The 144,179-nt window shown below is 40.8% G+C and overlaps 1 protein-coding gene across 1 annotated transcript; it reads left to right on the top strand.

Annotated features, from left to right (window-relative positions):
• Positions 1 to 57,503: 57,503 nt before the first annotated feature.
• On the top strand, positions 57,504 to 114,626 carry BTC (betacellulin). Its single transcript, XM_055588799.1, has 6 exons — positions 57,504 to 57,881; positions 81,332 to 81,430; positions 91,448 to 91,565; positions 100,930 to 101,076; positions 103,122 to 103,232; positions 105,042 to 114,626. The coding sequence occupies exons 1-5, from the start codon at positions 57,818 to 57,820 to the stop codon at positions 103,228 to 103,230; spliced, it is 537 nt and encodes a 178-aa protein (XP_055444774.1). The 5' UTR covers positions 57,504 to 57,817; the 3' UTR covers positions 103,231 to 103,232; positions 105,042 to 114,626.
• Positions 114,627 to 144,179: the final 29,553 nt, after the last annotated feature.

Here is a 144,179-nt window from a genome sequence, read left to right as displayed (position 1 = left end):
GAAGCCTGGTGTGCTGCAGTTCACGGGGTCGCAAAGAGTCGAACACAACTGAGCGACTGAACAGCAATAATGGCATCTAAAGAGCTCTCTTGCTCCAACTTCTCCTTATCACTCTAGTTCACAATGCTTTTAAATAGAGCTTTCTGTGATGATGTTGGAATTCTATATCTGAGCTGTCCAGTATGGTAGCCACTAACTTCATATGACTTTGGAGGACTTGAAATGTGGTTGCTGTGATCAAGAAATAGAATTTTTCATTTTATTTCATTTTAACCCATTTCAATTTGAATAACCACATGTGATTACTATATCTGATAGCACAGCTCTAGTCCATAAGTAGTTTTATCATCCTCATAGTACATCTTTTTTAAAAAAGTTTTTTTATTTTTAGTTGGAGGATAATTGCTTTACAATGTTGTGTTGGTTTCTGCCATACATCAGCATGAATCAGCCATAGGTATATATGTATGTCCCCTGCTTCTTGAACCTCCCTCCCAACTCCCCTGCCCATCCCACCCCTCTAGGTTATCACAGAGCAGTGGAAATTTGCTGTATGATGCAGGGAGCAATTATCTTTTTATATTTTATTTATTTCCTTGCTAGTCATCTCATGCGAAGAGTTGACTCATTGGAAAAGAGTCTGATGCTGGGAGGGATTGGGGGAAGGAGGAGAAGGGGATGACAGAGGATGAGATGGCTGGATGGCATCACTGACAAAGAGTTGGACACGACTGAGTGACTGAACTGAACTGAACTGAGTCATCTATCTTCTCTTCACTAGGTTGTAAGCTCCCTAAGAGACGTGGTCTGTCTCTTTCTCAGCTGTATCTTTATTGCCAAGAATAGACTGTGGTATGTAGTAAGTACTCAAATTATTTACTAAAAATGTTCAAGGATGTTATTTCCTGTGCACAGTCTACAGATGGTCAGGAGCAAAGGGGGAATACACCTTGTGAAAGGCAGCAGGGATTTGAGCTCTCGACTCTCTGACTCAACTTCAGAATCCATCCCTTTCACTAACTGATGAATCATGATAGACAAGCCCCAAGCAAGGAAACTGTTTTGGTTGAATTAACACAAAAAGCTGGGTGAGTGGTCCATCATCTGCTTTGGTTGTTGGTATTCTGGCTAAGAATCTATCAGGCATTCAGGTCAAGGCGCTGTGCCAGAAGTAGAATTTTAGCACTCCTTGAGTTGTTATGAATTACTCTATTGTGTGTGTGTATGGGGGCAGAGGTTCTGGAAATGCTTTTTTCATAAAATGTATTTGCAATATATATGTAAGAGATGATAAATAACATTCATTTTTCACAGCTGCACTTACTGTTTTGAGATAATCTGCTTAAGAATAAAGTGAGTCAAAAGTCCTTAAGAAGCCACATGTAGGAACCCAAGAGGCTGGTCTGCACACTGACACACGCTAAGGACTTATTACAAGTATCTTCAGAGTAACCCATAAGGCTGTCAAGGTACTGCTTACTCTCTGTGTTGTCTGATATGGGAAACGCACAGCAACACATTTTTGATATGATTTTGTTTACTTTTTGTTAAACACTCATACTACACGAAATTTTTATGATTTCTTATATATCTGTGTCTGGAAGAGAGAAGCTTTAAATAAAGAGCATTCAAACTGATTTAAATAAACAAATCAACTCTTGCAAAGAAAATGAACCATCGTAGCCTCCTCATGCTTAACAATCAAGAAGCATATTTTTTAAGATGAAATAGACTTTTTCAATGGCCAAATGTGAGCCCACTTGAATACTGAGAAAGTCTCAGTTTTATGTTCTTATCTTTTCTACCATATGTCCATGCAAAACAAGACTTTCATAGGATCTTATAATGGAAACAAAGTAAAGGAATAAACTTAAGACTACCTCTGATACACACTCTGACAAGGCAACAACATACCTAATATTAAGCAATAATGGACACTAAATATTATTTTCACTTAGAAATATGACAAAATATAAAGTTCATGATATTTTAACTTCACATATACTGTGTTTTTTTGTTAAGAGAATCAGTACCACTTACTATATGTATTGGGCTTCCCTTGTGGCTCAGCTGGTAAAAAATCTGCTTGCAACTCAGGAGACCCGGGTTCGATCCCTGGGTTGGGAAGATCACCTGGAGAAGGGAAAGGCTACTCACTCCAGTATTCTGGCCTGGAGAATTCCATGGACTATACAGTCCATGGAATCACAAAGAGTCAGACATGACTGAGCGACCTTCACATACTGTCTTTTTTGTTACCACTTATTATATATATTTCATTGGTGTCGTTTGTTCTGTTACAAAATGTAAAGAAATGCACATGAACTAATTTTACTCATTTCCCAAGGGAAATAATGAGATCTTTTGACCATTTTTTGCCAATCTTTTAAAATTTAGTTTACAGTATGTCTTACAAACCCCTTTGGGTGTTTATATATTAAAAGTTTTAAAGCCTTATAGTTAAATACATTTAAGAAACTACTTTAGCCCTTTTGCTGTTGTTCAGTCACTTAGTCGTGTCCCACTCTTTGCAATCCCATGGACTGCAGCACACCAGGCTTCCCTGTCCATCACCAACTCCCGGAGCTTGCTCAAACTCACATCCATTAAGTCGGTGATGCCATCCAACCATCTCATCCTCTGTCATTTCCTTTTCCTGCCTTCATTCTTTCCCAGCATCAGGGGCTTTTCTAATGTCAGCTCTTTGCATCAGGTGGCCAAAGTATTGGAGTTTCAGCTTCAGCATCAGTTGTTCCAATGAATATTCAAGACTGATTTCCTTTAGGATGGACTGGTTGGATCTCTTTGCAGTCCAAGGGACTCTCAAGAGTCTTCTCCAACACCACAGTTCAAAAGCATCAATTCTTTGGTGCTTAGCTTTCTTTATGGTCCAACTCTCACATCCATACATGACTACTGGAAAAACCATAGCTTTGACTAGACGGACCTTGTGGGCAAAGTAATATTTTTGCTTTTTCATATGCTGTCTAGGTTGGTCATAGTTTTTCTTCCAAGCAGTAAGGGTCTTTTAATTTCCTGGCTGCAGTCACCATCTGCAGTGATTTTGGAGTCCAGGAAAATAAAGTCTGTCACTGTTTCCATTGTTTTCCCATCTGTTTGCCATGAAATAATGGGACCAAATGCCATGATCTTAGTTTTGTGAATGTTGAGTTTTAAGTCAGCTTTTTCAGTCTCTTCTTCCACTTTCATCAAGAAGCTCTTTAGTTCCTCTTCACTTTCTGCCATAAGGGTGATGTTATCTGCATTTCTGAAATTATTGATATTTCTCTCTGCAATCTTGATTCCAGCTTGTGCTTCATCCAGCCCAGAATTTCACACGATGTACTCTGCATATAAGTTAAATAAGCGGGTGACAATATACAGCCTTGACATACTCCTTCCCCAATTTTGAATCAGTCTATTGTTCCATGTCTGGTTCTAACTTTAGTCCTTTAACTCCTGGAAATTCAGCAACCCAGATTCGTATTTTGGCTAGCTTTAACTTTTCAGACAGCATGACTCTACACACCAGGATGAATCTATTTGTAGTAAGTCAGAGGAAATTGACTTGTAAGTTCTGATAAGAGGGAATTGGCCTTGGGAACGTTTCCCAGTGGGGTCCTGGGATCCTAGGGGGCAGCATGAGGGTGCTTGGAGAAGAGTTAGAGAGAGAAGTTTGGCCTGGCCTATGTCTTAAACCCCTTTATGAAGCTGCAGGGACCAGATCCAGGCTTGGGGTCCTTGGGTTCTAAAGTGGAGTATATTGTCCATAGTCATCAGGAATGTCTTTAAAGCTGGAGACTGGCTGCCAGTCAAAGTTCGTAGAGTGTGTAATGGGTCAAATAAGAAAAACCAAAAAAATTTGATAAGAACAAAGGCGAGAGCAGACTGCCAAATTAGAGAAGACCAAAAGTGTGAGGTAATTCAATGTAATGAGAATAAGGAATAATGCAGCTTGGGACTTACTTGGTGGTCCAGTGCTTAAGATCTGATTTGCAATGCAGGGGGTGGGTTTTATCTCTGATCAAGAAATAAGATCCCACATGATGCAGGGCATCTAAGCTTGCTCACTGTAACTAGAGAGCCCACAAGCCCCAACAAAGATCCAGTGTTACCACAATCAAGGCCCAGCACAACAAAATAAATAAATAAATGTTTAAAGAGATAAAGCCTCTTGAAGCTCAGTGGCTAAGTGGGTGGGCTTGGAGTGTCTTATTTTACCTTGAACTCAAGAGGTAGAAGGTGGCAGCACTGGAATTTGAACCAACCTCAGAATCTGAATTCTTCCTTCTTGTCACAGAACAGGGCTCAAATCCTTTCTCTTTTTTCTCACTAAAGGAACTTCATTTGGCCTCACTCTCCTTTTGTATATAATGCTGCTCATCTATATCTCATGGTATAGCCGCATATAATGCTGCTAGTCTGTATCTCGTGTGATGACTGCAAAGATTAAATGATTATAATGTCCTAAATCATTTAGATGCACGTCTGTTACAGGTCAGTGCTTTGTAAATATGCGCTGTTATTATTGGGTCAAAGAAGGTCCTAGGTTGTGATCATGAATGGAGCTAGATGAGGATTGGATGCTATAGGATGTAGTTATATTTGTGCTTGGGAATCAGACAGGTCTTTGGCAAGTTATTCAAGCCCTCTCTTCATTAGTGGAACAGAGATAATAATTATCAGTACCTCACCGGTTGGTGTGAGGTAAAGTTAAATAGTGCATATAAGTGCTTAGCACTTTGCTCCCTGTCAAGAGGTGGGTTGCATGCTTGTGTGCTAAGTCACTTCAGTTGTGTCCGACTCTTAGCAACCCTATGGACTGTAGCCTACCAGTCTCCTCCATCCACAGATATTCTCCAGGCAAGAATACTGGAGTGGGTTGCCATGCCCTCCTCCAGGGGATCTGCCCGACCCAGGGATTGAACCTGTGTCTCCTATGACACCTGCATTGCAGGTGGATTCTTTATGGCTGAGCCACTGGGGAAGCTTCTGTTACAAGGTTAATGATATGTAAATGAAGGACCTGGAGCCCGATTTCATTGGCTATTGGCCATAGAATGGACTGGAGTAAATGCCAAGGATTAGATCAACATTTACAACTTTGGTTAAAGGCCAACACTGTGTTGACCCATGGCTTGCAAACTCTGATTTTCAAAGTTCTTTATACCAATGTGTCAGTGCCATACAAATGTATCAGATACTTATGACCGCTGAGGATGTGATTACCTCTCATCATTAGGCTTGTATTTCTTACTGCCCCACCTTGAGTCTGTCTTCAGACTTACTTGGGCTGCATAAAAACAATAGTGACAGCAACATGTACTATCAAGGGCAGAACTTAGGGAGGCTTTACACAAGTGTCATTATTTTAAGTTCTACAAAAGGCTGATTTTTTATTTAAAAAAACAGTTGGTAGAGACATAGGGTCTCTTTCTTTTGGATATAGGATCTTTTCATTTATTTCAGGCAGTTCATGACTTAAAAAGGCAGAATTAGTGGGAAAGGAATCATGTAAAAATGTGATGAGCACTTTCCTGGAGATAAAAGTCTTGGTGGTGAATAAGGTAAAAGACATATCAGACATGAAACTTTAGAAATTCTGCATCGGTGGAAGATCACAGAACCCCACCTCTGAGTATGCAAGATGTGGAAAGTTATAAAGGGTATGTCAACCCGTTAGCTGATCCTTCAGAGGTTTTCAAATATCCAGCCTTCATATCATTGCTGTTTATTTTTTTTTCTGCCTATTTACCTAAATCATTGCCTTGAATGTTACCAATATCATGACAGCCTTAAACTTAAGTCTATACTTAAAGGTATAGACTTCCAGTTACAGTATAAATAATTACTAGGTATGCCATGTACAACATGATACGTATGACATGATTAACACAGCTATATGCTGTATATGGAAGCTGTGAAGAGTGTAAATCCTGAGTTCTCATCACAAGGAAAAAAAATTTCCTTTATTTTGCATCTCTATGAAATTGTGGATATTCACTGAACTTGAGGTAATCACTTCATGATGAGTTGAAGTCAAATCATTAGGTTGAACACCTTAAACCTGTACAGTGCTGTCTATAAACTAGCTTATTATATCAGGAAGCAAAGAATGACTGATTTCTTGTTCATGTGGTATAGTTTACTGATTTAGAGTTATTTCTTCTAAAAATAAAAAAAATAATCTTTAATTAAGTAACTTAACTATCCCTCTCTCCCCTCCCCCTGGCAAAATATTTTTTAAAACCAATCTAAATTAAAGAACTTTGGTGACTTTCTAACCTGTCCACTTGACTAGGCTGAATTGCATTTCCCACAATCTGCTTTTCTTCATGCTGTTGCTGAGGGCGGCCCCAGGAGAGACGCTGTGTGAGGTATGGAAGGAAGAAGAAAGTCTGGCATTTTTGCAGCTCATACAAGGTGCTGGGTGTTGCTGATCTGAGGATGTCCATCCTTGGTAGAGACAGTGCCTGGGCCTCTAACTGCTCCCCCATTCCCCATATCTGCCAATGGCTCTTTAGACTTTTGATCTAGGTACATAAACACATATATGTGTATGAGTTAAGTGTGGGACACAGGGCTCTGAATTCTATAGGATGCCCTTGCACAAATGTCAGGGGTAAAGAGTTTCAGTCTGTCCAGCAAAATTGTGCCTGTAGATTCCAGCTTGTTCTTACTCTTCAAAACCTTACTTCCATCTTCAATTCTGACTGCCAAGTTAAATATTGGTGACCAATCTGTGTGTGTGTATAATTACATATATGGAGAATATATGCACATAATTATAAATATGGAGAATATACATATGTAATTATATGTATGAAGAATCAGTCAGTTCATTTCAGTTGCTTAGTCATGTCTGACTCGCTGAGACCCCATGGACTGTTGCATGCCAGGTTTCCCTATCCGTCACCAACTCCTGGAGCTTGATCAAAGTCATGTCCATCGAGTTGGTGATGCCAGCCAACTATCTCATCCTCTGTCGTCTCTTCCTCCTGCCTTCAATCTTTTCCAGCATCAAGGTCTTTTTCAATGAGTCAGCTCTTAGCATTAGTATTGGCCAAAGTATTGGAGTTCAGCTTCAGCTTCAGCATCAGTCCTTCCAATGAATATTCAAGACTGATTTCCTTTAGGATGGACTGGTTGGATCTCCTTGCAGTCCAAGGGACTCTCAAGAGTCTTCTCCAACACCACAGTTCAAAAGCATCAATTCTTTGGTGCTCAGCTTTCTTTATGGTCCAACTCTCACATCCATACATGACTACTGGAAAAACCATAGCTTTGACTAGACAGACCTTGTGGGCAAAGTAATATTTTTGCTTTTTCATATGCTGTCTAGGTTGGTCATAGTTTTTTTTCCAAGGAGTAAGGGTCTTTTAATTTCCTGGCTGCAGTCACCATCTGCAGTGATTTTGGAGTCCAGGAAAATAAAGTCTGACACTGTTTCCTTTGTTTCTCCATCTATTTGCTATGAGTGATGGGACCGCATTCCATGATCTTAGTTTTTTGAATGTTGAGTTTTAAGCCAGATCTTTTACTCTCCTCTTTCACTTTCACCAAGAGGCTCTTCAGTTCCTCTTCACTTATGCCATAAGGGTGGTGTCTTCTGCATATCTGAGGTTATTGTTATTTCTCTCTGCAATCTTGATTCCAGCTTACGCTTCATCCAGCCCGGCATTTTACATGATGTACTCTGCATATAAGTTAAATAAGCAGGGTGACAATATACAGCCTCGACATACTCCTTTCCCAATTTTGAATCAGTCCATTTTTCCATGTCTGATTCTAACTGTTGCTTCTTGACCTGCATACAGATTTCTCAGGAGGCAGGTAAGGTGGTCTGGTATTTCCACATCTTGAGGAATTTTCTACAGTTTGTTGTGATCCACACAGTCAAAGCTGACAATTGGCCTAGTCAATAAAGCAGAAGTAGATGTTTTCCTGGAACTCTCTTGCTTTTTTGATGATCTAAACGATGTTGGCAATTTGATCTATGATTCCTCTGCCTTTTCTAAATCCAACTTGAACATCTGGAAGTTCTCAGTTCATGTACTGTTGAAACCTAGCTTGGAGAATTTTGAGTATTACTTTGCTAGCATGCGAGATGAATACAATTGTGCAGTAGTTTGAACACTCCTTGTCATTGCCTTTCTTTGGGATTGGAATGAAAACTGGCCTTTTCCAGTCCTGTGGCCACTACTGAGTTTTCCAAATTTGCTGGCATATTGAGTACAGCACTTTAATAGCATCATCTTTTAGGACTTGAAATACTTCAGTTGGAATTCCATCACCTCCACTAGCTTTGTTTGTAGTGATGCTTCCTAAGGTCCATTTGACTCTGGACTGCAGGATGTCTGGCTCTAGGTGAGTGATCACACCATCATGGTTATCTGGGTCATGAAAATCTTTTTTGTATAGTTCTTTTGTGTATTCTTGTCACGTTTTCTTAATATCTTCTGCTTCTGTTAGGTCCATATTGTTTCTGTCCTTTATTGAGCCCCTCTTTGCATGAAATGTTCCCTTGGTATCTCTAATTTTCTTGAAGAGCTCTCTAGTCTTTCCCATTCTATTGTTTTCCTCTATTTCTTTGCATTGATCACTGAGGAAGGCTTTCTTATCTTTGCTTGCTATTCTTTGGAGCTCTGGATCCAGATAGGTATATCTTTCCTTTTCTCCTTTGCCTTTAGTTTCTCATCTTTTCTCAGCTATTTTAATGCCTACTCAGACAACCATTTTGCCTTTTTGCATTTGTTTTTCTTGGGGATGATCTTGATCACTTCTTTCTGTACAATGTCACTAACCTCTGTCCATAGTTCTTCAGACACTCTGTCTATGATATAATCCCTTGTATCTATTTGTCACTTCCACTGTGTAATTTTAAGGGATTTAATTTAGGTCAAACTTGAATGTTCTAGTGATTTTCCCTACTTTCTTCAATTAAAGTCTGAATTTTGCAATTTTTGAGTTCATGATATGAGCCACAATCAGATCCCAGTCCTGTTTTTGATGAGCTTCTCCATCTTTTGCTGCAAAGGATGTAATCAATCTGATTTTTATATTGGCCATATGGTGACGTCAATGTGTTGAGTCATCTCTTGTGTTGTTGGAAGAGGGTGTTTGCTATGACCAGTGCATACTCTTGGCAAAACTCTGTTAGCCTTTGCTTCCTTTTATACTCCAAGGCCAAATTTACCTGTTACTCCAGATATCTCTTCACTTCCTACTTTTGCATTCTAGTCCCCTATAATGAAGAGGACATCTTTTTTGGGTGTTAGCTCTAGAAAGTCTTGTAGGTCATCAGAGAACAATTCAACTTCAGCTTCTTAGTTAGTTGTTGGGTCATAGACTTGGATTATTGTGATATTGAATGGTTTGCCTTGGAAATGAACAGAGATCATTCTGTCCCTTTTGAGATTGCACCCATGCACTGCATTTTGGATTCTTTTATTGATTATGAGGGATACTCCATTTCTTCTAAGGAATTCTTGCCCAGAGTAGTAGATATAATGGTCATCTGAATTAAATTCACCCATTCCAGTTCATTTTAGTTCACTAATTCCTAAAATGTCCATATTCACTCTTGCCATCTCCTTTCTGACCACTTCCAATTTACCTCGATTCATGGACCTAACATTACAGGTTCCCATGCAATGTTGTTCTTTACAGCATTTATCTTTACTTCCATCACCAGTCATATCCACAACTGCGCATTGTTTTTGCCTTGGCTCCATCTCTTCATTCTTTCTGGAGTTATTTCTTGACTGATCTCCAGTAGCATATTGGGGACCTACTGACATGGGGAGTTCATCTTTCAGTGTCATATCTTTTTGCTTTTTCATACTGTTCATAGGGTTCTCAAGGCAAGAACACTGAAGTGGTTTGTCATATAATTAGATGTGTTTGGAGAATACACATATGTACTTATATATATGTACATATACATACATAATTATGTATCCACATATTCATACATATATAAATATACACACATATATCTATTTGTTGTTGTTTAGTCACTAAGTCATGTCTGATTCTTTTGCAGCCCCACGGACTACAGCCCGCTAGTCTCCTCCTCCTCCATGGGATTTCCCAGGCAAGAATACTAGAGTGGGTTGCACTTTCTCCTCCTGGTGATCTTCCTCACCCAGGGATCAAATCTTTGTCTTCTGCATTTATAGGTAGATTCTTTACCACCGAGTCACTAAGGAAGCCATTATCTATATACCTTTATCTACATCTGTGTCTCTATCTTTATCTCTGTGATCAGTCTTGTCTGACTCTGTGACCCCATGGACTGTAGTCCACAAGGGTCCTCTGTCCTTCCGATTTTCCAGACAAGAATACTGGAGTGGGTTGCCAATCCCTTCTGCAGGATATCTTCCCTACCCAGGGATAAAACCTGGATCTCCTGCATTGCAGACAGATTATTTACTGTCTGAGCCACCAGAGAAATCAATCTCTATCTCTAGCCATATCCATATCTATCTGCTTTTTCCTTTTTTTCCTAGTGCTCTGATTCTCCTAATGAGCCCTGACTGATTTCTTCATACCCAGCCTAGGCTTTCCTGCAGAGACACCCACTGTTGCTAATGCTATGCCATAACCTAGAGTTTTTCTATATATGTACCTAGACATCATAGATCACACCCTGCATGTTTCTCACTGTGCCAGGGGTTTCCATGTGATTTAGAAAGAAGAATGGAGGCTCAGACTACTTAAGCCATGGCTCTTGAAGTGTCATTTTATTGCTATCAAGCTAGACTTCTATCTCCCAATTTCACTTGCTGAGCTTACAGTGATCATTCTCTTTCTTGTTAGCAATTAATCTAATTAAGGTTTTCTGTTCATAACTTAAAGTTTCCCCTCCATTGCTTGAGTGATGGAGTTATTTCTGGAACCACTGAATAACATAGGTCATGTAGACTCAGAATAAGGGTGAAAAAACTCATCCATCTACCTGTTATTCTCTTTTTGTTTAGTGATTTATAGAACTTTCTAAGGTCAAGGGTGAGCATTCACAATTTTAGACCAGCAAAAAAAATTCAAATATTTCTCAGTTTGATTTATATTGTTTTCAGTTCTGTCAGCCGCCATGGAGTTCCATGGTTTGGATGCAAAATAAATTAAAATAAAATGATTGAAAATCTGAATTATGTATGACACAGTAATTGGTATTGTGGGGGAAAATGTAAGAAACTGTAAGAAATAACCTCTATTTTCTAGTTTATCATCTGTTTAGGAACATAGGCATAAATATGTAAAAACCTAATTCATAACAAAAGACTTAAATTACAGCTCAAAAAATTGATGAGATGTCACAGAATACTATATAGTGAATGGCCACATGAAAGCAGAAGATTCAGAGAACCATCTTTACCCAGTGTCGGGATGGGGGCTGCAGACAGAGGGTGAGAATAAGCTGAGAAGTGTCTTCCAAACTCTTTAACCACCCACCCTCTTCCCCAGCCTAACCAAGAAGCTCTGCTTGAAAGAAGAGCACATCAAATACCCACCCCACTCCCCAGTTTTTTTAAACTGAAATCAAATTACTCTTCCTGAATGAAGTCTTATCACTCCTTTCCATCCCTCCACAACCTCCCCCTGCACCCTGGTTCTTTTCCCAACTGTCCAAACCCCGAGACCATGTTTCAAAATCATGTTTACTTACATTCAGCAACAGAATACCAAGCGACTTTCTTCTAACATATTTTCTTCTTTGTGATGATTTTTAAACTTACTTTTCTCACTTAAAATTAGTATTTGCTCCAATTTTGATTTAATTATTTCTGAAGTATGGCCATGACCTTAATCACAAGTTCCTGGGTGACATTTATGTGTAGGCGGGATTGAGAGCCATGGTGCTAAGTGTGCTTTGAGAAAAGCTAGCCTGACTCTTACCCTGTTTCCCAGTTAGATGGCAAGCTTGCAAGCTTGTCAAAAGAGGGATTCAAGTCTGGCTCATCTTTGTGATTCGTGCATGTCCTTTGGGAAACGGAGCTCCTTGATGAACACAGGTCTACAACGTATTACCCATGATTTCAAAATCTCAAAGCTCCACAAATGGAAAAATGTTTCTTAACTCATTTGGGAACAAAATATGACCTCAACTAACATAAATATATTTATAGTCTATTTATGGATGTTTATTTGTTTCACTGCAGAATGTTAATGTATTTAATTATGGGGTGCTGCCCTAGACTACTGAGGGCATTTCATATTTTATTACATTGCTGTGCGTGTGTGCACATACAAACACACACATACACACACACACACCCACCCACTGGGTATCCAAAAATACCTCTGAATTGGGAAACACTTCTGACCCCAGGGTTTCAGGGAAGATATCATAGAGCAGTATTTATTGCTGTTTCACTTGAGATTTAAGAAAACTGAGATTTGGGGGGATTAGATAGCATTTAGAATTTAGGCCAGTGGTCCTCAAGACTGATAGAATCACCTGTAGAGTTTTTAAAACCTAGCAGTGCCCTGGTGCTTCCTCCAGAGATTCTGATTCAGTTGATCTGGGTTCTGGCCTGGGTATCAGATTTTAAGACTTTCTAGGTTTTACTACTGTGTAGCCACAGGGAACCAATGACATAGGGTAACGATTCTCAGTTGGGAGGTGGCATACCCCTTCCTTTAATCTGAGCAACGTTTTCAAATGGCCAGTGGTTCTTTGGAGACATGTCTCCATTGCTTCACATAGTTAATGAGAGCGGTCATCATCCAGCAGGAGTGGGTGGAGGCCCTAGTTGTATCTGTATAGGAAAAACTGAGAACCACTGATTGCAAGGACAGATAGGGAAAGGGAGTGCTAGGTGCTCAGCTTGGAGAAAGAAACAAAGTCTGGGGCTCAAAGGGGCCTAAGGAAATAGAAAATAGCTTGGATTGACTGAAGAGTAAGCTTGGAGAGGAAGGTTTAGGACTTTGGATGCCTTTTTTTTTTTTTTTTTTTTTTTGTCACTAGAATACTTTTGTTTATTTACATACTTTAAACTGGTCTTTTCTACATTTCTGTTCTTCTGCCTTCTGGCAGTAAACAGATTCCAATTTTCAAAATTGGAACTTTGCAGCTCTTTCTGTTTCCATGGTGGTCTCACTGTCAGCCTCTCTGGTTCCAGGTGTGGGTTCTTGATGAAATGCTGTGAAAATTCATGACAACAGTGAATAACCCACTGGTAGGGGAGGTGTCTGTCTTGGGAAATAAGTGCATGGCATGCCAAGGAACACACGAAGTTATCATACATAAGGTTGTAACATGTCACCCACCCTGGCTGCTTTCCACCTTGAAGAATATGTGCTTCATGGGTGGAACGTCATTCCTGTGAGCTGTATTGGACACCCACCCTGTTTTAATTTATAGTGGCATGACAGAGCCATAAATTATAAGCTTAAAACACCAGTCTCAATAATGACAAATGAATCGGGTCATGAAATGTGCCTTATTACCATGTTCAGGCTGTGTCTGTCTCCTGATGGTGTGCAAAGAAACCTACAAAGGTGATTTTATCTTCCTCTTATAGAATCTTAAAACAATGAGTGAATGCTTATAAAATGTAACAAAAGTGCTTGGTTTAGAATAAGTATTCAAAAATGTTAATAATGTTCATCGTTCATGGTATTGTTGTTGCCATTTATGCAGGTGCTGAGAGGTTGGTGGCCTGGACTATAGCTGCACTTGATGCCTTGGGGATTCAGCAAAGCTCACCTCAAATGGGACAACAATTACCCCAACCTGTCATACTTCTTTGTTCAAGTTTGCCATGCCATTCCCATCAATCTCTGAATTGCCACCAAATGTGAGATCAGGCCTAGCTTAGGCAGTAAGGCTTGAGAATTTAAACTTGAGTCTTTTGCTGTTGGTTATTGAAGAAGAATGAATCTGTAAGAGCACCTTGGTTTAGAGGGAAGGTCCTAGATTAGGAATTTCAAGAACCGAATTCTTGCTTTGGTGCTGCTACAGACTAGAGCTGAAGGTGTGAGTAGGTTGTTTCATAGTTCTGGGCCATTTCCTTGTGCACAAATGGAAAAATCACACTAGCTAATTGCTACCATCCTAAGTATCTCTAAGGGTATTTGATTATGAATTTACAGAAAACCAATATTAAATTGAACTGGTAGAATTTGAAGTTTTGCTGCCTGAAAGCTTTTATCTGGGATTAGCATGGCTGAAGAACAAATTCAGATTGCCACCTGTTTTTGTGTGATATGTGAGCTGAGAAGGTTTTTTTTTTTTTTTTTAAGAACTTCAGATTATATTTTAAATAGTTATATAAGTACCTACATAATCTCCTCAATTTCACCTCTTGGTTGCAAAGCCTAGAATATCTGCTATCTGGCCCATTACAGTTAAAGTTTGTCAACTCCTGTATTATTCACATCCTACATAGAAAGTTAAAATGGAAATCCTTGTGGTGATCTTTAATTACCAAAGAAAGGTTTACTCCACCCTTCTTTTCAAGGTGGATTATGGTCTTATATTTTCCCATGAGTAAAGTTAATCGTTCCTTTGGCTTTTTAATTGGCACTTCAAAAAGCTCTCAACTGTTACTTTATCAGAAGAACAGTAATCATTTTTGTGCATGGTTCTAAAAATTCAAAGTCATACAATTTCTGTTTGATTACTTAGATTGGTGATGATCTCAGCCTTTTCTATTCCTTTTTGGCCACCTGAGAACATATTTTTTTCTTTTATTCATGAATCAGACAGCATAGCTCTCTTTTTCTGGGAAAAGCCAGCATAACTGGTTGTGTCCTGGGATTTTCAGTTCTGGAGCTGGGTAACTTGCTTTTCTTTTCTGACCATGAAGACAGAAAGATATGAGTGCTGGTGCCATCACTGGTCCATAGGTCTCCAGGTTTACAAGAAGTGTAGAGAATGAAGCTGGCATAGAGGTAGCAGAATAAACGTGTAACAAAGAGGGAGAAACAAGTTGGCAGTGTCGAAACTCTGCTTCTGGCCCTTTCTGCTTGCATGAGCCCCGATTTCCACCTTTTCCCAGATTAGCTGAAATGGGTTGCAGCCAGAGGTTTTTGGCTAGGAAGATGATTCATTTTTCTCTGAGTATGAACCATAGAACTTTGGGATGTGACCTTATTTGGCAATAGGACCTTTACAAATGTAATTCATTAAGAATCTGAAGGGGCTTCCCTGGTGGCTCAGTGGTAAAGAATCTTCCTGCCAATGCAGGAGACGCAGGTTTGATCCCTGGTCCAGGAAGATCCCACACGCCACGGAGCAGCTAAGTGCATTCACCACAACTATTGAGTCTGTGCCCTAGAGCCTGGGAACTGCAACTACTGAGCCCACATACCCTAGAGCCAGTGCTCTGCAACAAGAGAAGCCACTCAATGAGAAGTCCGTACACCGCAGCTGGAGTAGCCCCATCCCTTGCTGCAACTAGAGAGAAGCCTGTGTAGCAACCCAGACCCAGAACAGGCAATAAATAAATAAAATTACATTTAAAAAAAGAATCTGGAGAAGAAATCATGCAGGATTTTGAGTGGACTCTAAACCCAATGACTGCTGTATTTATAAGATGTCTTCTCCTTGGAGGATACAGACAAACACACATAGAGGGCCGTGTGAAGATGGAGGCAGAGACTGCAGTTCTGCTGCCACAAGCCAGGGAATTCAGAAGCTGGAAGAAGCAAGGAAGGATGTGTGGGGCCTTTGGTGTCCCTGCTTACACCTTGATTTCAGACTTCTGGCCTCCTGAACTAGAGGGGAAGAATTCCTGCTTTTTTAAGCCACCCAATTTGTGGTAATTTATGATCAGAGTCTTCAGAAGTTAATGACTCTTCTAGTATCTGATCAAAGACAACAAAATCATCTCTTGCTTTTTGAGTACCTAAGGGAGGCCATAGTGGTTCAGACAGTAAAGAAGCTGCTTGCAATGCAGGAGACCTGAGTTTAATCCCTGGGCCGGGAAGATCCCCTGGAGAAGGAAATGGCTGCCTACTCCAGTATTCTTACCTAGGAAATCCCATGGATGGTGGAGCGTGGTGGAATACAGTCCATGGGGTTGCAAAGATTTGGTCACGATTAAGAAATTAACACAAGGGAGGCTGTAGCACTTCACCTGGATTATTGCCATCATCACACTGCTCTGTAGTGATAAGCTCACATCTCCCTCTTTTGTTTTTTTTTAACAGCAAAAATCTTTCTTTATATCTCCCCCCACCCCCAGCCTTCTTCACTCCTAAGCCCTGGGGCTGCTGGGAGGGTGGCAGTGGCAGAGGGGCTGCCTCAGGCAGGGCAGTGTGTGGTGTCTGTATTGTTCCTGCCTGTGGAGCCTGCCAGTGTGGCCTTAAAGGCCAAGTTCACTCTCTGAGGTGGATGACACAGCTGGTCACTTAGTAGATGCCATAGGTGGGTTTGTGATTGTCTCTATACTGGTCCACGTAGGAAGCACAGGGGCAGCCATGGGGAAAGTCCTTCTGCTTAGATGACAAGGGGACAGCCGCATAACATGCAGGATCTTTATAACATGTGGGATCTTCGCAGCAAGCAGGATCTTAGTTTCCTGACCGGGGATGAACCCACGCCTTCTGCAGTGGAAGCATGGCATCTTAACCACTGGACCACCAGGGAAATCCACATCTCCCTCATTTCTACACAAGGGTGTCTCCTCAAGGGTAGAAATCCTGGTGGTCCTCATAATCTGGCCCCTATCCCAGCACAGTGCCTGGTCCATCACTGATGTCCAATAAAAATTTGCAGTATCAAGGAATGAATGAAGGAATGATGTCCAACACTGTGCTAGTCAGTGATAGGCAAGAATAAAACCATGGGGCTTCTCCAGGAGCTTAAAAGGCTGGATGGGGAGGGAAGACAAACCCAGAACAGATATCTTGCAGCAATGCTAATGAGAACCAGTCTAAGTGTGATTCAAGGAGATGCTGAGGATATATTTAATTCATTAAGCTCCCTATACCCGTCCCCTCATTCTGGCATCCAGAGCACAGAATCTGCTGTGGAACCAGATTGGCTGACTCCATTAGCCTGGTTCTGCTCCCCACAAATCTGAGTGACTCTCTCTGCCAGTTTCCTCACTGGAATCTGGTTTTTAAGGGTTGGGTCAAATAAGATAACACATATAAAGTGCTTAGACAGTGCCCAGCAACCAGTAAGTGCTCAGTGTTAATGGGTGATTATTATTATTCCAGTCTTTTCTCTCCAGGCGCTGCTACTCATTTCCACTCTGCTATCACCTTGAACATGACACTTCTAAAACCCAACATGTCCTCCCTCCACAAACTGGCCTCTCCCTCTCTTTTCCTCAGAGTGCAGCTTTTCCCAGCAACCTTACTTAAAACTTTAAAGCCATGCTTAACTTTCTGCTCATCTGAATATATCAGCAAATTCCCTGTAAGTCTTTCCCACTGGTCCTTTCCTTTTAGTTTCTGCTACTACACAACCTAATTCAAATTAGAATGTCACTGGCAATTCACACAGGACTCAGAGTGTCTGTACTCCTTAAGGTCATTATAAATCATGGTTAAAATCATGCACGTGTGTGTGAATGTGGATGTGTGAATATAGGCATACAATCTGTGTGTGTACTGTATATATAAACAGTGCTATTTCTGATGCAACTTGTTCCTGGAAATCTTCAATATGTATTATAAGATTTTAATTTTCTTTTTGGAAATCTTCAATATGTATTATAACAGTTCAATTTTCTTTTGTCTTAAAGCAAAGGCTATTTAAATTTAAAAATTATACAATATTTTATAAGGTTTCAATAGATGGGAAGTATGTCTTATGTTTCTTGTCTCCCATGGAGCACATCGCAGTGCTGGGAATATTTTGGGGTGTTACTCATGCCCAGACTCTAGGGAATCAATTACCCTCCAGGTCTCTGGACCAGCAACCCCACCTCCAAAACACAACAAGTTCTGCCAGCTCACCCTTCAGAGATGTGTCAATGTCTCTACTCTGCACTGTTGTTCTGCTGTTCAGTTGCTAAGTTGTGTCCAACTCTTTGAGACCCCAAGAACTGCAGCACAACAGCTTCTCTGTCCTTCACTGTATCCCAGAGTTTGCTTAGACTCATGTCCATTGAGTTGGTGGTGCCATTCAATCATCTCATCCTCTGTTTCCCCCTCCTCCTCCTGCCTTCAATCTTTCCCAGCATCCCCAGGGCTTTTCCAATGAGTCAGCTCTTTGCACCAGATGGCCAAAGTCTTAGAGCTTCAGCTTCAGCATCAGTCCTTTCAATGAATATTCAGGGTGGATTCCCTTTAGAATTGACTGGTTTGAACTCCCTGCTGTCCAAGGGACTTTGAAGAGTCTTCTCCAACACCACAATTCGAAAGCCTCATTCTTGGGCACTCAGCCTTCTTTATGGTCCAACTCTTACATGCATACATGGCTACTGGAAAAACAATAGCTTTGACTAGACAGACTTTTGTCAGCAAAGTGATGTCTCTGCTTTTGAATATGTCTAGAATTGATGCTTTTGAACTGTGGTGTTGGAGAAGACTCTTGAGAGTCCCTTGGACTGCAAGGAGATCCAACCAGTCCATTCTAAAGGAGATCGGTCCTGGGATTTCTTTGGAAGGAATGATGCTGAAGCTGAAACTCCAGTACTTTGGCCACCTCTTGCAAAGAGTTGACTCATTGGAAGAGACTCTGATGCTGGGAGGGATTGGGGGCAGGAGGAGAAGGGGACGACAGAGGATGAGATGGCTGGATGGCATCACCGACTCGATGGACGTGAGTTTGAGTGAACTCCGGGAGTTGGTGATGGACAGGGAGGCCTGGTGTGCTGCAATTCATGGGGTTGCAAAGAGTCGGACATGACTGAATGACTGAACTGAACTGAACTGAGGTTTGTCTTAGCTTTTCTTCCTAGGACCAAGCATCTTGGTATCCTGGCTGCAGTGATAGTGCACAGTGATTTTGAAGCCCAAGAAAATAAAATCTCACTGTTTCCCCATCTATTTGCCATGAAGTGATGAGACCAGATGCCATCATCTTAGTTTTTTAATGCTGTACTCAGGGCTTCCCTGGTGGCTCAGCTGGTAAATAATCTGCCTGCAATGCGGGAGACCTGGGTTCAATCCCTGGGTTGGGAAGATTCCCTGGAGAAGGGAAAGGCTACCCATTCCAATATTCTGGCCTGGAGAATTCCATGGACTGTCCATGGGGTGTCAAAGAGTCGGACATGACTGAGCGACTTTCACTTTCACTCAGGGTCTAACCACCGCTGTCTCTTGCCTAGATGACTTGAAACATCTCTTCTCAGCAGCACTTCCCTTTTTTGTCACCTTTCAGTCTATTCTTCACAGCTTTCCAGAAAGATCTGTTAAAAACATAAGCCTTAAAGTCCTAACTGATGGACAGGGAGGCCTGGTGTGCTGCGATTCATGGGGTCGCAAAGGGTCGGACACGACTGAGCGACTCATCTGATCTGATCTGATCATACTTAGAGGACATTTCAAACTTGAACCCTTTTGAGTGACCTGTTTTCTAAGTTAAAAATTTTTCTTTTTTGAAAACAGGGAATGTTAGTATAAATAAGCAGTCCTGGGGGTTAGGAAGGGCCCCACGGCCTTCTATAATTTGACACCTTTTAAAACACTTTCCTTTCTCACCTTGTGTTCAAGAATCCTCCCTGCCCTGTATTCTACTCCAGCTATTCTTGCTTTTCCTTATTCCACCAATATTCAAGGTCCTTTCTGTTGCATCAGTCATATTTCTGCTGCAATTCTGCTGTTTAGTATCCACCCCCAATCTTAGTGGCTTAAAATGAAAACTTTTCTCTTGCTCATGGCTGTGTGGGCACTATGGGGACACCTCTGCTTCAGCTTGGGGTTAGGCGGAGGTGTGCCCCACCGGTCTCTCATCCTGTGGGCCGTGGCCATTGAAGCATGTGCTTAAGAAGACAGATGCCAGGAAGTCTGGTGACTGAGCCAAACCACATGGAAACACTCAAAACTTTAGGGCAGGTATAACTTTATGACATACCCCCCCATACCACTGGACCCAAAGCACCACGCACACCCAAGCCTGAGGTTGGTAAGGGGAAGAACGGCACAGGGACCATGGTGGGTCTGGGTGGGAAGGAGATGGGTAACAAGCAATACTCTCTACCTGCTGGCCTCAGGGACTTTGTGCTGATGCTGTTACTTCTATCCAGGTGGTTTTTCCATCAGATTTCATTTCTTCACTTTGTCCAGGTCCTTGTTCAATGGTTACCCTATCAGAGGGAGTTTTCTTGTTTTCCCCTGAGATAGAGACCCAAGAGTCCAGGCATGCTCTAACACTTGCTTCATTTTCATTCTTAGCACTCATCTCTCCTTGAAATGATAAACTGTATTATGCATCTCCTGTGTACTTGCTCTTCTCCATGAAGGCAGGAGCCTTGTCCAGCTCCATCTCTGTTTGCCCAGTGGGTGGACCAATGCAGAACCTGTCAGTGCTTGTTAGTGGTTAGATTAAGCAAATTACATAATAATAGTAGTGACTGCTTTTCTTTTCTTGGAAGGAAGACTAATCAAATGGATAAAATTACAATCAGAACTTGTCACACCAGGAAGATTATATAATTTTTTTGTTATGTTTAAGGCTGTGTGTGTGTGTGCATGTGTGTGTGAGCATGTTTGTTCTCTACTTTTATTGGAAGGTTACTTTAGTGCATTTTATATAGACTTAAATATTTTAGCTCTGTGTGCATGCGTGTGTGCTCAGTCACGTCTGACTCTTTGCAACCCCATGGACTTATAGCTTGCCAGGCTCCGCTATCCATGGGATTCTCCAGGCAAGAATACTGGAGTGGGTTGCCATTTCCTCTTCCAGGGGATCTTCTGATACCCTGGGATTGATATCCAGGGTATCCAATCCCTGATATCCAGGGATTGAACCCATGTCTCCTGAGGCTCCTGCATTGGCAGGTGGATTCTTTACCACTGAGCCACCTGGGAAATCCCTCCTCAGCTCTAGATATGCCTGATTAATAGAACATTTACAATTATGCAAGTCCTAAAGATATTTTACAATCTTTGTCCTCAAAATCAGCCTATGCTGTTGATTTCCCTATTTTCCTTGAGTGAGACCTATTCTATTACACTTAGACCTCAAGAATTACATTTGACATTTGATTTCTTCTTTTCCTCTCATTTAATTAATACCTCACTGCCCCAGTATCTCCCACACAGTTTCCTTCTTTTCTATTTGTATTTCCGCCTCTAAGTTTCAGACCTCACTCCCTCCCTGAACAACAAGATCTTGACTGATTTTACTGATCTCCATCTGTTGTATATATTACATGCTAGAACTCTCATCCTAAAGTGAAGTTCTGATTATCTGACGCCTTTAAAAACATTCAGTTTCTTCTAGTCACAGGCTATATTAAGAAAAAATTCTAAGATGAAAATGTAAGTTTCTTGCTGCTTTAAATTATGTCATTCCTTTTTCCCCTAAATGACTTTAAAAAATTATTTGCTTTGGATTAAAACAAAAATAAGTGGTAACATTTCAAAAAAGCTACAGATTACTTATTATTTGTCTGCAATTCAAATTTAACTGGGTTTGTTCTGTAATTTTTTGTTTGTAATATCTGGCAACTCTACCTTGAAGGCCAGAGTGGGAAACCCTTTAAGAATTTGCAAAAAATAAATAAATAAATAAATAAAAAGCAAATACACTAGAATAACAAAAGAATCCATTCAAATCTATCATAAAAATCCTACCCCCGAGGGCCCAAGATTATTTGATTTCTGAATTATCTATCATGGCCTTCACATTCAGCCAATGGAATTACATACATAGCAAATTTTGGTTGCTATACATCTGAGTAACATACCGTGGAAATATTGGTGGTTGCATCGTCAGCACTGTCAACTTTGTAGAATGGTATCAGATTTAGTAATGTGTGCTCAGTCACTCAGTCGTGTCTGGCTCTTTGTGACTCCATGGACTATAGCCCAGCAGGCTCCTCTGTCCATGAAATTTTCCAGGCAAGAATACTGGGGTTGATTGCCATTTATTTCTCCAGGGGATCTTCCTGACCCAGGGATCGAACCCGCATCTCTTGCATCTCCTGCATTGGCAGAGGGTTCTTTACCACTGTGCCACCTGGGAAACCCTTAATTCCAAGAATAAGTAAAATAAGTGTCCTAACGCCATCACATGGAACTTGCACATAAATCGTTCCTATTCTGCATGTGGCAGAGGGCCCAGGGTGTCAGAGGGGAGCGTGGATGTTTGGCCTGAGCTAGGCCCTCAGGAGCTTCCAAGCACGTTGCTTCAGGGACTGTGTAAAGGGTACCTTTCAAAGCATAAAGTGAGCGTGTGCTCAGAAGGGCATGGGTGACGACGACAATGACGACAAAGCCGTCCGCTTCTGCGCTGCTGACGACCATGATCTCATTCGATCCTCATAACATGTTTGTGAGGTAGGCAGGACTTCCCTTTTACAGGGGAGGGAACTGAAATCAAAATGGGAGAGATGCAGTTAAAAAGTCATTGGAATAAAAGCCTACATGATTTTGCAAGGCAAGGCAATTAAGTGACGAATATTAATTTCCTTGAAGTTGAGGTAACCTTTCCCCTGTAGAACGCTAGTGACACAGCTTCAGCGCCTAGAGGGAAGATGTCCAACTTTTAAATTTGCCAATGAGGAGTAACTGAGAAAATTGTACTGACCTAATTTTTAGCAGTATGGACATTCAAATGGAGGTAAATTTTTTGGGTGCTCTCCTACTTGTCCAGTAATGGCATTGGTACCCATTTTTTGAGCACTTTCTTGTGCTAGATGCTGCTGGGTGCTTTATAAGGAATAATCAGATTAAGTCTAAAGGACAGGTAATACTTATCACTGTCCCATTAAATGCTAGGTACTTTAGCCGGTATGGTCATTTCACCAGCTCCATAGAAATAATAAGTAAATCATCTCTTATTTCCCAAATTAATCACTGTAGCACCCAGGCTTTGAGAAGCTCACTTTTCTTCTTTTTATACTCTGTCCCCATGGCCCTGTTCTCTATTCCCACTCCTCCTTACAATTGTTCCAGAATCCCGAGGGCTTATTTAAGTGAAAAAGGCCAGTCCAGTCATCATAATGAAACCAAGCAGGACTCTATGGGGCCTTTCTGGAAGAGACCATCCCCCTCCAACATGTCCTCTCCTGTCTCTTGTCTGTAGAGAAAACTGTAACCTCCTAAGACTTTCCTGAGTTCCAAAGAGTAAATTTAATCAAAGAAGTGAGAAAACGCATAAAGGAAAACAGTCAAGCAAGAGAAAATAGTAATAGTTTAACCATTAACAAAGCCAAGGACCTTTAGTTCCTCCTCGAGGGCTATAGATGATATTCTGAGCCACATACTTTGAGCTATTTTGCAGATACTGAAACCCCCACCAGGTGAAAAAAGTTAACTGTATGAGGCCCACAAGCATGAAGACATCAGATCCTTGGGGCCAGAAGATTGATGATGTTGACTCCCGATTACCTCATCATCAACCAGTCAGAAGACTGTCCACAAGCTGATCATACACCTCACAACTCCCCTCCCTCACCCTGTCTTTAAAAACCTTTCCCTGAAAGCCATTGGGAGTTCAGGGTCTTTTAAGCACTAGCTTCCCTGGATTCCTTGCTTGGTGCCCTGCAATAAATGCTGCACTTTCCTTCACCACAACCTCGTATCAGTAGATTGGCTTTACTGCGTGTGGGCAAGTGGACCCAAGTTTGGTTCGGTAACAATAGGTCAAGCAGAAAGAGGAAATTGCCAAGCCTTGTTTTCATTCAAACCCTGTGGTGCCTACCTTGTTGACCATAGGCTTTGAGTGGGCGCACGTGTAGGCATCCATCCTGTGGCCAAGCCCTTGTTGACTCAGAGTATGGTCAGCCTGTGGTCTTGCCCACGCTTGGTCTAGAGGTCTCTGCCCACACTCACATAGTTGGCCCGTGTTCTTTAGGTTAACAGTACCATGCCAGGAAGGCTAGATTTGGAGAGGCATCCTGAACCAGCCACGTGCCATGCTAGAGGCAGCCCCTGCCACAAAGCCTTAGGGTCTTTTGTTGATGCTGGATCACCAGGTCAGTCTCGCCCCTCCATCCTGACAAGTTCTCCGCACATCTCACTGGATCTCCAGCTACCAGGAGGCCTTGGTCAGGGTCACCCTTTGCTAATGACAGATTTTTCCTAACTTGAATTCTCGGGGAGTGGGGTTGTTCTTTCATCCAGGCAACAGGTATTTATCGTGCCCCTACTTTGTGCTTAGTGCTGTTCTTATCAGTGAACAAAATAAAGTCTCTATCTTCATTGACTTATGTTTTGAAACAAAGGTGGAAATTAAATGGAATAATGAATGCATAGAATGTCAGATTGTCATAATTCTATGGAGAATAATAAGGCGGTGATGGAGCAAGAGATGGGGGTTTTGAGGTAATTGTTATTTTAAATAGAGTTGTCAGTGAGGACTTGTTGAGGCCACAGTTTGTGAAAAGCCGGAGGGGTGAAGGAAGTTAGTATTGCAACTTCTGGGGAAAGGGCATTCCAGGCAGAGGGGAACAGAGAAAATATTTGCCTTGTGATGTGCATGTGCTTTGTGTGATCTGGGAAGAGCGAGGAGGCTGGGTGGCTGGAACAGAGTGAGAAGAGGGGTGGCAAGTGGGAGAGGAGAGTTAAGAGGTTGTGGGGAGGTCCTAGGGAGCCAGGCTGTAGGACTATGTAAGCACAGAAGGATTTTAGATTTTGCTTACAGTGGATGGGGAAGTCACTGGAGGGATCTGAGCACAGAAAAAATATAATTTGTCTTAAATTTCAACAGGACCACAATAGACTGTAATAGGATAATATATATACATACATATATATATATATATATATATATTCTCTTTACCACTAATGCCACCTGCACCCCAGGTGGCACTAATGGTGAAGAACCCACCTACGTATGCAGGGGATGTAAGAGACATGGGTTCAATCCCTGGGTCGGGAAGATTCCCTGGAGGAGGGCATGGCATCCCACTCCACTATTCTTGCCTGGGGAGTCCCACGGACAGAGGAGCCTGGAGAGTTACAGCCTAAAAAGTCACAAAGGGTTGGACACGACTGAAGCGACTTAGCATGCATGCACACATGTATGTGTGTGTGTGTGTGTGTGTGTGTATACATATATATGTAGATATATATCGGATTCATTTTGATGTTTGGCAAAACTAATAAATTATTTAAAGTTTAAAAATAAAATTAAATTAAAAAAAATAAAATAAAAATTAAAAAAAAATAAACCCAGTGGGTTAAATATGTGCATTTATCTCATATTTCTCCTAAAATTCAACTAAAATTGCAGTATATAAGTAAAACAATTTTGAATTCATAAAGAAAGAGAGAGAAAAGAAGACAGACCATTTCAGCAGTTTAGATATGTGTGTGTGTGTGTGTGTGTGCGTGTGTGTGTGTAGCAGACCTACAGTGCTGCCAGGCTTTGTTCTTTAAAGTGAACACAACAGAGTTCGTGCTTTCATCAACTTATACTTTGATGAAAGCTGGAAAATAAATTTTTAAAGTGTTCTTTTTTAAAAAAAGATATTGCAACTTAATACAGATCTTGAAATGTATGATCTTTTGAGGAGGATAAATACTAGGAAGCCTGCTCACTCTATATAGAACCCCAGAGGGGCTCACAAGTTGGAGGGACCAGGTACTTCAGAAGGTTATGGAAAGGAAGGTTGAAAAGAGTGGACGCTGCCTGAAAGACTATATGGGGCAGATGGATGCCTGCATCCTTTCATCACTCCCAGAAGAAAGCATGGGTTTACTCCTTAGAGAAACTATACATGAAAGGGACTAAGGACACTGGACACAACAGAAAGCAGAAGTGGAAACTAGAAATTAAATGAATATCTACACGGTAAAGGGTGAATCCCATAATATTCTTTATCCAACCTTGCTCCTGAAAAGCTGCAGTCAGAGGTATATCCCCAACATGAAGTGTGAAGGATTAGTGTCAGGAAGAACCTCAACTGTCCAAGGAAAGGACCTATAAATAGTGTTGCTGGTGGGTCCTGACAAAAAGCTGGCCCACTGTCTAAATGTCCGAGAGTGAAGTGAGTGGTCATGAAGCCCTGCCTGCACGGTGAGTTTCTACCTGGTGTGTACTTAGTGGCTTTGCTGCATCGGCAGGAACAAAGAGGACCAGGGCCATGAGGAATGACTTCATGCAAATGTTTATCCTTGGACTGGATTACCAAGGAGAGCCAATATCTCCATAACCAATAACAGACGGTGCTTCAGGGAGAGGGGACCATATATTTGGAAAGGTGTGCATTTGGGACAGTGAGGAGACTAGTCTTGCTGTGAAGACTGTATCCCCTAGGCAGGTGTGGGGAGAGGAGAACTTGGCATAGATTCGATGACCAAATAATGGAAAGCCCTATAGCTCATCTGAAGAATTTATACTGGATGTAATTTAGAGTTCAGCAGACATATCTGGAGCAGGCAATATATAGATATTGGGGAGAAAAAAATGGGTCAGCCATGTTCCCTCTTATAAGAAGCTCAAACTCTAGGGAGACAGGCTCACAAACAGCTGAGGAAGGTTCCACACAGTTAAGTGTGGTGAGAGGACAAGACACCCGGCTACTCTGAGCAGGGCTTGCTGGGAGGTCTGAGAAGGATCCTGAGGTGGGAGGTGGAGCCTGTGCTCCATTCTGAAGGACAGTGTCCTAGGTGGTGGGCAGAGGGAACAGTGTGAACAAAGAGCAGAAAACATGATAGAACTTGAAGACTCTTGACATGTTTGGTACTTGTGCTTCCCTTCTGTCATGGAGACGGGTCATGAGATGTGGCTCCAGAAGCTGTGGGGGTCAAATCAAGGAGACCCAGTCAATTTAGTCAGTTCAGTTGCTCAGTCGTGTCCCACTCTCTGTGACCCCATGGACGCCATTTCCAGAGTGAAAAGAAGCCCCTGGAAGGGTTTTGGAAGAAGAACGACATGGTCAGATTTTAAAAGGATGGCTTTAATCTAGGTGAATCCTAGGGAGTGCATTTCAGTTGGGCAAAATGAGGAGCAGAGATGGGTTGGGAGAAATTTTGATCTCGGAGCAAAAGCAGAGATCAAACCGTGAGGAGAACTTGATGACTCCCTGCATGTGAAGAGCAGTATTGCAACAGTGTGTGGTGGATTTGGTTTCAAATCCTGGCTCTGCCGCTTACTACCTGGGTCTATGCAACCTTAGGCAATTAACTTACCTTTATACTTCTCTGCTGCTGCTGCTGCTAAGTCACTTCAGTCGTGTCCGACTCTGTGTGACCCCATAGATGACAGCCCACCAGGCTCCCCCGTCCCTGGGATTCTCCAGGCAAGAACACTGGAGTGTGTTGCCATTTTCTTCTCCAATGCCTGAAAGTGAAAAGTGAAAGTGAAGTCACTCAGTCGTGTCCGGGGCTTAGCGACCCCATGGACTGCAACCTGCTAGGCTCCTCCATCCATGGGATTCTCCAGGCAAGAGTACTGGAGTAGGGTGCCATTGCCTTCTCCGTTATTCTTCTCTATGGAGTGTCATTTCCTTGTTTAATTTCCTGGTCTTTACCAGCCTTGATCTGCATTCCTGATGCTGTTGGTACAAGCTCTTGCTGTTGTTCCATATTCTCCCCCATCCTGAGCACCCATCACACCTCTCCTTTATTTAAATCAAGACTCACTGACATGCTGTCCATCATGTGGGTTTATTACTAAGCTTTCCCTTTCTTTCTTCATAAGGATTCTTTGTAATTATTTATTGTAATAAATCCTCAGAACTGCATTGTTAAGTTTCCTTTCTGATGATGCACTCTAGAATATCTGGTGTCTGTTCCTTCATTTTTTTGACCTTGTTGATATGTGCCCTCTAGAATCCCAGAAGCCTGCAGTCCTGGCTGCATGCACATGTTCCCACTCTCTGGAATGCTCATGTGTCCGTGGACACTGGTAAGCGCTAGCAGCTTGCTTGCTTCTTCTTCACCACAGGCGAGATGGCTAGGGCAGGTTGGGATGGTGTACGGCAGGGGACAAAGTCTCTGAGAGCAGTGGGCAAGAGGGACAAGAAATGTGACTACAGGGAATATCCAAATGTGACTTTAGGGAATACCCTCGTGGTAGGGCACAGCTGTGCACATATATGTGTGATGATGAGTGTGTACATGCAAATGTAATTGAGGAGAACAAACATAATTCCATATTTGATCTGTTTTTGTATTCTGTTGCTTTTGCTACAGGTTAAACACTAAAGGCATGTTGTCTATAGCTTAAAGTATACACATTGGCTCATTTCTGGGAGCCCTGCCTTCCATGTCTGAGTGTTAAGCTAAAATACCTCTGTTTAGCTCACAGGAAACATCTGACCAGGCTGACTTGTGAACAGCTGCAGAAAAGAAGAAATTAACACATCCCCTCTGGGGTCTGGTTAGCACCAGGAAACATTTGCAACAACTTACATTCTTTTCTACTTTACCTCCCTCCACCTTGTTCTATAAAAGAAACTAGCATACAAATCTGGACAAGATGGTTCTTTGGGACGCTAGTCACCATCTTCTTGGTCTGCTGGCTTTCTGAATGAAGTCAATTTTCCTTGTCCCAACAACACATCTCTCAGTGTTGTGCAGTGAGTAGTGCAATCATGGACTGGGTAACCCACGCTTTCCCAAGTGTATGCACGACCATGGGTTCCAGTGTAGGTTTATGTGGATAGGGGTCTTGATAGGCTGGATCTCTACATTGACGCATGTGCTCTCAAATATGTGTATATAATGTGAACCGTGGCCCCTTCGATGAGTCATAATTGTGTAGCACACAGACTAAACACAAGGACCAGAAGGAGTGGCTGGTTTTTCAACACATTCAGCCAGGGGTCTTAACAAGTAAGCCTTTGCATACACTAGGCCTGATGCTTAGAGGGCCGTACCTGAGAAATAATAACTTACATACTATCTATCTCTTTAGTGATAGCAGATCATTGGTGGATTAGATCTGGCAGCCTGTGAAAAGCATATCTGAGGTTCTTTCCCCCCACTTGGATATCTTTATACTGCAGATCTCCTAGTTGTGTTTAGGCATTTTCAGAACTTGACAATCCCAGAGATATTTACCCAGGCACCTGAGGAATAGTCCATTCTTAACTGAAGTCACAGCAATCAGAAAAGACCTATAACCCTTAAGAGACATTGTGGTTAGGGATCAGGCACCACAGAGCTTTGTCCAGCCTTGTTGACTCAGATAACTCAGTCTGGGACACCATTGCTGAGTGCATTTTTCTTTGAGCCACTCAGAGGGGCCACACCTCTCAGGTGCAGTCAGCTGTCTTCTGAAAGGACTGTTACCCTAGAACTGTAAAATAGCTTATGACATACTGTTACCCCACATGCTACTCAAGTCAGTGTGACTTTAATTATTTCTCCTGGGATGAGCTCAAGGGCTCAGAGAGGCTCAGAAATCTTGGAATGAGACTGTGACTTAATATGCAGCCAGACAGGGTGTGATGGATCCCCAGTAGGCCTTAGCAGCTGTGGCCCATCCACATGGAAGCAGTGATGTACACAGATGTTGCTATGGTAACCTCCATAACTCAGAGGGTGTGGGAATTTCGGGATTCTCAGGGGAACTCTGCAGTTCCTTTCACCAGGCCCTTGTAACCTGGCATTCACAGGCTTTTGAATACAAGTTGTACTAATTAAGATCTCTAAAAGTCTTGTCCCCTGGTATATACATGTAACAACCATGTAAACTTTAATGGGAGAGCTTTTGCAGGTGTGTGCACAAAGGTATATATCTATGTGTTATAAAAATGTGATAGAACTTTTATAATATTTGCATTAATGTCTCACAAGGCAGAACATAACCCATGCATTCTATCTCATCTACATTTCCTAGAGTCATAACAGTTTCCTTGGTATCTAGTTAATTATCAGAAGTCCAAAGTGTTTTATTTTTTTTGCTCTGTTGTTACGTCCTTGCAACAATCTTACCTTTAGTGTCCAGATTTTAATTATAATTTAATTGGCTTGCTTAATAAGAGTTATCAAATACTCTGTGTACAGAGTTTTGCTTTTTGGTTGAATCTTATATATGAAAAAATGAAATGGAAGAAGAAGAAAAATTAATTTTAACCAAAGCTATGATATCTAGTGTTTCCTTATATGGTTTCATCATTTAAAATCCCTGCCTTGAAAAATCAGAGTCTGATTTAGTAATATGGATATGTAGAAACAATATAAGTCAATTTATAAAGTCTTCAAATGAAGAAAATTCTTTCTCTGGTTGACAATAAATTGGTTCTTAGTTACAGATAGTCAGCTAATCAGAAACCTCATTCACTCATTCAATCTATATTTATTGAATATATGCTTTGGGCAGGGTGCAGGTCCTGGGTTTGCTGTGATGGAATGAAACAATTTGTTGTTGCTGTTCAGTCATCCAGTCATGTCCGACTCTTTGTCACCCCATGGACTACAGCACACCAGCCTTTGCCATTCTTCACCATCTCCCAGAGTTTGCTCAAACTCACATCCATTGAGTCGGTGATGCCATCCAACCATCTTATCCTTTGTCATCCCCTTTCCTCCTGCCTTCAATCTTTCCCAGAAACAGGGTCTTTTCCAATGAGTAGGCTCTTAGCATCAGGTGGCCAAAGTATTGGAGCTTCAGCTTTAGCATCAGTCCTTCCAATAAGTAGTCAAGGTTGATTTCCTTTAGAATTGACTGGTTTGATCTCCTTGCTGTCCAAGGGACTCTGAAGAACCTTCTCCAGCACCATAGTTTGAAGGCATCAATTCTTCGGCCCTCAGACTTTTTTTATAGTCCAGCTCTCACATCCGTACGTGACTACTGGAGAAACCATAGCTTTGATTATATGGACCTTTATAGGCAAAATGTCCCTACTTTTTAATATACTGTCTAGGTTTGTCATAACTTTCTTCCAAGAAGCTGGTGTCTTTTAATTTCATGGCTTCAGTCACCATCTGCAGTGATTTTGGAGCCCAAGAAAATAAAATCTGTCACTGTTTCCACTTTTTACCCTTCAATTTGCCATGAAGTGATGGGACCGGATGCCATGATCTTAGTTTCTTGAGTTTTAAGCCAGCTTTTTCACTCTCCTCTTTCACCTTCATCAAGAGGCTCTTGAGTTTCTCTTCACTTTCTGCTATGTTTTGTCAGAACTCTCCACTATGACCTGTCCATCTTGGGTGGCCCTGCATGGCATGGCTCATAGCTTCATTGAATTATGCAAGCCCCTTCTCAATGACAAGACTGTGATCCATGAAGGGGGAAAGGATCATAAGAGACTACTACAAATAACTATATGTCAATAAAATGGACAGTCTAGAAGAAAAGGACAAATTGTTAGAAAGGTATAACCTTTCAAAACTGAGCCAGGAAGAAATAGAAAATACCATTTTATTTAAGTGAAGATTATCTCTCCTTTGTCTCATGGTTAAGCCTGATAAACACAGTGAACTGTTTAAAAATTGCTAAGGGGACACTTCATCAAAAATAATCAGGAGTTTCCAATAAATTTAACAACTATTTGATAATATTAAATATGGATTACTATTCATATAAAAGCAAGTTTGAGAACTTAGAAGTTTCTATAAAATATTAAACATGAGGACTTATTTAAAAGTTAAATATTTTCCTATCTCTTCTCTATACTATATACGCTATATCCTTGTGGATTTTTGCTGTAAAATGCACATGATCTTTGGCATGATCTCAAAATAGAGTCAGGTACTAAGACATATAAGACACTAATATTTCACTTAGGAGTACAGAATTTTCTACTAAGTTTCAAAAATAAAAAGCCCGTGAAAGTTAGGAAACTTCATCAAGAAGACCCTGAAAGAATTTTATCTTGGTACATGTGATTGTTTCAGCTGCCAGCAGCACTAATGGACTGAAAATCCAAAGATATTAAAAATGCCTGCTACAACACAATATGTGATGTGTGAGAATAATATTTAACAGACTGTTTCTGAAGAAATCCCATGGGTTGTTAAGCGTTGATACAATTAACAGTATCCAAACCAGGTACTTAGCTTTTAATGTTTAGACACAGAATTTCTACCTGGTATGCAAAAGTGATGGGTCTAATGTGTAATGATGCTTCTTAACAAAAGTGAGTGTGTGGAGAGGACCTGAGTTCTACTTCATTCCATCCTTCTATGATTATAGGCAGATGAGTTAACCTTGCTGTGGGCTGGTTTCCTCATCTGTAAAATCAAGAAGTGGGCCAGTAGCCATGCTGTTTTGATGGTCTGTGCATTCATTTTAATGGATAACTTCTCTTCCTAGTAGTTATCATACTTTGAGTTGGCTTTCTCAATTACTTCTTTCCTGGAATTGGAATACCTACTAATCCAAGTGGCTGAATGCTGCTTGATGAGCATGAACCCAAGACTAAAGAAAAGAACATACTTGGAGATATTTCACCTTGGCTTCAGCAGATCTTGAGGAAGACCCCCTACTTCTTAATAGAATGTACATCCTGTGATAGCCATGGAGATGGACCACTCTGACCTCTCTTCAGGAAAGAATTTGCCTTCTAGCTGCAGGGAGGGTAATTAATTAGCTGACAACCTCTAGCTGAAACCCCCTCAGCACCTACCAAATCTTGCAAGCTAAAGCCAGGCTCTTTCTGGGCAACTCCCAGTCAGCAAGTGGGCAGGCTGGGATCCCTAGGGCCTTGTCATTTGTACCCAATGGGTTTGGAATGACTCACTGAGTTGGCAGAGGCCTGTTAGAGCCGCATTGCAGCTGGAGGCTTTCCCTGTCCAATCTGCTTCCTTCTCCTTTTCCTTGTACAGGTGACAAGTCAACCTTGTGGTTGAAAAGCTCTTCCTGCCCAACCAGAGTCTTCTTTCCTCTTTGTCTTTTGTAGTGGGTAATCAGAGAGGTAGGGGAGGGGGAGACTGCCATTGACTTCTCCTCAGCCTCCGCAACTGTGAGAAAGACATTTCTGTTTTTAATAAGCCAGCCCGTTTATAGTGTTTTTGCTATTACAGCCCCAGTGGACTAAGACATCTTTCCAATAAACCTCTTGCATATCTAAATCTATCTCAGAGTCGGCTGACATTCCTTTCTAGTTACTAACTGGCACATCTACTGGATTTCATGTCTCTCTCCACGGTTCCATGCTGCCTTAGCACCATCACCTAAAACAAGCAAACAAACAAAAAACAGCTGAAACAACCAAAACCAAACTCAAATGCTTTTCCCATTTGGTTCCATCTTGTTCCGTACTTTATTTTTGCAATTGTCTTGACAACATTATCTTCATTTTAATATAGTTTTATAATAAGTGACAATTCTCAAAATTATGTTTTTTACTTATAATTTCACATTGCTTTTTTCCCATTCATCTTGCTCTCTTGTTAATATTATCAATGACTTGCGAATAGTCACTCCAGGAAGAAGGAGAGGGAAGTAGTGTTGTGGGTCCTGGCAGGGGTGCAGTCGTGAGTTCTGATCCCAGCTTTATCACCTAGTATTGGAGAGTTACTTACATCTTTGAGCCTCCGTTTCCATCATCTGTAAAATGAGGGTAATATAATTTATAATGTTGAGAGATTTAAAAAGTAATATATACATCTATTACTAATCTGCCTGTAATGCAGGAGCCACAAGAATTATCAAGTGTAGTTTTTTGGTGAAAATTAAACCAACACTCACCAGATTAAATATAGATTTGGTTTATAATCAATGAAAAGTAGAGAAATGTCCTATACAGAAATAGATCCTCATCCTAAGAGATATATTTTCAAGAATTAATCCTGTTACCAAGAAGCTTCTTCAGAGTGAGAAAAAAGAAACACTGCCCCAGTATCGAGGAAAGGTCTGGAACTCACAACTAGGCTTTGGTGTTCTCCTGCTGGATAATTTCATAGCACACCAGTATCAGACAAGGTCACTCTGTGATGTGATGGACCAAGACGACCAGTTGTTTTTCAGTTGCTAAGTTGTGCCTGACTCTTTGCAACTCCATGAACTGCAGCACAACCAGCCTCCCTGCCCCTCACTATCTCCCGGAGTTTGCTCAAGTTCGTGTGCCTTGAGTCGGTGACCATTTCATTGATCGAACCATTTCCAACCATTTCATTGATCGAAAGCAAAAGGAGAAGAGGGAGGCAGAGGGTGAGAAGACAACCAGACCACTCCATTATCATGTCTGAACACTCTCAAAATCATGAACATTGTCCAAACCACAGCAACATGTAACTTCATGCTGTCCTGCCTAAAATGAGTGGCTGCTGACTCTACCAAGTACAGCATTAAGCTCACTCTTGTTTGTCCTCTCTCTAGATAAGATTTATGAAAAGACCCAATCATAGATTTAAATCCACTTCCTGACCGCACTCAATCAAGATCAAGCCTTGTTTCCCTTAAACCCTCCCCCTAAAGTCTTTTAACATGAAGCCTGAATCCAGTAAGTCTTTTTTTAACAGTCTCACTGAGATGCCCCATACTTACCATGGTGTAATTTCTTCCTGGTTGTAAAGATAATAAATTTAATTTGTTCAACTACAAGTGTGTCTTTAGCTAGAGGACATTGATCCTGGTAATTCAGCAAATAACTTACCAGTAACTTGCAATTACTGTGTATCCTGTGTTTGTTCATTGGCTGTGATTTATTTGTTCTACAAACATTTTTTGAACACCTACTTTGTGCTGGGGCCTCTGTTGGGCACCACAGGGTTTGAGATGGACTGTGTGCTTCTGGCTGTGAAAATGCTCCTGGTGAAATGAGAACTAGCATTGGCACATGCTGACTCTGTGTCAGGCTCTGTACTAACTGCTTTACATAGATTGCCTCTTGACCTTAATCAGTCTCCCGAGGTAAGGATTATTATTGCAGTTCTGTAGATGAGAAAACTCAGGCTCAGAGATGTTAAATAAACATAGCTGGAGAGCATCAGAAGATTGACTCCATAGCTACAAAGCCCACATACTCTTTCTTTTTGATGAGCTGTAAAAAGAGAGAGTATACTTGGTACAGGGGGCTTCCCTGGTGGCTCAGTGGTAAAGAATCTGCCTGCAATGCAGGAGACTTGTGTTTGATCCCTGGCTTGGGAAGATCCCCTGGAGGAGGGTATGGCAACCCACTCCAGTATTCTTGCCTGGAGAGTTCCATGGACAAAGGGCCTGGTGGGCTACAAGCCACAGGGTCAAACAGAGTTGGACATGACTGAAGCAACTAAGCAGCAGCAGCACAGCATACTTGGTACAACAAAAATAAAAGCATTAGTTAAATCCATTAGTTTAAGATAGGAATTCCCAGGAAAAAATGTTTATTTGGAGAAGGAAATGGCAATCCACTCCAGTGTTCTTGCCTGGAGAATCCCAGGGATGGTGGAGCCTGGTGGGCTGCCATCTATGGGGTCTCACAGAGTCAGACACGACTGAAGTGACTTAGTAGTAGTATTTTATTGTATTTTAAATTTATAAAATTGTTATAAAGGCCTTGTAGAAAGATTACCTATACATCCTAACTCAAAACCTACTGTTGCTTTTGTAAATTAACTATTGGTCTTTTTTTTTTTTTAATATGCATATCTATTATGTAGAGCTCTGATCACAGAAACAAGTGTGAAAAAGAAGGCGTTTGACCTGGGCCAGCCTGGAGATCAGGGCCGGGAATGAACATGTGGTAATTCTGCATCATTCCGATAGAGAAACACTTTCCCTGAGTGAGCTGTCTGCTGTAGTGGACAGGGGGAGGGTTCATGGCATCAGGTCTCATGGTTTGGACCAAATACCATGGACTCTTCAGCCCCCTTGCTCTGATCCCAGCTTAGTAAGTAACTTCCTAATTTCTTCCCTGATTCCAAGGACACTGAGGGATGGTGATGTATTTCTACAATTTTGGATCTGTCACATTGTCTATACAACATAAGGGCAAGCCCCTTATCCATTCTCCATGACACTTGTTTCTCCAACAAAAGTAATAGTATTTCACATTTCTGCTGTGAGAATCAGATGTGAAAATGGAAACATCGGGTCGTGCCTCTGAATACGTTACAATTTTTTAAAAAATTATTATTCCTTGAAAATGGCCCAGTTAAAAATGCCTATTTTCCTGATGTTCCTTAAGAGTGAGCCTAAAGGGGAGAGAATTTCAGGCACTATGTCAAAGCTGGAGGAGAGGCTGAGATTTCAGAAATCATGCCATGTCTGTTACTGCCTCATTTTACTCCAAATGAGGTTGGCTTGCCAACAAAGGTCCGTCTAGTCAAGGCTATGGTTTTCCCAGTGGTCATGTATGGATGTGAGAGTTGGACTGTGAAGAAGGCTGAGCGCCAAAGAATTGATGCTTTTGAACTGTGGTGTTGGAGAAGACTCTTGAGAGTCCCTTGGACTGCAAGGAGATCCAACCAGTCCATTCTGAAGGAGATCAGCCCTGGGATTTCTTCGGAAGGAATGATGCTAAAGCTGAAACTCCAGTACTTTGGCCACCTCATGTGAAGAGTTGACTCATTGGAAAAGACTCTGATGCTGGGAGGGATTGGGGGCAGGAGAAGAAGGGGATGACAGAGGATGAGATGGCTGGATGGCATCACCGACTTGATGGACATGAGTTTGGGTGGACTCCGGGGGTTGGTGATGGACAGGGAGGCCTGGTGTGCTGCAATTCGTAGGGTCGCAAAGAGTTGGACACAACTGAGCGACTGAACTGACTGACTGACAGGTGAAATATAACAAAAATGCTATCACAACTTTATTGCTGAAAGCTATCTTTTTTATTGAGGGAGGATTTACATATATGTCCAGGACTATGAATCTTGTGATATAACTTACTGCTACACATTCCCTTTCTGTTTAGTAAATAATGATTTTATAATGTACCAGTCAGCTTGAACTGCCTTAACAAAATATCACAGACTGCAAGGCTTACACAGCAGAAATTCATTTTCTTGCAGTCCTAGAGAAAGTTCAAGGTGAAGATCTGGCTCATTTGGTAGATTCGCTAGAGAAAGAAATGGCAACCCACTCCAGTTTTCTTGCCTGAGAAATCCCATGGACCAAGGAGCCTGGCAGGCTACAGTCTATGAGGTCACAAAAGTGTTGGATATGACTTAGTGGCTAAACAACAGCAACAGCCAGAGCTCTTCCTGGTTATGCCCTCACATGGGAGAGTGAGAGGAAAAGAGAGAAAGAGGTAAAGAGAAGGAGATGGAGAGGTTTTGTGTCTCTTCTTAAAAGGGCACTAATTCCATCACGAGTGGTTATTCTCATGGTCTCATCTAACCTTAAATACCTCTAAAGACCCATTTCCAAATACTATCACAGTGCAGGTTAGAAGCATCAGAGATTGTGGACTGGTTTATGTATAGCATGCATTCACAGGAGTATTGGCAGGAAGAGCTCTGTGAGTTCTCTCTTCCTAAGTCCATGACACACAAACTGCCATGGGCAGTGATAAGACTGCTGGGCAGCAGGTTATGGCATCACTGTCTGACTCAATTCCAGCTTTATTCGTGGAATCAGGGCAGGTTCTAGCAGCTACAAAGAAGGCAAAAGGCAAAGAAAATGCTTTCTAAATCCCTCCTACAAAAGTGAAACAGAAAGAAAGTTGCTCAGTTGTGTCCGACTGTTTGTGACCCCATGGACTATAGCCTGCCAGACTCCTCTGTTCATGGGATTCTCCAGGCAAGAACACTGGAGTGAGTAGCCATTCCATTTTTCAGGGACTCTTCCCAATCCAAGGATCACACCCAGGTCTCCCACCTTGCAGGCAGATTCTTTACCAGCTGAGCCACAAGGGAAGCTCAAGAATGCTGAAGTGGGTAGCCGATCCCTTCTCCATGGCATCTTCCTGATCCAGGAATTGAACCGGGGTCTCCTGCATTGCAGGAAGATTCTTTACCAGTTGAGCTACGATGGAAGTCCAATGATATAATTATTCTGGTCAAACTATAAATCCTATAACTCCTACTTACAAAAGTCACAAATTAAACTTATGTTATATTTTCTTTTTTAAAAAATTAAAATTAACTGTTAAATACACATGAGCACTTCTGCCTGCTGCAGAGGTGCAAGGCTTCATTTCAGAGGGCTGAGACCCAAGAGGATTGTGTTGGGGCCACTGTGTATGTGTGTGTGTTTGTATGTGTGTGTTTGTGTTGGGATGGATGAGTGTGCCAAAAATGGTAGGAATAAAGCAAGGAACATGAAGAGAGATATCTTGAAGGAATAAGTGGAAATAAGATAAACAGTTGTTCTCGTGGTTGCTGTTCAGTTGCTCAGTCATGTCTGACTCTTTGTGACCCTGTGGAATGGAGCACGCTGGGCTTCCCTGTTCTTCACCATCTCCTGGAGTTTGCTCAGACTCATGGCCATTGAGTTAGTGGTGCCATCCAACTATCTCATTCTCTGTCACCCTCTTCTCCTCCTGCCCTCAGTCTTTCCCAGCATCAGGGTCTTTTCCAACAAGTTGGCTCTTCACATCAGATGGCCAAAGTATTGGAGCTTTAGCTTCAGCATCAGTCCTTCCAATGAATAGTCAGGGTTGGTTTCCTTTAGGATTGACTGGTTTAATCTCCTTGCTGCCCAAGGGATTCTTGTTCTTGTTCTTGTCAGTCGCTAAGTCATGTCTAAATCTTTGTTACCCCATAAATGACAATTGATGGGTATTGATCTTAAAATTTCAATGAGAGACAAATGATGGTGGGCATAGGGTTCCGAGGATAATAAAAGAGAACCATCTGTGCCTCAATAGTTGTGGGAAGTTCACTTTGAAAACTGCAGATGTTCAGAGTCAGAATTTCTTTAACTTAAAGGGCAAATGTGAGCCAATTAACTTCAATGGACTAATCAGCATTTTACTTATTTTTTTAGCCAAAGCTTAGTCAGATTCATTATGAGGATTTTTCACTGCTTTATGAAACTCTGACCGCATTTGGCTCTCTCTTCTGTCTACTTCAGGCTAAACTTCCTGATGAGGTGAAACCCTCTAGATCAGTTGGTCAAGCTAGCTTTGGCCTCGTGAGGTCTGAATGTCCTTTGGTAACTGCTAACAGGCAGTTCTGGGAAATGGCTCAAGTGTTCAGAAATGTATCAATAGGAATGAAAGGCAGTTAAAGATAAAAGGAAATCTCTATGCTCCCTCCTTAATAGATGCAGTCCTGATTACTTCATAAGAAGAAATAGGCAGGAAGGAGATAAAGTAAGGTAAGAAAAAGAGTTCAGGAGAATAACAGAATCGAGAAATAAACTACAAAGCAAAGGGTTGGGAGACCCTCATTACATTGGCCCCCTAGAGGTGGTGATTCTGGTGAAGGGCCATTTGGAACACAAGGGGAGACCATTCCTGAGTCTGGAGAAAATGTGATAGGATGATTGTGCTATAAGGCATAATCAAATCATAACTTGCAGTTCCTGCCTGGGAAAGGAGAAGATGAGAGTGAATTAAAATCTTTCGCCTAAGATGATCTGAAAATCAAACACTCGTATTAGAATCATGTGGTTGCTTGTCATATCCTTGATTCCTGGATCTCACCTGAAATTTACTGAAGCAGAAGCTCTGAGGTTAGAGCCTGAGGATACACATTTAAAAAGGAAAAAGAAAAACTTCACAAGAGGTTCATATACACAATGAAGTTTGAGAATCACTGGCGTAGAGGCTGAGAAGATACTTTCTCTTTATCCATTGTCTTTACTTGTGTTTTGACTGATGGGAACTGAAGTGACCCTGCACAATTCCAGGGCCAACTCAGAAAATCTCTGTCAAACAGAAGCTTGCTTTCTTTGTGTGTCACTGAATGAGCCAGCTGCCAGTGTGGAGGGTTGGTTCAACATGTGGACTGACTTAATCTTACCTAATTGGGAATTTGAACAATTATGTAATCAGGTGAGGCCACTGCTGATAGTAAATACTATTGGTTCTGTATCTCTGGAGAAGCCAGACACTGACAATTTTATTCTGATCACCTTTTTCTCCTATATTTCCTTGGTGTAGGTATGTCTTTGTTTTAGCACATCAAGTATGCAGATGGTAGGATGAGGGAGTATCTCTGTGGGAATAGTTATCACTGTCATGAAAGTGATAGTGTTTCTAACAGACAAGTCAGGTACAGAGATTACAGATAGGTATGCATAGCTAGGGTAGAGTTAAGGCATGGGGTCTTGGGTCAGTTGGTTTGATTTGAATGCTTCAGGGTATTAGTGGAGAAAAGAGATTTTAATTAGATGTGTTATTACTTATATATTTACTTTCTCTTGCTTCACCATGTTCTAAGTGGAGTTAAAATTACACTGCCTAATGTTGCAAATTTAAATATATATGTAGTTTTAAACCATTTAAATTGTACCAAAACGCTATTTATATTTCTGGGTATCCACCTGGTCATTTGGGTTTCCCTGATAGCTCAGTTGGTAAAGAATCCACCTGCAATGCAGGAGACCCTGGTTCAATTTCTGAGTCAGGAAGATCTGGGTCGGGAAGATCCACTGGAGAAGGGACAGGCTAACCTCTCCAGTATTCTTGGGCTTCCTTTGTGACTCAGCTGGTAAACAATCCTCCCGCAATGCAGAAGACCTGGGTTCGATCCCTGGGTTGGGAAGATGCCCTGGAGAAAGGAAAGAATACCCACTCCAGTATTCTGGCCTAGAGAATTCTATGGACTCTATAGTCCATGGAATCACAAAGAGTCGAACATGACTGAGCGACTTTCACTTACTTACTTACCTACCTGGTCATTTACGTGTAAATCACTGTCTTAGAATATAATATAATGAAACATTTTCAATGCACTTTTTTTAAAGGTAGCCTTTAAAAATTTTTTTGTTTATTTGTTTATTTTTGGCTGTGCTGGGTCTTGGTTGCTGTGTGTGGACTTTAGTCAGAGAACTGAACTAAACTGAAGTCGCTCAGTCGTGTCCGACTCTTTGCGACCCCATGGACTGTAGCCTATCAGGCTCCTCTGTCCATGGGATTTCCTAGGCAAGAGTACTGGAGTGGGTTGTCATTTCCTTCTGCAGAGGATCTTCCCCACCCAGGGATTGAACCTGGGTCCCCCGCATTGCAGGCAGACACTTTACTGTCTGAGCCCCCAGGGAAGCCAAGTCTTAACCACTGGACCACGAAGGAAGTCCCAGAGAGTGGGGGCTATTCTCTAGTTGTGGTGCATGGGCTTCTCATTGCCGTGACTTCCCTTGTTGCTGAGCACAGGCTTTAGGTGCGCTGGCTTCAGTAGCTGTGCCACAGGGGCTCATTAATTGTGGCTCTCAGGCCCTGGAGCGTGCAGACTTTAGCTGGGGGCATGGGCTTAGTTGCTCCACAGCATGGCGAACCTTCCTGGACGAGGAGTTGAAACTCTCTCCCCTGCACTGGAAGGTAGATTCTTATTCACTGAGCCACCTGGCAAGTCCTTCAATACACTTTTATTTATTTATTTATTTTTATTTTAATTTAATTTAATTTTATTTTTAAACCTGAAACACTGTATTAGTTTTGCCAAACATCAAAACGAATCTGCTTTTTTTTTTTTTTTTTGTGGGGAAGGATGCTTAAAATTATAAATGCTTCAGGGCAGATGTCTGGGGTAAAATCAGGGCTTGGCCCTTTATCAACCAGTTAAACAAATTACTTAACCTCTCCATCTTGCATTTTTCTCACCTACAAACTAGAGACTAATAACAGGATCTGCCTTTATGAGATTGTTTGACTTAATAAGTGAATGAATTAACTACGTGAATTAGTACATGAAAAGTAATGTGCAGCCAGCACATAGTAAAAATTCAATAAATTTCAGTAACTATTATTACTCTTGTTATTGCCACTGTTACTTGATTTATCATACTTTACAACAACTTTTGATTTGGTTTTCTGTTCCTTAATTGCACTGCACATACCGAAAGCATAGTCTTATGGGATCTGATATGCCTTAAGGCTTTCGATGTACCTAACACAGAGTGAGGCTTCTCCCCTGATTATTAAATGAATGAATTGAATGGATGTAAGCATGAAGGAGGTATTTTGGGAAGAGATGACAGAGACTCTCTGGCCTCTTTATGCCATAGATGTGTGAAGTGAAGTGAAAGTCACTCAGTCGTGTGCGATTCTTTGCCACTCTATGGACTATACAGTCCGTAGAATGCTCCAAGGCAGAATACTGGAGTGGGTAGCCTGTTCCCTTCTCCAGGGGATCTTCCCAACCCAGGGATCAAACACGGGTTTCCCACATTGTAGGAGGATTTTTTGCCAGCTGATTCTTTAGCAGCCACCAGGGAAGCCATAGATGTGTATCTTGCTGGAAAGTTTGTGGAGGAAACGGAGCTGAGCCCAGGCTGTGTCGTGATATCTCCAGGGGACTGAGGGCACAGCTGTACATTTGGGGACAACTTTCAGCACTAGTATGGCAGGCTTTTTTAATTTCTCATGTCTTGGCCTACAATTTGAAGTTCAACTGACCTCATGCACAAAATCCTAGTAATGAATTCAACTCATTTTTGAACAGAAGGTGATAAAAATAATACTGCGCATCAGGAAAGTGGTTGAATTAATGAAGTAATTAGCCTTAGTCAGCATGCTATGTGACCCTGCCCCAAAGAACTGATAGCAAAACAAGGAAAAATGCCTGGACTGAGAAGCAGGTTTATGATCAGTGGGAAAAGGAGAGGATACTTGAAAGCCATGCTTCAAGGACAGTCATAAATAAAAGCTTTATGAGACTGGTCCTCAGGGACTATCCCCATGGAAGTGAAGTGGGTTGAAATTTGGGCTAATGATAAACAGGGCACTGCAAGGGCAATTTTGTTGGAGAAAAAAGTAGCAGTTTCTTTTTCTCTTTCTTCCCTCCTTCTTTCCTTCCTTCTCTCTCTCTCCTTCATCTTCTTCTCTTCAGTTTCTCTGCTTGTTCCTGCCTCAACATTTTAATTACCTTCCATTACTGGAATCTCCTTGAAGTCATCATCCTGTATGTGGTTGCCCTTCCCCTGGTCTCTCCCCTGGAGACTCAGTAGAGTCTCCCTTAGAGTTAATGTCATTTAGGAAAGATCCAGAGATCCAGGTAGTCCAGGTAGGATCCTCCCTTGACAGACGTGCCTCCACCAACACGTGTGAAGATAGAATCCCAGATCTCTGTGTGCTTGTGGTCAGACCTCGGCCCTTTCTCCATGTTCAGTAGTCCCTGTTTCACCTCTGTTATCTTCCTCGATGGCATTAACATGTGTCTTGAGTTCCTTTGAATGACACGGGCAGAATCTTTGACCTGGAGGAGATTTACTGTCTAACGTAGCCACGGGTATTAGAATCGGAACTAGCTGAATCCGCTTGACATCTTTCACTCATTCCCGTGAACATGCAACAATATATATTGAGTTTCTGTGACCCACAAGACCTAGTTGGTACTGTGTAGGATGCTGGGTATCTGAATAGGGTCTCTGCCCTCAGGAGGCCTATGATGTGGTCAAAGAAGACAGGTATGGAAAAAAAGAAAGCCATTATGGTGACTTTCCTGCTGAGCTAGAACTTTCTTCAGGATATGCTAGGGGCACAAAAGAGAGGCAGATATATTCTACCAGGGACAGGAAGGTAAAAAAAGAGCCTCACAGTCAAGGTTGACATCCTGAAAAGCAAGAAGTATTTGCCAGGTAGGTAAGAAAGCACAGACATTCAGATCAGCAAAAGATGTTCAACTTGTCAACCACAAATTGGCACTTGCCACAGATGCTTGCCATCTACCTCTACAAGGATTAATGTGCTGCTGAAGCTGGTGACCTCCAACACCCTCTGAAGGAGTTCAATGTGGAGAGCAGCACAGAGGCGCTCTGTGCTCTGGGAAACTGGCAGGACAGGTCTTTAGCTAGATATTCTCAGGAGCTGATTTTAGAGCCCAATTCCTGTATCTCCCCACATCTTGAAAAACACTAACATCCTTCATGATGATGATTGTTTCTGTGACTAGCAGAAGCTTCATGGGAACAGCAGAAATTTTCTCCAAAATAATATGTGCTTGATTGCATGTGCTCCCTCTTTATCAAAATCACATATATACTTCCCTTCCCTACTACCTCTTTGGAGCAGTCTCTCGGAGCTATCTGAAGTGCTGTCTCCTGGGCAGCAGTCCTCATATTGCCCCCAATAAAACTTAACTCGCAACTCTCTACATTGTGCTTTTTTTTTTTAAGTTGACAAGCTTTTGGCCAGGAAGCTGCATTTATTCAAATACTTCATTGGGACTGTAGCATGGGGAGGCGCCCATCAGAGAGCAGGGTTGAAAGAATAGGAAGAGGCCAGACAGTCAGATGGCCAGCTATTTATATGCTGGCCGAGGAGTCTGGACTGACCCCCAGCCATGGGGAAGTATTGAAGGGTATCCAGCAGGGTGGCAACACATTTATCCATATATTCAGTCTGTGCTTCCCTGGTGGCTCAGCTGGTGAAGAATCTACCTGAAGTGTGGGAGACCTGGGTTTGATCCCTGGGTTGGGGAGATTCCTGGAGAAGGGAATGGCTAACCACTACAGTTTTCTGGCCTGGAGAATTCTAAGTCGCAAAGAGTTGGACACGACTTGAGCGACTTTCACTTTTACCGAATAAGGTATTTCACGCCAGGCATACTTCCAGGAATTAGGGTCATATCAGGCTATGGTTTTTCCAGTAGTCATGTATGGATGTGAGAGTTGGACGATGAAGAAAGCTGAGCGCCTAAGAATTGATTCATTTGAACTGTGGTGTTGGAGAAAACTCTTGAGAGTCCCTTGGACTGCAAGAAGATCCAACCAGTCCATCCTCAAGGAGATCAGCCCTGGGTGTTCATTGGAAGGACTGATGTTGAAGCTGAAACTCCAATACTTTGGCCACCTCATGCTAAGAGTTGACTCATTGGAAAAGACCCTAATGCTAGGAAGGACTTGGGGGCAGGAGGAGAAGGCGACTACAGAGGATGAGATGGCTGGATGGCATCACTGACTCCATGGACGTGAGTCTGAGTGAACTCCGGGAATTGGTGATGGACAGGGAGGCCTGGTGTGCTGCAGGCTGCAATTCATGGGGTCGCAAAGAGTCGGACACAACTGAGCGACTGAACTGAACTGAACTGGGAGGAGGAGGAAGAGATACAGTTTGAAAGAGGGTGATCAGAGATCTGAAGGAACCAGGGAGTGAATAATGCATTGTGTGGGGAAAAGGAAAATGCCTCAGGCAGAAGGAAGCTCTGGTCTGAAGACCAGAAGGTGGGAGCAGGCAAGGTCCCAGATGCAAAATCTGGAAGAGGCCTGAGGACTGGAGTTAAATCAAGTAGGAGGGCTGGATGAGGTCAAGAAAGTAATGGAAAGGGGACTTGGGGCTGAGCAGGGCTCTACAGACTTTTTAAGGACTTTGGTTTATATTGTAAAGAGATGAACAGCCGTTAGGGAGAGAGAGATAAAGAGAGAGAAACAGAGGAGTAATCGATCTGACACATCACGTTAAAAATAGAGTCATTCAGCTACTGAGCTCAGCACAGCCTGTCCAGAGTAGAAGCAGAAAAGCCAGTGAGGAGGCTCTTATAATAATCTAAGCAAGAAATGATGGTGGTTTGAACCAGAGTTGTAGCAATAGAAGAAATAAGAAACATAGATTCTGGATATATTCAGAGTTTCATTGTGGAATTACCAGTCTTGCTGTATAGAGGGTAAATTTTTACTTAACATTTACTGAGTGGTTAACTGTGTGCCAGATAGTAGCCCAAACACTTTCTATGTATCTACTTATTTATTTCCCACAACAATCCAATTTAAAGAGTAATCATTATTATTCTCTACTTTACACATGAGGGAACTGAAGCAGAGAAATAATATTGGAGTTGGGAAAACCAGAAGCTTATTCCAGGCATGAGATGATAAGGGTCCGAGTTAATGCAATAGTATTGGAAATGAAGCAGAAAATCAGGTGGTGAAGTGGCGGGGCAGAGAAGATAATATTTTCCATCTTTAGTTATTTTATTTCCTTCTTTCTGAGCCGGGCACTGCATAAGTGGCCATTAAGATGGTGCAGGGAGTTTGAGTCTCTTCTCCAGGCAGAAGTGTTTTTGATAACGTTTTCTTTATAAAGCTCCAAGAGACAGGTTTTTGTTTTTTTTTTTTTTTTTTTCAGAGCTATCATTTTGATTCATGGAGGAAAGTCTTTTAGACGATAATAAAGGATATAGTTGAAAATAACTGCCATGAAAATGTATCATTAAACCAAGAGAGATGGTGAAAATATAAAAATTGAGAGTGTTGAGGGCGGGTTTGTATAATAAATGTTTTAGCTTCTTTGCCTCACCATCTTCTGCTAGGTAAATTTCTAAAGTAGGGGCATAATTTCAATCTTACCTGTGGGATGACAGGCAATGACATTTGCAAATTTGGAATTACTTGAAATAGGGTTTATTAATGAAGTTGTCAGCATTAGGGTGGCAGAAGGATCCAGTGTACTAGATTATCTATTGGATTCAGTTGTAAAAGACCTTGATTCTAGTTCTAATGCTGAAGCTTGCTTTATAAAACTTCTTTATATATTGTTTATAAAACAAAGGCCATAAGAGACAGCTTAGAATGGATGCTTCCAAGGCTTTTTGAGGATGAAGGAGGTACATGATGAAAGACACTTCATAAAAATCTAAAATCTCAAATTAGGAACATTTGAAGGGAGAAAGTTAAGGTTATTTACTCACTCTAGGGAATTTTTCTTTTGAATTTGCCATTTTGACACTTTGCCCAAAGAAAGGGATACAGCAGTTAGAAGTTATTATGATTTACAAATGTCACTTGTCATCACAGCTGGGAGTCTCCATAACAGCATTTCAGTCTAGACTACATTGTAAGTCTTAGCCTTCATCTTCTTGGGCATCAACTGTAGTTAAAAAGAATCTTTCCTTTAGATTTCTTTGTTCATGGGAATATTTATTCTATTTAAATGCAATTTTATGTTATACCCCTAAATTAAATCTCCATTTTGTGCCTCTGGGAGTACATTAAAAAAATATAATCTAGACAGCTTAAAGATGGTGGCCTGAACAGTGTCAAAATGTAACCTTCTGAAACTTCCATTTAAATTATTTGATAACGGACATCATCTTGTACTTGTTGATAGGCTAAGAAAGCAGAAATTGATAAGCTATATCATCTGTGAGACCAATCGACCGTGATTTGTAATAAGTACATTTTACTACTTATTTCTTATTTCTTTTGCAGCTGGTGATCACATAAATATTATGGGCCATAAACTAAAAGTACTAGTTTTAAATTAAATTTTAAATTAAGTTGCAATTTAAATTTAGAAGATAGTCTAGCATATGTAGAATTCATAGCCATTTGTATGTTAATTAGGATTCGAAATTATTTTTTAAGTGTCTAGTTTCATGGCAGATTTGAGCAGAAATGATTTCTTAGTGTCCATCTGGTCACTTCAAAAGAGTATTGAAGGAAGAAAACTTGTAATGTTGTATTAGCATTTTATGGTTGAAAAGGCCCATTTAAAGTCATCTAGCCTTAGCCTCTGAGCATCTCCAGGTTAGGATGAGATGAAATTATTTGAATTGCCTCTACAGTTCATAGTAAGTGTATTTCCAGTGCCAAGGAACTTATTACTTCCTGAGGGAATCTATTCTCTCTTTAGAATTTTAGACAGATATTCTTTATATTGAATCCAAATTCATCTCCCTCTAACCCTTAGGTCCTTGTTGCAACCCCTGGGACTAAGCCGTATGAATAGAATTCATTTTCCATGTGACAACTCTTCAAATATTTGAAAAAATCTATCATGCAAGCCACCTTCCCACCCTCCCTTCTTGCCTCTGTCCTCTCTGCTTAAAGCTAAACAACCCAGAAAGAATTGTTATTTGTGAAATAGAGGCAAGAACCCTCACCAGTCTGATTAAGTTTAGCAACTTATCATTGAGGAGATACACATTCTTCCCTTTGGGGAACACTAAAAATATATTTCCTTATCTTCATTCTTTTGGAATTGATTTCACCTAGAATTCTAATAGCTCCTCTTCCTCCCCAGTGTCTTGGAATATAACTCATATGAATCAAAACACTTGAATTCATCAAAGGATTTGCAAACTCTCTCAGAATGTCTACATTCATCTTGGGCTTCTCAGTTTTATATTTTATTTTATTGTAGCAAGAACACAACTTGAAATCCAGCTTCATCTTAACACAATTGTTAGTGTCCATGATGTTATTGTTGACTATGGGTTCAATGGATAGCAGGTCTGTAGCATTTATTCATCTTGTTCAACTGACACTTCATGCCAGTTGATTAGTAACTCCTCTTTTCTCTGTCTGCCTAGCTCCTGGAAACCACTGCTCCACACTTTGACTCTATGAATCTGACTACTTTAGGTTCCTTATGTAAATGAAATCATGCAATATTTTTCCTCCTGGGACTGGCTTATTTCACTTAGTATAATGTCTTCCAGATTCATCCCTGGTGAGGCATGTTGCAGGATTCACCTGCTAAATGGCTGTTATATCAAAAAAGATAATAGTTTTTGTGAGGATGAAGAGAGATTAGAACTTCTTGCTCATTGCTGATGGGAATGTAAAATAGGGCAGTTACTATGGAAGACAATACAAAGTTTCTTCAAAAAGTTAAAAATAGAGCTACTATATGAATTAGCAATCCTGCTTTAGGTATTTATCTCCCAAAACTGAAATCAGGATCTTGAAGAGACATTGGCACTCCTATAATGTTCATTGCTTAACTATTCACAGTAGCCGAGATGTGGAAGCAACCTAAATGTCCATACACAAATGGATGGATAAAGAAAATGTGGTATGTACATACAACGAAATACTAGTCAGCCTTAAAAAAGAAAAAGGAAATTGTGAATGTTGATATCTCTTCAGATGCTCTTTTAAAAAAAATCTGCTTGGCAGAAGAAAATTAACTCCCAATAAAAGTGACAAAAAAACCCATGTGTGTGTGTATGCACACACACATGTGTGAGAGATTCATGTATGTTGCACCACATTGAACAATTGGCCATGCCTCTCTTTGAAATTTTCATTATGAACATAATGAGAGCTCTGTGGTCCCAAGTCACTTTCACACATCTCAGCCTCTTCAGGGGCTATTTTCATAGCTGTATGACAGTCACTCTTGTCTGCACATGAATATGTGCCTTCCCCTCCAGATTTTAGATTAATTTTAACTGAAATTGTTAATAATTGCATAATAGGAATCGCTTTTTTGAGAGCTTTTAACTGTTGAAACATTCGTCCTTTTTAGCTTCTCAAGCCCTCTTCCCATGACTGTTTTCCTCTGGGTTGCATTTGAAAGCCTGCCTTCTTTCAATTGATGTCATGTAGCTGACGCTAGTCTTCCCTTAAGTGGCCATAACTAATTCTAGGGTTGCATAGTCATTTTTCTCCTATGTTTTATTTTGCTCTTAACTTTATAATCTTACCTTGTGAGTTAGAATTACATCCAATTCAGCAAATTCCCCATCTTTTTCTCTATATTTTGAAAAGATGCAATTTTTCAGGAAGTCAAGTGAAGAACTCATCAGACATACTGTTTTTCCCAAATGAGACTTCCAGCAGGTAGCTAGAGGATTGACCTCACTCTCCACAAGTATTTGAGCTACTCAAAGTCAGAGGCAATGATTTACTACTACTAGGTCACTGGGTGTGAAGAGTATATTCAGGATTCAGAACCTGAGCTTATACAGCATAGCTCTGCCTTGTATCAGCTACATGACTTTGGGCAACTTATTTAACTTTGGTGTTTTAATGTTCTCACTGTGAAATGAGAATAACAAAAGTACATAATTCACAGTATACTTGACGAGCATTTGAAAAGTTGTTGTTGTTCAGTCATGTCCAGCTCTTTGCAAGCTCCTGGACTGCAACACTCCAGGCTTCCCTGTCCTTCACTATCTCTTGGAGTTTGATCAAACTCATGTCCATTGAGTCGATGATGCCATCTAACCCCCTCATCCTCTGTAGCCCCCTTTTCCTCCTGCTCTCAATCTTTCCCAGCATCAGGGTCTTTTTCAATGAGTTGGCTCTTTCCATCAGGTGGCCAAAGTATTGAAGCTTCAGCATCAGTCCTTCCAAGGTATATTCAGGGTTGATTTCCTTTAGAATTGATTGGTTTGATCTCCTTGCTGTCTAAGGGACTCTCAGGAATCTCTTCCAGTATCACAATTTAAAAGCGTCAACTCTTCGGCACACTTCCTTCTTTATTGTTCAACTCTCACATCTGTACATGACTACTGGAAAAACCACAGCTTTGACTATATGGACCTTTGTCAACAAAGTGATGTTTCTGCTTTTTAATACCCTGTCTAATATTGTCATAACTTTTCTTCCAAGGAGCAAGTGTCTTTGGATTTCATGGCTGCAATCACCATCCACAGTCACTTTGGAGCCCAAGAAAAGAAAATTTGTTACTGCTTCTACTTTTCCCCCTTTGCCATGAAGTTTTAGTTTTTTGAATGTTGAATTTTAAGCCAGCCTTTTCACTTTCCTCTTTCAACATCATCAAAGAAGTTCTTTAGTTCCTCTCTGCTTTCTTCTATTAGAGTTGTGTGTTAGTCTCTCAGTCATGTCTGACTCTTTGTGACCCATGGACTGTACCCTGCCAGGCTCCTCTGTCCATGGAATTCTCCAGGCAAGAATATTGGGGTGGGTTGCCATTCCCTTCTCCAAATTAGAGTGGTATCATCTGCATACCGATACTCCAGTACTCTTGCCTGGAAAATCCCATGGATGGAGGAGCCTGGAAGGCTGCAGTCCATGGGGTTGCTGAGGGTCAGACATGACTAAGCGACTTCACTTTCACTTTTCACTTTCATGCATTGGAGAAGGAAATGGCAACCCACTCCAGTGTTCTTGCCTATAGAATCCCAGGGTTTGGGAAGCCTGGTGGGCTGCCGTCTATGGGGTCACACAGAGTCGGACACAACTAAAGTGACTTAGCAGCAGCAGCATCTGCATACCTGAGGATTTTGATAGTTCTCTTGGCAATCTTGATTCCAGCTTGTGATTCACCTAGTCCAGCATTTTGCATGATGTATTCTGAATATAAGTTAAATAAACAGGGTGACAATATACAGTCTTGACACACTCCTTCCCCTATTTTAGTACCCTATGGATTGTAGCCCACTAGGCTCCTCTGTCCATGGGATTATCTAGGCAAGAATACTGGAATGGATTGCCATGCCCTCCTCTAGGGCATATTCCTGACCCAGGGATCAAACCATGTTTATTATGCCTCTTGCATTGGCAGGTGGTTTCTTTACCACTAGACAACCTCACCTGTCATTTAAAAAGTTGGTGCATGTAAAGTGCTGAAAATGGTACCTGCCACACATTAAGCATCAATAAGTGTTTTTTGTTATTATTATTCTGGCAGTGGGTCGATAAACTCATGTATACTTAGCTGAACAAATTCCTCCCTTCCCTGTGAGGGGGACTTATAGCAGGCAGGATTCAGGAATATCCACTTTGTCCACAATAAGTGTTTCCACAATAGGGTGAAATGTGCTACAAGAAAAATGTCCTCACATTAGTTGTGTTCATTTGGGTAATACCACCACCTCCTAATTGAAGAAGGCAATGGCACCCCACTCCAGTACTCTTGCCTGGAAAATCCCATGGATGGAGGAGCCTGGAAGGCTGCAGTCCATGGGGTCGCTGAGGGTCAGACATGACTGAGCCATTTCACTTTCACTTTTCACTTTCATGCATTGGAGAAGGAATGGCAACCCACTCCAGTGTTCTTGCCTGGAGAATCCCAGAGACAGGGCATCCTGGTGGGCTGCCGTCTATGGGGTCGCACAGAGTCGGACACGACTAAAGTGACTCAGCAGCAGCAGCAGCAGCACCTCCTAATACAATGCATGGCGCAAGGTAAGGTATTCAATGTTTGATGAACTAGAAGATAGGAACGAGAGTGGAAAAAAATTGTGTGTGTGTAGGGGGACAGTTCTGCCACTGTATGGGTCAGGAGAATGTTCTCTATCTGGCCAGTTATTTGCAAGCTTTCCCACAATAATGTTACTTCTATTTCTTTTTCCCACTTCCTTCTTTTTTACCCCTAATACTTTCCACTATGCCTCATAATGTCTGCCTTTAGGACTTGAGATTCCCACAGATGTGTTTCCACATTCTCTTCTAATAACTCTGCTTCTAATATTCTGTTCCAATGATTGCCACAATGGCTTCAAATCCCGGGGTAAGTTTGAAGCTACCAAATGAAAGAAGGTCAGAGGGGACTAAGGGAGTTCCAGAGGCACAAATAGTCCCCCAATTCACGGAATTTTAGGCTCACTGTTACTTTCCCAGTGAGTAATTTTAGGCTCGGTGCTCTTTCCTTCCCTCCCCTAGGACTATGTCAGAGAGGGTTAGTGAAGGAAGCCAGTTCTTACTCTTCTCCCCTATGTAACCAATACATAGATTGCAAAATAATATAACTCTAACACACCGAATAATTTCTAATATGTCAGATTTTTGCCTTAGCAATATATATCATTGTGACCTCATAAAAACTATATCAATCATTATCATCACATTTTATATAGAGTACAAAACTTAAGCTCAGAGAAATGAGTCATCTGTGATCCAGGCATTCAGTGACAGATTCCCATATGAACAGACTAAACAAACTCCAAAACCAATTGTACAGAGTATTCCACTCTTTTGTCCCACATAGAGGAGTGTCGACACTAATGGGAAAATATAACTATGTAGGAAGGGATGAAGCCACTGTGCCAGGTGTATTAGGGAGGGTTGTTTAAGACCTGGCCATATTACACCATTAAAATTATGCTGCTTAGGTGCTTGCCTACTTAATCTACAACTAGGGCCTGTACAAAAGCATAGATTTTTTTTTAAGCAGAAGTATATTTTTCAAGTGTTTATGAATATGGTCAGAGGAAAAGGTCATAATGGAGAGCTGAAACTTATATCACAGAGACGATTATATTTGAGATTTATGTGGTGTTGGAGAAGACTCTTGAGAGTCCCTTGGACTGCAAGGAGGTCCAACCAGTCCATCCTAAAGGAGATCAGTCCTGGGTGTTCACTGGAAGGACTGATGTTGAAGCTGAAACTCCAATAGTTTGGCCAGCTGATGAGGAGAACTGACTCATTTGAAAAGACTCTGATGTTGGGAAAGATTAAAGGCAGGAGGAGAAGGGGAAGACAGAGGATGAGATGGTTGGATGGCATGCTGCAGTCCATGGGGTTGCAAAGAGTCGGATACAACTGAGCAACTGAACTGAACTGAAACTTCCATTAAGTTGCCATTTTAAAAAGACAGCAAGTCTGATTGAGGCATATGTATAAAAACTGAATGCCTGAAGGACTGAAGAAGAAGGTATGAGAAAATAGAAAAAAGAATAATAGAAAATAGAAAATAATAGAAAAAAAGTAATAATCTCCTTTCCCCAGAAAAAAAATAGGTTGTAAAACAAGATCACCTGAAGACAGCTTTTAGGCATGATTTTTCACTGGTTTTCCTTAGAGACTTATTCAATAGTTTCAAGAATATTTGAAAACCTCGGCTTCCTAGGTGGAGTTAGTGGTAAAGAACATGCCTGCCATTGCAGGAGTCTAAGAGACACAGATTTGATCCCTGGGTCAGGAAGATCCCCTGGAGAAATGGCAACCCACTCCAGTACTCTTTCCTGGAGAATCCCATGGACAGAGGAGCCTGGCAGGCTATGGCCCATAGGATCACAAACAGTCAGACACGACTGAAGCGACTTAGTACTAGCACACTGGTAGTGGTAGTGGTAAAGAATCCACCTGCTAATGCAGGAGATGTAGCTTCTGTTTCTGGGTCAGGAAGATCCCCTGAAAGAGGAAATGGTAATCCACTCCAGTATTTCTTGCCAGGGAAGCCATGGACAGAGGAGCCTGGTGGAATACAGTCTATAGGTTTACAAACAGCTGGACATGACTGAGCACATAGATTATACTACTAATTTTTAATAATCTACAATGCATAATGTTTATCATTACTATAAAAACATTATATTCACCATTAATATTTCTTTTTATTTACCTACTCTTATTGAGTTAAACAATGTTAATGACCACTGGGAAATCTTCCTATACCTTGAATATCTTAAAGTTATAATTTGGAGGATACATGCTGATCTTGAATGGATATGTTCCAGAATTTTCCTGTCTACCACCGCTGCTGTGTCTATTTAGGTGTGTCCCATAATAACCATAATAACCACAAATGCCCAAAATAACTACAAGTTTATTTTGTACTGTCCAGAGGAGAGAGATGAGTGTCCCCACTGGAGGCCACTCTGTGTGAGAACAGAAAAATTGATGCTTAAAGGAACACAAAGGTACCCAGCTAAGATTCCGGAGGGCTGGTTAGACCAGCTTAAAGCTGGCAGAGGAAAGACACCTTTCAAGAAATCCCTGGCTTGAGGATTCTGAGGACACAAGTTCTACCTTATAACTCTGTTGTAGATTTGACCCATTCTTCTGAAAGGTTGTTGCTGAACTACGAAAAGACCCTGAGATTCTTGGCCTCCGAAGGAGAAGAATTCAATCCGGGCCAGAGAAGAGGCTTGATCGCTCAGAGCTTTTGCGTAATAAAGTTTTATTAAAGTATAAAGGAGCTAGAGAAAGCTTCTGACATAGGCATCAGAAGGGGGCAGAAAGAATACCCCTGCTAATTTTTAGCTGGATGTTATATAGTCACTATATGGGCTTCCCTTGTAGCTCAGTTGGTAAAGAATCTGCCCGCAGTGCAGGAAACCCGGGTTCAATCCCTGGGTTGGGAAGATCTCCTGGAGAAGGAAATGGCAACCCACTCCAGTATCCTTGCCTGGAAAATCTCATGGACAGAGGAGCCTGGTGGGCTGCAGTCCATGAGGTCACAAAGAGTTGGGCACGACTGAGCTAACTAACACACTTACTTACACTATATAGTCACTAGCAGTCTGCTAATGAAAGAAAGGAATGTCTTAAAACTCAGAATGGCACCAGGCTCCTGATCCAAAAGATGTATTTTGGGGTAATCTTGGCACCAGATGAGTCATCCTGGGCCATAAAATGATTGACTTGAATCTTGTAGAAAGGCAGATTACCATACAAATAGTTTCATTTACATAGATTAGGGGAACAATGTCTGAGTATAACATACTGGTTTGTCAAGTCGGTTCTGAGCCATACCAATTTTAAGACAGAGTTTGGGGTAAATGCATAGTACATTAACATAATTTAAGACAAATATTTCCATAAAAAGAATGCATTGGTTAACTCAAGGTTTGAGAATAGTTAACTTCAGGTGGAATCAGGTGTCATGGCAATACAGTATTTTAAGAGAAAACTCCTTTTAAATTGGTATAGAGAAGGGAAAGAAAAAAAAAATGTATCACTAGTTTGTTTCCTCCTGCTGCTTATGAGAGAGATAAAAAATGTTTGATACTTGCAGCCTATTTCCTCCATTTGGAGACCCCTGGCCTTCCTGCCTGTTAGCATCTCACTTCTCTTAGTAACAGCTCAGTTTATAATCTAAAGCATTGAGACACACCTCAGTTACACAAATGAGACCTCATGAAGGTCAATTCCTATCTCCTATTCTTCCAAAGTTAGTGGTTGGAACCCAAATTTACCTTCCCCCATGGTGGGTGAATTGAGAGAGAGAAAAAGAAGGGGGAAGAGGAAGGGAAGGAGAAGAAGGGAGAGAAAGGAGGAAGGAAGTTCAAAAGGAAGGCAGGCAAGAGGAATGAAAAGAAAGAGAAAGTTCCTTGATCTTGAAGAGACTGAATCTTTGGTGCCAGGAAATTTGGAAGGCCTACTTTCTGGAGTACTTATTTTACTTCTGGCAGTAGCCCTTAGGAAAGGTTATTAACTTATCTGGTCTAGTTAATATACTAAAGTACACTATTTCATACTCCACTGGCCTGAAAACGTTAATTTCATACCATCTGAATGGCATGAATGATGACCATCTATGCCAAGTCTTGGCACTTTACAACAGTCAACAAACATTTGGTGTTTTTTGCTTAGGTTTGTTTTATTTTTTATTAGTATCTATGGAGACGGAAAATAAAACAGTAAGGTTCGGTTGAGGATACCATGACAGTTGTTGGCTAAGGTGCCATATTGGACTGAAAGGTGCCTTAATCTAGGGTCCTGATCCAGAGGGAAGGAGAGAATATTAGATAGGAAAAGGGAAGGATGGAGATGGAAAGAAGGGAGATGATGTGAACCCCGAGCTTCCTGTGCTCTTGCCCTTTTGATCTGGGGTGCAGTAACCGTCTGTCTCACAGCCTTGAATTTCTTGAACCTCATGCCTGTCCTCCCAAAGATGCTTTATGAGCTGTTGTGTAGGGGCTAGAATGGGATTCTGGAAATGAACAACTGATTTTTATTCCTCAGGATATATTGGTTGCCTGCTGCACTAAAACAACATGAATTGGTTTTGAAATGAAATGTCACTTATGGAAGAAAAGCACATAATAATTTATTTAATTTAAACAGTGGGGAGGAAGGGGAAGATATCTGAACTGCATATTTTACGTAAATGAATGTTTATTGGACTTTTGGATGCTATAGAAATAAACTTCTGTATTGAAGGGGCGTGATTACACATATTGATCTTACAGGAGGAGCATAGATCAGTATGAAAACTGCTGTACCCTTTAGTTATTTTGGAGATGAACATATTAATCATGTAAGGTAAAATTGAACGCTGCTTTTGTCTTTGAAAGTTGTGAGGGTGCCTTTGTGTTCCAGAAGATGCTTGATGCTGAGCCATCAGATCCCACCTCTCCTTCAAGAATAGGAGTGTTGAGATAGAGATAGTGCTTGGCAAGCCGGAGACTTTCTCCTTATTCTAATAGATCCATTTTGCTGTTGTTTGTTGTTCAGCCACTAAGTTGTGTTGGACTCTTTTTCAACTCCCATGAACTACAGTTCATGGAGCTTGCCAGGTTCCTCTGTCCATGGGATTTCCCAGGCAAGAATACCTGAGTGGGGTGCCATTTCCTTCTCCAGGGGATCGTCCAGACCCAGGGATCCAGGAGAGTTCGTGAATTAAATAAATAAATGAAAATGCAATGAATAGAAGAGTAAATGGATAAATATATATATATATATATACACACACACACATATATATACACACACACACACACACACACACATATATATATATATGTGACATTCTTAAAGTAGCTCCTGGTGAGGCCAAACTCCCAGATATTCAACTAATTATATACGGAAAAGAGAAGCTTGTAAATTGGCAAATGCCTGAGGTTAACCACAGTTAGTGTTGGCTCTGGTCCGTCCAAGACGCCAACAATCTGCTGAAATAAGAGAAGCTGGAATTCCAGAGCGGTCCGGGGCTCTGATTCTCGCCCAGTGGGCTCCAAGAGTTCACAGCCGGCCTCCCCTAGGGCCGCCCGCAGGCCCCACATCTCGGACCTCTCCAGCTGCCCTCCCAACCTCCTCGACTTCCCCGGGGGAGGGAAATGAACCGCCAGGTGCGACCCAGTAGGGGGAGTGGGTGAGCCGGCCCCAGGGCAGCCCCAAAGTGTCCCGGACTGTGGGTGTGGGTGTGGGGTAACTTGGGTGGGAACGGCGTGGAGGTCACCGCAGCGAAGTCCTGCGCCGGGTCGGTGGGGTGTGTGCCACGGGAGCGAGGATAAATAGGAGGCTCCCTCCTCCCGGCGACACTCGCCGAATCTTCAGGCCGCCTGCCCTGGGTGTTTGCCCGCGCGGTAGCCCGGGTGCCAGCCTGGGGAGTAGTTTCGCTTCCTGCTGGCTCCGGGCATTCGTTTCCAGGCACCCGGTCGGGCGCTCGCGGCTCGGGAAGGGGGCGCAGGAGGAGGCGGGAGGCTCGTCTGGGGGCTGCGCGGCCCCGCAGCGCGGTTGATGGCACGGGCCGCCCCGGGCAGCGGCGCCAGCCCCCTGCCCCTGCTCCCGGCCCTCGCCCTGGGTAAGTGGCCGCACTGGACACGGGAGACCCGGGAGGAGAGGCTCGGGTGGAGTCGCAATAAGGGCAAATCTTCCGCGCTGGCGTTTGGACTCCGAGGGCGCCCTGGGGCTGGCAGGGGCGGGTGGAAGAACTTGCATGATTTTGGGTAGCTCGAGGATCCCGCAATTGGGCACCTGGGGCTGCACCTGCTGCGGCGGCCCTAGGCCCAGGGGGCGACCCGAGGGCGGTAAGGATCCCGCTGGCGGGCGCCAAGCGGAGGGCAGGTGCGCAGGTGCCCGCGAGCGAGGAGTGGTGGCAGGGAAATCCACTAAAGTGGGAGCCTGGGAGACTAGACCGAGAAGACATCCCGGGGAGGAGGAGGAAAAGGAACTCCTTGGCTGGCGATGCAGGCCTTGAGGAGTGTGGAGCCTGGTGGAGAGCTATTTGCCTGTGTGTGCGCCCTGGGCGGGTACTAGAGGTAGGAGGGGGAGGACCTGGGGGGCAGAGGGAGCTGAAGAGGGCCCGGAGAAGAATTATTACACTCCCTTCTTGCTGGCCAAGTTAGGGGGAACAGGAGAAGGGGAGAAAAAAGTCTCAGCTTTTGAGATCTTCTGGGTCTTCTGTTGCTGATAGGGAAGCAAAGGAAAGGGAGATGAGGTATTTCGCTGAGGGCTAGTACTACTGATGAAACACATTGGTGCTCCACTTAGAATATATGATTTCCTATTTTAAGGAGAAATTGCAGGGAGAAGACTTTTCTTCACCTGGAAGGTGAAACCTGAGTGGGTAGGTTAGGGACTACTGGGTGTGGTCACCTGCTAGGAGGGAAGAGTGGTTAATGGAAGGAGTGGCAGGGTGCTGCAACTTCGGATGCTGGTGACTTTATACAGCTGGAAGCAAGGCTCCCCTTGCCCTCCAGTATAGGAAAGTAGCAGGAAGATACTCAGGTGGAAAGATCCTACTACTTCAAGGTGTCCCCTCTGCATCCTGATCATTGGAGGTAGGGGAAGCGGGCAGAGGGATGGGCAACTGACAATATTCTGTAGTCCTGGCTGGGATGAGGGGGAGGGACATCTGGACTTGGGGCACCAATGTGACAGCTGAAGTGTCTATGTGAAGAGGACACTATCTTCCAGTCTGGAAAGGACTGGGCTTTCTTTTATGAAGGAAAAGAGGTGGGGTCTAAATGAAAACTTCCATTTGGCAGTGTTCTTGGAGTAGGATTGGTGCCTAAAAGGTGTCATGGCCTTAGTTGGAAGTAGATCAGACTTACACCATGGTTAGAGAGAAAGAACCAATTTACAGAGCCTGCAGAGGGAGAAGTCAGAAACAATTTAGAGATGGAGTGTGATGTGGAGCCTGAAGAAGGGCAGTGAGCCTGAGAGGTAGGGCTAGAGACAGTACTATGCGTTTACCAGCGTCACTTGGGTGAAACTAGCATTCTCTTCCTCTGTTATATCTGCTCTGTCCTGCTGTCAAAGTGTTTATTGAGAATCTGCTACAGTGAGCAAGAGGCTAGAGCATATTAGGACAGGGGTGGGAAGAGGGCTCAAGAGAGCCTTAAAACATGATTCTTGACCTAAAAGATATGTGTTAAATTTAGGAATGCAGGACTAACAGATATGAAACAATAGGAGAAAATGTCATGAAACCAGAGAAAGGAGAACTCAATAGGGAGGAATGGAACACTGGGGACGCTGCATGGAGGACATGAGTGGGTTGGATTGGAGCTTGGCTGGGTTTGAAACAGTAAAGAGAGAGGGAGGGCCTCCTGATGGCTCAGCTGGTGAAGGATCCGCCTGCCAACGCAGGAGATCCAAGAGACAAAGATTTGGTCCTTGGGTCGGGAGGATTCCCTGAAGAAGGAAATGGCAACCTGCCCCAGTATTTTTGCCTGGAATATCCCATGGACAGAGGAGTCTGGTGGGCTACAGTCCATGGGGTTGCAAAGAGTTGGACATGACTGAGCGTGCACGCACACACACACACACATGATTTGAAATAGTGGAGAGAGGGGCAGGAGAAGGGGGAAAAGTATTTACCAAAGTGTTGGTGATGGGAATGAGATTAATTTCCTGGAGTCTGCTTGCCAGAAAGTAGAATTGATGAGAGGCAGACAGATTATGAAGAGCCAAAAGAAGCCAGATTAAGATATTTTGATGAGTCAATAAACAGTTAAATATACACCATCATAGGTCTTGAATACAGAGTGATATAATGCAAACAATGATTTAAGGAGACAAGCCTGGCAGTAGAGTGCAGTGTGAAAGGAGAGGGGGCCAGGGTACCTGATTGTCTCATAGATATAATCCAGGCAAGAGCTGATTTGGGACAAGATTAGGGTGGTGTCTGCAGAAATGGCTATAGTAGAAATGACTATTCCAGGTTGATGGGCATTCTTCACTATTAACTATCACATGGTGCTGTTTAATTTTTTCTCAAAACTTGTCAAAAGGCAGAAATGAAAAAGCAAAACCAAACAGAGCTCTAATCCAGTGCTGTTGTAACTGAGGGTAAGCTAAGTGTGAAACTGCCTTGTTGAATGTTTGGCTTAACGAATTGAATTCAGTCTCTAGATTCCCTAAGAGGCTCCACTCCTTGCAAAATGCCAAAGGATGTAATTTGTTGACCTCAGTGTTTCCATTAAGTGGTCCTATTTCTCTCACACATACTTAATTTTTAAGTCTCATTCGTAATTTAAGTCACATGTTATTTTATTTACTTCTTGAAAACAATGTGAGCAATGGCTTGTGTGATGTTCTAGGGTGTGTGTGTGTGTGTGTGTGTGTGTGTGTGTGTGTGTGTCTCATAGCAAAAGTGCCTTGAGAGCTGGCAGTGAACAGACATGAGACCTGGTTCCAGCTCTGCCATTCCATGACTCTGAGATGTCTGTAAATTACAATTTCCTGTCATTGTTTTTCTTAAGTAAAGGGATTGCTTTAGATGAGACTAAGGTCCTTATCAACTTGACACTTTGCTGATCTTTTAAAAAAATATTTATTTATTTGGCTGCAGCACTTGGGATCTTTGATCTTTGTTAGACATGTAGGATCTTTAGTCATGGCATGTGGACTCTTCTTAGTTGAGGCATGTGGGATCTAGTTCCCTGACTAGGGTTCAAACCTGGGTCTCCTGCAATGGGAGTGTGAAATCTTAGCCACTGGACCACCAGGGATGTTCCAACACTCTCCTGATCTTTAACCAACATTTCTCCTGGGAATTTAAGAGAAAAATCTTTCTACAATAACATTTAATTTCCATTTACTTGTAATGGATCTTTGTTTCCCATAAACTTTATCTTTACAAAAAGAATCATACATGCTCCTTTCTTTGATAAATATGGTAAAAGGGCAATAACTTTGTTTAAAGTGTTTTTTTTTTTAATTTTGAAGAAGTTGGATTCCTTATAAATGTCTCCTTCTCATCCATTGCTGTAACAAACTAAAGCTAAAATCCTAACCAGTGAAAATGGGAAAAAATGCTTTATAAAAAACAATGAATGAGTTTTAAGGTCAAAAATATGTTCTGCTCCTTATAAACATCTACACCATTAATATATGTAAGTTGTTTTTTTCTTCTTGAAGATATGAATGTATTCATGATGTAATATCTGACTTTCAAGTTGTAAAGCAGGTAGGTGGCAGCAAGTAAAATTCTCATTATAGAAAGGAAGTAGCTGGGGGCCCACACAGTGAGGATTTTAGGATTTGCCTCTTCAGTTATGCTTTTTGGCTTAGAAAAGCCTTGGGAGTTTTTTTTTTTTTTTTCCTTTTCAAAAATTCCAGGTTTCATAGGCCACACTTGCATATTAACAAGTGTTACAAATCAGATTTTGCTCTTGCTCCGTTCTCAGTTGTTGTGTGGAAACTCCCAAATAATTCTGCAAGAAAGACCCCAATATTGCAGACAGGCCTTGTTGTGCCCACTGAAAATGGCTCCGCCAAAGCTTGGCCTGCAAATGTCCGTGGTAAAGTCAAAGGCGCACAGGAAAGAGAGTACCTGTGTCTGTCCACACCCCTGGCATTGCTCCATCTCTGCTGAGAGTGCTCGCCCCAGTTCCGTGTGCTCTTGAAATCTGTGGAGAGCCCAGTGGGAAAGACTCCTCTTGTTTTTTCTCACCCTCCCTGTAGCTCAGATGGTAAAGAATCTGCCTGCAATGCAGGAGATGGGGGTTCAATTCCTGGGTCAGGAAGACCCCCTGGAAAAGGAAATGGCAACCCACTCCAGTATTCTTGCCTGAAGAATCTCCATGGACAGAGGAGCCTGGCAGGCTACAGTCCATGGGGTCGCAAAGAGTTGGACATAACTAAGCGACTATCACACATACAGTGAACTCATGTCAGGACACAGGCATGAATACTACTAGGAGCTTAGGTTAAGGGTGAGTCAGTGAAACAGGTACCAAACTGAAGCCGGAGTCACCCATCTAAACCATGATTATCAGCTTTGGCACAGTGGTAAGGAATCTGCCTGCTAGTGCAGGAGACTCAAGAGACACAGGTTCAACTCCTGGGCTGGGAAGATCCCCTGGAATAGGAAATGGAAACCCACTCCAGTATTCTTGCCTGGAAAAGTCCATGGACAGAGGAGCCTGGCTGGGCTACAGTCCATGGGATCCTAGAGAGTCAGACTTGACTGAGCAAAGGGGCCTAGCAGGCTGTTACAATTAGTGCCTTCCCAGGGTGGTCCAAATAGATTAGCCAGAATCTGAGCTGCAGGCAGTTTAGGCTTAATCCATAATCCTGATACACTTCCAAATTTGTAGACAACCCTTGGATCCACAAAGAATCCATATTCTAGTTGGTCAAGAGTCTCCCAAAATAAAATTTAAGAGAAAAGCAATCTGATTAAAATGGCTATACTCTGTGCTGCTAATGATTGCTAACTTGCTCAGGCATATTTGTATCTTAAAAAAGGGATCTTGGTAGCTCACATGAATCTGTACTTGCTATATTTTTTTACAGAAGATTTTTCAGATGGTTGGAGAGAGATGGGGTATCCCATCTTAACTAGTATCGGTTAGGCAATAACCTACATTGATTATCAGCAACACCAAGTTAAATAGCCAAGAAGTACTTTTATTCATTCTTTATGTTTGTTTTTAAGGGATATGTAGGATAGTATTTGGGCTTCCCCAGTGGCTCAGTGGTAAAGAATCCATCTGCAATACAAGAGCCACCGGAAATGCTGGTTCAATCCCTGGGTGCGGAAGATCCCCTCGAGGAAAGCATGGAAACCCACTCCAATATTCTTGCCTGGAGAATCCCTTGGACAGAGGAGCTGGGTGGGCTATAGTCATTAGGGTTGCAAAGAGTTGGACACTATTGAAGCAACTGAGCACACACAGTAAAGTATTTACCTGACCTCTAGACCAGAATCACTGATTCCAAAACAGTGACAGAAAATATGACAGTGTTTGTGTCCAGGCTTCTTATTTCAAAGTGCCCCAGTTGGTTGTATAACAGGATGAGTTACTAATATAGCATTTCTCTTTGTAAAGAGCTTCCCCAGTGGGTCAGTGGTAAAGAATCTGCCTACAGTGCAAGAGATGCAGGTTCAATTCCTGAGTCAAAAATATCCCCTGGAGAAGGAAATGGCAACTCACCCCCGTATTCTTGCCTGGAAAAGCCCATGGACAGAGGAACCTGGTGGGCTGTAGGCCATGTGGTCCCAAAGGAATCAGACATGACTTTGTGACTAAGCAACAGCTCTGCAAAATCATGGATTTATTCATTCATTTAGCCTTATCTTTGAGATGTATAAAAAGTGCATGGCACATAGTAGGAGTTGAAAACATACTAGTTAATTGAATGAATGAATGAGTGCAAGTGGCTGTTGCTGACGGTGCCCAGGCATGAAGGGAAGAGTAGGTTCAGTAAAGAAAACAGCTGTTTCTTGTTGCCAAAACATGCTCACAACTCAGAGATATTGTAGAAGGACACGTTTCTTCCTCTCTTCTTACTTGGGACTTGCCTCTGGTGGTGCTAGAGATGCCTTCACAAAGGGACTTTATTTGGCAAATAGTAAGTTTACTTCTGTTTTAGGTTCAGAACTGCTACTTGTGTCTCACATGTTTGGTTCAAGGGCAGATCTCATCAGTCAAAATATAGGCTTTTAGAGCAGGTGTTTAAAGCAGAGAGGGAAATGCATTGGACTCAGGGCATTCTCCATTGGTTCATTAAAGAAAATGCCCTTTGGATTTTGTGAGGTGTGAGGTGACTTGCTCTCTTATATGCTTAGAACTTTTCCTGACACATGTGTGTTTCATTAGCTGGGAGTAACAACTTGGTTATTTATGGATTTCTGCTTAGTGTTAAATATATGAAAACTTTTGATGGTTCCCATAGATGTGCTGTGGAGGCTGAATGCAGTCTGGCCTGTTAGTATTGAGGGAGTCTCTGACTTATGTAATGTTACGTCAAAGTATTTCATAACTATCCACTGTATGGATTCCTTGATGGTTAGATGTTAGCATTGTGAGCCAATGGCACAGGCCTGTCCAGAGTAGGAGAGGAAGGCTTATTTCTTCCTGTAATGCAAACAGCCTAGTAGAAAGGACAGGGAATTCTCATCAGAGCCAAATGAGGCCATTTGAGGGGGGTCGCACAGAGTTGGACTCGACTGAAGCAACTTAGCAGCAGCAGCAGCAGTAGCAGACTTGACTTGGGGGTTCCCAGGTGGTGCTAATGGTAAAGAACCTGCCTGTCATTGCAGGAGATGTAAGAGACACTGATTCAATCCCTGGCTCGGGAAGATTCCCTGGAGAAGGGAATGGCAACCTACTCCTGTATTCTTGCCTGGAGAATCCCATGGACGGAGGAGACTGGTGGGCTACAGTCCATAGGATCACAAAGAGTCAGAAATGACTGAAGTGACCTAGCAAGACTTGACTTGTTCATGACCACCTTCCTATTGGGTTTCTGGCATTTGGCTAGTCCAATCTCGTAGAGTGACTGACACAAGACATTGCTATGTACTCAGATATCTGGTTAACCTTGGGTATGAAATCTCAACATAATAACTCTTTACACTCTGGACACCTTCACAATTGATAAAGTGTTTTCATATTAATACCATTACCTCACTGATCTTTACACCAAAAATAATAGCAGAGAAATTATGTAGTATGCATGTTGGGCACTATTCTAAGTGTGTAATATCTGGTTTCATCCATGTAACACTATCCCCTGAACACACAAGCTAGACATAATGATGATTCTCATTTATGTTGAAGGATATGAGGCATAGAGGCGTTAAGTAACTTGTTCTGGCTTTATGAGCCTGAACAATGATGATGAAGTGACAATGCCTGGATCACAGTAGATAAGTATTTGTGGCTGAATGAGAAAGACAGCAGAGGATAGAACACTAAAGCTCAATATGTATCACTGTATTTAAGAGGAACTCAGTGCTTCTTATTTAAAAAGCATTTAAGTCTGTTTTCCTGCCATCTTTGCTTTCCCTGCTGCCTACCCGCACATCTGTGGCATCCTTGGCTCGGGCTACGCCTCAGGTTCTTGGACTCTTGGCTCTTCCTCCCAGCCAGGAAACCTGCCCACTCATGTCCCAGGCCCAGGCCATTCCAGCTGGTAGTGAACAGTTGGCATTGATCAGGCCAGGTGTTTTCCTTTGGTCTGTGCCTAAAATCACTTTGACCATCCTAGTCTGATCCTGTCCTTAAACAAATCTGAACCTGTGGGGTGACTCCTGCACTTTCCTGGAATGCTTGCAACACTGTGACACTTGGGGAACACTCCTTAGTGCAGATGGAGAGGGGTGATCTCACTTTAGATTCCCCCTGATTGCATCCGTAGGCCTATTACTGAGAAGGAGTAAAAAGAGCATATCCTGAGTCAATGTGATGCTGTGGGCAAAAGTATAGATTCTGAGCTGGACCATCTAGGCATGATTTCCCTGGCGCTGTGGTTTAACAACTCCTTCCTCTTGGACAAATCTCTTAAACCCTCTTGACATCAGTTTCTTCATCTGTAAAGGCTGACTGCAACAGAACTGAGACTGTTATGTGGACTGAGTGAGTTACTGCATAAAGCACTTAAGCTGTGCCTGCAATATAGTTAGTTCTAGATTAACACGGGCTATTATAATGGATAACTGGAAAGCACAGATGAAATTATTAATTTTAAAATTTGTAGATATTTTGATTCTGGGTATTTCTAAAATACAATCAGCACCTACCAACTGGTGGGAAAACTTTCCCTTGCCTTTATTTCTCAAATTCCTCCTCCCACTAGTTATGAAATAGGCAATAGATACAAATTCTCAACAAGAGTTCTATTTTGGCTGGTTTTGGTAGGGAGGAACAAATGTAAGAAATGGTGCTGCAAAATGCTTATCTGCTTTCTAAAAATAAAAAGTCTCAATGGATTCTTCAACCACCAATTTTGATCCTAGTTTTGTGCAATGAAAAGCTTTCCAGCACTTGCCTGACATTGACCCCCCCAAACCCAGCATCTTAAGGTGAATCAGATAAATAGTCATTCTTCACTAGCAGAGAAAAATAAAATATTTACAAGATAATTTTGATACTTTTAATCTCATCAAAATGAGGTTGTCTCATTTATTGGGAGTTATGCAAATAATTACCTTATATAAAGAGAATAAACTGTCATTTTTGAAGAATGAATGATGATGCAATGTCAACATTCATTTCTAGATGTCAGACAGATGGAAAATAACCTGGTTGTTTTAGAAAAGTTTTCTTTTGACAAAATAACTTCTCCAGATTTTAAAGAGCCAAGAGCCCTGCATAAATATTAAGTTGTTTCATAATAATTGTCTTATAAGGTTGAGAAAGTTACTTAGTCTCTCTGTCTGCATTTTCTTATCTATAGAATGAGAATAATGATAGTAGTACTTATCATCTAGAGACATGGGAGTGTACTGAGGATAGGATAATGCAGGAAAAGATTTTAAAAGATAATTGGCTAAAAATTGCTCAAAATTTATTAATATTCTTAATTTTATGAATATGTAGATAACTTTTAAATTATTTCATAGGCGTGTCTAAAAGGGAAAAATAGAATCATTGTGTTCATTAAGCCTATTGGAGTGTTGTTTGTACTTTGATCAAAGGAAATTGCTATCATATTCACCACTGGAAGCATGCAAAGGAAAAAAATGGAGCAGAAGTCTGCCTCATTATAACCATGTTTTCCACAGTTCCATTAGAATGTAAATGGGACTCATGATGTGAGGGGTTTTTATTTGATTTGTTCGCGGCTATATTCCCAGTACAGAGGGAATATGGAATTGAGGATTCTTGTACATAGTAGATACTCTCACCTTAATTTAGGAAAATTTTCTCCCAATAAGGCTCTGAAAAAAATAGAATCATCTGCTTTGGGATGTGGTGAGCTTTGCGAGCCTGGATATGTCTGTGGTTGGGTGGCATTTAGGAAGGTTGTATAGAAGTGATTCCCAGGCGAGGTAGGAGTTGGACCAAATGACCACGGAGGGTTCTTATGTCTCTATGAATGATGGATGTTACTATGATGCTACTTCACTTTGGGGATACTTTGGAGGTTGGTAGATAGAGTTTCAAACTAAGAAACTGTCGGCTGACTTCCCTGAGAGGAGATGAGACAGGACATTTGGAGACCTTGGGGGCCAACGGTAAAGAATTTGAAAAAGAAAATCACTTATTCCCCCACTCTCCCTGCCCCAAACTGTATTCAGTAACCATGTCTTTCCACGACTAGAATTATCAAGGTTAACACACCCAACAATGCCAATACAGTATCATGTACCCCTCATATGATGTGATGAGAGTATATCCTGGGATATAGTATCAATCCCATGCTGTAGCCTCAGTTTTTGCCTTAAAGACTCTGTACTCTATATTTTACCTTCTGTTGGGATAATAATTATCACTTGGGATCCTATTGTGAAGGGAAAAATCCCTGAAATAACTATAATTGATAAATTCTGTTGACTAAAATTTCAAATGTTATTATTTCAGGAGACACATTTATAAAATTGCCATCCTGTGATAGGAAACTTCCATGGGAAGATTCTCTACTCACTTTTAGATAAATGAAAATTACCCTGGAAGAGAGGGCAAGAAGTACAAAAATGTGACTTAGATGCCAGATGAAATGAATGCACTTTTCATTGGCCTTGACAGAAGCCTAACAAACAAAATGCGCTCTGTTCTTTCTTACCGATTTCTAACCAACAGCATCCACCCCTATTAAATACTTCTTGAGTGGTTTTCTAGATTAGTCAGATGCTTTATTCAGGATGTGGTGAACAGAGGTTGCAAAGTTTCAATTAGAAATATGTGGTGTGACTATTTCTTAATGAGTCTTATTTTCATAGATCACACAAGAAAATCAATTGAATTATTTTACAGTCACACCACACACATCAAGAAGGCCCTTGTTGCTTAATAGTTCTGTGTATAATTCTTCACTCTGATTGGACATCTTTATGCATTGTCCCCCAGAGCATACTCAGCTCCTTTCTATGTCATTACCTTTGGTTCAGTTTGGTTTCCAACTTCTTTTGTGAAACTTTTCTCAGTGATTTCTTCAGCTCAACGACCTTGCCTGTTTTTGGAATTCTATTAGAATTTATTTTCTTTATAGTTATTTACCATTAGTCACTCAGTTGTGTCCAGCTTTTTGTGACCACATGGACTGTCGTCTACGTCTCTTCAGTCCATGGAATTCTCCAGGCAAGTCTACTGGAGTAGGTATCCATTCCCTTCTCCAAGAGATCTTCTTGACCCAGGGATTGAACCCAGGACTCCTGCATTGTAGGCAGATTCTTTACCATCTGAGCCACCAGGGAAGCCCTGAGCACTTATAAATATACTATCTGATATTGATTGACTGATATTTCTTGTCTCTGCAAATGGTTTGATCAATAAAGATAATAATGGGTTAATGTTAAGTTGGGTTAAATTATTTTAAGGGCCTAAATTCTGGGACTTTTTTAGGTTGGGTGAGCATCTACTCTAAAACCCTATCTACTCTAAAACATAGGGTTTTCTTTTCTTTACCATTATTAAAATTTGATGACTGTTTCCTCATGGGTCAGAGGCTGTGTTATCGCTGGATCGAGAGGCCAACTTTGCTATTCCTCCTCACTTTGCACTTGGATAATCCTCCTTGATAACAAATTTTTCTTTTTCCTTGGTTCCTTTTGCTTCCTCTCGTTGAACTATTACGGAAATTCAGTGAGCCCAGAGCTTTTCATTTAAAGTGCTACAATGTCTGACTGTCTTGTCTGGCCTTATCATAAAGGAATAGGATTTTAAAAAGTCAGGTTTTGAAAACTGATGATTTCTAAGAAACTAGCTCTAGGTTACTATAGGGTTCTTATTCAATTTAGTCATTGTTGTCATAGATTTAATAATGGTCAGTGGCCAAAATAAAAAGGTTGATTTACTGGCAAAGGCATTATTGTGTTGACAGCTTTCAGATACATTAGTTAGTTTATGTATGACAGGTTGTTACATTGCTTCCCTTTCTGAGCTTTAAAAATATTATTGTGGGGTTCTTTTATGAGTTAAATATATGTGATCCATCATTCTAAGTCCTTCTTAAACACTAAGATATTGTTTTTACCATTTTGAATAAAATTTTGTGTTGAAGGAGGAAGGAGTTCATATTCTACTTCCCTTATTTTGAATGGACATAGACTATTTGTGAAGACTCTCATTTTTTTCTCTACCCTTTTCTAGATCTCCTCTCCTAGCCCTGAAAATCTGGAACCTGTCTTTCATTTTTTTAAGAATACATAGTCCTTCCAGTGGTGTGATTTGAGAGATATTAGAAAAATCTCTCCTTGTCCTGGAACAAGGCTCCCTCTGAGTGTTCTGATGCCACCAAATACTCCACTATATTGGGACACAAACTTAGGCATTTCTTAAGGGCCCTTCAACTACCTCCCTTGTCCCTTGATCTGCTCTCTGCTCATACCAGGTTGCCCCTCTTTCGGGACTTAGATACAAGGCCATGTCCCAGGGCAGGCATTCCAGCCTCTCACTCACCAAGGGGCCAAAGAGAGGGGCAGGCAGAGCCCAGAGGGGTAAATTTCATCCAGTGGGAAATGGGTGATGGAAGTGACTGGGGAAGAGAAATTCCCCGTGTTCTTTCTCCTGTGGTGCTACTTCAAGATGCAGTTCCTTTACAGACTTTTTACATAGACCATGGATGAGTGGACGTGTCACTCGTTTCTGTCTTTGTGACTCACTCTGGAGCTGCACCCAGAGTGATGGGTACACTCACGACGTTGCATTGTCTCCTTCTCGGCTTCCTTTCCTTTTTTCTCATTCTCATGACCCAGAGTGTATACATCCCCAACAAAGTGATAATCCCTTAATCCGTATCTCAGGCTCCCAGAGGACCCAGTTGAGGCACTTGATTCTAGAGTATTTCTGTTGAGTTAAACAATTTCTTTCTTTGCAGATATGCTTTGAAAGCAAATGCATTTGGAAAGGGAAATCTAGGAAGAAATTATGTTCTATTAGGGGAAATGTTGAAGCAATAGGAGGGTACTGGTTTATAGGAGAGGAAAAGACAACAATGAAAAAGGATAGGAAAGGAGTCACCAAAAGATGGAGGAGAACATCAATATCAAACTTAATCTATTTCACAGTTTTTTACTCAGCCACCCACAAGCTCAATGTTAAAAAGGATTTCTACCCCTGAATATTTTTTTCAAATCCATTTTAGATATGTCCTCTTTTTGGATGTAGAAAATACTTTTTGTGTATATATGCATACTTAGGATTCTGTTTTTCTTTTTAACAATAGAGATACATTGGGGAAATTTCCCAGCTGCATAAATTCTAACTTTATTAATTTTATTTTTTAGAAATTAAAAATTAGATATATAATACATTTGATTGCTAAATAGTATCATCTAAGATCTGAATTTATCTGCTATATTTGTATCATTGACTTATTTAACAAACCAACTGAATCAGTAGCACCCATCTGACATAAACACCATGCTGAGTTGCTGACAGACTATACTGAAAATACAAAGAAACAGAAATGCAGAAGATGATGTATTTCTATTAATTGGTTGAAGTGTGTTCATGTTAATTATTTTTTAAAAAACACTGGAGAAAAACAGCATGTGAAAAGACCAACATACAGGTTTTTCTCACTGAACACATTTCATCTTGCACTTTAGAAGTGTAATAGGTATATGTACATTTATTTATCTTTTGTAGTTTGTTTCATAGGAATACTTTATACCCGAGGCAAATCACACCATAAATGTAGAAATGTCCCATTAATGAGAATGAGAATCTGTATTTTACAAGAGAAATAAGATTTTTTTGCTTTTAGTCCCATAGCTGCTATTCTGTTGAGTCCTATATTGTGACAGGTATTGTCAAGGTTAATAATCATAATTTACTTTTTCCAGTTTCTTTAAGCAGCTAGCTAAATTGTTGCCTTGTAAGTCATGTATTATGAGCCTCCATTTGTAGATGGACGCCCTGTAGTTCAATGTTGAGTAACTTAATCATATCACAAAGCTGGTAAATTAAAAGGTACATTCAGGATTCAAATAGAGCTCCATTTGTCTCCAAACATGTCCTTTTCTTATTAATCCCTCTAATATAAATGAACTTTTGGGAATTTGACTATGAAATATTCTTCTGATTTCTGCTTATATTTGTAAATTGATATATTCTCTGTTGACTTACAGTTGGATTGCCTAATGGGACATGGAGTGTGATTTGAATCCTAAAATAAGATTGATATGATATCACAGGAAATCACTGGATTTAGTAGACACGAGTAGATGTCCTAAATTAGGACATACGGACATTTGTGATACTGTTATATTATTTTAAAAATATAAAATGCACTTGAGTTTAAAAATGGAAAGTTCAGCTCAGAGATGAGGCAAATACAATGTATGTGACTGTTTGGCTTGGTCACATTTGATCTTTTTAAATAGTTGACCCAGCTGGTGTATGACTTACCTCAACATTAGCTGTAACTTTAAGACGATGGGTCATGCTCCTTGTCAAACTGTGTCTCTTTGAATGCTTGTATTGTTCCCAATGACTTCATTCTCTATGCTGGCTGATGGGGATAATGCTTTTAATACGTTCCATAATTTTTAATTTGAGAACCTCAAAGTGCAGAAAAGTAAATGGAGCTTTGACTCACTAAAGTAGAATTAGGTTTCTTTTCCTTTTTGTCTTTATGAGTAGATTCACCATTTAAAAACCAACCCCAGAAATACAGACTTAATATCCAGTCACTTAGTAAGTGCAGCTAATTTAACTTTTTTGTGTGTTATTTTTATTGCTTGAATGCATCTGAGAATTCTGCAGGTCATGTGCAGCAGGGAGACATGGATAATAGAATGAATGAAAGAATAAGAAAACGAAGAGATTGTGAAATATTTGGATGACAGCTAAAATTTAATGCAATATAAAGGGACAAGTGCAAATTCATGTTTAGGTGAAAATTGAAATGAAACAAAACAAAACAAAAGAACAAAAAAAATCCATCAATACACTGCCTTCTAGCATATAAGAAACTTAGGAGTTTCTTTTTATTCTAAGCAGCATAAAACCCCTGAAATTAATGGAATAATTTAAAAGGGCTGATATGCTATGGGGCTGCACATGGTGCCTTTACTGTGGTGGTTGAGAGCCCCACTCTGTCTTTGCCAAATCATGTAAAATAGTGCTTTATTTTAACCTTTATTTAAGGAGGATATAAGGTTTATGAGAGGTCTTGGTGATTTCAGGTAAAATATGATTGAAGTCACCAGGATGTTTAGCTTGAGAAAGAGAAATTCTTTCAGGAAGGCTTGATTTCTGGCTTCAAATATATGAGGATCTGTCATGAGAAAGAGAGATTAGACTTATTCTATGTGATTCCAATTAGCAGAGTAAAATTATGGCAAGGAAAAAACTAGTTCAACATAAAGAAGCATTTATAGAGGTTTAGAAATAGATGCTTAATATATTTATTTTGAATAAATGACTGTGATCGAAAGAATGGGTGATTGGTCTCATTGAAATGGGATGCCTTAGAAGACAATGAAGTCTCTGTGCCAAAATTTTAAAGGTGGGCTTAATGAACTCTCTCAGGGGATGTTTTATAGAGAAGCTGAGAGTTGGTTGGGGGCTTTCCAGGTGGAGCTAGTGGGAACCCACCTGCCAATGCAGGAGACATAAGAGACATGGGTTCAATTCCTGGATTGGGAAGATCCCAGACAGGAGACCATGGCAACCCACTCCAGTATTCCTGCCTGGAGTATTGCCTGCCTCTCTCATGGATGGGGAAGCCTGGCAGGCTACAGTCCATAGGATTGCAAGAGTTGCACATGACTGAGGCAATTTAGCCATGAGAGTTGGTTGGTAGCAGATTTGAATACCTCTGAGGTTCTTACTAATTCTGAAATTTACTATAATTTGTGACTCTTGAATGAAAATCTTATGTTTTCCACATCTAGGATCATACTTTCTTTCATTTTCTCTAAAATAAAATCCATAGGTTCTCTGATAAAGATAATTTTAATAATATGCCTTCTTTTAAAAATTCTTTTGCTAAATTATTTCACTTGATTTTTGTGAACTAGATCATGGGATAGGCAGAGAGCCTTTGATTGTACTTTTTCTTGAGGAAAAAGTTCAGGAGAGTGTGTTAATTAACTCAAGGTCAAGTGGTGAATTAATGACTGAGTCTGGTGATCTTTCCAAAAGCTAATGGCCTTTTCCCTAAGAAATTTTTTAAGTCAAAATGTGAGCCTTTGAAGCTATGCAGTTGAATTAGATTAAAGGGATATATTTAAAAAATGAAATCTGTGTTTTGGATAAAAAAAAAATTAAAATGGTTTGAAGAGAATTTCAGTGGTTCTCAACCAATGTAATTTCTCACCCAAGGAAACATTTGGCAAGGTCTGGAGATGGTTTTGATTGTGACATCTTAGGGTTGGATGGAGGAAGGGAGGGGGATGACACCGGCATTCTGTGGGCAAAAGCCAGGTATACTGCTAGTCATAGTACGCGCAGAGCATCCTGAAAGAAAGAATTATCCAGCCCCAAAATGCTAGTAGTGTGAAAGTAGAGAAACCCATTAGATATTTCCCGCTCATTTTAACCAGAACGTGTGTTTCTTTGGTCAGTGAGGTGAGATATATTGAATATAAGATGTCTTTAAGCTTTTATTCACCAAGGACTTTTCATTCACTTGAAATAGAGTTATATCTGCCAGAACTGCTAACTTGGACAGCAAAGGACTGCCTTGCAATTGCAGCGGCCCTGCCTTTTGGGCTAAACTTTCCAAACTCTGCCTCTGTGATTCATTCATCCTTTGTCTCTCCCCTGTACCTTTGGCATCTTCCTGTCAATTATCTTTCATAATAAAGATGAAAGCAAAATAATTCTCTTTTCTGTACATATTGACTAATGGTACCCTTCCCTTTCTAATCTTTGAAGAGTAATCTACAGTTACTTGCACACATTTCATGCCATTTCTATCTAGCAAGATATTGTTAGTGCTTTTTGGTTTTCAAATCTAAGGCATATATTTCAGTTTTTATTTTTAATTCTCCATCAGCCTTTATCCCTGCTTTTACTCAGTCATGTCCAACTCTTTGCAACCCTAGGGACTATAGCCTGCCAGGCTCCTCTGTCCATGGGATTTTCAAGGCAAGAATACTGGAGTGGGTCACCATTTCCTCCTCTAGGGAATCTTCCCGACCCAGGGATCCAACCAAAGTCTCCTGCACTGCAGGTGGTTCTTTACTGCTGAGTCACCATATACAGTTGATCAAATTCTTCTAGGAAACTTCTCTTCTTAGTTCTGTGGCTGTTCCTTCTTGATCCCTGAGGGCTCTTCTCTTTCTGCTCCTCTATGATACTGGTTTGTTTTTGTTTTTTTTTTTTCAAAATTGTATGCTTAGTCAGCTTTTTTTTCTTTTCACATAGTTCTTTCTAAAAGATCCATATCAATGGTGTTAAATACCAGTTTATTTTTCATGACTCCAAAATTCAGAACCTGTAGCTTTGACTTCACTCCAGGGTTCCAGATCTAATATCTATCTACTATTTGTAAATGAGACACAGTCATGTCAGATTCAGAATGTCTAAAACTGAATTTTTCTCCATGCCTATTTTATTCAGTTTGGGCTGCTGTAATAACATAACATAGACTTGGTGGCTTGTAAACAACAAACATTTATTTTCCACGGTTCTGGAGGCTGCTAAGTCCCAGATGAAGATCTCTAGCAGATTCAGTGTCTGGAGAGAGCCTGCTTCCTGGTTCATAGACAGCCATCTTTCTACTGTGTCCTCACATGGCAGAAGGAGCAACGGAGCTCTGTGAGGTGTCTTTCATAATGTCTGATCCCAAACATGGGGGCTCCACCCTCAAGACCTAGTCACATCACATTCGAGATTAGGTTTCAACAAAACAGACTGTAGCAATCCTCAACCTGTTTTTTTTCTTGTATACCTTATACCTGTGGTTGGTACCGCAATCCAGCCAGTAACTCTAGTCACAAAATGTGGAGTCATCCTAGACTCCTTTTACCCCACCTCCTACTCTAGCTTATTAGTCACCAAGCCTTTTTTGTTTATACTTCACTTTGTGAATGTCTCTCATGTTCATTTCTTCTTCTCCATACGGTTATGTTGCCACCACCTTCATTTAGGTGTGTCTGAATCACCTGTACTGGTACTAAAGGAACCTTTTCAAAGTGGAAAAACAGATGATCACAATGGTTCTCTCTTAAAACTTTTCAATGACCCCATTTTAACTACACAAAAGTGAAAGTGTTAGTTGCTCAGCCATGTCCAACTCTTTGTGACTTCTTGGACTGTAGCCCTCCAGGCTCCTCTGTCCATGGGATTTTCCAGGCAAGAATCCTGGAATGGGTTGTCATTTCCTTCTCCAGGGGATCTTCCTGACCCAGGGATGGAATCTGGGTCTCCCGCATTGCAGGCAGATTTTTTTTTACTGTCTGAGCCACCAGGGAAGCAGATCCAAAGTAATTAACATGGCTCTTAGCCATTTGTGCGGAGAAGGTGATGGCACTCCACTCCAGTACTCTTGCCTGGAAAATCCCACGGATGGAGGAGCCTGGTAGGCTGCAGTCGGACATGACTGAGCAACTTCACTTTCAGTTTTCACTTTCATGCATTGGAGAAGGAAATGGCAACCCACTCCAATGTTTCTGCCTGGAGAATCCCACGGACTGGGGAGCCTGGTGGGCTGCTGTCTATGGGGTCGCACAGAGTCGGACATGACTGAAGTGACTTAGCAGCAGCAGCAGCAGCAGCAGCCATTTGTGACCCATGGGCCCCCCAGTCTTTTCTTCCATCACAATCCCCACCCACCCTCCAAAGAACTGGACAAGTTGTATTATTCATGCCATGCCTTTTTTATAAGTTGTCTCTTTCATTTAGAATGCCCTGGTTAGTTACAATTTTAGTTGTCTTTTTCTCAAAAATTAATTTTGTTTTTAATAAAGTAATACACATACACAGATTTTTAAAAATCAAATAGTGCTAAAAGGATCATAATATTGAATAGCAGATCTTTGTTCCTGCCTTCCTGGCTCTTCACCTTGCTAGAATCAACCACTCGTTAAGGTGCTTCTTCTGTATTTACCTCTGTATTGCTAAACCATTTGTTTGTAATACTATTTCATGAGTTGTCAAGTTTAGACTTGTTGAGTTTCTCTTCTCATTCCAGTATAGTGACTATAAGGGTAATACTCAAAACACTTTGATGATGAGCACTGCATAGATGAGCACTGCATAGATAATGATTAATCACAACTAGTTACTCTACATGGTCTATGTTGGCTAATTAATGGTCTTAATTTTATGACACATTTGATAGCCCAGTTGGTAAAGAATGTACCTGCAATGCAGGAGACCACAGTTCGATTCCTGGGTCAGGAAGATCTGCTGGAGAAGGGATAGGCTACCTACTCCCGTATTCTTGGGCTTCCCTTGTGGTTCGGCTGGTAATGAATCTGCCTGCAATGCAGAAGACCTGGGTTCAATCCCTGGTTCCCCTGGAGAAGGGAAAGACTACCCACTCTAGTATTCTGGCCTGGAGAATTCCATGGAATGTATAGTCCATGGGGTTGCAAAGAGTCGGACATGACTGAGCGACTTTCACTTTCATCAGTATTTATGTTATCATTACCACATAAATATTGTCAACTGCTGAAACAATATGATATAATCATGTTATCTTGATAACTCAGTATTTGTTTTCTAGAAGTTATTGATGTTTTAAAAAAGCATTTATTACCTATTAAAAAGTCACTGTAATTCCCACCTTCTCTGTGAAGTTTTTGCTGCTATGCAAGTTGATTCTCCACCCTGTGTTAGTCCCATGCTACCTCTGTTGTGCTTATCACATTATATCTTATAGATTTGTGTATCGATCTTCCTTATGAGAATATGAGTTCCTTGAAGGTAGTGATAATATTTGTTATCTTTGAACATTCAATGTCTTGCATCAGTGCCAAACCCAAAATGTTTAATAAATATCTGTTGAATTATGGATGAAACAGGAGCATCCTTTCTCTTTGAAGCAGCCTTCAATATTGAGTAGATGCTTTTGTGAGCACTTCTCTGATTTCTGAGTCTCTCCATACGTATCACACACTCAGATTCCTGTCAGGGTCTAGGAAGTTAAAATAAATGAACTCAGCAAGCCTGATGGAGTCTGTGGCATTTAAAGAGGTCATGTGCTACTAGGTTCCAGCTAGTTGTTGCTATGAAGGTGTTTCAGACTTCCAACTTTTTAAGTAGAAGCAGAAAAATCCAGGCTTAATATGAACTATCATGATTCAGTTTCAACAAACTATGCAGACCAAGTAAATTGTTCTTTAAAATCAAGCTTGATTTGGTTCATGACCACCAGCTAATGAAGATTATTGTATGGGAGTAGGAGGAGCTATGTACCTCATCCCAGAGCCTTGAACTTGGTCTCTGATTGGCCCGAGAATGTCTAACCCAAGGGGTCCTCCCAGGAGCTCTCCCTAGTGGAATTTCTTTGCCAGCTGATGCCAGCATGTGGAGTGAGCCTTAGCAGAAGACAGCCTGGGCACAGCCTGCCATAGTGTTTGGAAGCCCTGGCAGGATTTCCACGGAATCAGGAATTCCTCTGTCATGTGGAAATGAAGAATGTTGTGTTGAATTATAAAGTGATAAGGGAAGGAGCTCAAGAAGATTAAAAGTTGTACACTATCTGTCAAGCCGTGTGTGTATCTTTTCTTATGTTAATTTACATTTTACAGTACTCTTAAGATGAAGATATTGCCATCCTTAGTTTGCAGATGTTAAATCTCTATGAGATTTAGTGCTTTTTTTTCTTTTTCAGTTTCCATCATCAGAACAGATTAACTGAAGAATTAATGCCTCTGATTGTGCCCATGAAGAAAGCCCATATGTGGGGTTTTAAAAATGCTTTAAACCTGTTTTATAATAAAAAAGGATAAAATTTTCCACTGGACATTGACATTGGGATCTTTGAACTTAATGTTTGTTTTGTATGTTCATGGATTAATCTAAGATCGCTCTTCTATCAACATTTGTTGAATATCCCTTGTGCTCTGTGTTAAATAACAGGATTTTAGAGCTGGGAAATATACAATTCCTGTACTTGAGAAGTTTTAAATGACTGTTTCTGGTTTGTTCTAAGTGTGAAAGGAGGAGCCAGGTAATAGGGTTAAATGCAGAAAAATATATAGAAATTTGGTATCCAAATTGTGTCAAATTGTGTTTGTTTTTTTTTTAAATTTGAGCTGCTCCTTTTTTCTTGTTTCAACAAACAGAATAGTCAAGTAGAAAAATTAGAAAGTGCAAATTAGGATAATTAAGGAAAAATTCTTCTAACCATGTGGGCAACTCTATCTACTTACTTACCCATCTTTTTTAAACTATTTATCTATGTGGATATTTTTATATTTATCACAAACACATGCAGAAAAAAACCACTCAGATCTCACCTAATTACTAGTCTATAAACTGCTTCTCTTATTGAGGGATATTTTTAAATGTTTGAAATAATTTTTTATGACTGAAGAGCATTATATTACATGGAAGTATTTCCTATATCTTTAATCAGTTCTCTATTGTTAGATATTTAGGCCAATTTCTAATTTTTTTATAAGCCATGTCACATGTAGAAATTTTGTAGTAAAATCTTTTTATGTATTTTAATTTATTTCCTTGGGAAAAATTGCTAGAAATGTGATTACTGGATTTAAGCACTTGGACAATTTTTAAGCTTTTAGTTAAAAGCTAAAAGTCCTGATAAATTGTCCTGCGGAAGAGTAGTAATAATTTACCTATTATCAATGGATATGAGTTTCTTTTTCTCTTTGCTGTTTCCAAAGCTAGGTACTACCTCTTTAAAAAAAAAAAAATTTTTTTTTTTCCCCAATTCAATAGAGATAGAAAAAACTCTCTGTTTTGAAAAACTGTTTTTGAGACTCTTCCAGCCTTTGAACTTTCTAGATTCTATTGTTATCTGGTACAATACTATCCCTTTGTGTTTTGATTACTTGGTTGGCTGATTACCTGCCTTAGCAGCTTTGGAGGAGTTTGAGGGTAGAGCATTTCCTGTCCACAGGAGTGTTTTGGGGGTGCTTGTGGATGTTTGTTGAGCTTAATTGTACTTGAAGGACATGTACAGCTTAGAACCTTGTCAGCACAACCAGTGGGCAAGTTCCTCTGTTCTTGCAAGTTACTCTGTTCCTACTAGTTACATAATAATGAGTAATTTAACTGAGTACTGATTAAGCCTTAGCACTGCATTAAGTTCCTTGCATGGTTGGAGCCTCACGACAGCACTCTGAAGAAGGGATAATAATTATCTCCATTTTGCCAATGAGGAAACCGAGAGGTTATGAAATTTGCCCATGGTACATGGCTGTAAAGTGGCAAAAACAGATTATGAACTCAGGATTATCCAGCTCCCAAGCAGTTTTATCATTCCTCCTCTGCCCTCTCCTCTCCAGCTTCTTATTATAGATATTTTAAAGTATATGTAAAAGTAGAGACAACAGCAGAGTGAACCTTGACATACATACCACCCAGCTTCAACAATGATCAATATGTGGACCATCTTGTTTCATCTATGCCTTTCCCTCACTGCTGCACGCCTGTCTTCCCTTTTTGGATTATTTTAAAGCAAATCAGAGATACATTAATTTCCTTAATAAGTATTTAAATACATATCTCTAAGAGATATAGATTCTGTTTTTAAAATCTAAACCACAATATCATTATCACACTTGCTGCTGCTGCTAAGTCGCTTCAGTTGTGTCTGACTCTGTGCGACCCCATAGACGGCAGCCCACAAAGCTCCTCCATCCCTGGGATTCTCCAGGCAAGAATACTGGAGTGGGTTGCCATTTCCTACTCCAATGCATGCATGCATGCTAAGTCACTTCAGTCGTGTCCGACTCCATGAGACCGTATGACTAGCAGCCCACCAGGCTCCTCTGTACACAGGATTCTCTAGGTAAGAATACCGGAGTGGGTTGCCATTTCCTTCTCCTATCACACTTGACACTCTAACAATTTCTTAAGATTGTCAGATTCCCCTGATTATCTTTACTGTGATTTTTACTGTTGGTTTGTTTGAATCAGAATCCCTGCAAGGACTACCCTTTGTATTCTAAACTTTCCTAACCTCAGCACCATGTTCCTTTCCTCCCCCTGCTTTTCCATGAGGCCTGTCCTTCTCAGAGACAGAGTTACTAAGCTGGAGGAACTTCAAATTTTAAAATAGTTCCTATGAATTGAATATCTAGTTTGCATCTCCCCAGAAGGAAGCACACTGAGTAGTTAAAACTTGAGAAGCACTGGGCGTGTGAAGACCAGTGGAGAAAATACATTGCCACATGGGTTCATTATCCCTCCTCCCTGAAGCTCACCAGTGTATATATATTCATCAGGTGGCTGAGAACTCCCTTTGTGCTTCTGCTCATAGGATAAGGCTCCATCACAGCTATGGCTAAGTCTTCCCACTTATAGGGCCAGGTCTCATCAGATATAAGTGATGTGTGTGTGTTGTTTGTTCAGTCGTGTCTGACTCTTTGCAACTCCATGGACTGTAACCCTCCAGGCTCCTCTGTCTATGGGATTTCCCAGGCAAGAATACTGGAGTGGGTTGCCATTCCTTTCTCCAGAGGATCTTCCCAAACTCAGGGATTGAACCCAGGTCTCCCACATTGTGGGCAGATTCTTTAATGTCTGAGCCACCACGGAAGCCCAGAAAGTGATACTTGCTTGAAAATTCTGTCTTGAGTCTTGAGCTTGAAAAATGAGACATGCTGGCCTGGGTGCCCCTTCCATGCTGCAAGAAAATAACTTGGAAATGGGAGCCACAGGCTTGTTATTTTCATAAATGGTTGAGACTTTGATAGAATCTTTTGTCTTGAGCACGTTTTCAAGGTTTCATGTTTGTTTTGGTTCTGTTTTGAACTTGAAGGTCTAGTGATCCTCCACTGTGTTCTGGCAGATGGGAATTCAACCAGAAGTCCTGAAAATGATGGCCTTCTCTGTGGAGATCATGCAGAAAACTGCCCAGGTAATGTATAACTAGTGATGTCTTTGTATTTCATCAGCTTTGTATTCAATCTCAGAAAGCTGACTTCCCTAAATTTTAAGTTGATAATACATTAATCATAAAACCAGATAGTTTTTTGAGCACTTGCTAATGTACCAGGCACTAGGCTTTACATACAGTAATGCATTCACTGCTTGCAAGAACTCTATGAGCTAGTAACATTTTTTACTTTATTTCAAGGTGAAGCTAGAAAGAATATGTAATTGCCAAAGGTCACACCGCTAGTATACTGCAAATCTGGGATTCACACTCAGGTCTTTCTCATTCCATCATAGATGTGACTTCCAGCTTCTAGCATCATGTGATATCTTAGACTAGATTCATAGAAAGTTGGCACATTCTATTCAAATTCAAAATTTTAGTTTCTATTTTATAACTTAAAAGAAGGGAAGAAGGCATCAATTTTTAAAACATATTTTACCTTACAGATGCTTGAATTAATATTCTCAAAGTTATTAGTCTGAGGCAGGGGTCAGCTTTAGTAGAGTCAGATAGTAAAAACTGAGATTTTGTGGGGTTTGTGGTCTTTTTTGGAACTACTCTGCTCTGCCATTGAAAGCAGCCATAGACAGTATGCAAATGAATGGCTTTGGATGTCTTCCAATAAGACTTTTTTTTTTTAGAGAAAGAAGCTGTGAACCAGATTTGGTTTTTGGGTCACAGCTGACTGACTTCTGGTCTAAGGCCTGTCTGTCATTTATACACTGTATGGTCTGATCTTCTACAGGGGCTGTTTCTTATTTCAAAACAAAACACAGCACAACATAGGCCAGTTCTGAAAGTAGGGCAGAGTGGAGAAGAACCTCTGGAAACTTCTCTGAGCTGCAGTATGGTGACCTGGTGCAAGTGCTCCTTTCCTAGTGTCCAGGGGATGTTGTAACTGAGCCAGGAGCACTCTGAGCAAGTCGTCCTGATGTGAGTCATCAGTTCTAGCCCGACTTTCCTCTTTCTATCCTCCCATTAGTGGGTGGTCTGGAGAGTGCCCATGGGCTGTGGAGTCCATGGCTGTCTTAGATCATGACGGTGTGAGTCTTGTCACCTGTGTAGTGAGAAGGACAAAGCCTACTTTATGTGTGTGCTTTCCTTCAGTCTGGTTTCGAATGTCTTAAATGACACTTTCACATTTCCTTTGGGAGATTATTCTGTAATCTCATGATTGACAGGGTTAAAAAATATTACTTATCATTCTCCTAAATGTAGTTTTAAATTTTGTTATTGTCATGAGAACTTTTAACATTTTAAGTGCACGATACAATATTACTGGGGCTTCCCAGACCCCACCTGCCAATGCGGGAGACTAAGAGGCCTCGGTTTGATCCCTGAGTTGGGGAGATCCCTGGAGGAGGGCATGGGAACCCACTCCAGTATTCTTGCCTAGGAAATCCTATGGACAGAGAAACCTAGAAGGCTACAGTCTATAGCGTTGTAAAGAGTCGAAGACAACTGAAGTAACTTAGCATATATTATTAACTATATCATGTGATGTTGGATAGCAGATCTCTAGAAATTATTTATCTTACAGAACTGAAGCTTTATAGCCCTTGAACAACAAACAAGGCCTCTCCCTGCAACCCCTGGCAACCACCATTCTACTCTGTTTCTGTGCATTTGGCTATTTAGATACTCATATAAGTTGAATCATGTATTACTTGTCCTTTGGTGACTGGTTTATTTCTTTTAGCATAATGCCCTCCAGGTTCATCCATGTTGCTGCATATTGCAAAATTTTCTTCTTTTTCAGGATTGATTAATATTCCATTGTCTGTATATACTGTATTTCCTTTATCAATTCATCTCTTGATAAATATTTTGGTTGTTTCCACATCTTGGCTATTGTGAATAATGCTACAATTAACATGGGAATGCATCTTCTTTTTTGAGATCCTGATTTTTGGATAAATATCCAGGAGTGGTATTGTTGGATCATATGGCTGTTCCACTTAAAATTTTTGAATAAACTCCTTGCTATTTTCTATAGAGGCTGTAGATTGCACTTTCAGTCTATAAATTGTTTGTTTCCTAGTTTAAGGTCACAGGTAAGCAGAGTAGCCTGACATGAACTTGGAAAGACTGGCTCTAGAATGTGTATTGTTAATTCTCATGGTAATATTCTAGAATCACTTTAGAAGACCAGAATGCTCAATACATGAGAAAAATTCTGAAAAAAAAAAAAAAAAACAACCAACTGCTTGAAAGTGCAAATGACAGTAGTTTCTTGAAAGAGAAATTAATGTAAAACAGGAGCAGATTGTCTCTGTTGAGTAACTGTGTGACCTTGAGCACATTGCTTAAGCTTTCAAAGACTTAATTTGGAAACTGTAAAATAAAGAAGTGACTTTAAGTGGTCCCCAATCTTTTTGGCACTAGGGATTGATTTCACGGAAGACAGTTTTTCCACAGACTGGGGATGGGGGTGTTTGGGGATGATTCAATTGCATTACTTGTATTGTGCACTTTGAAAGTGAAAGTGTTAGTCAGTCCTGTCTGACTCTTGTGACCCCATGGACTGTAGCCTGCCAGAGTCCTCTGTCCTTGAAATTCTCCAGGCAAGAATACTGGAGTGGGTTGCCATTCCCTTTTCCAGGGGATCTTCCCAACCCAGGGACGGAACTCAGGTCTCCAGCATTGTAGGCAGATTCTTTACTGTCTGAGCCACCAGGGAAGCCCATCGTGCGCTTTATTTCTATTCAAATGCTGCTGATCTGACAGAAAGTACTGGTCTACACCCTGGAGGTTGGGGACCCCTGAATTAAATGATTTTTAAGAGTCCTTTTTGTTTCTAAATGATTTCAGGATTTTACTTGCCAACAGCCCCAGTCTTTAAGCATTCCATTTTTAGTCCGTCATTTTCTGTCTTGAATGAAACATCTATTCAGTTTGTCAGTACTTATGACCTATCTACTATACAGGAGGCCCTGTTCCAAGTGCCAAGGATGCAGCAATGAACAAAATGGTCAAAGATGGGGTCACAAAGGTAATAGGAAAAAAGAGGTAGATGCCATTTACTGAGATGAGGAAGAACACGATTTGAGGGGGTGGAAATCCTAGGTTCCATTTTGGAAGTGTTAGGTTGAAATGCCAGTTAGATATATGTTAATGAGGCAGTTAGCATGGGAGGAAGAGATCTGGGATGGAAACAAATTTGGGCATTGTTATCATTAAGCTGTTTGAAGCCAGGAAACACCCAGAGAGGAAGAGGAGTAAGAAGAAAAGCTGAGTAAGTGTTGCACCTCAATGCACTGCAAAATTTAGGAGCTGAGGGAGTTGAAGTCAAACCAGCCAGGGATAATGAGCAAAGGAGGCATCACATGCACTCTTGAAAAACAAAAAGAAATGCAATTTTTTTCCTGTCCATTCTTATTTATCTCCTAGCCAAGAATAATTTTAAATATATGAAATACATGCAAATCTCAACACTGAATTCTTTCTTCTTCCTTTAAAAGGCCTAGAATGAAAAGTGCAGCTATAAGTGAGTGTCCTTTCCTGTAAGCTCACAAATGGTTGACACAGTCCTTCTGGGTAAAAGACTTGCTGATGAGGCCTGATTGGCCCTCTGTATAAACATATCCTAGAAGCTCAGGAGGGTAACAAATACATCTGTGAGATTTATTTTTCTTTTCCTGGAGAAATAGACCAATTCACATTTTGACAAAAAATGGCATTGAATGTAAGACAATTGGGAATCCTCAATTACAATAAATTTTCTGATGTTGCACTTTTTCAAGAGCATCCTGAATTTACATTCCCCTGTCCCACGGAGATAGTTGGCAAGATAAGAAGAAAAATTAACTTAAAAAATATAAAACCTTCTTCCTCCCTTCTTGGTTTAAGAAGGTTGTAAAATGAAGTCCCTACTGGGAAGATGTCTAAAATATTAAAGTCTCAGGTTGTACTTCATAGTCTAGGAGGAAATTTTCTCCAGACTCTGCTGTGACCATCTGAACTCTTCCATGCACTGGTTGTTTTCCCCTCTTTTTAGGTCAGATATCTGTGTGGGAAGGTCAATTTATAAGGATTTTTTTCCCTTCCTCTCTCTCTTTGTTAACATTTGTGGGACTTCTATCTCAAAATTTATAAAATTGAGAAGTTTAAAGTGTTAGTTGCTCAGTCATGTTTGACTCTTGCGACCCCATGGACTGTGGCTTGCTAGGGTTCTCTGTCCGTGGAATTCTTCAGGCAAGAATACAGGAGTAGGTAGCCATTCTCTCCTCCAGGATATCTTCCTGACACAGTGATCGAATCTGGGTCCCTGCATTGCAGGCAGATTCTTTACCATCTGAGCCACCAGGGAAGCCTGAATTTAGTTCCCCTCTTTTAAATCTCTTACATAGAGATTTAACTATGTATTTAACTAAAGGTTTAAAGATACAAGAAGTTATAAATACTGTAATGAGATTTACCAAAAAAACATTATCCCAGTAATTGATTTCAGAAGAGTTGCTGATATTGATACCATTTGCAAAATCATTAAATAGATTTTTCATGAGCATTATCAGAATAGGTAAGAGACGATTTTATGAAAATAAGCCTAATGTATTAATTGTGAAGAGTTTTAATCACAAAGGCATGGCAAAGCCTGCTTGGCTGGAGAATAAGAATCAAGTACAGAAAGACTAGGGCTTCCCAGGTGGGGCCAGTAGAAAAGAACCTGCTTGCCAATGCAGGAGACGTAAAAGACATGGGTTCGATCCCTGGGTTTGGAAGATCCCCTGGAGAAGGGCCTGGCAACCCATTCTGGTATTCTTGCCTGAAGAATTCCGTGGACAGAGGATCCTGGGGGGCTACAGTCCATAGCGTCACAAGGAGTTAGACACGACTGAAGCAACTTAGCACATACACACAGAAAGACTAAAGAACCACACTGTTTGATCAAAGCATCCATCAAAATGAGGAAAATTCTATATTTAAACTAGGTTATCTGGGTGTCTGCTGTATTCCTCCACTTTAGTTTGGCCCAAGAGAACCCATCACATCTCATTTAATGATTCTTATGACCCCCAAAATGTGACCACTTCTTATCTACCTGCCCATACTATCAAAGAAAGAAATTCTTACTTCTGATCCCTTCTACTAACTCTTGGAATCAAATTTTGACATCATTGACCTCCAGTAGCCCTGGTGGTTTCTTATTTAATTGGCTGTAGAATCTTTGGAATATAGTGTCTCATGAAGAGTTTGTGATATGTTACCTGCAGTGCCCATCCACTTAAAAGATTGTGCTATGATCTGGTACATGCAATTTTTCCATGTAGTTTTGTGGAACAAACTCATTCCCAGAGAAATGATTTGGTTTGGGGAGTGTGAGTTGGAAAAGAGCAAGTAGGAGGGAAAAAGAGTAATTAAGTTCCACCACCCCTAGTATTTGGAATAGGAAATGGCACCCTACTCCAGTATTCTTGCCTGGGAAATCCCATGGACAGAGGAACCTGGCAGGCTACAGTCCATGGAGTTGAAAAAGAATCAGACACAACTTGGTGACTAAATAACAGCAAACAAACCTCAGTATCAGAGGAATCTTCATGGCTGTTACATTCTTAAGACCATGCCATTCACTTGTCAACAGAGAAACACAATACGTAGGACTAATCATTCTTTTGTCATAAGATTAACTTTTCCTTTTTCTTGATAAATATCTCTGGAATGGAAGGATAGACTTTACCGTCCCCTTCCCTATGTCATCAGGTCTCATGATAGGCAGAAAATGTTGGATTTCACAGCTGTTCAATTTTCAGATAATGTGACCTTGATGACTATTAGATGAAAGCAACTGGAATTTTAGGTGCATTTCAAAGGAGGAAATGCTGATAAGCCTTCTCATTTCCATGCAAGAGAGAGAGGGAGAGGCTCCCATTTAGCTTTTTTTGGGGGGCAGTGTGGAGTGGGAAGGGCAATATGTGTGATTAATTTTTCTTCCAGGTTTTAAAGTTCCATAGAGAAATCACAGGACATTTTCTGCTTGGTGACATGGAAGTGTTTTCAAATCCAAATAATGCTGGGAATATTTAAGGGCATGCTTATTTGGCAAAGGAGAGAACTGTGTGAGCAATCAAAACAGGACTTGGCAACCCTTTCCCTGGCATGGATTTGTGTTGCTTGGATGAACTGAGGCTGATCAAATCACTGCATCCAGCAGCTGCTGGTTAAGGCGCTCTCTGTTATCTTGCTCTGTGTGGTGTTTATTAAAAAGGCTGGCTATGTTTAGCAGGGCATGGTAGCCAGAGGAATTAGTGAAGTTCAGGATACAGAGCCATATAGCTTATATTTAAAGTCAGGTGTGCTTTACAAAGTAGAAAAGACCTTTCTGGAGCCCAGCAGATCTGTCAGGAAGTCTCACTGCTTCTTTATTGGAGTGTAGTTGATTTACAGTGCTGTATTAGTTTTAGTTGTACAGCAAAGTGATGAATTTATACATATTCTTTTTCAGATTCATTTCCCATATAGGTTATTATGCAGTATTGAGTAGAGTTCCCTGAACTATACAGTAGGTCCCTGTTCTTACCTGTTCTTTTATTTTATTGTATTAATCATGTTTTAAATTCTCTGTATTTTATGATGGAAATGGTACTGATGATTCTCTATTCTTTTATTCATCTCCTTGCCCTCCATTCCCCTGCCCCAGGTCTGTGTCATGTATGTCTGCGTGGCTCAGATATGACTTAGTTTCCTCCTTTCCCCCTTGGCATCTTCTTACTTTAATCCATTCTGTGCCTTATTGTCTAATACGTTGGTAAAATGTTTCACAGTTTAGTTTTCACACATACCATTTAATTTAACCCATAAGAACCTTCTTCAACTCTCTCCCACCTCATTCAAGGGTAAAACTTCAGCCTGTTGACATATGAGGTCTCTGACTTCCATTCACAGCCATCCTTGGCTGCTCTCCTTCAGGTCTCTTCCATGTCCATTAAATCTGCCTCCCTCCTCCTGCATAAGGCTGGCATATTCCTGAAGACTGAGTTGTCTCTCTTGAAATTCTCCACAACTCTGTTGCTTGCTCACCACCTCCTAAAAGTGTTTCCCAGGTGGGTCAATGGTAAAGAATCTGCCTGCCAATGCAGAAGATGCAGGAGACTCTGGCTCAATCCCTGGGTCAGGAAGAGGCCCTTGAGGAGGAAATGGCAACCCACTCCAGTATTCTTGCCTGGAGAATCCCATCAGCAGAGGAGCCTGGCTGTAGCCCATGGGTCACAAAAAGTCTGACATGACTGAGCACTCATGCTTGCATCTCTTAAAAAAACTCTGCATTTTCCAGAATTTTTTTTAAAAATTAGATAAGCCCTCTTTGTACTGCTGCAAGACTTCTCTTAGAATTGTCAAGATTTTCAAGATTCTAGAATCAACTCATTTACTAAGGACTTTATTGTCCCATGCACTTTGCTAGGAATTTGCATATGAAATGAAGTGAAAGTTGCTCAGTCATGTCTGACTCTTTGCGACCCCATGAACTGTAGCCCACAAGCCTCCTCTGTCCATGGAATTCTCCAGGCACGAAAATGGAGTGGGTTGTCATTTCCTTCTCCAGGGGATCTTCCTGACCCAGGGATCGAACCTGGGTCTCCTGCATTGCAGGCAGCTTCTTTACCAATAGTGCCACCTGGGAAGTTAAGAATTTCCACATGTATTTTTTCACTTGAGCCTCTCAACAGCCCTTTAAAGTAGATGTTATCATCTTCAATTTCCAGATGATGGAACTGAGGCTCAGACAGCTTAATTAGCTTGCCTGGACCCATATGGCTCATGTAAGGCAGAGCTGAAAATGAAACGCTGATTTCCTTCCTCTTAAGCCGGTGTTTTTTCCACTGTTTCCAGTGTACCACACTGTTTATGTGGTTACTATGGTTGTTTTTACTGGTTTGTTGCTTATTATTGAATTAAATTTGTCCTATCATGCCAATGTCGCTAGTTAGATAAGGTATCTCTTATTTCTTTGATGTTTTCTAATGCTTACTACAGGCCTCTGGAAAGAGGAGATACTCAATGAATGGAAGTTGATTTTCATTCGATCAATTTATTTGCCAAAATACACAGATCTTTGCCTTTGAGACATTTTGCAGTTATTTATGGGAGAAATTTCAACCAGAGTCCCATTGACTGGCAGGCATGGGAGCAAATGTCTGGCACGTACGAGCAGTCAGCAGGACTGGTAATCAAGTCCCCGACCAAAACCAGGTCAGCCAGTTCCTGTGCAACGTTCTCCCACCCTCTGAAACTCTGTGACCTGGCATCCCAGGAATTTCTTCTGTATCGATCATCCAGAGTTCTTTGTGAGTGTCCTTTGTGGTGACCCTGGGCAGCTATATATTTACTCATTTCATAATATTAATTAAAAGTTTAGTGGTCATTGCTATCTCTAAAAGGATTGTTTAATGTCATTGGGGTGCCAGGTGCCATGCCAAACCTAGTGTGAAATGCCCTTCTGTGGTGACCACCGTGGGCTTTCTGATTTCACAGGTGTCTGAGTCCTGCAAGCTGTTGCTCATACCATGACAATGGAAAGTCCGACCCTGGGTCAGCTGGCTAGTTAGCTGTTTTCTCTGGGTGTGGGTAGGCATTTATTGTGAATCAACCCATGAAACAGCTAGTTAGCATTTTTTTTTTTTACTGTTTCTCTTGACAGCCCTAGTTTATTGAAACTTTTTACAGGTAAACGATGGAGAAATTGCTCCATATTATCCCCCCATTCCCCTAATTGAAAAATTAGAAAAAAAAAAAAAAAAAAAAAAAAAAAAAAAAAAAAAAAAATAAAAAAAAAAAAAAAAAAAAAAAAGAAAAATTAGGCACTTAAGATTCTAAAAGGTAAGAAAAAAGTCAGTATAGGGAATGAAATCCTGGATATGAAGCTTCCAGTCTTCCTTGTTCAGAGCAGGAAAAGCCCCCCAGGGGTCCAATGAGTGGGATAATCTCGATTCAGAGAAGCAGGACTTGTGGGTGCCTCAGGCAGGGAGCAGATGACTGCTACCTGCCCAACAGAGTGGAGCAGTCAAACGCACGGACTGCCTGGGTCTGCGTCCCAGCCCTGCCACATACAAGCTGCGGGATGTGGGAAAGTAACTTAGCCTCGATGTGTTGTGCTTTGTTGTTGTTCGGTCACTCAGTCGTGTCCGACTCTGTGACCCTGTGGACTGCAGCACGCCAGGCCTCGCTGTCCTTCACTATCTCCTGGAGTTTGCTCAAACTCACGTCCATCGAGTCGGTGGTGCCATCCAACCCTCTTGTCCTCTGTTGTCCCCTTCTCCTCCTGCCTTCAGTCTTTCCCAGTGTTGTGCCGTGCTCATCCATAGATAGGAGTTAGAATGGTGCTTCCCTCACAAGGCTGTTATGAGTATTAAAGGAGCTAATACAGCCCTCCCTCCCAATCTGCGGGTTCCAGTTAGCATCTTTAGATTCAGGCAACCAAAGATCCAACCAGGCAATACCAAAGGCTGACTGTAAACACCATTATATAAGGGTCCTCAGCATCTGTGGATTTTGCTATCAGCTGGGGTCCCGGAATCAGTCTCCTCAGATACCGAGGGATGACTCTATATAAAGCATATTGACCAGCATCTGGCACTTAGTAAGTGCTGTGTTTAAGTTTAAAAAAAGGAAAAGAAGAAAGCAAAAACAAACTAACAAACAAAAAACCCTCCTTTCTTTTCAATGCCATCAGCCCCACACCTCTGACAGTCTTCCCAATCTTCCTCTTTTATCACAATTATGTTTACCCTTTTAACAGCGCTGACTTTTCTGAGAGGTCGTTTAAACAGGAATCTTGGTTAAAATCGGAAACGTTTCCATCACATTCCCCAATAGCCAGTCTCTAGGGCCAGTTTCTGGTCCCCAAAGTCTGACATATCTCAGTGTGGAGAGAAGGAGCGATGAGAAATTGGAGTATATTCTACAGAAACACTGGCAACACTGGTAGGAATATAATTCTATTTTATTTACAAACGTACATTTAAAGTGAGTTGATTTACTGAGTCATTTCTCCTTCTTCAGCTACCACCACACAACCAAAGCGAAGAGGCCACTTCTCTCGGTGCCCCAAGCAGTACAAGCATTACTGCATTAAAGGGAGATGTCGCTTCGTGGTGGCCGAGCAGACGCCCTCCTGCGTGTAAGTGGAGCATGGAGTCTACAAGCCAAGGGGTGCAGACTGGTGCTGGCTTGGGGTGGGGGGGTGACAGGAATGGAAAGTCTGAGCTCACCCAGACATCTGTCGGGTTACAGTTTTCCCTGGTCCTACCCACCCCAACCCCCCAACTTGTTTAGGGGCAGTGACTTACGGAGAAACTGACGCACACTTTCTTGCTGAAATCTGAGCATGCGAGAGTCCAGATCGCCTTCGGAGGGGGGGGCCCATGTTCCTCTGCTGTCTTGAGCAAGCATAACTGTTTCTGTCTAGTGTTAAGGATGCTTTTCAGCTCAAATAAACTCTGGTGTGGTTCAAACTCGAACACATTCTTCTGGCATTTGTTAGGTGGTTCATTGTGAATGTAAATATGAAGGAAATTTCTGCCAAATTCAAAGCTACTTTTGCAGGTGTCAATTAAGTGCATGGAAATCAGTCCTATTTTTAGAGGTTCATAAAGCCTGTTTAGTGCAGCAGGGAACTGGGAGGAGGGTTCTCGTTCCAGCTCTTAGTAGATTGAGTCCAAGTTTAATTTTACTCAGGCACAAACAAATTTTTTGCATATCTTAAATATTTATTTTCTGCTAAAGATGTCTTGCTAAAGTGCTGAGACCTTACCTCATAGAGGAACAAGGTGATTTTTTTAAAATATAATTTTAACCTAAAGTTCATAGAATATTTATGTTCTTCTGTGTAGTCGCCCCAGTATTCTTCTCCCCACCCCCACCTCCCCCACAAGTATCTCAGGACAGTGATTCCAAGCCCTGATTTGTGGAAAATTGAAGAGTTGAGGACTTCTTCAAAGTTAGATTATAATTTAATTTAATTAAAAAAATATAAATAGGTAATACTTAGAGGGGAATAAGAAAAAAGCCTAATGTAAGGAAATAAGGAAAATGTGCTTACATTTTTGGGAAAGATAGAGCTGATTTTTTAATATTTCATTTAATTGCTTACTGGCTTGGGAGAATATAATGAATTTTTAAAAGATTAATGCCTCTTAGCCCAGTACATTTCTCTTACTGGTCCCTATGTCTGTATATGTATTGTTCTTTAATATCGCTGCCTTCTATAATGAAAATCACAGCTGTAATCTACCTGCCTGGTCTTCCCAGGTGGCTCAGTGGTATAGAATCTACCTGCAGTGCAGGTGACTAGGGTTCAATCCCTGGATTGGGAAGATTCCCTAGAGGAGGAAATGGCAACCCATTCCAATATTATTGCCTGGAAAATTCCATGGACAGAGGAGCCTGGCAGCCTATGGGTTACAAAGAGTTGGACATGGCTTAGCAACTAAACAACAATAAAATTACCCAGCCTGTCTCCTTCAGTCAGAGGTTAAAACCCATTTCCTCCAGAGCTCCTCTGATGCTGCCTTAACTTCCTTTTTCAGTTGTTTTATTTTGTTTTTCTTTTATTAGGATTATGTTGAATTTACAAACTAATTCAGGGAGAGCTGACATCTCTATATGTAAAGGAAGTCATGGTCATACTTTGAACCATAAATGTCTCTTCTTACTTGTTTCCAGAATAATCATAGCTTCTCAGCAGATCTGCTCTCTAGACTCCTGTCTAATATCATCTTGAGTCACTCCTCTCACTGACCTTTTTGGTTATATATGTGTATATATATATATATATATATTTTCACTGAAGTATAGTTGAATGGCTTGGCTTTCCAGCCATGTCTCTCACCACATTCTCAAATGTCCTTATGAAATCATTTGCATGGTTTTGAGATTCGTTTGCAGGGTTTATTAGACAAGCTATTCTCATAGTATGGAAAGTTTATTCTTATTGAAGCTTTAAGATACAGCTCAAACAGCAGCTCGTCCTGGATCCCTGCACTGACTTGAGTTGGATGTCTGTCCTTAGTGATCTAGTCACATTTCAATGAAAAGCTCCTTCCCCCTGGAGTATCACTGTTGGTTTCTCTGAACCTCCCTTGTGTGACTGTGAGCTCCTAGAAGGCAGGGATGTTGGCTTATTCGTTCTCATATTCCAGCGCCAAGCACAGTGCCTAGAATTTACTAGGTGCTCAAGAAATGTCTGATGAATAAATGAACAAGTCCCTCTGTCACAGTTCATATAGTGCTGTGCCTGCGTGCATGCTAAGTCCCTTCAATTGTGTCCCACTCTGTGAGACCCTATAGATTACAGTCTGCCAGGCTCTTCTGTCCATGGGATTCTCCCAGCAAGAATACTGAGTTGGGTTGCCATTTCCTCTTCCAGGGGATCTTCCAGACCCAGGGATCGAAATGGTGTCTCTTACGTCTCCTGCACTGGCAGACGGATTCTTTACCACTGGGGGCTTCCCTGGTGGCTCAGACAATAAAGAGGTAAAGAATTTGCCTGCAAAGCAAGAGATCCGGGTTTGATCTAGTGCTGTGCTGAAAGTCAAATCCAAGGCTTTAATCTGAACCAGGAACACCTTCTTAGTGGTGATCTGGTATAAGACCAAGGAGGGCAGTGGGGTGATGGGGAGGAAGAACATTGGAGTCTTTGGAGTAAAATACACCTAAGATTTTGTTTCAACCAACTATGAGTAGTGTTAACAATGAGTTGGTTACCTTTCCTGGGTGTTTAATTATCTCTAAAAGAAGATAATAATATCCTTCTTTCATGTGTTGAAAGTTAAGCAAAATAATACATCAAGCAAAAATATTTATTGTGGTACCCAGCACAGAGTAAATGTTCCATAAATGTACTATTGAATTGAATGGGAGCTATTCAACTAGGCTTCACCTTTTAGGTGATTTTGTGTAGCACAGATTCAGGCAAAACTGTCTTGCTATGGGTGATTATGCCATCTTGGGAAACCAGAAATTTCTCCTTTTGCTTGGGATCATAGGAGTTTGTGGACTCCTGTCTTTATGGCAACCCACTCCAGTGTTCTTGCCTAGAGAATCCCAGGGATGGAGGAGCCTGGTGGGCTGCCGTCTATGGGGTCGCACAGAGTCAGACACGACTGAAGCGACTTAGCAGTAGCAGCAGCAGCAGTCTTTATATAAAAAACCAAAGTGTGTGTTTCAAATAACTCAATCCCTTCTTAATCTACTCAGTATTTTTTTTTGGGGGGGGGGGGTGGGGGGTGGGGAACGGGGATGATTTGTTTCCAGATACATAACTTTTATTTTAGATGGCCCAGCTCACCTGTTATTGTTTAGTCATTAAGTCATGTCCGATTCTTTGCCACCCCATGGACTGTAGCCAGCCATGCTCCTCTGTCCATGGGATTTCCTAGATAAGAATACTGGAGTGGATTGCCATTTCCTTCTCCAGGGGATCTTCCCAACCCTGGGACTGAACCCTTGAATCCAAGTCTCTTGCAGGAGACAGGCGAATTCTGTATCCCTGAGCCATCTTGGAAGCCCAGTGGCCCATCTGGTAAAGAATCTGCCCACCAGGAAGGAGCCTCAGGAGATGAGGGTTTGATCCCTGGGCAGTGTTACATGTGGTTGGACAACTTGGGAGCCAGACTTCCTGCATTTGAATCCTAGCCCCCACTCACCTACTTTCTCTATATCTCAGTTTCTCCATCTTCCAAAAGGGGTCAATAATACTACTTTAAAGGTTGTTATAAGGATCAATTAGTTAATACATACAAAGTTCTTACAATAGTGCCTAGTGATTATTTCAGAACAGAGATCCCAGAGTCCTCAAAGGTCATCAGATCAGATCAGATCAGATCAGTCGCTCAGTCGTGTCCGACTCTTTGTGACCCCATGAATCGCAGCATGCCAGGCCTCCCTGTCCATCACCAACTCCTGGAGTTCACTGAGACTCATGTCCATCGAATCAGTGATGCCATCCAGCCATCTCATCCTCTGTTGTCCCCTTCTCCTCCTGCCCACAATCCCTCCCAGCATCAGAGTCTTTTCCAATGAGTCAACTCTTCCCATGAGGTGGCCAAAGTACTGGAGTTTCAGCTTTAGCATCATTCCTTCCAAAGAAATCCCAGGGCTGATCTCCTTCAGAATGGACTGGTTGGATCTCCTTGCAGTCCAAGGGACTCTCAAGAGTCTTCTCCAACACCACACTTCAAAAGCATCAATACTTTGGTACTCAGCCTTCTTCACAGTCCAACTCTCACATCCATACATGACCACTGGAAAAATCATAGCCTTGACTAGACGGACCTTTGTTGGCAAAGTAATGTCTCTGCTTTTCAATATGCCATCTAGGTTGGTCATAACTTTTCTTCCAAGGAGTAAGCGTCTTTTAATTTCATGGCTGCAGTCACCATCTGCTGTGATTTTGGAGCCCAGAAAAGTAAAGTCTGACACTGTTTCCTCTGTTTCCTCATCTATTTCCCATGAAGTGATGGGACCCGATGCCATGATCTTCATTTTCTGAATGTTGAGCTTTAAGCCAACTTTTTCACTCTCCACTTTCACTTTCATCAAGAGGCTTTTTAGTTCTTCTTCACTTTCTGCCATAAGGGTGGTGTAATCTGCATATCTGAGGTTATTGATATTTCTTCCGGCAATCTTGATTCCAGCTTGTGTTTCTTCCAGTCCAGCGTTTCTCATGATGTACTCTGCATATAAGTTAAATAAACAGGGTGAAGATATACAGCCTTGATGTAGTCCTTTTCCTATTTGGAACCAGTCTGTTGTTCCATGTCTAGTTCTAACTGTTGCTTCCTGACCTGCATACAAATTTCTCAAGAGGCAGATCAGGTGGTCTGGTATTCTCATCTCTTTCAGAATTGTCCACAGTTTATTGTGATCCACACAGTCAAAGGCTTTGGCATAGTCAATAAAGCAGAAATAGATGTTTTTCTGGAACTCTCTTGCTTTTTCCATGATCCAGCAGATGTTGGCAATTTGATCTCTGGTTCCTCTGCCTTTTCTAAAACCAGCTTGAACATCAGGAAGTTCACAGTTCACTTATTGCTAAAGCCTGGCTTGGAGAATTTTGAGCATTACTTTACCAGTGTGTGAGATGAGTGCAATTGTGTGGTAGTTTGAGCATTCTTTGGCATTGCCTTTCTTTGGGATTGGAATGAAAACTGACCTTTTCCAGTCCTGTGTCCACTACTGCATTTTCCAAATTTGCTGGCATATTGAGTGCAGCACTTTAACAGCATCATCTTTCAGGATTTGAAATAGCTCAACTGGAATTCCATTACCTCCACTAGCTTTGTTCGTAGTGATGCTTTCTAAGGCCCACTTGACTTCACATTCCAGGATGTCTGGCTCTAGGTGAGTGATCACACCATCGTGATTATCTGGGTCGTGAAGATCTTTTTTGTACAGTTCTTCTGTGTATTCTTGCCATCTCTTCCTAATATCTTCTGCTTCTGTTAGGTCCATACCATTTCTGTCCTTTATCGAGCCCATCTTTGCATGAAATATTCCTTTGGTATCTCTGATTTTCTTGAAGAGATCTCTAGTCTTTCCCATTCTGTTGTTTTCCTCTATTTCTTTGCATTGATTGCTAAAGAAGACTTTCTTATCTCTTCTTGCTATTCTTTGGAAATCTGCATTCAGATGTTTATATCTTTCCTTTTCTCCTTTGCTTTTTGCTTCTCTTCTTTTCACAGCTATTTGTAAGGCCTCCCCAGACAGCCATTTTGCTTTTTTGCATTTCTTTTCCATGGGGATGGTCTTGATCCCTGTCTCCTGTCATGAACCTCATTCCATAGTTCATCAGGCACTCTATCAGATCTAGGCCCTTAAATCTATTTCTCACTTCCACTGTATAATCATAAGGGATTTGATTTAGGTCATACCTGAATGGTCTAGTGGTTTTCCCTACTTCAATTTCAGTCTGAATTTGGCAATAAGGAGTTCATGGTCTGAGCCACAGTCAGCTCCTGGTCTTGTTTTTGCTGACTGTATAGAGCTTCTCCATCTTTGGCTGCAAAGAATATAATCAATCTGATTTCTGTGTTGACCATCTGGTGATGTCCATGTGTAGAGTCTTCTCTTGTGTTGTTGGAAGAGGGTGTTTGCTATGACCAGTGCATTTTCTTGGCAAAACTCTCTTTGCCCTGCTTCATTCCGTATTCCAAGGCCAAATTTGCCTGTTACTCCAGGTGTTTCTTGACTTCCTACTTTGGCATTCCAGTCCCCTGTAATGAAAAGGACATCTTTTTTGCGTGTTAGTTCTAAAAGGTCTTGTAGGTCTTCATAGAACTGTTCAACTTCAGCTTCTTCAGCGTTACTGGTTGGGGCATAGACTTGGATTACTATGATATTGAATGGTTTGCCTTGGAAACGAAGAGAGGTCATTCTTTCGTTTTTGAGATTGCATCCAAGTACTGCATTTTGGACTCTTTTGTTGACCATGATGGCTACTCCATTTCTTCTGAGGGATTCCTACCCGCAGTAGTAGATATAATGGTTATCTGAGTTAAATTCACCCATTCCAGTCCATTTCAGTTCACTGATTCCTAGAATGTAGACGTTCACTCTTGCCATCTCTTGTTTGACCACTTCCAAATTGCCTTGATTCATGGACCTGACATTCCAGGTTCCTATGCAATATTGCTCTTTATAGCATCGGACCTTGCTTCTATCACCAGTCACGTCCACAGCTGAGTATTGATTTTGCTTTGGCTCCATCCCTTCATTCTTTCTGGAGTTATTTCCCCACTGATCTCCAGTAGCATATTGGGCACCTACTGACCTGGGGAGTTCCTCTTTCAGTATCCTATTATTTTGACTTTTTATACTGTTCATGGGGTTCTCAAGGCAAGAATACTGAAGTGGTTTGCCATTCTGTTCTCCAGTGGACCACATTCAAGGGTCATAGCATCTTTAAATGTTATTTTTAGTTTATGAGATGTTTATTAAATAAAAACTCATTCATTTGCTCAGCATTTATTAGACATTTGCCAGCGTCTTTTACCCTTTCCTCTTCCTTTCTCTTCTGAAATGACTGTTAGCTGATACTTTATTAATTAGATGAGCAGTGAAATAACATGAGTCATTGTAACTAGCTGTGTAAGGGTTTGACCTTCTACATAGCTTCACTGGGTTATAGCTAATAGGAAGGACTGCTTACTGAGAAATTCATTTAAAGCATGGGTGAGTAACTGAACCCAGAGCTTATAATTAGGAAAACATTCTAAAAGAGTAGCAAGTAATTGCCATGTACTTTATGGGCAAAGTTATTGTTTAAAAATGCCGTATTTAGTAAATTTGTTAAAGAAACATTCCAGCTAATTAGAAGAGACTATATTTGTAGATTTTAATTATAACCTTAAAAAAAATACCATTAAAGCCTCCCTCCCACACTTGCAATTAAAAGTGATTCGCCCCCCATTTCCAGTTCTATGTGAAAGAGATTTTTTGATATTTCAGATATTTCTAAGCTCTCTTCCTGTTATTTTGACCTTGCGATGAAGAGTCTAACTATCTTGCAGGAAGCAATTTTCCCTCATACATCCTGGGGTCATTTTGCAATAGATGGCCTTAGGTGGTTTTTTCTCCTTTGCTTGCATAGAGCCTCATCTTTCAACTGATGGCTGTGACCAAGCTAGTTTTTCTTTTTTTTTAATCATTGTAGCAGCTACAATATCATCAGTCAGGGACCTCCTTACTTGAGAAATAAGGCTTTGTGGGAACTAACTGCCTTGGCTTTTTATCAGACATAGACTCTAGAGTGGCCTGGCAATAGATATCTTCTTAAACAAACAATAACAACAAAAAATGAAATTACACAGTCATCTTTCTAAGAAGCAGAGCTTCATCTTTCTGAAATTTAAATAATTATGTATACGGCCAGTATCTCTTTGTGTTTGGCATGAGTCTGAGGAGAAAAAAAGAGAAGATATTTGTTAGCCAAAAGTAGTGATGTTACAACATATCATTTTGGTTTTCAAATATCTTCAGACAAATTTTTATGCATCCTTTAGGCATCTGACACAAATCAGGGACTGCAATGGACAGTCCTCAGATTACTGAATTTTAGGTGGTTGACTGCGGCTTGGTCAAATGGCTCTGTAACTGTAACTTCAGACAGCGGGCATCTGCTAAGTTGAGGTCAACTCAGGACTGTATTGATGAAGTTGATGAGAGAATGAGAGGGGAATTGGGGCATTTGGAGAGCTTGCTGATTTCTGATTACTTCACTTTACCATGACCATGCAGCAAAGGGGCCTTTAGAGAGCAGAGGGATAGGTGGGGCTCCCCAATGACTCAGAGGGTAAAGAATCTCCCTGCAATGCAGTAGGCACAGGTTTGATCCTTGGGTGGGGAAGATCCCCTGGAGGAGGAAATGGCAACCCACACCAGTATTCTTGCCTGAAAAATCCTATGGACAGAGGAGCTTGGTGGGCTACAGTCCATGGCATCCCAAAAGAGTTAAACATGACCAAGCTAATAAGCACACAGGGAATGGTGCACAGATCTGAAACTGTGGCTTTAGAGGATCAGATAAAGGAACTGGAGAGGACATCTATTGTGTTTTGAGGGGATGCAGTTGGGGAGGTGGTGAATGGAAGAGACTTACCTAATCTGACTCCTGCAAGCATTAGAACCAGAACTGATTGGTGGAAGATGAAAAGAGAGCCCAGGGGGTGGGGGAAGGTGTGTGGAGAGGAATTCTATAAAATAACACTTGCAGAGCTTTGTGTATGTTCCATGTTTGATCATATAAAACCATATACTTTAAATATAATTTATAATAGGAGAACTCAGGCACACTGAAACTCTTTGTATGGCCCTCTGATGAAATGGGAAATCCTGGGGATTTTTGAATTCCCTGTCCAGGGATATTTAAGCACTTAAGAGTGCTGTATAGGGGATTTTATCACCCCCTCCCTTTCAAACTCAGGATCTAAAATTTCAAGGTAGATTTTAGTGTTACCCTCCCCGTTTATTTATCTTAGACATATTGTTGCTGCTAAGTCACTTCAGTCGTGTCCAACTCTGTGCGACCCAATAGACGGCAGCCCACCAGGCACCCCCGTCCCTGGGATTCTCCAGGCAAGAACACTGGAGTGGGTTGCCATTTCCTTCTCCAGTGCATGAGAGTGAAAAGTGAAAGTGAAGTCGTTCAGTCGTGCCCGGCCCTCAGCGACCCCATGGATTGCGGCCTTCAAGGCTCCTCCGTCCATGGGACTTTCCAGGCAAGAGTAGTGGAGTGGGGTGCCATTGCCTTTTCCAGACATATTGTTAATGATGTTCAAAGGATGACAGGTTTTTAGCAAAGAATGAAATTTCTCATAAACACAGTGATTGTACAGCTTAAACACATTTTGTTTAAAGGAATTGTACCCTTTGTTAATTCCAAGTAATGAAAAAAGTGTTAATTTCTTCAACAAAGAAATAGTAGAGATTCTTAAGAGTCTTTTACTTTTTGACCTTGTTGCCCTGTTTTTGTTCTATTTTTATAGCTGTGATGAAGGCTATGCTGGGGCCAGATGTGAGAGAGTTGACTTGTTTTACCTAAGAGGAGACAGAGGGCAGATTTTGGTGATTTGTTTGATAGCAGTTATGGTAATTTTTATCATTTTGGTGGTCAGTATCTGCACATGCTGTCAGTAAGTATTTTTAAATTGAATTTTAAGGAAGTCTAAAAACTTTTATCTTTCCTTTCCTATCTTCTTTCCTTCCTTCCCTCCTTCCTGCCTTTTCTCTTCCCCCCTTTTTTTTAATTTAAATTACTTTTTACAGTTCACCATCATTTATTCTGAAGCATTTATAATAAACACATGACATGATTTTTGTCATTTTTCTAAGCATAATTATTATAATTCAAATAAAATTTATATAAATCCTCTGAGAAAGAGGAAGTGGGCAAAATGGATGAAGGTGACCCAAATGTATAAACTTCTAGTTATAAGATAAACAGGTCATGGGATGTAATGTACACATAGTGATTATAGTTAATAATACAGTCTTGAATATTTGAAAGTTTCTTAGGAGATCTGGAAAGTTCTCATCATAAGAATGAAAAATTTTGTAAATGTGGAGATGGATATTAAATACTAAACTTATTGTGGTGATCATTTTCAATATAAACATATATCACATCATACCTGAAATGGATAAAATGTTACACATCAATTATATATCAATTTAAAAGTCAGTTTTGTTGTTCAGTTGCTAAGTCGTGTCCAACTCTCTGCAACCCCATGAACTGCAGCACACCAGGCCTCCTGGTCCTTCACTGCCTCCTTGAGTTTGAGCTGTCGTCCCCTTCTCCTCCCACCTTCAATCTTTTCCAGCATCAGGGTCTTTTCCAGTGAATGAGCTCTTCACATCAGGTGGCCAAAGGACTGGAGCTTCAGCTTCAGCATCAGTCCTTCCAATGAATATTCAGGATTGATTTCCTTTGGGATTGACAGGTTTAATCTCCTTGTAGTCCAAGGAAATAAAAAAAAGTCAATTATTTAGCCCTAGAGTCCATCATGTTTTATGTAAGTTTGTTAATAGTTTAAACAATACTTTTCTTAAACTATACCCTGACACAAAAACTTTGAAAGATAGAAACAAAAGTATTTTTTATTAGTCACATTAAAATAATGAATTTTATTTACAAAAGATGCCTGCATTGTTTCTCCTGTCTTTATTTATTATATACCTCAACTTTGTTAATCAAGAAAAATCCTTGTTTTTTCTCTGAGATAGAATGGCTTAGTACAATGCTTTAGTTTTGGAAACTTCATCAAATTTTTTATCAGGCCAGAACTCCCACACAGCATGCTAAAAAAGCATTTTCTTAAAATGCTACCTTCATGTCTTGAGAAGCCTCCTGAACTGTACTTTGGACTGTGGTTCTCATTACAGGAAGGTGTTACATGATTCCTTTCTTTATAGCATTCTTGGTAGAAAAGCGTTAACACAGCTACCAGCTGTCTAGAGAGATTTTTGTCACAGCTGTGCCATCAAACACTTTTGAGAACTTGGACAAACTTCTTAATCTCTTTAAACTTTAATTTTATTTTCTGTAAAATGAGAGGATTAAACTCTCATTTACAGATAATCTGTAGGATTCCTTCTAGCTATAAAATTGATAGATATTTGTAACATTTTACTTCCTTTATGGCAAAAGGAATTTTAGAATGCCAAGTTTGGGGCAGAGCTGGGAAATGCACTATTTTATTACATTCATTTTGTATCATATTTTAAGAAAACTGGACTGCACAACAGAATATCTAATACATTTCTTAATTAATTTATCTAGAAACTTAATTAACATTCAGAGATTACCCTCATTCTCTTAGTCTTATGTTGGTTTCCATTTTGTACTATCTTTTATTTACATACTAAATAATGCTTATCAGTCTATTTTGTAAAATGACTTGGCCTGAAAAGTTTTCTTGTGCTCAACAAGCTCTATCCACAATCAAGTACTATATTCCTTCTATGTAGCTATAACTACATTCTCTCTGTACTTTTGCTATTGTAGCTATTTGAGCCCAGAGAAAGGGATGGTTAAGAGAGAACCTAAAAAAGAATTTTTTTAATGAACCTGTACATTTTTACCAGTCTGGAAATAAGATCTTAGGCTTTCTTGATGTTTAATTTTGTGACTGCATTAACTAAAAGGACCACTCTAATTTCTAACACTTTGTTTTCCAAGTCCTCTTCGGAAACGTCGGAAAAGAAGAAAGAAGGAAGAAGAAATGGAAACTCTGGGTAAAGATATAACTCCTATAAATGATGATATTCAAGAGACTAGTATTGCTTAATGGTAAGTGTGATAAACTTAGTAGATGGGGAGCTCTTCAGGTGACATTTGCCTGGTGAAGTGGGGTTTAATTGCATTCAGTAAATCATTGATTGGAATTTGATTGTGTTTAAAAACATCTAAAAATAAACTGACAATTTTTTCATTGAATCTGAAGCCAGATAAAAGACTTTATCATATCTTTCTTTTGCATGGTACCACAGAGATAGAATATAGACTTTTACACAGTTTTTCTGTTGCACTTAGATCAGTCTGGTTTCTTGTTCTGTGTGGTTGTGGTGGTTATTTTATATTCTTATAAAATATTATAAGATATTTGATATATTTTTCACTTGGGGACACAAATAAGAAAGATTTTAGTTTAGACATCTCACATTGAAAGGAAATAGCAAAAGCGGTGTTTTGATAATAACCATGTTTATGGAGCATTTACCACATTCCAAGCACTGTTCGAGGCTCTTTTAAATCTTCCATCATTTGAGATCCCAGCACGAATCACAAATTCTCTCAGATGATCCAACAAAGACATTTTGATGAAGGGGCTGGGAGGGCAGGGTTGAGGGAACCTATAGGAATATTGAGGCTCCCAGAGTCTAGCAACTGCTGGAGGCTGCCCCCCACCTGTGCCTGAAAGGGCAGAAAAGCACTTACCTTGCCATTGAGAAGCTGGCTGTGCTCTAGGGCCCACCAGGCAGAAGCTGTAGCTATGGATGGGAGTAGCCATGGTCAGCACCTGAACAAGGAAGGAGGCCGGAGCGGGAGAAGAATATCCCAAACCTCTGTCCTCTTGCCTTCAGATCTTCAGCAGGTACCTTTCACTAGCCAAACCCAGAGGAAAGAGAGCATTCACATTTGCTTGTACCAGAGTTCTTATGCAGAGAACTATTATTTCTGCCTTTCTGCTTACCATTCCCAGAGTTGGCTTCATCCTTGGCTAAGTCCTCTTAGGTCATAGAAGAAGCTAGCAGCAACCATGGCCACACACTGCCTTGTTCATCCAGCAGGAGAAAGTGGTGGCTTTCCATAGCTTACCCAGCAAAATCTCCTTTTCCAGAAATGCTCAACTGAACAATAGAATACAGTAAATGATTATCAAGAAATTATAATGTTCTTCTAGCTGATTATCAGAATGATATGAATGAATTGAAAACAAAAATGCTGACTCGTGTGTGTGTGTGTGTGTGTGTGTGTGTTTTATGAGATTGCAAGAAGAATAGGTGGCTCATGTCCTGAAAAACTTGGAGCTCCCCAAGGGTTTTGGCAAAGCAGGTGGGAGGTGGGATGGCTGGGTACATGATCAGCTTGTGCACAGTTCTCTGAATGGCTGATGATGAGGCAGCATGGTGGTGTCATAGGGATTAACATTATCAGTTTTTAGGCTCCAGTAGAAACTTGGGGCTATGTGTTCAGGGTCATCAGGTAGGTAACTTCTTCTATTTGGTGGGAGGTTTTCCCATTGGCAAAATAAATCAGGAAATTTGCATCAAATACTATTAATTAGGTACTTGAGAGAGTACAGAAAGCAGAGGATACAGGTGAAGGCAGGTCTCAGGAAGTCCCTATAGCATCTGGCTCGGTTACAATTCCCCCCTTTTCTTATATATTCCTCAATCTTGAGGAGAATGAATTTTGAAGAAGAAAAGGAATAAAGGTTCAGATAGAGAGGTTAATTGATAAACTTGACCGAGTTACCCACAGAGTACCCACAGTTTCCTGCTTGGGATTTGTGTTTTGGTTTTTTTTTGTAATTACATAATAAGTTTCTTTTTAATGGCTTGCCCTTTTCTTTTTTTTCTTTCCTTTTTCCTATAGTCTATGAAGATTACTCCAGGTTGATGGCAAGTTAACAAAGTATCTTCTTACTCATTTGAAAATGGACAGATTGTGTCTCAGGAAACAGCTAGCAAAATGAATTTTAAATAATGTATTTACTTTTTGTCCATAATGTTAATTTGTGTTGTTTACTATTGTTTTTGTAGTAATAAGTAATTTTATTATTATATAGTATTTGGGAAAAGCACCCAGTTAAGCAGGGACATTTTAATAAACTTCCAATTCAGTTTTGTCACCAAAATTACTAGTCAAACAAAAAAGAACAGTAGGAAGGAGTTTAGATCTTAGGAATTGCATTAATAATAAAATTACCATTTATCCAACACTTACTATGTGCTAAGAATTTGAAATACATTATTTCCTTTAATTCCTTCAAAAACCTATGATTCTCATTTCTTATGTATAGAAACAGGTCCTAAGAAGCTAAAGGACATTCCCTGGTGGCTCAGATGGTTAAGAATCTGCCTGCAATGCAGGAGACCTGGATTTGATCCCTGGGTCTTGCAGATATCCTGGAGAAGGGAATGGCAACCCACTCCAGTATTCTTACTTGGAGAATCCCATGGACAGAAAAGCCTAGCAGGGATTGCAAAGAGGCAGATACAACACAAGAAGTTAACTAATCTAACTTATAGAGTTAGGAATTGGTGGAGCTGAAATTGGAACCAATATTTAGCCAAGTTCAAGGTTTGCTGTTAACCATCATTTTTGTTCACTGGAGTTGTTGCAACCTAATGCACACTATAACCCAAAACTTCACACTAAACTGTGTTTGCAATGACTGAGGCACTGGTACATTTTCCTGCAGAAACTCAGATTGCAGAGTCCTGGATACATGTTAACTGTTACCATTATGCTTTCTATAGGCTTGACTTTCATTATGTTTCTTTGATCCTTTGTAAATTCTCGGTGATATACATACATTTTTACATTTCTAAAGCAAACAGATTTGTCCCACAGTTAGGAAAATGACAGAGATGAAAAGTAATTGCATGACCATCTTTAAGCTCCAGGTAAATGTTTATGCTTGCTAAAGGATAGATAAAGCACTGGAAGAGGCTGTTTATCCTGGGGTAAATGGTCAGGGACATCACAACAGAGCCCAGGCAGGATGTATAAGGCATATCCTGATTTTTGTTCTTCTGGTGCTTCCCAGGCGATACTAGTGGTAAAGAACCCACCTGCTAATGCAGGATACTTAAGAGACACAAGTTCAATCCCTGGGTTGGGAAGATGCCCTGGAGGAGGGCATGGCAACCTGTTCTAGCACTCTTGCCTAGAGAGTCCCATGGACAGAGGAGCCTTGTGGGCTATGGTCCATAGGGTCACAAGGAGTTGGACACAACTGACGTGACTTAGCACACAAGAAAACAGTACCTGTGATTGATCTCAGATGAATTTTAGTGCAATCAAATTATGACCATAGTCACCACCCATCTTGCCAATGCTCCTTCAACTCCATATTACATTTAATGAAGATTCTTTTTAAATCTGAAAAAGCAGAATGCACATTTAGCCAAAATTCCATAGAATATGGAATTTCCTACATTGGCAGGGTGGATCATTTATAAAAACTGATGGCAGATGTCCTCAAATTACTACAATTTTGCTGTTGTGCCTATCAGCAAAGCAGCTTTTCCAGAATCTTTGTAAATTCTAAGTTGCAGTGTAGACCCCATGCCTGAAATGAAGCAGAGAATTCAGAGAAAAGGTGAAGCTGTGTATTACTTTTTATCACACACCGTATTTCAAGTGAGAATGAGGCTGTGCTTAAGTATAACACAGAAATAGCTCAAATATTAGTAAGAACTAAGTCAAACAATGGAGAAGGCGATGGCACCCCACTCCAGTACTCTTGCCTGGAAAACCCCATGTACGGAGGAGCCTGGTAGGCTGCAGTCCATGGGGTCGCAAAGAGTCAGACACGCCTAAGCGACTTCACTGTCACTTTTCACTTTCATGCATTGGAGAAGGAAATGACACCCCACTCCAGTACACTTGCCTGGAGAATCCCAGGGACGGCGGAGCCTGATGGGCTGCCGTCTGTGGGGTCACACAGAGTCGGACACGATTGAAGCAACTTAGCAGCAGCAGCAGCAGCAAGTCAAACAATGACCATCCTTGAATAGGATCAATTTCACCTGATTCATTTTGTATACACGCTTTTCAAAAGCTTCCTCTGAGTTTCTTCATGCTTTCTCTTTCTCAGTCTTTACTGATACTAAGAGTTCTTGAAACAAATGTTCGTTAGAGCATTTAAATTTTTTAAAAATGCTATAACTGTTTCTTCTTTCCTTAACCAAGGTTGGTTGACCAATGGAATCTTTCAAGGCAATTCAAGCTTGGAAATTATGTTCTGATGCTAAAATGTGTCTCTTGAAATTTGGTAGATCTGAACTACCAAGAAAGAACTTCAAAGATTTTCATATGTTTTTGAAATGCATTTTATAATTTTTTTTGCCTATACTGAATGACCTCATTTATGTAAACTGTCAGTATTACCATGTAATAAAATAAATTTATTTTTAAAACAAAGCAAATGTATATTTGCTTAGGAATTTTCTATTGTTACCACACATTATTAATAGAAATAAATTTGAACATTATTGCTGTAGAAAACCTTGTGTTTTATAGCAACTATCATGAATACCTTTGAAGTAGTTTACTCTGACCATAAGTTTTCCTTGGAAACTAAAGAATTTGAAAATGTAGTAGATACTTATGAGACTGGTTACTCAGCAGCCTGGACATATTTTTTAACCTCACTCCGTGGTGCTAGTGGTAAAGAACCCTCCTGCCAATGAAGGAGACACAAGAGACATGGGTTTGATCCCTGGGTTGGGAAATCCCCTGGAGAAGGGAATGGCAACCCACTCCAGTATCCCTGCCTGGAGAATCTCATGGACGGGGCAGCCTGGTAGGCTACCGTCCATGGGGTTGCAAAGAGTTGGAACCCCACAACTGAGCATGAGCACCAGCTGTATTTGGTTGGTCTAAGGTGGGCGATTAATGAAATTGGGCCAACTGGAGTCATTTCCTGGGAAATTGGGAACTTGAAATAAAGTTATCCTTCTTTGGGTTCTTGGAATATACAGATGTGCAGTTCAAAGCTATTGACAGTCATGTTTTGTTCCACGAGGGCCAGAAAAGCAAAGAAACTGGTGAAAGAGAAGCCGAGGTGAAAGGTGAATTTCCTGACAGTCTGAATTCCTGTCCCATGCAATCTTAGAGTTTAGCTTCATTCAGTTCCTGTGTGTAGCCTCCATGAGACCTGTCAGTATCTGTAACGAATTCCTTCTTTGGCTTAAGCTAGTTCTATATGGATTTCTATGACTTGGAACCAAGATCTTGACTAACTCCAGCGTATCATGAGATCGTGGATGACAGTTTCTTAAAGCAGACATGACGTCCTTTATGAAACAGTACTATCAAATAATGCCTTCAATTAGAGGAGCATTTCTAGCAATGGTATTCCATTTATCACTGTATAGTCATTCAGGATAATGATTGTAGGGGGGCATGGAGACTGAGTAGACAGTCCAGCGAGCACTGATTGAGCATCTCCTGTAATTCTAGGCACCGTACCACCCACTGTGACAAATGCTAAGGAGAAATAGGATATGGTCCCTTGGACAGTCTACAATTTACTGGAGGAAACAGCTACTCAGTGATAATTTTAGTACAGTTTGGGGGTCTAAGAGAGGCTCAGATATTATGGGATCAGAAAGGAGGATGACTTAACCAGTTGAGAAGGAATCATGGAAGATTCTGGAGGGAAATTACATCTGAACTAATGACTGGCTCTGAGAATAAAGGTCTTTATCCCATATCCCAGGTAAGGCCAGATCCTTGGATCCTTAACAAATTCTACAAAATTTCTTGGAAAGCCTTAGCAGTGTAGGGATTAGTGGGTGTTGCTATGAGAGAATATGAGAAGAGAAAGAATGAAGTCTTCATGCCTTGTTTCAGAATGTTCTGTACATGACAGGGTAAAGTATATGGGCATGTGAGCTGAGAGGTGAGATTTCTGCTTCCAATACTGTTACAGCAATGAGCTGAGATAGAGAGCTTTTGATTTGCTTCCTGGAGTGGATTATTTCCACTCTATGTTATTGACCCTGGTGTTACATAGAGAGTAGAGTAAAATGTTCTGGGTCAAATAACCTGCTATTTGGAAAAGGCCCTGGTTTGTGCCAAATTTTATGAAGGAAGTCTAGGACACATTTTAGTGCCCCTGGTTTTAAGACCAAGCTATTGCCTTTATGAAACCTTCATTTTAATATAGTCTGCATACACTACATTATGAGAACCTAAATATATTGGGGCATTGCTGTCATTCATTCATTCAAAACTATTTGTTAAGTACCTACTAAGTGCCAAGTACCTTGGGTCCTGAGACCTCATCAGTGGACAAATAGTGACCTCAGGGTCACTAGCTTATGTTGTAGTGGATATAATCCTTCACAGCACTGAATTTAAAACAGGGCTTATCAAAGAAGTTATGTTATCCAGAGGACACTGTCAGACTTTCAACTTATACCACTGTCTTGGAGCATGAAGCTCAAGATGAGCATTCCCAGAACTCAGTATATGGTGAGAGAAACAGTTTTCTTTTTACCCCCAAGTAATTTACGTATTTTAATAATAACTGTCAGGAGCAAAAAAAAAAAAAAAGTTTGTTTCTTTGCTACAAGAATCTTGGTTTATACAATCTTTTTTGTTATGGTTGATGAATATGGGTGCTACATTCGCACATCTGTTCTTCAGACTCTTCTATGCCTCAAAGTATTTTTCTGCAAAGAAACCTGTTCCCATGTGACCTGCTTTGGCATTTGAGCACTGACACTGGAACATAACGTGCGAATAGTCTATTCCTGTCTCTTTGCTAATGTGACTGGATCCTGAGAGTGTGTATCTTATAATAACATCTAGTTTGCACTTTTGCAAGTTCATTCAGCCTTGGGACTTGTCAGCTTTTGGTGTCTGAAGTAGTCTGAAATTCTGTATTAGAAAACTAAATAAATGATATAACTCTAAAAACAAAATCAGCAATTATTTTTCAAGAGATAAATTATGTTTGCGCTATTGGAAATTTCAAAATGTGGGTATCTAGGAACGTTTATGCAACAATTACAGCCAGTACTTGTATTATAAAGGAACTGTTAAACGTGTTTCCAAGGACATTCTCCTTCACTTTTTCTTATTCTTACTCGAGTTCCAGTTACCAGGAAAGAAGTGCAACAGAAGTACTTCAGGAGGTGTTTTCCCTTTTCTCCTTTTTCAGCTTATTTAAGTAAAACAAAACAAAACAAAAAAAAACAACAAAAAAAAGAACTTCACAGATACAGAACTCAGTGTTACTTGCTGCAGAAAGTGTAATTATTCTTGTATGGTGTGTGCAGAATAATAAAATATTTTGAAGCTCTGTGATCCAAGCTGGATGACAACTTTGTCATATGCTGGTTTTAGAAAGAAGTGAGAGAGAATCTTTTTCTGACTTTCTCTATAAAACCATTTTTATATTACTGCCATGCGTAAACTACTTTTAATAAAGCTGTTTCTAGCATATTCTTTTTTTTTAATACCCTAGGAACATTTGTTTACTCAATGATCCAGAACTAGCCACTCTAAAAAAATAATTTGCATGGTGCTTTTTGTTTGTTGGTTGGTCTTGTTTTACTCCTGAAGATAACCTGGTCTTGCATTGTGTACAGTCACCCCTCTGTCTCATAGCTTCAACTGCACACCAAAGTATTTGAACTTTAATCTGATCCTTCTGTAAATGGCATAGGGTTGGGAGAAACTTGCTTCTGAACTATTATAACATAAAGGTTCTGAGCACAAGATCATAATTCAGACAGATTTGGGCTTCAGTCCCAGGTAACTTACTATGAACCCCTGGGCAAGTTACTTAACCTTACTAATGTTTTCATCAGCAAAGTGAAAATAAATAATAAATAGGGTGGACTGAGAGGATTAGATGAGACCGTGACAGTAACATGCTTAACCTAGCACCTGGAATATTTTTAGTATTCTCTAGGTAAAGGTTCAAGTAATATTAGTTATTATTAGAAAGATCAATAATACTAAGGATGATGGTGGTGATGATACTGATGTTCTCTGATCACCCTTATGGAAAACAAGGAATTCTTTTCTGAACTTAAATTGCTGCACTGATACAGTAAAAGCTCTCTGTAGTTTCAAGAGTTCATGATCCCCAGGAATGTCAATCTACTCTTGTCTGAACAAGCCATGTTTAGGTAAAGATTCCAACTCAGTGACTGGCCCTATGCAACTTCTCATTTCTCTCCCTGTATTCTTCCTCTCTCCCTTCCCCGTTTCTTCCTTGAAAGTACCCAATGAGAAGAATTAAGGAAGAATTATTACAATGCTATTGAAAGTAATGGAAGGGCTAATAATTTTTAAACTATGCTGAGTTCAGCTTGTTATTTTTGGAAGTGGGGTTGGACTTTTACCTCTTGTAAGCTCAACATTACTTGAATTGAGTATAGTTTGACTCCGGGCCTGGGAATAACCTCTCCTATTGATTATTCACCATGTTCTTGCATAGTTAGAATTATCATACACATTTATACAAGTACGAACTTAAGGCTCAGGAAGCTTTAGTCCCCTCCCAGACCACATTGTTGGTAAATCATTGTCATTTGCCTCTTAGGTATATTCCTTGATTTCCATAAGAGTGGTCAGAAAACACCAGAATCATCACCACTATCACCCTTAATATTATTGATCTTACTAATAATAACTGATATTACTTGAAATTTTACCTGCATGTATGTGTGCGAAATTGCTTCAGTCATGTCCAACTCTTGAGACTCTATGGACTATAGCCTGACAGGCTTCTCTGTCCATGAAATTCTCCAGGCAAGAATACTAAAGTGGGTTGCCATGCCCTCCTCCAGGGGATCTTCCCAATCCAGTCACTGAACCCATGTCTCCTGCGGCTCCTGCAACCCAATCCTCCTGCAGGAGGATTCTTTATTACAGAGCCACTAGGGAAATATGAACCTTTACCTAGAGAATGCTTAAAATATTCCAGTCGCTAGACTAAACATTTTGCTGGCACTATCTTGGTATCTCAGAATTTGCAATAAAAGTACAACTGAAATTATCTACCTTCCAAAAGGAAAGAAACAGAAATTTGTTCTAGAGTCTGCCAATTAGCTCAATAAATTCCCCCTAAGACTATGTGGCGGACAAAACTTTGAGACATTTTAAAAAGTGAAAACTGAACAGGAATAAAATAAGAGGGTTCTGCAACAACCAGCTGAATATGTATTTGTTTTTAAAATTCAGCGTCTCAGCCAGGTTGAATAGGCTTAGCTGACTTTTCTTAAACCTGTTAAAATATCTGGAAATAAGAAAGGACACTGACTAAAACACAGATAGATTTAGCAACAGGGCATGCATACTAACTCAAGGCATGCACATAACACTCTTACTGGAGAGTACTTAATTTGATAGGATAAAATAATTATTTGAGCCACAAAAGATATGAGGAAATAAACAGCCTTAAAGTATTTGCCTATTCCAGAAGCTTTTGCAAATAATGAAGTATAATACAAATAGTTTTAATTTAAAAACATTTTTCTGATAGCCCAAATTGACTCCACATTGCTCGAGTGCATTGAATAAATGGAATTTAATTAATTTAAACCTCACCCATCTAGAATTTGTCACTACTTAGGCATGGACTGGGCAGATATTTACCTTCATGAAAATGAAGAAATAGTATTTTTAAAACAACATTCAGTAAATGTCAATGTTATAAACCCTTCCAGTACATTGAAAATGTTATTTCAGCAGCAAAACTTTTTTTCATAGTAATATCATCACCTCATGTGACATCAGTACATGTTTAAAATCAAACTTGTCATTTTTATAAACTACCTTCAGATCCTAATCCTACTGGTTAAATATTACCAGAAGCTGACAACAGGAATGTGCATAAAAGTGTTGTTAAGTGCAGGGAGAGTAGAAAGGAGAACAACATACAGTGTATTTCTTTCAAATAGGAGAAAAGACGTATTCACAAAATTACAATAAAAAGCCAAATAAATTCTATTTATTCATCTAGTGACTATTCAGCACAGCTCTATGCATAGCATGGTGCCAAGAGATCAGGATAAAAGAATGAACTAGACTTAGCCCTGTCCCACAGAATTTTACTCTCTAGCACCGAAGATGAAAGTTTTATACATAAAATATGCCTTGCCAGTATGGACTAGGGATTTAGGGATTATGGAAAACTTCTCAGAAGAGGTGGTATTTATCTAGGGCTGGAAGAGTGAGTGGGATGCAGAAGACAGAAATTCGAGTGCCTGGCTTAGTGCAGATGAGAGCATTGGGGAATCCATGATTGATTAAGGAGGGGAGAATATGCTTCTTTAAATGCTCTGACATAATGTTTGTATGGATGATGGTGGTGAACAGGACAAGTGTACATCCAACCAAAAGGAATGTCTGCTTCCCAATGGAATGTATGCCTCCCAATGGGCCAAAAGTTCTTTAGGATGTCTATGGTCAATGGGTGTGTGGTACCCATTTCATACCATATGGAGTATACCATAAATCAGAGGCACTGTGTAAATTGTCAAGAGTACAATGAGTGTTCAGCAGTGATATACTAGATTATTGACTGTGACATATTGAGGCCTGGGGCAAAAAGAAAAATGTGAGTCCCTATATACACTTATCAAAACATCCTTTTACATTTTGAATCAAGAAAAAAACGTATAATGAAAACTCTGTAATAACGAAGCATGACTGTTCATGTGAATACACATGACTAATCGATAAAGGTCTGCATTGCCCGCTCTGTTCACAGGCCCTCCTCAGTGCTCAAGAACTTGTCCTGCTGGGGACCTGACGGCAGCAGGCCTGGAACTGCAGGCTGTCTGAGGGCTGAGTGTTTCTGTTGCATAACAATGCAAGGTTGTAAAATAAATAACCACTGGTTATTGGTTGGTGGGTCTTTAATTCTAATTTAGATAGTTTGTTCATCATGGATTTTTTTGCATGAATTTTGATTTTTAAAAAATCACATTGCACATTATTTATCTTCAATCCTCTGTTCATTGGCACCTCCTTTAATTCTGGTCTAGAGCAAGTGTCAGGCTCACTCCCCTCACCCTAATCCCAGAGCTGGTTATTGACAAAAGGAAGAAGAAGAAACTAAATGCAGCAGGTTCTGCATGCAAATTTCCATAAACAAACAACTACAAGATCTACACTGCAACTTAATGAATTTTACATTTTATTTTTCCCAATATCATTCTAGAGATTTAATAAGATCTTTGCTGCTGCTGCTCTAAGTCGCTTCAGTCGTGTCTGACTCTGTGCGACGCCATAGACAGCAGCCCACCAGGCTCGGCCATCCCTGGGATTCTCCAGGCAAGAACACTGGAGTGGGTTGCCATTTCCTTCTCCAATGCATGAAAATGAAGAGTGAAAGTGAAATCGCTCAGTCATGTCTGACTCTTTGCGACCCCATGGACCGCAGCCTACCAGGCTCCTCCATCCATGGGATTTTCCAGGCAAGAGTACTGGAGTGGGGTGCCATTGCCTTCTCTAAGATCTTTAGATTGAGTTTAAATGGGAACTCTATTCCTTGCTAGTGAAAAGTCTTTGGACAAATCATATACATTTCATGGGCTTCCCGGGTGGCTCAGTAGTAAAGAACACACTTGCAATGCAGGAGACATAGGAGACTTGGGTTCAGTCCCCAGGTTGGGGAAGATCCCCTGGAGGAGGAAATGAAAACTCACTCTAGTATTCATGTCTGGGAAATCCCATGGGCAGAGGAGCCTGGTGGGCTGCAGTCCATGGGGTCGCAAAGAGTCAGACACGGCTGAGCAACTGAGCACGCATGCTCACACAGTTTTTAATCTGTAAATTTGATACAGTAATACCCATTGCATCACATGTTGGTGGCAAGCATAATTGAAACACTGCTCATGAAAACTCCTGGCTAGAGCTGGCTTTATGGGCATTTGACCTGTGCAACACACTGGACCTTGTTCTAAGAATGGCTCCACACAAGTGCTTGGTATTTTCATGGGGCACCAGAACCCACAAATTATGTAGCTGGTCATAGTCACGGCAGAGTAGGCACTCAGATAACCGTGAGGGATCTTGTTATATTGCAGTTGATTTGTGGACATGTGTTGTGTGTACTCAATCATGTCCAACCCTTTGCCACCCCACAGACTGTAGCCTGCCAGGCTCCCCCGTTTATGGGATTTCCCAGGCAAGAATACTGGAGTGGATTGCCATTTCCTCCTCCAGGGTATCTTCTCCACCCAGGTATTGAACCTCCCTACCTCCTGCATTGCAGGAGGATTCTTTACCTGTTGAGCCATCAGGGAAGCCCTGATTTGTGCACACACACATATTTAATGATTCTTGCCCTGTGCTTAGCCCATAAGGATATGTCGGTTTAAAGAAAAAAACTTTGTTAGTTATGGCCTTTATCTCCTGTTTAGGAAAACCAGAATGGAATGGAAGGATACAAGAGACAATTGGGAGGTTTCACTGATGGTGATTTTAAATGCAATTCTACTTTGGGGAAAACAAACTTCCCTCCCTCTTTTTGATTGTCCCAATGCTGGAGATATACCCAGTCCAGGAAGGAGGTCCCCAGTCCCTCAGAGTTATATTACCATCCATTAGAAGCAGGGTCTTCCCTGCTCATGTTAAACTGGTCTGCTCTAAGACAAGTATCTCCTTCAGCACCTGCATGGACAACCTTCTATAGCTCTCAGATCATGTCCTGTCCTTAAGGTATCCATTCGTCAGCATCTTCTGGAGTATCTGAATCACCAAGGGCATCATGTTTCACGATCATCCCCTCTTCCATGAACTGTTCCCAGCAACTGGGCTGCTTTCACCATTTCAACACCTTAATATGAAAGGTCTGTTTCTTTTTTTATTTTTATTAAGCAATAAAATTGAATGGAATCTAGACAGAAAGTCTGGCTGATGATTTCATTGGTTTGATCCCTCATTCCTCTAGCAACATTTTTCAGTGGCCAAACAAAAGCTGATAATCTTCTGAGCCAAAAAGTCCAAAGGTTTAGGATCACAAAGTCCTGCCTATTCCTGGGAGGGAAGAGAAATATATTTGAGCAATCTCTAGCAGCACACTAATTCACTCTGGGTTAAAAATGTAATTTTACTTCCCAATGGATCACCCAGTGCCATCCTCAATAAGTCATTCTTCCCCATAGATGAGGCAGAGGGCATTAAGTACAGTGTAAAGAGCTATTATGTGGAAGGTTTTTAAAATGATTTATCTCTATATTGCAAAATGATTACCACAATAAGTTAACATCCATTATCTCACGTAGTTACAAAAACATTTTTCTTGTGATTAGAACTTTTAAATTCTACTGTCTTAGCAATTTTCAAAAATATAATACAGTATTATTAACTATAGTCACCGTGCTAAACATAACATTCCCAGGACTTATTCATCTTATAATTGGAAGTTTCTACCTTTGACCACCTTTAGCCATTTCTTATTTTCTAATATTTTTATATCTTTGGAGTGTGTCTTTAGCTTCCTGTAGAAAGGTTCAGGCTGAGATCAAACTAACCCTTTTCCTTCTGGGTCATTGTCTGTGTGGAGATGCTTTGGAGTGACCTCAGTAGTCCACCTCGAAGAGGAGACTAGTCAGCCTGTGACCAGAAGATATAGGGTTACTCATTCTCTTCCTGTTCCAAGTGCTGCCTCACCCACTTTTCCTCAAAGCAATCTGTGTTGAACACCCGCTATGGTGTACCCATTTCATCTCTGAAGAGATTTCTGTGGTTATTCTGAAACTATTCAGTTTAAGAACAGGTAGGAAGGAATTTGGACCCAATCAGTGTCATGCTGGGCCTTCAGAGGAACTCCTATCCCCTAATTCTTCCTTTCCACTCCTCCCTCACCCACCTCACAGTATTATCCTTTCAAGTACCCTCTCTCTTCCCCATTTTCTAGGATATAATTCCTCTTTCCTAATCAAAGCCCAGGGCAATTTACAAAATCATTGTAATTCTTTTCAAAATACCAAGGGCATTTCTCACAAAACTAGAGCAAATGATTTTAAAATTTGTATAGAGGCACAAAGGACCCTGAATAACCAAGGCAGTCTTGAGAAAGAAGAACAGAACTGGAGGAGTCATTGTCCCTGATTTTGGACTATGCTACAAAGATACAGTAATCAAAGCAGCATGGTACTGGCAGAAAAACAGACCCATAGATCAGTGGAACAGAATAGAGAGCCCAGAAACAAACCCACACATTTATGGCCAATTAATCTATGACAAAGGAGGCAAGAATATACAATGGAGAAAAGTCAGTCTCTTTAATAAGTGATGCTGGGAAAACTGGGTAGCTACATGCAAAAGGATGAAGTTGGAACATTCTCTAACCACATACAAATATGAACTAAAAAATGGATTAAAGACCCAGATGTAAAACTGGAAATTATAAAATTCCTGGAAGAAAACATAGGCAGAATTATCTTTGACATTAATTATAGCAATGATATTTTTGATTTGCATCCAAAGGAAACAAGAGTAAAAATAAACAAATGAGGCCTAATTAAACTTAAACTTTTCACAATAAAGGGAACCATAGAAAAAACAAAAAGACAAACTGCTGAATGGGAGAAAATATGTATAAATAATATGCCTGATAAAGGGTTAATATACAAAATGTATAAGCAACTCATACAGCTCAACATCAAGAAAACAAACAATTCAATTAAAACATGGGCAGAAGAACTAAAGAGACAGTTTTCCAAAGAAGAAATGCAGAAATAGGCACAGGAAAAGATGCTCAACATCATTAATAATCAGAGAAATGCAAATTTAAACCACAATGAGATATCACTTCACACCTGTCAGAGTAGTGATCATCAAAAAGAACACGAATAACAAATGTTGATGAGAATGTAACTTGGTGAAGCCACTGTGGGAAAGCGTATAAAAGTTTCTCAAAAACTAAGAATGGAACTGCCATGTGACCCAGTGGTTCAACTCCAGGGTATATATGCAAGGAAAATGAGAATGCTAATTTGAGAGGATACATATATCCCAATGTTCATAGCAGCACTATTTACAACAGCCTAGATATGGGAACAACGTGTGTCCATCAACAGATGAATCGATAAAGACAATGTGATGTATAATATATAATGGAATACTACTCAGCTATAAAGGGCTTCCCTGGTGGCTCAGTGGTAAAGAATCCACCTGCCAATGCAGGAGATGTGGGTTTGATCCCCTGGAGAAGGAAATGGCAACCCACTCCAATATTCTTGTCCAGGAAATCCCATGGACAAAGGATCCTGGTGGACTACATAGTCCATGGGGCCACAAAGAGTCAGACACAACTGAGCAACTGAACATGCACACACTCAGCTATAAAAAAGAATGAAATTTTGCCACTTGCAGCAACATGGATAGACTGGGAAGGCAGTATGCTGGGTGAAATGGGTCAGACAGAGAAAGACAAATGCTGTGGGATATCACTTATATGTGGACTCTAAAGGGTAAAACAAAATGGTAAATATATCAAAAGAGAAACAGACTCATCAATGTGGAAAGCACACTAGTGGTTGCCAAGATGGGGAAGGAAGAAGGGAGGAGCAGGAAAGGGGGGATTGGGAGGTACAGACTATTATGTATGGAATAAATAAGCTACAGGGATGTGTTCTACAGCATGGGATGTATAACCAACATTTTGTGGTCACTGTAGGTGGAACGTAACCTTTGAAAGTTGTGAATTGTTGTGATGTACACCTGGAACTTACATAGTCTTGTGCATCAACAATACATCAAAAAAAGACCAAAAAGTCCCATATATGCACATAACAAAACAAAAAACCAATAAACAAAAAATTTAAGTCTCCTCAGGTCCCTCTGCGGTCTTGCAAGTTTAGCAGTCTTATCCACTGAATACCTGTGTCTTTTCACACACACACAAAAAGAGTTCTGGGCTTTGTTTCAGTGTCTGTTGGCTTCTTTCTTGTCCCCTCCCAGAGAAGGAGAAGAAATATGAAGGGCTTCCAACTTTCCCTTGTTAAACTTCTAACAAAGCAGACCTTGCCACTAGAAGCAATGCTCCTTTGCCAGGCCCCTCCAAGAGAGTATCCCTTTTATTAATAAGCTTATCACTCCATTTCTTGAAGACTCATAAAGTGGCATTATTTTGCTGAGCAAACATTTCTGCCTCCCATTCCCATCCCCTTAGTTATATCACTAAGCATTTTCTCTTAAATAAAGAGCACCTAGGGAAAGGGGTTGGGGAGGTGGAGTCCACTTCACTACAGGGCTTTAGGTAAGGTTCATATTTCAGGAGGCATATTTCATGGATGGAAGATCAACATGTGAGAGGGAAGGGGGAAGGAGTGCTCTTGAAGGCAACAATAATTACAAATAAGATCACATAGATCACGTAAATAAATGTGGTGCACAATTGGAGAAGTCTATGTGGACAAGGTTGCCAGATAAGAGAAAGACATTCAGTCAAATGTGAATTTCAGATAATCACCAAATAACATTTTCATATAAGTATGTTCTAAACATTGCCATTTAACTGAACATCCTGTATTTTTTGTTTTCTAAATCTGGCCACCCTGGAATGAAGAGTGGATCATGGGGTGTTGAGGGAAATATACTTGAAGATGAGGCTGTCAGGTAGGGGAAGGGCAAGATCACAGTGGCTTGATATGTCATGCTAAGTATTATTGGATTTCACTGGATGGGAAAGACAAAAGGCTTTGAGCAGACAAGTGACATGAAAATACATATCATTTAGAGAAATAATTCTGTAGAGTTGTGAGCAATAAATTGGAAACCTGAGAGACATAAGGCAGAAGAAATGACAGGAGCTAGAAGTGGAAGGCATAAATATAAAGTCTGTGAAATACTTAGGACATTTTGGTGAGAGAATGAACATGATCTTTGTGACCTGTTGAATTTGGAGATGTGTAAGAGTAGAGAGTGAGAGAAAAGACTGACATCATAGCTCTTCACTGATGACCTGGCAGGTCTCGGTATGATTGGGATATGGATTGGAGGAGGAGGGGCAAGGGGTGGGGGAGGTTTGGTGAGGTAGTAAACATAATGAACTCAGTTTCCAAAAATGGGATTTTGAGGACTCTGGGAGCATCTTTGTAGAGAACTCAGTGAGCAACTGGAAATGTAGAGCTGGAGGTCAAGGAAAGTCTGGGTCAAGACAAAACGAGCCTTGAGCAGGGGAAAGACATAACTGAGTCATAGCCTCAAGAAGAAGCATCTATAAGTACTGGAGATGGACAAAGAAGCACAGATGTGGAGGTCATGAGGGGAAGCTGGGAGGGTCTGCAGCATATTAATGTGCAGTAATAACATGAAAGTGGAAATGGAGCAACAAGGGGTAAAGATGAGATCATACTTCAAAAGAAAACAATTAGGACCTGACATTAAATACAGTTGGGAACAAGTGAGAAAAGGAGGAGACAGGTGCAGTTGATGTTGTGAACAAGGGAGATTGGAACACAAAAATGCCATGTGCATGACAGCAAGAGCCAGGTGAGGCAGGAGCTGACTTTAGGGAGAGAAGGCAAGTTCTGCTGTACATTGATTGGGTTGCAAGTTGTCTATAGAACATCCAAATTAAGATATTGCTGGTGGTTGCAATATCTAAATCATACACAAGGGTTGAAAATAAAGATTTTGCAAAGGGGTGGAAGTGCTGTAAGTGGATGGTATTTCACCATAAATGTAGAGCAGGAGTCTTAGCCCTCAGAGATATTATGAAATCTCTGAAAAGAAATGAAAATTTGTGTGTTACAGTACAAAAAAATGCAATTCACACTCCAAATTGGCTGTTCCAGGAAAAAAAAAAATCTCACAAATTAATTCAGTCCATTACTGATGATTTTTTTTCTCTCATGAGTGCTCATATGCTAGGAAGTGGGAAAACAAGCTAATGAAACATCCAATCTGGTTTAAACTTAGTCCAACTGCATAATGTAAACAGTTTCTTCCAGAAACTTTCTGCATCACTTGGAATACAAAACAGGCTTTCAGAGAACTGCCATCTCTTCTTGTTTCTTTCACAAAGGTGGTGTGCAGTGGGCAAGGAAAGGGACTTTGGCCCCACATAGATCCTTGGGTTGTTCTGGCAGAAATACCCAGGGCTGCTGGGGGCCTGTCCTCTGGCCTGACTGTGATATATTCTACCGGCCGTGGATGCTGTATTCCTATGAAGGTGACCACATGTTCCTATCTGACGGCTCTGATATGATCCCAGGGAGCAGCAACTATCCTGTTCATGATGATTTGACTTCTCATATCTCTTGGCTTCTACCCCTCATCCTCCACCTGGCCTCTGATCGGATGGTCCATCACAGTCTCCACAGAGTTACCTACTCTGCTTCAGCAGGCCACATGGCTCAGTGACTAGCTCTCAACTCAGCATCCAGACCACAAGGAAGCTGATGCCTGCAGGGAAATGGAGATTCCTGGTTGGCAGTAGCTGACTATCATGGACAGGGAAGACGGGGCAGGCTAGTGTCCTCAGTGAGGCAAAAAGAGAAAAGTAAAATGAATACCCCTCCCCCATACATACTCACATGCATTTTCCTATATTGGAGGTCTTTAGGTTTATCAGACCCTCAAAGTGACCTATGATACCATCAAGTGTTAAAAACTTTCATAGAAATAAAGGTGGAAAAGTTTGGGTAAAGTCTTAAAACCAATTGAGAAGAAAAAAGGTCCAGCCTTGGAACAGAAAGAAAGGCCAGAGTTGGGAAGAGAACAAAGAAAGTGCATTGGGAGGAAAACCAAAGGAAAAGAGGAAGGGAATAAACAGGAGCGGGTGACCTGTGGTGGCATACACTTAAGGATGAAACTAAGGAAAAGTCAGAGGTTTTGATCTGTTTTCTAGATAATATAGAAAGTTGTAATTTTTACCCTTTTGCAGACAAGACCTCTTGGAGTAAAGCTCGCAAGAGTCAGCTCTTAGTGTGTGTATTTAGTCATTCAGTCATGTCCGACTCTTTGTGACCTTCTGGACTGTAGCTGACCAGGCTCCTCTGTCCATGGGATTCTCCAAGCAAGAATACTGGAGTGGGTTGCCATGCCCTCCTCCAGGGGCTCTTCCTGACCTCGGGATTGAACCTGTCTCTTATGTCTCCTGCATTGGCAGGCGGGCTTTTTACCACTAGCACCACCTCTGGAGTCCAGTGGGACAGTGATGACCCTCAGAAACATCAACTTCCTTTTGCTTTAACTATTGATATCAATAGAATTGAATTATTAATACTATTTCCCAGAAAGTTAATGCCAAGACAGAAACACCTTAGTGTTTTATTTTCCCTTCACCTAAAAACAGACTTTAAGATGAGCACTTGGCCACAACTGTTTATTTGGGAACTATTAATAGTTCAGATATACAAGTGAGAAAGTGGGAAAAAATGAGGTAGAGAAATGAGAGAAGCTTCAGAAGGGCATGTGGGTGAGAGAATTTCTGTTGTGGACAGTGAGATTAATCCCATTTGGATCCATGAAGGAGCCATGTGGAGTGCCCCTCAGAAGTGTCCCATGAAGACTTGGGTTGAGATGGAGTTTCTGTCTATAGACATCTTTGTTCCTTGGTTGAGGGTTAAAATCCTTTGTACTTTTGGGTGGTCCTGTTCACATGTAGAGAAATCTCTTGTGCTTCTGGAGAGAGCCTTCAGGCAGAGAAGCAGATAATTGGAGGCATGTGATGTGGGAAGGTAGTGTTTCTATGTCTGTGGAAATGTTGTTCAGGTGGTGGTGGCTTGGGAACATGACTTTCCAGCAATCCTGCCAGCCTCTCTCTTCTGTTTCACTGCAGTGACGGGGTAGAAGTCAGGGGACAGAAGGATGAGAGGGAGGGCGAGAGGAGTGGATGGAAACAAGATACCCTCAGAGTATGAAGGCAAGCAATGGAAATGGCTGGAATTGAGCTAGGGTCCTCAGAGAAGATCCCCACATCATTCTTGTGTTTATTCTCTCCTTCTTCCCTGCCACCCTCCCTTGCATCTACTCTTTATCTTTCTCCCACTTCTTCCTCCTCTTCTTATAATTGATTTGAATTTAGCTCATCTTTCAGATAATGCCTACCACAAAGTTGAAACACTTACATCAGCTATTTTTAAAGGCTCTAGCCTAAAGTATTCCCACAAAACAATAATAATAAAAAAGATTCTTTCTTTAAAATGACCTCTCTCTAGACTGTTTCCCGCCCTCCAGGCTGAGCAAAAGCAATCACCTGCCTTCAGCAAATATACACGGAAAATTGCCCAATAAATACAGGTTGCCATGGAAACCAAACCAAAGGAGAATAGAGAGATAAGGCTGAATATTAAGGATTTGGTTGGCCTACATGACATTTCTTTCTTTCTTTCTTTTTTTTTTTTCAATTATCTGGGCTATGAATATGTGAACTACAGTTCACAGTTCCCTTTCAGAGATATACCAGGTGAATCCTAAAGCCACCCCTACCCTTGGTTTCTGTGCAGTTTAGTTCTTTTACACCAGCCCTTCCTCTACCTCCTTTTCCCAGGAGCAAGTAGAAGAGCAATTGCAAATGACCTCTGCGGGCAGCATGTGTTGGTGGGAGTGGTGCAGTGGATTTGGAGTCAGACAGACTTGGGCATGCATCTCAACACTGTGGCAATATTTTTCCATCAGCATTTTGACACTGGAGACTCTTACTACCTAAGGGTATCTTGACAATTTATTCTTCAAGTTGAAATGCTCTCATTTTGTTTTAAAAAGATGAAGAGTCCTTCAAGGACCAGTGCATTTTTCTCTGCACATCTTATTTCTCGCACTCAAATTTGAGACTTCTTTCCTGTTAATAAGCATAATTTGCTTAGTGCTATGGTTAAAATATTCTGACACAAAATAATTCAGAGTGCCTAGAATTCCCACCTATTTCTCCACAGCTCAGAAACTTCTCAGGAAAATCTTCACTGAAAGGACCAAGGGACAATATTATCAACGGTAATATTATTATCTCAATTAGCCCAGGGCTGTTTCTTGAGGTTCCAAGAAGGCAGTTCTTACTGGAGCTTAGGGAAGCATCACGGAGCGAGGCTGGAACCAGAAATTGTGTGTTTGGATTTCAAACCATGGAATTTTTTTAGCTAAATGAACCTGGGCATGTACTTAACACTTTTCTAGTCTCAACTTTCTTATAAATCATAGAATAATTTCTAAATACCTAATTGGACTCTTTCAGGGTTTCTTTATTCCTAATATAAGCTAACATTCATATAATGCATATCATATGTCAGAAATTGTTCGAATGCTTCATCTATAAATCATGGAATGCTCCCAGCATTCCTATGTGCAAGTACTTAGTGTTTTCCTGCAGAGGAGGCTGAAGGATACAAGGTGAATATCTTGCCCAGGATCACACAACTAGTTAAGTAGCAAATTCAGGATCTTAGGCAGGAGGTCAGGCTCCAGATTGTTACCATCACTGGAAAATATTTGCGAAGTACTTACTAGTAATTTCCTATGTATAGTATCAAGCCCTTTACAAGTAAAATCTAATTTATTCCTATTTGTTCTTATAGCTTTGAGAACTCTATGGTGTAGGTACTGTTGCCTAGGTGTGGAGAAAGAATCAGGCTTCCCAGGTGGCTCAGTGGTAAAGAATCTGCCTGCCAGTGAAGGAACCACAGGAGATGTGGGTTTGATCCCTGGGTTGGAAAGATCCCCTGAAGGAGGGCATAGCAACCCATTCCAGTATTCTTGCTGGGATAATCCCATGGACATAGGAGCCTGGCAAGCAACAGTCCATGGGGTTGCAAAAAGTCAGACAGGACTGAAGCAACTGAACATGCACACATGTAGAAGGAATTAGGTTCCGAATCTGAGCTCAAGGAACTTGCCTGTGGTCTTTTGATTCATTGTTGTTGCTGTTCAATAATTCAGTCATGTCTAACTCCTTGTGACCCCAAGCACTGCAGCAAGCAAGGCTTCCCTGTCCTTCACTACCTCCCAGAGCTTGCTCAAATTCATGTCAACTGAGTCTGTGATACCATCCAACCATCTCATCCTCTGTCATCCCCTTCTCCACCTGCCTTCAGTCTTTCCAAGCATCAGGGTCTTTTCCAGTGAGTCGGCTCTTCATGTAATGTGGCCAAAGTATTGGAGCTTCAGCATCAGTCCTTCTAATGAATATTCAGGATCGATTTCCTTTAGAATTGACTGGCTTGATCTGCTTGCAGTCCAAGGAACTCTCAAGGGTCTTCTCCAACACCACAGTTCAAAAGCATGATTCATAGGCAGAAACTATTTCTTTTTCTTATAATATTCTCCTTTTACTGCTTATTCTTTTCTGTGCCAAGTATAATTGTCATCATCCTTCAAGTCTCAATTTAAACATTGCTTATTCAAGTAGTCTTTGCTGAAATCTTACATTAGGTGAAGAGACAAAGATAGTTTGAAATTAAAATAAAAATTAGCTAGGTTCCCAAATTTTTATAAGTAGGAAGGAGACAGTCTGAGAAAGCTGCTGCTGCTGCTGCTGCTGCTGCTAAGTCGCTTCAGTCGTGTCCGACTCTGTGCAACCCCATAGACGGCAGCCCACCAGGCTCCTCCGTCCCTGGGATTCTCCAGGCAAGAACACTGGAGTGGGTTGCCATTTCCTTTTCCAATGCAGGAAAGTAAAAAGTCAAAGTGAAGTTGCTCAGTCTTGTCTGACTCTTAGCGACCCCATGGACTGCGGCCTACCAGGCTCCTCTGTCCATGGGATTTTCCAGGCAGGAGTACTGGAGTGGGTCTACTTAGTTGCAAATATGTAATTTCATATGGAAAATGAAAGGCATCTCAGATGACTTAGGGGAATGTGTAGGGAGTGGAAACAAGAGACATATTAACCACTCCCTGGGAAAAGAGTTGTCTTCTAGCCAGGGATCATTCCTTTCCCCAAAGGAGGGAAATCTGACAGTATATTCTTAGATGGATTTCAGAATTGCTATGGAAAAATGACTGATGTGTTGTTGTGTTCCTTCCACTTTTAAATGAGAAAACGGTTATTCTCATTTATGAGAATATGGTTATGGTTATTTCGTCCCTGTTTTTTCATTGCATGCTAGGTATTTAAAAAGCAGTTATCTTCTCATAAGATTAAAGGTCTCTGAATGAAGAAAATGTGCACAGAAGATGATACACCGAGGATTTCATCCACGTTTGAACAGGATACAAATTGCAAGGTATCAAATCTTGAGACTGATACCAAATTGGATCAGATTTTGGGAAAAATTATGGGGAGGTCAGTGTAGTTTGCATTGGGAATGGACTGTGGTAGATGGAAACAAAGTGGCCACAAAATTTAGCAGTTTCTTTTATAAAGAGGTGGAATTTTTTTCACCACCCTTGAATGTAGATTTACCTATGGGACTTGCTTTGGCCAATGGGGTGCTAGAAAATGTTATGCAGAGAGTTGAAAAATTCTTATGTATTTGGATTTGCTTCTTCTCAAAATTACTGGATTACCTTCCTTTAGGATAAAATTTGATGCAAAGAAAGTCCTCATTAATCTTTGACAACCCATAGAATCACAGGCTAAACGAAATGGTTTCTGAATTAAATCATTAGGTTGAGATGGTCTGTTATGCAGTAGAAACTCATTGATGTTGATTGGATATGGATGAATAGATGGAGTTCAATTTCTATCTTCAATAATAGCATTAGGTGAGTAGCAGTTGTAAGACAGTGTGGGGAAATTCATGTGCTGTAGCAGCTTTTCTCTCCACCTTCTGAATTTAACCAACACACACACAGACACTCACACAAACAACTACACAAATCCAGAATGAACAGAGATCTGCAATAATGAACAATAATGAACAGTATCTGCAATAATCAGGCATCCCAGAGAGGATTAGTATTATGCTGTGAGTTGATGCATTTAGAAGAAATCTAAGCTAACAAACCAACTGTTGATTACACCCATGTGATAGTCAAGGGACAAACTTAGTGTGCTGAATGAGTAGTAAGAAATAACTTCATTCATGCAATCAATATTTTACTAGATGCCTATCGTGTGCCATAACTGGGCAAAGAAAAACAATATATAATTATATAAGTGGATTATAATTGCAATTTAAAAATTTACTTTTTCAGACATTTGTTATATTTGGAAGCTCTAATTAAAGGCTCAATAATCAAGAAATAACTCAATAAGATCAAAATAAAGTTGTATATGGGCAATAATTTCACAGTAAATTTGGTTTAATTAAAAATTTCACGAGTCATTTTTAGTTGACACTCAAACACTGAACTCTTTGGAAGACAGATGTCAAGGAAATAAATGTTATGCCTTGCTATTTTCAAGTGCACTTGCAACATGGCATCTACTATAGAGGAAATGCTTTCATATGATTTTTGCAACTTACTATTCTTTTCTGTTTTTGAGATTGAAGAGGTATTACAGTTATTCTTAAGTTCTTTTATTTTCCCTTTTGACACAGAATTCTTGCCTTATTCCTATCGAAAGAGTTCTTTAAGTATTCAGATCAGTTCAGTTCAGTTGCTAAGTCGTGTCTGACTCTTTGCGACCCCATGAATGGCAGCACGCCAGGCCTCCCTGTCCATCACCAACTCCCCACTCAAACTCATGTCCATCGAGTCGGTGATGCCATCCAGCCATCTCATCCTCTGTCGTCCCCTTTTCCTTCTGCCCACAATCCCTCCCAGCATCAGAGTCTTTTCCAATGAGTCAACTCTTCACATGAGGTGGCCAAAGTACTGGAGTTTCAGCTTCAGCATCATTCCTTCCAAAGAACACCCAGGACTGATCTCCTTTAGAATGGACTGGTTGGATCTCCTTGCAGTCCAAGGGACTCTCAAGAGTCTTCTCCAACACCACAGTTCAGGAGCATCAATTCTTTGGCTCTCAGCTTTCTTCACAGTCCAACTCTCACATCCATACATGACTACTGGAAAAACCATAGCCTTGACTAGATGGACAAAGTTTGTTGGCAAAGTAATGTCTCTGCTTTTGAATATGCTATCTAGGTTGGTCATAACTTTCCTTCCAAGGAGATTTAAGTATTAGGTAAAAATTAATGTTAAAATGTTCTTAAAATTTCTTCACATTTACAGTCTGATTTATTTAAATCACTTTTAAAAATAAACTTTTTTTAGAATGAAGTAAAGATTTACAAAGAAGTTGTATGATAGTGCAGAGAATTCTCATTTTATTCCTCATAGTTAATTAACATATTAATATGATACAATTATTATAAGCAATGAACCAATATTAATATATTACTGTAACTAACATCCATATTTGATTCAAATTTCCTTAGCCTTTGTTTATTGTTCTTTTGGTTTCTCTGTTCTAATTTCCTATCCAGGATACCACATTATATTGTATCATCAAGTTTCCTTAGGCTTCTCTGGCTGTCACAGTTTTTCAGCCTTTCTTTGTTTTTGATGAACTGGCAAGTCTTGAGGAGCAAGGTATTTTGTAATAGAATGTCCCTCAGTTGGGATATGTCTGATATTTTTCTCATGATTAGACGAGGATCATGTGTTATCAGAGGAAAAAAACAGAAGTAAAGTACCATTTTCATGGTACATTTCATGGTACATTCAGTAGTACATACTATCAACATGACTTATCACTGCTGATGTTGACCTTGATTATCTGGCTGAGGTAATATTTCCCAGGTGCTTCATGGTAAAGTTACTTCTCTTTTCACGTTTTCCATACCACACTCTTGGAAGGAAGTCCTTATGTGTATTCTACATGTAATGGGTAAGAAGTTATGCTCCACTAACTTGAGGGTGGAATAACTACATAAATTATTTGAAATTCTTCTACATGGAATATTTGTTCTATTCTCCCCTTATTAATTAATTATTTTTAAATTATTTAATTATTGACATATTATGGGAGAGTTGGACCATAAAGAAGACTTTCAAATGATGGGGCTAGAGAAGACTCTTGAGAGTTCCTTGGACTGCAAGGAGATCAAACCAGTCAATCCCAAAGGAAATCAACTCTGAATATTCATTGGAAGGACTGTTGCTGAAGCTCCAATACTTCGGCCAACTCAAATGCAAAGAGTCAACTTATTGAAAAAGACCCTATGCTGGGGCAGCAGAGGATGATATGGTTAGACAACCGATTCAATGGACATGAATTTGAGCAAACTGCGGGGGATAGTGACGGACAGGTTCCTCTTTATTGTGGAGGTTCCTCGCTGTGGGTGGGGTTGGATGGGTGGCTTGTCAAGGTTTCCTGGTTAGGGAAGCTTGCGTTGGTGTTCTGGTGGGTGGAGCTGGATTTCTTCTCTCTGGAGTGCAATGAAGTGTCCAGTAATGAGTTTTGAGATGTCAGTGGGTTTGGTGTGACTTTGGGAAGCCTGTAAATTGAAGCTCAGGGCTATGTTCCTGTGTTGCTGGATAATTTGTGTGGTATGTTTGCTCTGGAACTTGTTGGCCCTTGGGTGGTGCTTGGTTTCAGTGTAGGTATGGAGGCATTTGATGAGCTCCTATTGATTAATGTTACCTGGATTCAGGAGTTCTCTGGTGCTCTCAGGATTTGGACTTAAGCCTCCTGCCTCTGGTTTTCAGTCTTATTTTAACAGTAGCCTCAAGACTTCTCCATCTATACAGCACCAATGACAAAACATCTAGGTTAATGATGAAAAGTTTCTCCACAGTGAGGGATACCCGGAGAGGTACACAGAGTTACATGGAGGAGAGAAGAGGCAGGAGGGAGATAAAGGTGACACCAGGAGGAGAAGAGGGGGAATCAAAAGCGGGGAGAGCAAGCTAGCCAGTAATCACTTCCTAATGTGCTCTCCTCAGTCTGTACCCCTCAGAGTTGTTCATGGAGTTACACAGAGAAGAGAAGAGGGAGGAAGGAGAGAGAGGTGGCCAGGAGGATAAAAGGGGGAATCAAACGGAGAGAGACAGATCCAGGCAGTAATCAGTTCCCTAAGTGTTTTCCACAGCCCGGAACACACAAAGAGATTCACAGAGTTGGGTAGAGAAGAAAAGGGGGAGGGGGAGATAGAGGCCAGTGATCTCACTCCCAAGTAAAAATGTGTACTGAAGATTGGGTTCTTAAAGGTACAAAGTTGATAACAAACACCAAAAAGCAAAGATTAAAAATCTAGAGTAGAGGTTAGATTCTCAAAAATACAATATTAAAAAAAAGAAGAAAACAAAGTCACAAAAAGTATAAAATATATATATATATATATGAAGTTTGCTTTAAAAATAGGGTTTTTTTTTTTTGCAAGGTAATAGTGGGTTATAAAATTAAAATTAAAGGAGTAATAGGGGACTTAAAAATAAAAAAGTATTTTTTAATTTAAAAATGATAATAATAAAATATATATATCTAGGACTTTCTGTGGAACTGTTGTGGACAGTGTGGGGTCAATTCATTTTCAGATAGTTCCTTGGTCCAGCTTGTACTTCTCAAGGTCTGTAGGTCCCTTCCTATGTAGTCGGTGCTAACTACAGGGTTTTAATCAATTCACCTGTCATTTCCAAAGTGGTTCCCTCTGTTTATTTTAGCTTCTTCTGTTTGCTGTTCTCTTCAGTGTCTAATTTCTGCCCTGACACAAGGAGGGCAGTTGGTGGTCACTTTTTTTAGGCTCACTTGTTCAGTCGTGCTGTGGGGAGGGAGGAACACTGCAAACAAATATCACTGGCGTGTGCCCACAGTGATTCAGCCACAGTGGGTTTGCCCACACTCACGGTGTGTGTGCTTTCCCAGTCTGCACTGCTCAGGCCCTAGGTTGCTCTGCTGGGAACTGTCTGATGCTGGCCCTGGGTTGCATGCACTCCCCAGGTCTAAGCTACTCAGGTTCAGGTTCTCAGGCACTCCACAAAGGCATAGACTTGGTTGGGCCTGTGTTTTGTGCCCATCCCAGGTCCGAGCAGCTCAGGTGACCAGGTGCTTGGCGAGCGCTGTCGCCCCCAGTTGAAGGCTGCAACTTATCACCTCCCCATTCCCAGCTGCTTAGTTTTCTGGGTGTACAATGGGCATGCCTTCTCAGGTGTCTTTGTGTCTCTTCTGGGGAGCTGATCTCTGGCTGCAACCCTCCCAGCAGATGTCAACTGTCCAGAATCCCAAGAACTCTTGGTTAGCAATGAAGTGTGCTTGCAGTTTGGTATAGGATGCCTCTCTGGGGCCACAATTGCCCCCTTCCAGCTCTGGCTGCCCTCACGTGCCTGTGTATGGCTTGGGATGGGCCAGTCCATGGCCAGATAGCTCTGCCCAGTCCTTGTTCTGTGTGAGCGGGCCTGGTGGTGTCTTAGGTTAGGGCTTTTCATGGGATAGCTATCCCACAGCCTGGGTTGCTATCTCAAGCTAGGTCCCTCAGATTGCCCTTGGGGCACTCAGGCCCGGTCCTTACCCTAAGCAATGCAGCCTGCGCCTCCCTGTCCAGCCCCTGCTTGCTAGTGGGGGATGCGAGTGTCTGGGCTGCTGCTCCGTTGGGAGTTGCTGTTAGGCATGCATTCTGTGGGTTTTAATTATTTATTTATGTTTCCTCCCAGTTATTTTACCCTCTGAGATGCCAAGGCTCACCACAGACCTGCCGGAGAGAATGTTTCCTGGTGTTTGGAAACTTCTCTTTTTTTAAGGCTCCCTTCTCGGGACGGATCTCTGTCCCTATCTCTTTTGTCTCTCTTTTTATCCTTTATATTTTGTCCTACCTCCTTTCAAAGACAATGGGCTGCCTTTTTGGGTGCCTGATGTCCTCTGCCAACATTCAGAAGTTGTTTTGTGGAATTTGCTTGGTGTTCAAATGCTCTTTCGATGAATTTGTGGGGGAGAAAGTGGTCTCCCCATCCTATTCCTCTGCCATCTTAGGACTGCATGATAGTGACGGACAGGGAAGCCTGATGTACTGCAGTCCATGGGGTTGCAAAGAGTCAGACACAACTTAAAGACAACAATATTAGTATGGATTCATGGATATTTATTTCATACTTTGGGTTATAATCCAACATTATTGCTTATTTTGTTGCTTAGATTGTTCTAGCTTTGGCTTGGGAGCTCTTTCACTTGATACCTGTGACCCTTTGACATATCCTCATCATTGTGGGTCTTTAGTTGGTTCATAAGTTTTTAAATAACAAGCATAGATAAATCTCATTTTAACTTGGCATGTTCTCTATTTCTGTCCTGTCTTTGCCTCTCTCTCTCTTCTTTCTTTTTTCCTTCATCTACTCATTATAATCTCTAAATAAGGAAGGATATATGATCTCAAATTTTGCTGTTTGATGGGAAGTTAATTCTTCTTGATGTCTAGCCAGTGGTCCTCAAATGTTAGTGTGCAAAAGAATAATCTGGAGAGTTTGTAAAAATTGCAGACTCTTCCTCTGCTATGAACTGAACTTAATTATGTCTTCCACAAATGCATATGTTGAAGCCTTAACTTCCACTGTGACTCTATTTGGAGATAGAGCTTTTAGGAGGTAACTAATTATGGGTAAATGCAGTCATAAGATGCATTCCTGATCTGATAAAATTGGTAGTTTTATAAAAAGAGGAAAAGAGAGATCTACCTGCACACATGGAGGAAAGGCCATGTGAGGACACAGTCAGAAGGGAGTCATCTGCAAGCCAGGAAGAGAGCGTGTACAAGAAACTAAATTGGTAAGCACTTTGATCCTGGACTTCCCAGCCTTCAGAATTGTGAGGAAATAGCTTTCTATTCCATAAGACACCTGGTATGTGGTTTTACTATGGCAACTTGAGTCTCTTCAGTTGTGTATGACTCTTTGTGACCCTATAGGCTGTGGCCCACCAGACTCTGCTGTCCATGGGATTCTCCAGGAAGATCACTGGACTGGGTTGCTGTGCCCTCCTCCAGGGAATCTTCCTAACTCAGGGACCAAACCTGAGTCTCTTGTGTCTCCTGCTTTAGCAGGTGGGTTCTTTACCACTAGTGCCACCTGGGAAGCTTAGCTAACAGAGCCTCCCCCACCCCCACTACAGCCACCATTTTAGTTTTTAGGTGAAGGAAAGGGCAAGGAAGGATTCTGCATGTTAATGAGAACTTCAGGAGATACTGATGGAGTCCTTTGAGGGCTTTGCCTTGAAAAGCAGTGAACCTAACAGTGGACAAAGAACATTTGTTATATTCTTTCCTTAGGGCAAATAGCTGTTCTGATACAGTCATTATTTTTTGTTTTCTGGTAGCTTATACTATTTGAACACATATGAAGTGACTAAGCAGCAGCAGAAATATATTTGGGTTTCCCAGGTGGTGCTGGTGGTAAAGAATCCACCTGCCAATGCAGGAGATGTAAAAGACGTGGGTTCGATCCCTGAGTCAGGAAGATCCCTTGGAGGAGGGCAAGGCAACCGACTCTAGTATTCATGCCTGGATAATCCCATAGACAGAAGAACCTGTTGGGCTACAGCCCATATGTTGCAAAGAGCCAGACACGACAGAAGTGACAGCACAGACTCACGGATTGGGATTGAAGGGGCATAGATCTCAGGAATTTACAACACAAAAAATTCTTTTTCATAGGACAGACCCTCATATGTTCTGGATTCATGCTCAGAGTTAGGTTTCACATTTTAGCATTTGAGTACATATGCTGTCTCACTTTTTTCCCCGTGAGCTTAGCATTTTAGAACTAGAAAGGAACTGAGGGATGATCAGCTCTAGTTCTCTTTTTTCTTCATGTACAGAAAGGAAAGTGGGAACCATAGAGGATTGAATTGCCCCAATTCACATGACTATCAGTGATGGAGTTAGGTCTAAAAATTGTCTTCTTAGTTGGAGATTGCTCCATTAAGACATACATGATTTAATGTAGTTGGTGTAAGTATATTTTAGTGAAAGAGACAATTTTGGATTACTCTTTCTGTTTTCAAATTTTTATATCAAGGTACAATTGAATCTGACTTTAAGATTATAGCTTTTTTTTTGTTACAAAAGTAGATGCTATATAATATGTTTTCCATTGAAGATCTGTTGTTTAAACTACATTTAAATTGACTATTAAAAATATTGCTTCCCAGGTGACTCAGTGGTTAACAATCCACCTGCCGATGTAGGAGACACAAGAGATGCAGGTTTGGTCCCTGGGTCAGGAAGATCTCTTGGTGTAGAAATGGCAACCCACTCCATTTTTCTTGCCTGGGAAATCCCACAGACAGAGGAGTCTGGCGGGTTATAGTTTCTGGGGTTGCAAAGAATCAGAGACGACTGAGCAACTGAGCACACACATTAAAAATATTAAAGCTAACACTTAGCTCTTGGCTTAGCCAAGCTGAATCTGAGTACAGTTAGTAAAATCAGCCTCTACTATGATACAGGCACTTAGACACAGAAGGATCCAGACTTGGAAAGTGAAGGGGGTGGGCAAGCTCCCATGATAGGTATGTTCCTGGGGAAAGTTTTTGTTTAATTAATTTTAGGCAATATTGCTTATGCCACATAATAATGAGATTATATCCTTTTTAGGATGCTTCATACAATGCAACTGACTATCAGAAGAAAGACTGCCTAGCTTGAATGTGTCACAGGACTAAATGTGACACTAATTCTAGATTCGTGTTGTATTAGAGCTGCAACGTAACATTTTGTGGTTGTTAAAAGATCACTTGATAAGGTTTGTTTCTAGGCTTTCTCCTGACTAGAGTTGTGACCTAAGGAAGGCACTTTACGTCTCTGGTCTTTAGTTTCCTTATCTGTAAGTTGAGGGGACTGGTCTCAGTATTGTTAATAACACTTTCAGATTTGAAGATGCTACAATAATAGATCTGTTATGTTTGGACCATCTCCAACAAATAGGAGATTAATCCAAAATAGATTAATTTATCTTTAAAAAAATTCTTTCCATTCTGAAACTTTGAGGTGGCTTTCAGAATTCTTAGATGTTAGAACAGGGGAAGAGTTTCAGGCCATTCACATTTAAACTATTATTTTATTTTATGGAGGCCATTTCATAAATGAACTGCTCAGCACTGCAGAGCTGACTGATAATGCCTTAAAGCTGGAAAAGAGATGGCATCTCAGGCTGCTTGGTGACTGAACCACACACTCAACTAATGGCTCAGTAAGTGTCATGATAGTTGCAGTTCTTTGCAAGGAGAACCAAAGGGCCCACTGAGGAAAGCATTGAGGTCTCCTTGGAAGTGACCACTTTGCTCTTGGAAGTCAGCATGGAAGCTCTTGATAAGACGTTGAAAAGACTGGAGTCGTACTATGGGGCACAGATGAGAAACCCCTCAAGACCAGGGTGTGCCTTGACTTTGATTGCCGCTGTATGTCCAGTGCTTGCTCCACAGAAGGCTTGAAAGAATGAACTCGAGGAAATACGAGAGTCTGTGTGTGCAGGGTCATCTTAGGTCACTGATTCACCCTTAGTGAGGGGAGTTAATCTAAGGACTGGTTCTCTGTATGCTAAGTTTCCTGAGAAAGAAACAGTAAATACATAAAGAATTTAGAACTGAGAAAAATATTGAAACTATGTGGGAAAGTAGAAGCACTGGTCATGGAGGCGGCTTCCTTGTAATTCACTCAACTATAGCTTGTCATCATCTGAATAAAACAGGAGGAGGGGGAGTATGTGTAGTTGTTGATCTCCTCTGTAAAAAGGCAGAACTTCCCTGGTGGCTCAGAGGGTAAAGAATCTGCCTACAAAGCAGGAGACTGGGGTTTGATCCCTGAGTTGGGAAGATCCCCTGAAGAAGGGAGGGGAAAGTATGTATAGCTGTTAATCTCATCTGTAAAAATGAAATAACATTGTCTCCCCAGCAGAATTGTTGTGAGGACTAGAAGTAATGAATGTTGAAATAGTCTTGATAAGGCAACAGTTTATACAATATATACAATATACCTTATTATTAAAGCAGTCTCATTTTAATCTCATTTGAGATTAAACCAGTCTCATTTTTCAATTTTTTTTTTAAACAAACAATAACCTCCTGCCCCAAATCCTATGTTTCTGTAGCAAAATCTTATGTGGGTGAATGCATATACCAGTTAAAAACTGGGGGATGGGGAACCCAGTCTGCTCCTAAGGCCCATACTTGGAACCCTCCAAACTCCTCCAAGTGCATCATGGACTTCACCGAGCTGGTCCAAGGCCCCTTTTACAGCTGCAGGACTGGGTACCAGCCATGATTTACTGAGAAACCCAGTTCTCTTCTTAAGCATCTCTCTTAAGTCAGTGAAGCTGGTTTTTCTCAGAGCAGGGTAAAAAACCATTGTTATGTGATTGAGATCTCTCTGATCCCAAGAAAAATACTTAACCTGTCTTTTTGTTTCCCCCCTTTTTCCCCCTCACTTCGCTCAATTCTCTATTCTCGTCCTGTCTTACTTCCTTTACTAATTAGCTCTGGAGGGAGATAACTAACATAGTGAAAAAATTTAGAAGCTCAAATTAAAAAAAAAAAAAATCAAGCCAACACGGATATGTGTGATTCACAGTTGCTTTAAACCCACAGAAACTTGTTTGCACAAATTAATAACAACTTTTAATAAACAGACTTTACTGTTCACAGCTAAAAATATTCCAGTCATGCTTTAGTTGAAAAGAAAGATATGATAGGAATCTATCTCCATGGCAACAGTACTTTTTGGAGGACAATGATCTGTGACAGATTTTGAAGATTTTTTTTTTTTCCGGGGGGAGGTGCGTTGTTTTTCACAACTAGCTAGGAAGGTGAGAGGAAAGAACTAGAAAGGATACAAGGCTGAGTCTGTGGATTTTGAATTATCCTCTGGGTGAGCCTCACCTTAATTATATTCAGTGGTAAACATAAGGGTGCTTGGCATGATAAAACTGAAAGACTTTAGAAAGGTAAATGCCATTTCACCATATGTAAGCTTCCAAACTGTGTGGATTAGTCTCTGCCTGAATAGGAGGGCACATGCAAGGGCTTGATAAGAATAATAAAGATTTATAGTTATTTAGAATTCATCCTGAGCCAAAACAAGGTTCCTTGGGTCATTTCACAAGCCAAAGGGAGATTACGAATTAAATTAGTCTCGTCTAAAAAGATGCTGCTGTATAAATGGCAGGTTACATCAGGAATTGTCTTGCTCAGTTTCACTGTTATGGAGACCTGAATAAGTTATAATGTAAGGTGCCCTTTGCAGCCCTCAGGACTCCAGAGAGGAGTCATGCAGACTTAAAGGAACTAACTTTATGCCACCAAGCTGTTTACCAGCAAACCTTGGATGAAGTCGAGGACTCAACGTAAAGGAGGAATCTTTGATGGTAAGTAAGCACTGAAGAGAAGAAACCAGGGCCCAGATTTTCATTTTAGAACATAAATACAAATTGAATGTGATTTAAGTCACCCCCTTTATTCTTACTGTTTTCTGATTTTGAAAGGGAAGACCACTCATTGTCAAAAATTTCAAGATGTACAAAAAAGTATAAGATGGAAAAATCACCCATTATCACCAGTCAGAAGGGATGTTAAACTGATTTTGACCCTTTTAAAGTATAAGATGGAAAAATCACCCATTATCACCAGTCAGAAGGGATGTTAAACTGATTTTGACACTTTTCTGAGGAATCAGAGTCAGGTTTTTCAGAAGGACAAAAGGTCAGGCTGCCAGCCCTTTGATTTCCAGATGAAGGTGGTGTTCAGGCAGATGAGTCTGTGCTGAGTCCACATAGTCAAGTGCATCCAAGTTTACAGCCTGCTCATCCAGAATATTCTGCCCAACATCACTCAGCTTGGAATAGAAGCACATAGAGAACAGACTTATGGACACCAGGTGAGGGAAAGAGAGGGTGGGACCAATGGAGAGAGTAGCACTGACATATAGACACCACCATGTGTAAAGTAGATGGCTAGTGGAAAGCTGCTGCATAGCACAGGGAGCTCAGCTCGGTACTCTGTGATGACTTAGATGGGTGGGATGCAGGGGTGGGAGGTTCAAGAGTGGGGATATGTGTACACAAACAGCTGATTCAGAATGTGAACAGTATGAAAAGGCAAAAAGATATGACACTGAAATATAAACTCCCCAGGTTGGTGAGTACCCAATATGCTACTGGAGAAGAGTGGAGAAATAACTCCAGGAAGAATGAAGAGACGGAGCCAAAGTGAAAACAATGCCCAGTTGTGGATGTGACTGGCAATGGAAGTCAAGTCCAATGCTGTAAAGAGCAATATTGCATAGGAACCTGGAATGTTAGGTCCAAGAATCAGGGTAAATTCAGTTCAGTTCAGTTCAGTCACTCAGTCGTGTCCAACTCTTTGCGAGCCCATGAACCACAGCACGACAGACCTCCCTGTCCATCACCAACTCCTGGAGTCCACCCAAACCCATGTCCATCGAGTCTGTGATGCCATCAAACCATCTCATCTTCTGTCATCTCCTTCTCCTCTTGCCCTCAATCTTTCCCAGCATCAGGGTCTTTTCAAATGAGTCAGCTCTTCCCATCAGGTGGCCAAAGTATTGGCCTTTCAGCTTCAACATCAGTCCTTCTAATGAACACCTAGGACTGATCTCCTTTAGGATGGACTTGTTGGATCTCCTTGCAGTCCAAGGGACTCTCAAGAGTCTTCTCCAACACCACAGTTCAAAAGCATCAATTCTTCAGCGCTCAGCTTTCATTATAGTTCAACTCTCACATCCATACATGACTACTGGAAAAACCATAGCCTTGACTAGATGGGCCTTTGTTGGCAAAGTAATGTCTCTGCTTTTTAATATGCTGTCAAGTTTGGTCATAACTTTCCTTCCAAGGAGTAAGCGAATTTTAATTTCATGGCTGCAATCACCATCTGCAGTGATTTTGGAGCCCCCCAAAATAAAGTCTGACACTGTTTCCACTGTTTCCCCACTTATTTCCCATGAAGTGATGGGACTGGATGCCATGATCTTCGTTTTCTGAATGTTGAGCTTTATGCCAACTTTTTCAGTCTCCTCTTTCACTTTCATCAAGAGGCTTTTTAGTTCCTCTTCACTTTCTGCCATAAGGGTGGTGTCATCTGCATATCTGAGGTTATTGATATTTTTCCTGGCAATCTTGATTCCAGCTTGGGCTTCCTCCAGCCCAGCATTTCTCATATAAGTTAAATAAGCAGGGTGACAATATACAGCCTTGACGTACTCCTTTTCCTATTTGGAACCAGTCTGTTGTTCCATGTCCAGTTCTAACTGTTACTTCCTGATCTGCATACAGGTTTCTCAAGAGGCAGGTCAGGTGGTCTGGTATTCTCATCTCTTTCAGAATTTTCCACAGTTTGTTGTGCTCTACACAGTCAAAGGCTTTGGCATAGTCAATAAAGCAGAAATTAGAAATGGTCAAACAGGAGATGGCAAGAGTGAACATCGACGTTTTAGGAATTAGTGAACTAAAATGAATTGGAATGGGTGAATTTAATTCAGATGACCATTATATCTACTACTCTGGGCAAGAATCCTTTAGAAGAAATGGAGTAGCTCTCATAGTCAACCAAAGAGTCTGGAATGCAGTGCTTGGATGCAATCTTAAAAATGACAAAATGATTTATGTTCATTTCCAAGGCAAACCATTCAATATCACAATAATCCGAATCTATGCTCCAACCAGTAATGCTTAAGAAGCTGAAGTTGAATGGTTCTATGAAGACCTACAAGACCTTCTAGAGCTAACACCCAAAAAGGATGTTCTTTTCATCATAGAAGACTGGAATGCAAAAGTAGGAAGTCAAGAGATACTTGGCTGCTGCTGCTGCTGCTAAGTCGCTTCAGTCGTGTCCAACTCTTTGCGATCCCATAGACGGCAGCCCACTAGGCTCCCCTGTCCCTGAGATTCTCCAGGCAAGAACACTGGAGTGGGTTGCCATTTCCCTCTCCAATGCATGAAAGTGAAAAGGGAAAGTGAAGTCGCTCAGTCGTGTCTGACTCTTAGCGACCCCATGGACTGCAGCCTACCAGGCTTCTCCATCCATGGTAGTTTCCAGGCAAGAGTACTGGAGTGGGTTGCCATTGCCTTCTCCAGTAACAGGCAAATTTGGCCTTGGAGTACAAAATGAAGCAGGGCAAAGGCTAACAGAGTGTTGCCAAGAGAATACACTGGTCATAGCAAACATCCTCTTCCAACAGCATAAGAGAAGACCCTATACATGGACATCACCAGAAGGTCAATACCAAGATTAGATTGATTATATTCTATATAGCCAAAGATGGAGAAGCTCTATACAGTCAGCAAAAATTAGACTGGGAACAGACTGTGGCTCATATCATGAACTCCTTATTGCCAAATTCAGACTTAAATTGAAGAAAGTAGGAAAACCCACCAGATCATTCAAGTATGACCTAAATAAAATCTCTTAAGATTATACAATGGAAGTAAGTAATAGATTCAAGGGATTAGATCTGATAGACCAAGTGCCTGAAAAACTATGAATGGAGGTTCATGACACTGTATAGGAGGCAGTGATCAACACCATCCCCAAGAAAAACAAATGCAAAAAGGCAAAATGGTTGTCAGTGGAGGCCTTACAGTAGCTCAGAAAAGAAGAGAAACTAAATGTAAAGGAGAAAAGGAAAGATATACCCATCTGAAGGCGGAGTTCCAAAGAATAACAAGGAGAGATAAGAAAGCATTTTTCAGTGATCAATGCAAAAAAAAAAAAAAAAAAACAAAACAAGAAGAAGAAGAAGAAAGCAATTGAATGGGAAAGACTAGAGATCTCTTCAAGAAAATTAGAGATACCAAGGAAACATTCCATGTAAAGATGGGCACAATAAAAAACAGAAATGGTATGGACCTAACAAAAGCAGAAGATATTAAGAAGAGGTGGCAAGAATACACAGAAGAACTATACAAAAAAGATCTTCACAACCCAGATAATCAAAATGGTGTGATCACTGACCTAGAGCCAGACGTCCTGGAATGCGAAGCCAAGTGGGCCTTAGGAAGCATCACTATGAACCAAGCTAGTGGAGGTGATGGAATTCCAGTTGAGCTATTACAAATCCTAAAAGATGATTCTGTGAAAATGCTGCACTCAACATGCCAGCAAATCTGGAAAACACAGCAGTGGCTACAGGACTGGAAAAGGTCAGTTTTTATTTCAATCCCAAGGAAAGGCAGTGCCAAAGAATATTCAAACTACCACACAATTGTACTCATCTCATATGCAAGCAAAGTAATGCTCAAAATTCTCCAAGACAGGCCTCAACAGTATTCGAACCACGAAATTCCAGATTTTCAAGCTGGATTTAGAAAAGGCAGGAACCAGAGAGGAACCAGAGATCAAATTGCCAACATCCGTTGGATCATCAAAAAAGCAAGAGAGTTCTAAAAAAACATCTACTTCTGCTTTATTGACTACACCAATAGTCAGCTTTGACTGTGGATCACAACAACCTGTGGAAAATTCCTTAAGACAGGAATACCAGACCAGCTGACCTGCCTCCTGAGAAATTTGTATGCAGCTCAAGAAGCAACAGTTAGAACCAGACATGGAACACTGGACTGGTTGAAAATTGGGAAAGGAGTACATCAAGGCTGTATATTGTCACCCTGATTATTTAACTTATACGCAGGGTACTTCATGCAAAATGAAGGCTGGATGAAGCAAAAGGTGGAATCAAGATTGCAAGGTGAATTAACCTCAGATATGCAGATGACACCACCCTTATGGCAGAAAGTGAAAAAGAACTAAAGAGTCTCTTGATGAAAGTGGAAGACAAGAGTGAAAAAGTTGACTTAAAACTCAATATTCAGAAAACCAAGATCATGGCATCCGGTCCCATCACATCATGACAAATAGATGGGGAAACAATGGAAACAGTGAGAGACTTTATTTTGGGGGGCTCTAAAATCACTGCTGATGGTGACTGCAGCCATGAAATTAAAAGACACTTGCTTCTTGGAAGAAAAGCTATGACCAAACTAGGAAGCATGTTAAAAAGCAGAGACATTACTTTGCCAACAAAGGTCCATCTAGTCAAAACTATGGTTTTTCCAGTAGTCATGTATGGATGTGAGAGTTGGAGTATAAAGAAAGCTGACCACTGAAGAACTGATGCTTTTGAACTGTGGTGTTGGAGAAGACTCTTGAGAGTCCCTTGTACTGCAAGGAGATCCAACCAATCAATCATAAAGGAGATCAATCCTGGGTGTTCATTGGAAGGACCGATGCTGAAGCTGAAACTCCAATACTTCGGCCACCTAATGCAAAGAACCATCTCACTGGAAAAGATTCTGATGCTGGGAAAGATTGAAGACGGGAGGAGAAGGGGACAACAGAGGATGAAATGGTTGGATGGCATCATCGACTTGATGGACATGAGTTTGAGTAGATTCCAGGGGTTGGTGATGGATAGGGAAGCCTGATGTGCTGCAGTCCATGGGGTCTCAAAGAGTTGGGCATGACTGAGTGACTGAACTGAACTGATAGCTGATTCACATTGTTGCACAGCAGAAACTAATATAACATTGTAAAGCAAACTCTAATTAAAAAAAATCACTCTGCCTTTTGTGTTCAATTATTTTATTTTCTAACCATTCCAGAGAAACCATTAAATCCTCCAGTCCTCAAGATTTCTCAGAGAGCAACAGCTTATGGAAAGGAAACATACCTTCTGAGTTACAGACAAAGCCCAGATTGTTCTAATGGTAATGACCTAAATGTATCTTCTAACTTGGGCAGTCTTTATAAAAATGTTAATTAACAATAAGCCTGGGCAAGAAAAGCTATTCTCTTCAAAATTACTTTAACTTCTTTTCCTCTAGCCATGTGCGTTTGATCTCCCTATTTTCATATTTGAGTGGGAGGAACAGTAAATTGGACTTTAATCCCAATTACTTATCCTGGAAGATGCCACTAGAGCATCTCTGAGTAATTAGGGCACATCTCAGGACCCACAAACCCAGGGACATTTTCAGATGCTCACATTCTTAATAATTCATTTTTGGAAGTTCCATTCTTTGAAATACCAAATATATTAAAATATATCCACTTTGCAAATGGTGTGTTTGGGGCTATAAAACTGATTTAAAAAGTTTTTATAAAGTTGACTGTTATTAAAAATTGATGGTCTTATGATATAAACTTTATACTGTTTATAGGAGAGTGAGGTGTGTATGACATGTTGGCATTTAAACAGGTTTCTTTGAGTTGCCATAGCAAATTGGATGGCTTGAGATATTAGAAATATATTATCTCATAGTTACTGAGGCCAGAAGTTCAAAATGTGTTTCACTGGGTTAAAATCAAGGTGTTGGCAAGGTCACACTCCCTTTATGAGACTCTAGGGAAAAGTCCATTCTTTGCTACTTGCGGCTTCTGTAGGCTGCCAGCATTCCTTGGCTTGTGGCTGCGTTACTATAATCACTACCCACACTTTCACTTTGTTTTCTTCTAGGGGTGTACACTTTTTTTTTTTTTTTTTTGGTGTGGAAAACTTAAAATCTTTATTGAATTTGTTGCAATACTACTCTGTTGTATTTTTTTTTTTTTTTTTGGCTTTGAGACATGTGGGATCTTGGAAGATGAAGTCTGAACCACTGGACCATCAAGACAGTCCCTGGGTATATACTCTTCTATCTGTTTCTTAGAAGGACAACAGTGATGGCATTTAAGGCCCACTCAGATAATATAGGAATACACCTGCATCTCAAAACCCTTAACTTCTATCAACAAAGATCCTTTTTTGAAATAAGCTAACATCTATAGCCTTCTAGAGAGTAGGATCTGATATGTTGGAGGCCACTATTCAGCCCACTACAGTACAATATAAGTTCTGTGGTTATTCAACTAAATTTTGTCAATTTTGATTTAGTAAGATTTTTATTTCTCTGTGTTGGTACCAATGTATTTTTCCCAGTCTCAAAACTTCTTGTGGACCCTTCAGAAGCTTCTAGCTCTGGTCACATTGTTCATCATGGATAAACGTTCAGGAGGGAGACTTTGTCTTATCTATAGCCAGATTGACAGGACTCGTCTCATTGCCTCTGTAATTGGAGCAAGCATTTTTCTAAAAGGCATTTTAGACTAAAAAAGGTCAGTTTTCATCCAGTCTCAAAGAAGGGCAATGCTAAAGAATATTTAAACTACAGCACAATTGCACTCATTTCACATTCTAGCAAGGCTATGCTCAAAATCCTTCAAGCTAG

The sequence above is a fragment of the Bubalus kerabau genome, chromosome 7, assembly GCF_029407905.1.
Source record: "Bubalus kerabau isolate K-KA32 ecotype Philippines breed swamp buffalo chromosome 7, PCC_UOA_SB_1v2, whole genome shotgun sequence".
Classification (NCBI taxonomy): domain Eukaryota; kingdom Metazoa; phylum Chordata; class Mammalia; order Artiodactyla; family Bovidae; genus Bubalus; species Bubalus kerabau.
This window is presented reverse-complemented; position numbering and strand designations above follow the sequence as displayed.

Excerpts from the sequence above, each read along its gene's own strand:
- BTC (XM_055588799.1), top strand. The coding sequence starts at position 57,818 with ATGGCACGGGCCGCCCCGGGCAGCGGCGCCAGCCCCCTGCCCCTGCTC. Across the intron at positions 91,566-100,929 it reads GAGCAGACGCCCTCCTGCGT|CTGTGATGAAGGCTATGCTG; the intron begins GTAAGTGGAGCA and ends CTATTTTTATAG. Across the intron at positions 101,077-103,121 it reads AGTATCTGCACATGCTGTCA|TCCTCTTCGGAAACGTCGGA; the intron begins GTAAGTATTTTT and ends TTGTTTTCCAAG.